We start from the raw sequence: 144,179 nt of genomic DNA, 5'->3' as shown, positions 1-144,179 counted from the left end.
GCCGTCCTTTGAAGGCCCATAAGAGACGGTCCATGACAGTCCTTTTTAAGGACGGTCCATGACCATCCTTTTAAATGACGGTCCATGGCCGTCCTTTGAAGGCCCATAAGAGATGGTCCATGATAGTCCTTTTTAAGGACGGTCCATGACTGTCCTTTTAAAGGATGGTCAATGGTCGTCCGTTGAAGGCTCATCAGATACGGTCTATGACAGTCCTTTTTAAGGATGGTCCATGACCGTCCTTCATGGGCCTACCTTAGGATCACCCAGGAAGACATCCAACCTCAAGTAATTTCCAAGAGGTAGCCTGCCACTACTCATATAATGAAAGATCTAAAGCCTAAGCAATTTATGGTCTAATAGGCCATACTCCAAGCCCAATCTTATAGACCATATACTGGGCCCTCAAGTAAGGTTTGGGCCCAACCAAAAAGGTCATAATTCCACATATTGTGGTGGGCTTCATGGGCAGCCTAGTAGTTCATTTACATGGGCAACTTTGCATTTAACACAAGCGAGTTGGGCCTCACCTTTGGCCCAAGTACAAGGTCAATTTAGTGGGCAGCCAAGGGCCCAACTTCTTGTGTATTATTGCCCCTAAGCCCATCACAATAGATAGGAGAATATAGGCCCAAGATCAATGGGCCTATCTAAAAGGTCTTAGCTCACAAGGCCTAAATACCATCACAAAGAGAGCAGCCATATACATTATATCACATAATGGGCCCTAAGGAAAAGAGCTACATAATTCATACATTATGGTGGACTTAGAGAGCAACCCATAAACCCAAGAATACACATGGGCAAGGCCTAAACCGACAGTTTGAACCTTACCACACCAGCCCAAAGGCTTAGCAAGGCCCTCCACAATATGCATCGATGTGGGCCTTGCAAGTCAGTCCACAATTAAACACTTCATGAGGGCATCAAGGCCCATTAATATACATGATCAGCTTATAGACAGCCCATTGGGCCCATAAATTAATAAGGGCAGCCCTTGCACAAAGCTTGAGCTCAAGAAAGAAATTTCTAGCCCATTGAGCCTATAAAACTATCAAAAATTCTGGTTAAGGCCAGCCCACAAAACCACCACAAAGGTGGGCCTCAAGGGAGCACTCATTAAGCCCAAAATGTCTAAGGAAGGAGGGCAAAGAGTGTGTGCAACACTCCCTTGAATCTGGTGGGCCGCCACGGCTCTAAAAGATTAACTGTGCAGCAAATTTGGGCCCTTGCTGGAATTCTAGCCCACCCACTTCCTGGGCCTGCTGGAGTCCAAAAATTTATTTAATTTAAATGGGTTCCTGACCCATGGTGACCCACACATATCACAGTGGGTCCTACCAGATAAGAAGGGGGATATACAACACTTACTTCAAGTGGGTCATGTCTAAGGAAGGAGGGCAAAGAGTGTGTGCAACACTCCCTTGAATCTAGTGGGCCGCCACGGCTCCCAAAGATCAACTATGTAGCAAATTTGGGCCCTTGCTGGAATTCCAACCCACCCACTTCCTCGGCCTGCTGGAGTCCAGAAATTTATTTAATTTAAATGGGTTCCTAACCCATGGTGACCCACACATATCACAGTGAGTCCCACCAGATAAGAAGGAGGATATACAACACTTACTTCAAGTGGGCCATGCCGTTAGAATGCAGGCCCAACAGCCCAAGGTAGGGGCGTCCCATGGTGGGTTATCCTACGGGCCTGGATATTTGACCCAAAACTGACTCAAATTACAGGCCGCACCACGGTCAGCTCAAATGTCTGTTAGGTCTAAAATTTTGTAAAGTATCACTTCCATGGGTGGTCCACACCCCCTAAAAATTTTAAAATTTTTGGATATTTACAAATATTTTAATTAATTTAAATAAAATAGTCTATCCAGAAAACTCGGACTGACCTGGACATCCAAACGTGGTGGGCCAGTCCAGCCCTTTCCACGGTGTGTACAGGAGTATATTGCCCCTAAAATTTGGTAAGTGGGTTACCCACACCCCCACAAAATTTCAAAATTTTTAGACATTGAGAAATATTTTAATTCATTTAAAGAAATTAATCTATCCTGAAAATCGGACTGATCTAGGCACCACATTATAGTGGGCCGGTCCAGCCACCACCATGGTATGTACAGGTGTCAATTAGCCCCAAACTTTGGTAGGTAATCCTACCATAGGTGGTACACATTCTTGTAAACTTTTAGAATTTTTAGGCACCCAAAAGTATTTTAATAAATTTAAAGAATACAATTTGTCCAGGGTGAACTATTGCTAGAATGTAACTATCCTGAATTTGGGCCATCCAATGAGTGGGTTCTGGGCATCTAAAATTCCTAAAATTTGGACCTAAGGTCTCTCATCAAGCCTTAAATAATATGCGACCCATAAATATGGCCCACCTTCTGAGAAAAATATTTTTTAATTTTTGTTTTTATGGAACTATACTGCTGGACTGCACAGCAGAATTTTTCTGACAGTACACTATATTGGCCCAGCCTTTTGGATGCCCAAATGGAGTCCATTGGCCCTAAAATTTTGCAAGTAGGTCCTACCATGGTTGGGCCACCTCTTTGAAAAATTTTAGAATTTTTAAGGTAGTATAAATATTTTATTTATTTCATACAAATTATGGACAGCAAGGTCCAGATTTTATTTTCCTGCTGCAGTAATGCTGCTGTCCCTGACTTGTGCACCCCATTAGAGTGGGCCCAGGTTTGCCAAATTTTGGGAAATGCAAGGCCAACATCCATGTCCAAGTATACAATAAGGTGGGGTCCACAAAGGTGGCCCACCATTTCAAAAACCAGCTGACATTTATGTTTTTCCATCAAGCAGAATGGCTGGATTGTCCAGAAAATCTAAACCGTCCAACCTCTTTGGCCCACCCTTTTGGGTGATCAAACAGGGACGGATGAGGGTGAAATTTGTCATACTTCTAAGTGGGGTCCAAACCTCCAGAAATAATCAAATAGTGGAGGTAAAACATCCTCTAAATCAGTCCATAAACTATGCCAAAAATAATTTTAAAACAGTCCAGAATTTTTTCTGGACAACAAGGTCTGTCTGAAAACAACCGATCATAGCTACTGAATAAAGGGGGAAATACCCCACAAAATGTGTGTTGTGGTCCACCTCAGTAGGCCTCACAAACTTCCAAATAAAAACCCCTTCACAAAACCCATTGCATGCATCCAAATAGGAGCAAATAGGGTGTCAACGTCTAAGGAATGGACAGCCATGGGCGTCCACCTTGCTTGGACGGTCTGGATATTCCAAGGCCCCTAAGTGGGCCACACACATCAGAAATGAAGGATAGATTCAAGGGGAAAAGGAAAAATCCAGCCACAAAGGAGGAAGATGACATGCATTAAAGGAAAATGCCATGATGGGGCCCATGGAAAAAGGCCCCATCCATGGAACATGCATGTAAAGAAATGGGCCATTGGCCTCAATCATGGAAACACAGGGGACCTCCATCATCACTTGATAGGTCCCACAAGTCTCTAAAGATGAGATGAAGAAGGATTTAAGAGCACCCACCTAAAGATCTTCACCAAACTTGGATCACCAAGCTCCATATGCTCCAAGGAACCAAGATAGATGGATGAGATAGGTTTTCAATGGAGGGATTGAGAGGAAAAAGGAGGAGAAGGGGCTAGAATGGAGGGAAGATGGGCTGGAGAAATGGAAGGAAGTTGCTAGGGAAGAAGAGATGAGAGAGAGAAATGAGAGGGAAAGAGAGAGAGAGACTTTTAAGACTTGTAATGATGAGCTCTCTCTCTCCTAGGCAATGATGGTGGCCTATGGTGATATTAACAAGGCTTAGGGTAATAGCCTTTCTAGAAATCTCAGCCTAGGGTGAAATGATGGCATGGAAAAATGTGCAACCCATGGTGGGGTCTACCAATCATGCCATCAATGGCCCATATCGATCAATGCTCATAACTTGAGATGTACATATCGGATTAACGCACGGGACGCAGCGTCGGAATCGCAGCGACGAGGCGGACGGAATAGCATAGGTATCGGGTCAATCCGAGTCAGGTCTACATGACCAAACTTAAGGATGACCCCAAACACTACCCACGGGTCATGGGTCGCCAAAATTTGACCGGTAGGACTGCGGGACCAAAATGAACGGAATGCATACTCACACACACAGACACACATGCACACATGCAAACTCAGGTCAGGTCTCACACCCACCATGGTGTAAAAATTTAATCTATTCTGTTTATCCATTTTTACATATCATTTTAGGGCTTGAACATAAAAATGAGAGGGATATAAATCTCAGGTGGACTACACCACCGGAAAACAATAGTGATTGGTTATCCACCATTAAAATCCTCTTAAGGTCCACTGTACTGTTTATTTGACATCCAATCTATTGATTAGTTCATACAGACCCGGATGAAGGTAAAAAACAAAGATAAGCTTGAACCAAAACTTTTATGGCCCCTAAAAAGATTTTGATGGTTGACGTTCATTCAACACTGTTTCCTTTAATGTGGCTGACTTTAGATTGGGATATAACTCATTGTTGGTCTCATACCATAAAATGATCTAGAAAAAATAGATGGATGGCATGAATGAAACACATACATCATGGTGGGGCCCACAGAGCACCGACCACCAGCCATTTTAGGGCTTGATCATAGCGAGTGATGAATACATCTGACAGTTAAGATCAACTTTAAGATGGCTTGATCATAGAATTTGAACAATTTCATCATTATAAGTTATTCTTGCCATTAGAATTTGATGGTTCAGATATCCTTTGAACTGTTACTACAACTCATATCCATCATAATAATAATAATAATAATAATAATAATAATAATAATAATTAAAAAAAATAGTGGGAATTGAATAAAGTCAGATCCAACATTTCATGGTGGGCCATGGGCTTAAAAATAAAGTCGATCCATGACTTGGGTGGGCCACACCACATATATAGTTGAGAGGGTTACCCATGCCTTAAAACATTCATAATATATCGGGCCCACCTAGATGTGATTCGCAAATCCAGCCCATTCATTACTTGTGTCCCACTTGGATGAGGGGTCAGACCAAGTTTCAATCGCATCCAAAACTCATGTGGGCCCCACCAAGTATTTTTATATGTTTTAGTATGTCTTCACATAAATTTAGATGCTATGGCCCACCAGAGCTTTGTATACAGTTGATTTTTGGGATATCCCATAACCTAAAGGGTACACATCAAATGCACAGTGTTGATGTTCTACACACATCATGGTGGGGCCCACACAACTCGACCTAATGGGAAGTTCCCATGAAGTGGACCTTATAGTACCATTTCCCTAGTTAGGTAACTCATCCATGGTGTTGCCCTAATGTGTCGGACCCGCCTTGATATATTTTTTGTATATCCACACCGTCCATATGTTTTTCCATCATATTTTAAGATGTGATTCCAAATCATAAGAAGATCCAAATCTCAGGTGGGCCATATCAATCATGAGATCAATAAGTTGTGGCACATATTTGACATGAATATTTGGCCCGATTTGGAAATCTGATCCAGACTTATTTTATTCAAACTTGTCAATTTTTTTGAAAATGCCAATATTTTATATTCAAACATGGATTTGACTAGTCACTTGCCACTATCGAGTTTCAGATGCGAAAGATATTAGGTGAACAAGATTGTTCAACAATATGATTTGCCATATCTTGTCATCCAACTGTCAAATTTGAGTGAAATGTAATCTAAAAATCTAAAGTTATTTACTCTTTAATCTGGACCCATCTGATTGTCCAAAATCAGTCTAGATATGGACATATTGATCACACCCATTTAAAGAGTGTTTTGGATGGATCTAATTTGTTTCAGGTCAAATTGAGCCAATTTTTGTTCTCTATCATAATTAGCACATTCTGAACATATTTGACCATTCAGATCAACCTTAGGATGGTTAGATTATAGAATTTGATTAATCTCATCATTATAAGTTATTCTTGCAATTACACTTTATTATATTTGGGCTATAATTTTTTCACAAGTGAATTTTTGTGTGTAAATGGTTAAAGGTTCAATTAGTGGATGTCCCTAATATCTTAGTAAAAAACCTAAATTTTTTTTTTCTCAGATAAATCTCAATATCTTTTTAAAACTCTCATTATTTTTTCAAAATGTCCATTTTTTTTATCTTACTCTTTTTTCAATTTTTTTTTTCAAACTTGTCAATTCTTATCGAACTTCTCATTTTTTTTATTTCAAAATACAAAATCTCAATTTCTATTTCAAAAAATATATATTTTTTAACCTTGTCAAAATTTTCACAAAATTTTTTAATCTTTTCAATTTTCCTTTTCAAAATATTATTTTTTTTAAATCTTTTTTTTTTCAAAATTATCGACTTTATTCAATTTTCTTTTCTTTTTTTTTCAAAATCTAGATTTATAATAGGGTTTCCTTTGTATGGGATCCTAATATATGCGCTTTTCAACAGAAATGATGCAAGTTTTTTCAAAGTCTATTCATTTAATTTATAAATTTAAGAAGACATGGATGGAAACTCAAGCAAATCATTCAAAAGCAAAATAATAATAATAATAATAATAATAATAATAATAATAATAATAATAATAATAATAATTTTATAAGTATTTGTAAAAATACATATGTTACTTAAATTATTTCAAAAAAAAAAAAAAACAATACAAATTCTGAATTTTTATTTTCAAAATCTCTAAAATTTTCACAAAATTTAATTTTTTTCCTAAAAATTCCAAAATGCCGATTTTTTTCTTCAAAAGCATCATTTTGTTTTCAACTTTTCAATTTTCTTTTTTAAAATGGTATATATATATATATATATATATATATATATATATATATATATATATATTTCAAAATCTTAGTGTTTTTATAAATAAATTTCTTTTAATTTCAAATTTTGAACATTTTCAATTATTTTTCAAAATCATAAATTGTTTCAACTTCATTATTTTTCGTTTCAAAATGTTTGTTTTTTGTTAAAGTATCGATTTTTTAATATCGTTTTATTTTAAAATTTTCAATTCTTTCGAACTACAATTTAAAGCATTTTTTTCAAACTTGTCAATTTTATTTTATTTTTCAAAATACAAACTCTCATTTTCTTTTTCAAAATATTTTCATTTTTCAACATTGTGAAAATTTTCACATTTTTAAAAATCTTTTTAATTTTCTTTTTCAGGATATTATTTTTTTCTCGAAATCAAATTCTTTTTTTTTTCAAAATTATCAACTTTATTCAATATTCTTTTTTGTTCCCACAAAATAGATTTTTATTAAATCACGATTTTTATTTTTTCAAAATCTAATTTTTTCTCACACATTGTTAAATTTTTTAAACTTCTCAATATTCTTTTTCATATGATATTATAAATCATTTAAATATTAATTTTAAATTAAAAAATAAAAATAAAAATTCCACTCATTTGATATAAAAACAAAATAAATTTTCTTTTTACATTTAATCAATTGTTAAAAAATAATCTTAGATACAAATATGTACAATTAAACCACTGAAATTCTATTAAAAAAACAATTATTAGACTACAAAAAAATTTGATTTTTCACCATATTCTTTTTTTTAAATGAAAAAAAATTAATGTTTTAAGGCAAAAGTCCTTTTACGATGGACCATGGTCCGTCGCAAAAGCAACTGAAAAGCATCGCCATTTGGTATTTTGGGCAGGAATTTGCAACTGATCATATTTTTGTGACGGATTTAGTCATTCGCCAACTTACGATGGACCAAAATCCATCGTAAATCAGATTTTAGTGACAGATTTAGGTCCATCGCAAAATTCCGCGACGTTTGGACTACGGATTTTCGAGAAAGACAGGGTTAGCGACAGACCTTTTACCTTAGCGATGGATTAAATCCATCGTTAAACCAAGAGATTGAAAAAATACGTCGCAAATTCGCCTTTTTGGTGTAGTGAGGTTATAGGTTATAGGTTAAGGTTTAGGGAATTGAGTTTAGGTTATAGGTTAAGGTTTAGGTTTAGGTTATAGAGGTTTTAGGTTTAGATTATAGGTTATAGGTTAAAGTTTAGGTTAGGTTATAGTTTTAGGTTTAGGTTAAGGATATAGGTTTAGGTTTAGGTTTAGGTTATAGGTTTAGGTTATAGGTCAAAGGTTAAGGTTTAGGTTTAGGTTATAGAGGTTTAGGTTTAGGTTATAGGTTATAGGTTAAGGTTTAGGTTAGGTTTTAAGTTTTGGTTAAGGTTATAGGTTTAGGTTATAGGTTAAGGTTTAGGTTTAGGTTAAACGTTATAGGTTAAGGTTTAGGTTAGGTTTTAAGTATAGGTTAAGGTTATAGGTTTTGGTTATAGGTTTAGGGATTTGAGAATACATTTAGGTTTTAGGGAATTGGTTTAGGTTTTAGGTTTATGTTAAGGTTATAGGTTTAGGTTATAGGTTTAGGTTTAGGTTACAGGTCATAAGTTTAAGTTATAGGTTAAGGTTTAGGTTTAGGTTATAAGTATAGGTTAAGGTTATTTGAGAATAGGTTTAGGTTAAGGTTAGAAGTTTAGGTTATAAGTTTAGGTTTAGGTTAAGGTTATAAGTTTAGGTTATAGGTTAAGGTTTAGGTTTAGGTTATAAGTATAGGTTTAGGGATTTAAGAATACATTTATGTTCTAGGTTTAGGTTTAGGCTATAAGTTTAGACTTAAGTTTAGGTTATAGGTCATAGGTTTAGGCTTAGGTTTAGGTTTTAGTTATAGGTTTAGGTTTAGGTTGTAGGTTTAGGTCATAGGTTTAGGTTTAGGCTATAGGTTTAGGGAATTAGGTTCGGTTTTGGGTTCGGATCGGGTTTAGGTATTTTCTAGTATTATCTACTATTGAACCTAGTATTATCCACTACATACTAGTAACATACAACCAATGTTAGGGCACCATACCATAAGCTACAAGAATTTCATATCCCCCTAAACAAGATATCCTCCATTGATAACACACACACACACACACACACACACACACACATATATATATTATACGTTCTTTATTTTCATTTACATTCGCAAATACATTCATCATCTATCAAAGAAAATTGAAACAAGTACTATCACTCTATGACTAACAGTTGAAAAGGAAAAATCATGCATCTTATCTTTCCCAAACATAAACAACGGTTTCCACCTTCCAGGGACCCTCGCTCAACATCCGAATAGTTTCAACGCACATTTAGGTCTGCTCTATCAATTCTAAGCTAATACAATTAAATCCTAAATTAGTTACTCATCCAAGGTTGGATAGATTGTAATACTTTCATATTTCCATTTAAACGTATAACCTCATATATGTAGCCCATTCATCAGGTTGGTCCAACCTTATACATGTTTTCCCAAAAATGAAATCCAGTCCAATCAGCATGTGGGCCTTAATAATGGATAGAGGTTAATGGGATAGAGAATTCATCATAGTTTTTAAGAACCCTATATTTGTTTTGCAAAATGTGGCCAAGATGACCAATAGAGCAACTTGATTCTTGGGCACATGGCATCATCATAGTGGTGCCGTTTTGATGGATGAGTTAGATCTCATACATCATGCCATGCTGGCACATGTGCGGCGTGTGCATTAGCTTTATTCCACGCTTGTGTGAGCTTAACAAAGCTCTATCTGTAGAGACACATGACATTATCTTCCTGACAAAAAATACATTATAAGTATGTATGTGTCTTAGGTATTACAAATGATGTATGTGTTTTATCCACACAGGCCATCCAAGCCCAAAACTAAGGCAGACCACACCATAGGAAACAGTGCTGATTGAATGCCCACCAGTAAAAACTTCTCCAGGCTACAGTAAAAACTTCTCTATGTTACAGCAAGTAGGAATTAGGCATTGGGTCAGATAACCAATGACAATAAAACATGAATGTCATGAAAAATTGCTGCAAGCAAAGAGGAAATATGTGGTCTTGAGCCTCGACTCACTGATTTAGGGCCAAGCTTGTTGTTTCCACGGTGCTAAACGACCCCTTAGTCTACTAAGAGCTATCATGGATGGTACATGGTCCAATTATCAGAAAGAATGATCCTGGCCATTGATTTTTGCAAATGAATGTGAACCGTTGAATCTATTTAACAGTCCACATTCCACCGCTCGTATAACCCATGTTGTGCCGAGTACGTGGAGAGTTTATCAGCTGAAGTCTTTGCATGTGGGCCGGGGTAGGTGACAATCGGTGGATGAGAGTGAATCTCATGTCAAGATTCTCACAAATGGCTTAACCTACATGTCATTTAAAGTCGAGAAAGCGTGGACCACACTCCCAACCTTGACTCGTTGATGATTCGTCTGCCCATACAAATCACAGAGAAAAAAGAAATCAAACAATTAATATACCTGATCAGAGAAGGGAGGGGGAGAAGAGGTGAAGGGCAAAGACTGCTGGCCAGACCAGATCTGAGTTACGGCAGGGGCAGATTTTGCCGAAGAGTTTGATTGGGAAGAGGGCTGGGATTTGTGAGAGAGGGAGTGTAAAAGCGGGGGAGAGAGAGAGAGAGAGAGAGAGAGAGAGAGAGAGAGAGACCGAGATGGAGATCGAGAGAGAGGGTTGAGATCGGGAGAGGGAGAGGGAGATTGAGAGAGGGAGAGGACGAGCGAGAGAGGGAATAGGAGAGGGAGAGTGAAAATGAGGGCGAGCGAGAGAGGGAATAGGAGAGGAAGAGTGAAAATGAGGGTGGACGTGAGAGGGAAGAAGAGAGGGAGAGGGAAAATGAGGGCGGGCTTGAGGGATTTTTGGGAAACGGATTGGCTACTCCCCGTGCCACCAGCCCGGTGGCTGGTGGTCGGTGCTTTGTGGGCCCCACGATGATGTATGTGTTTCATCCCATTTATCCATTTTTAAAGATCATTTTAGGCCTTTATCCCAAAAATAAGATGGATAAAAATCTCAGATGGACCACAGCACAGCAAAATAATAGTGATTGGATATCCATCATTAAAATACTCCTAAGGCCCACTGTACTGTTTATTTGAAATCAAATCTATTGATTAGGTCATAAAGGCACAAATGAAGGGAAAAAACAAAGATCAGCTTGATCCAAAACTTTTATGGCCCCCAAAAGGTTTTTAATGGTCGACGCTCATTCAACATTGTTTCTGGTAATGTGGTCCACTTGAGATTTGGATATATCTAATTTTTTGTCTCATACTATAAAATGATCTGGAAAAATATATGGACGGCATGGATGAAACACATACGTCATGTTGGCGCCCACAAATACCAATTCCATGAGCACAAGATCAGGCCGAGAGAATAGTGGTCTCTTGGACCGTATTGTGAAAAGGCCCATTTCAGGTCTTTGGTGTAAAATACACATCAGAACAGCCTGTGAATCTATTTTATACAATTTTTTTTTTTCTATTCACATACACACCCACACCCACACCACATGGCCTGCAAGCTCTCAATCCCATGATGTCTGTGTTGAAATAGAGTCTATCTACCACTAAGCCATGGAGTCCAACTTTAAATAATGCACGTTAATGGATATAAGTAGGTCCAAGTGGATGACTTGGTGCGCAGAAGGTAGTCTGTTCGGGCAGCCATTCAACTAATAAAAATGACCATGATTTGGCCTGAAAATTAATAACCTTGAGAAGTCATTAGGTCAGCCCACCAAGTGGACCCTTGTGCGATCACCAAACGTATGTCTTGTGGACAATCCAGCCATACAAATCAGGGCACCAAACCACCCTACCATGGTGACCATTAGAAGGTTGATCATGACCATTGAATCATCCTAGTAGTGGCCCTTAAATGTGGGTCAGGGTTACCAGTCATAAGAAAGACCCCGCCCATAGCCGTAGTTGGTCTATTCTATCTCACCCGTAGAAACCTAGATTTTAGTAATAGGAAAATGTTAATTACAACAAATGTATGATTAGAATGGTGGGAAGCAAGCATAAGAAAAAACACACTTTCCCAAACATGCATACAAGAAGATTTGGGATAAAAAGAAAGAAAGTGCAGCAAGCACCAAAAAGGTAATGGAGAGTGTCTCATCCTCAGTTATGAATCAATTAAGGTATATAAAAATGATTACTCAATCGGTCGTTAAGTAACAATAATGGCCATAACCGTTACGCGTTACAAGGCAGCTGTAATGGTAGTTAGTAACGGACTTGTAACAGTTCCGGAATAGTGTTTTTTTTCTTTTAAATTTAAATTAATTAATTAAAATGGTCATTACAAACCATATCATTACGTAACACAAGTAGGCATAACACAAGTGGTTCCTAGCCCGTTACTCCGCTTGTAAAGGTCATAACAGGGAGATACAGGTTTTACTGGCTTTTTTAATAATAATAATAATTTTAAAAAAAAAAATTGTAATAGCCGTCAGAGGGCCATAATGCCCATTACCAATTAGGGCCTTCTTGGAATCCATATTATAGATCATATTGGAATTGACCTGTAGTGGTCCCATGAATTGTTCACCTTAACCTAAACCTAAACCTAAACCTTAACCTAAACCTAAACCTATAACCTTAACCTAAACCAAAACCAAAATCAAAACCTATAACCTAAACCCATAACCTGTACCTAAACGTAAAACCTAAAGCTATAACCTTAACCTAAACCTATAAACCTAAACCTATAACCTAAATGTATTCTCAAATCCCTAAACCTAAACCTACACCTAATCCTAATCTTAACTCCTTAACCTAAACCTAAACTTGAAAACCCAAACATAAACTTGAACCCGAACTTGATTTTCTAAACCTAAACCTTAACCTATTCTCAATTCCCTAAACCTTAACCTATAACATAACCTAAACCTAAACCTATAACCTACACTTATAAACCTAAACCTATTCTCAATTCCCTAAACCTTAACCTATAACCTAACCTAAACCTAAACCTATAACCTACACTTATAACCTAAACCTAAACCTAAACCTATAACCTAAACCTATAACCTTAAGCTAAACGTAAAACATAAACCTAAATGTATGCTCAAATCCTTAAAACTAAACCTAAACCTAAACCTATAACCTATAACCTAAACCGAAACCTAAAACCTTTTAGGGCGTCGACCATTAAACAAATTTTGGAGCCATAAAAGTTTTGGATCAAGCTGATTTTTGTTTTACCCCTTCATCTGGCCCTGTATGACCTAATCAACATATTGGATGTCAAATATACAGTACAATGGGCCTTTGGAGGATTTTAATGATGGATATCCAATCACTATTGTTTTCATGTGGTGTGGTGCACCTGCGATTTTCATACCTCTCATTTTTTGGATCAAGTCATAAAATCATCTTTATATACCTCTCAATTTAGGTGCAGCCCTAACTGTTGGGCCTACCTTGAAGTAAGTATTGTATGTCCACATCACATTTTTTTTTATCTTCCTTCATCCGAGTATGTATGACCTAATCAACAGGTCAGATAAAAATAAATATTACAGTGGGTACTAAGGTGGGCCCATAAAGTTTTTAATGGTGGGTGTTCAATTACCATTGTTTTTTATGTTGTAGTCTCCTTAAGATTTGAATATGATTCATTTTTGGGCTCATATCCTACAATGAGTTGGCAAAACAAATGGACCATATGGATATACAATATATAAATCAAAGTGGGCCCACACCACTGTTTCATGTGCCGTGGTCCACTTGAGTTTTGGATTTACTGAAAATTTGGGATCAACCCACACCATTAGGGCTGTACACGAGTCGAGCTAGCTTGACTAACTTGCTCGAGTCGGCTCGAGTCAGCTCGGATTGACTCAGCTTCAATGGCCAACTCAGGCCGAGTCGAGCTATTTTTATGTAGCTCATGTTGAGTTCGAGCCACGTTCGACCAGGTGGTATTTCAACTCGACTCGACTTGGCTCGTTATTAATTTTATAATTTATTATTATTATTATTATTATTATTATTATTATTATTATTATTATTATATGTATGTATGTATGTATGTATGTATGTATGGGAAAAGGTTCCACACGGTCGAGCTCATGGGAACTTCTCATGAGGTCGAGCTATGTGGGTCTCACCATGATAGGTGTCGAACATTTACCCAATCAGTCAGAAGCACCATTCCATGGTGGGCCTAGGGCTTAAAAATCAAGTCAATCCGTGACTTTTTTGGGCCACACCACATACAAAAGTTAAGAGGGGTTACCCTCCATTAAAATATTCATAATCATTTGTTGGGCCCACCGAGATGTGGTTCACAAATCCAGCCCATCCATTATGTGTGTCCCACTTGGATGAGGAGTCAGACCAAGTTTCATATGCATCAAAATTTCAGGTGGGCCCCACCAAATGAGTTTATATGTTTTAGGCATTTCTTCACATGATTTTAGATGGTATGGCCCACCTAAGTTCCGTATACGGTTGATGTTTGGGATATCCTATAATTTAAAGGGGGCCCATCAAATGCACGGTGTTGATGGTCGACACTCATCACTGTGGGGCCCACACAGCTTGACCTCGTGGGAAGTTCCCATATGCTCGACCGTATAGAACATTTTCCTATATACGCGACCCCAACCGACCCCACCCCACCCCACCCCCACCCTAGCCCCCTTTCCCTTTCTTCTCTTTCTCTACCCGCCGCCCGCCCGCCCGCCCGACACCCGACCAACACAAATCCCTCTTTTCTCTCTCTCTCTCTCTCTCTCTCTCTCTCTCTCTCTCTCTCTCTCTCTCTCTCTCTCTCTCTCTCTCTCTCTGATCTCTCCACCCTACCGTTGTCGCACCCCCTGCCCACGCACGCCCTCTCTCTATCTCTGAAGCTCGGTGAGGTATCTCTCTCTCTCTCTCTCTCTCTCTCTCTCTCTCTCTCAATATCAATTTAAGGATTTGGGGATAAATGCAATTTGTGGATTCCTAATCAAATGTGGACCCTCATTTAGGGATTTGGGGATTTTAGGGCGCATTACTTCACATTGTTGAGAGTGGTGCATCCAAACAGCCCCAAATCAAGGATTCAAAATCAGTTTTGGGTACCACATCTGTCACCACCGAAACCATGTTGTAACACCCCTTGTTTTCATTTTTGTTCTTTTGTTTTGGTATTGTTCCTTTTTTTTCGGATGGAAGCAAACAACACAGGTTGGGGCTGTCTGCTACTGGAAAATCTCTGGGGCCACCATGATGCATATGTTTTATCCATGCCGTGCATCCAGATCTAGTATGGATCGTTCATGGATGATGGTTGGATTCGGTAAATTGAATGTGAATTATTGAAATGGTTTTCAATAATTTGTTCAATGGAGTGGAAATGACCAAACTATAATTACATTCCCTTCAAGTCAACCTGAAAAAGCCATGTAATATCAATTTGGAGTTCAGGCTTTCAGTGTGCACAGTGAGGTAATTACTAATTGGTTGTTTTCACCTTACTGAATAATTATTGCAATTTAATTGAATGCTCAATAAGCTTCAAAGCATAGCCTGAAATCATTTGCAATGAAATCATTTGCAACACTTAAAAAGTGTTAGGATGTACTCCAATCAACATCTCAACTTATATTTGATGGGAACAGATACGTGTCCTAGCTCTGCACCTGTGGCGTAACAGAAAATGGTAACTACCTTAGGTAGGATATTATGTCACCCCAAATCAACATCTATTATTGTAGATTGGTCTAGACAAAAACATGTGTTTGCCACAGTTGACTAAATTGTGTCAGCCCATCTAACATATGTGTGATGCACCAATAAACTTGGTTGCATCAAATGGACAGTTCCGTAGGCAGGCTTGCCATGATACTTCTGTTTATCCACATCATCTATTCTTCATCATACTAGATAATAAGCTTGGTTACATTAAATGCAAGAGTCATCTTTAGTGTGGTATGCTTGAGTATTGGATATACTTCATTTTTATGCACATACCTTAAAATGATTTAAGAGAAGTGATAAACGGCATGAAGAAATGGATACATCAAGGTGGGCGTACCTACACAACTACCTGTTTATGGCTAAAGAGGGCAAGGGTAGGACACAATCTACATCCATCATAATGTTTATGTTTCTGACCCTGTGGGTCTCACATAGCTTCCGACCCTAAACAAATGGCAATAAATGAAAGAAATCAGCTAGTAACCCCTATTTGTATCCTTTTTGAAGTAATTTGCCATTTTTTTTCCTCCTAGTAACCCCTGTTTGTATCAATGGATCATAGGAGATCCCGTTAACACTTTTTTGAAGGATTTTTTGTCTCTTACACATGCAACCTCTTCTCTTTTGAATTAGGCCTTAAAGATTGCATTTGTGACTGGGTAGACATTTTTTTCCTAGAAGTCATCAGAATTTATTTACTTAGCATTGTATTTCTCTTCTCAGTATGAAGATAAAATGTGTATATTATTTCATTGCCTTCTATTGCCTAAAATGGTCCTTGCAAACCTTATGGACTGACCCGTATATGCGTCGGAGCTATCCGGATAGTAGTTATTTTGTGTGACTAATGAGTTGCATTTGCTTGTAGTTGGACTTGGAGAAAGGAATGATGGACTGCTTATACGCAAGATGTGAGTTTGTAATTAGCTTTATTACAATGCCTCGTTCATAAGCTGAAAAATTGCCATTAAGTACATGTTTTATGTTTGGTTAGTAGAGAAGGACAAGCTCTTTATACCAGATGACTTATGACTGAAGAAAATTTTCACGTAAATTGTACGAGGTTTACAGTAATCTTATAGTGCAGAAAATTTCCAAGTATGTCCATTTCAGTTCGAATTCTTTCTCTAATCACAATAGCCTTTAATGGGTTGATCCGAGGGATGAGTTGATTGCAAAAGGACTGATTAAAACTATATTGGGTTATCTTGCTGGTATAATAATTTCAGGACCAGCAAGATAACTCAATATAGTTTTAATCAGCCCTTTTACAGTTAACCCATCCCTCGAATCTACCCTCCCAAGGCTATCATGATTAGAGAAGGAACTCGGATTAAAATGCACAAACTTGAAAAAATTTTGCACTCCAAGATTACTGTAAACCTCATACAATATATATTTAACGATGTATATAATACAATATATATAACATGAAATAGTCCATGAATGGGACAACAATGTACAATGTATATTCAACAATGAAATTAATACAATGTAGATAATACAACATCTCTTCATAATTTCTCTCATGCCCCTGACAAATATCATCTACAGACTAGAGACAAGCAATCATATGCTATTGACTTCCTCACATCATCATAAATGATTGGAGAACTATTCATTTGTAATTTTCTGAGAAATTTAACGACTCATTTTATGGACAGCATAAGTGTTATCTAGTCGCTACATGTGATTGAGACTTGAAGTTGCATAGCATTTTTAGGAAATATTTTAAACATATTAGGATGGTTTAGGAAAATGAAAGATTACTTTGGCTAGTTCATGCCTATTAGTCCCATATCTAGTGGAAACCGCTATTATGACCATGATGAAGCTGTCTATTTTCTATGGACAACATTAGAGTAGCCTGGCCATTAGGACAGGCCGTGTTTATGTATTAACTTGAATTTGTTGAAGCAGACCCGGATGTGCGTCGGAGCTATCCGGATGTTGAGCGGGGCTCCCTGGAAGGTAGGAACCGCTGTTATGACCATGATGAAGCTATTCATTTCCTATAGACAGCATTGGAGTGGCCTAGCCATTAGAACAGACTGTGTTTATGTATTAGCTCGAATTTGTTAAAGCAAACTCGGATGTGCATCGGAGCAATCCGGATGTTGAGCGGAGGTCCCTGGAAGGTGGGAACCACTGTTATGACCACGATGAAGCTATCCATTTATTATTGACAACATTGGAGTGGACTGGTCATTTGGACAGACCATTTTTATGTATTTGCTCGAAATTAATGGAGCAGACCCGGATATGCGTCGAAGCTATCCGGATGTTGAGCAGGGGTCCTTGGAAGGTGGGAACCGCTGTTATGACCATGACGAAGCTGTCCATTTCTGATGGACAGTATTGGAGTGGCCTGGCCATTTAGACAGGTTGTATTTATATCCATATTTACAGGGATCATACTCTTAACCTAAACCACACCCAAAACTTATAACCTAAACCTAAACCTTAACCTATAACCTAAACTTTAACTTACAACCTAAACCTTAACCAATTCATAATTTCCTAAAGCTATAATCTATAACTTAAACCTAAACCTAACCTAAACCTATGTCACGGCCCAGACGCGGTAACCGGACTCACAAGGAACCCGATGGTAGGTTCTGGCCACAATAGCCTCCGTAGTACCCCATTCTCAGCTCCTAAGACAGGTTCCGATCCTAGGATCCTACAAGGAGGATTTTCATAACAGTATAATCATTTTCAATACAAGCATAACCAAGATCACAACAAATACATCTGAGAATAACAAAGGCACACATCACAAAATCCACTATAAATTTAAACTTTTACAATCATACATTAGGTCCAAAAGGACATACATGAGATAAAAGGAAAAGAGAGAAAGGTCAGCAACACTGAAGTCCTCAAATGCTCAACTCTACTCCACTCTCTGCTACTACGACGCTTACCTAGAATCTCCTGCATGCATCAGTCGTGCATAAGCTTATACAAGCTTAGAGGGTGGTGTAAGTGTGTGACAATGGTGCATAGAAGAATAGTAGGAGATGCAAGAAGGGAAACATGCTCAATGAGAATATCACTAGCCTTACCAAGGCTTATCATGAATATGATACGATGAGTACTAGACGCCATACCAAGGCAATGATTGAAGGGGCTTACACAACCAATGCTAGTGTGATGCAAGTAATGCAAGTGCTAATATCCAAACCATATGTCAAGTACATTTCTAATCATAAGGAAATCACAGGGGTCTATTACACTGCCGAATGACTACCACTCTACAGACCCCGCATAGTCAAACGAGCGTAAGAGACCTCACTACCCGCCTGTGGACAGCCAATCACCAACAAGGCCTGAAGGTAGCAGACCCATTTACGAACTGGTCAAACTCAGCCTAGTAATGCCTCCTCACACCAGGCAAGCAAGGCCACACCCCTATCCAACCGACTACACGACAGTGAGAGTCGCGGCCAAACAGTATAAGGCCCTCGTCCTCTCATAATTTCAACTCGGTCACGGAGTTGGAGCAGATCCTTGGTACCATGTAAGTTTTGAAAATTTCACCCATGGGCATCATATGCACCTGGTATGCTCAAGTAATATTTTCGGTGTCCACTCATACAGCTATCCACGAATATCCCTATGGAGGCGAGGCCCTAATGAAGCAAGGGCAGTATCATCATGAAATGTTGTGCTAATGTATGAGTCACACACACAGATCATGCATTAGCTGCAGCCACACAATGTGCATAAGGGGAGAAACTCCAACCCTCAATGACCACCACACAATGCAATCAATTCAATAAATGATGCATATAGGCCACAAGAATGTAAGGGTGCTTTCTATGGAATCCTCCGTCCTAAGGAGGGTCAAGGTCTAGGCACATAGACAGGTATTCTAAGAAGAAGAGAAGTCCTCAAGTAGGGGCCTAGAAATTTGGTATGGCCCATAGGCTAAGAGAGAGTCATGGCCCTAAAGAGGGACGGTCCTATCCAACCTAAGGTGGACCTTTAACCACCTATAAAGGCCTCTATGGGCCTACCTTAGGGCCACCAAAGAGGACATCCAACCTCAACTGGGTCCCAAAGAGGTAGCCCGCTATGCATATGACAAGAGATCTAAGATCTAAGCAATGTATAGTCTAGTGGGCCATACCTCAAGCCCAAATCATAGGCCATGTAGTGGGCCCTTAAGTGAGGTTTAGGCCCCACCATAAGGATCACGAGTTCACTCATTGTGGTGGGCCCAATGGATAGCCCATTTTCCTAACACATGAGACATCCTTATATTTAACACAAGTAAGTTGGGCCTCACATCTCGGCCCAAGTATGGATTTATTATAGTGGGCAAGCAAGGGCCCAACTACTTGAGTATTTGGCCCATAAGACCCATCACAATGGTGAGGTAAATATAGAACTCCAGGGCCCAATGAGCCTATCAAAAGTTCCACCCAACCAAGGCTATAAGGCCCATTAACTAGAAGACTAGCCCGAGATGAATCCAATTGGAATGGGCCTTTAATCATGCACTAATTAAGCCCAAAAATAAAATTAAAATTGTAAGATAACTAACTTAAATCCTCCCAAAATCTAGTCGGGCATACTTCCCCAAAACAGACATTTATGGGGCGGCAACATTGGGCCCATTGCTGAATTTCTAGCCAACCCACTCTCTGGGTTTGTTGGAGTCCAGCAAATAAATTGATTTATAGTATTTATTTTCTAATGACCCATGCACATCACTGTTGGTCCCACCAGATGAGAGGAGAATGCATAACACACACTAGAAGTGCACCATACTACTGGAATACAGGCCCAGCAACAACCTAAGGTAGGGGCGTCCCATGGTGGGTAGTCCTACGGGCCTGGGTATCTGGCCTAAAACTGACCCAAATTTGTAGGCCACACCATGGTTAGCTCAAATATCCATTGGGTCTAAAATTTTTTAAGGTGATACTTCCATGAGTAGGCCACAAGCCCACAAAATTTTAAAATTTTTGGATATTCCTAAGTATTTTAATTAATTTAAAAAAAATACTCAGTCCAGAAAATCGGACTGACCTAGACGTCCCAATGTGATGGGCTAATACGTCCCTTGCCAGGGTGTGTACAGGGGTCCATTGGTCTCAAAATTTTATAGGTGGGTCCCACCATGGGTACAACACCACTTAATAAATTTTCATAATTTTTGAATACCCAGAATTATTTTAATAAATTCAGGAGTTACAATGTGTCCTGGGTGGAATGTTGTTGGAAATAACTATTCTAAGTTTGGGCCATCCAAATGAGTGGGTTCTGGGCCTCCAAATTTCTTAAGATTTAGACCCAAGGTCCCTCATCAATCCTATAATAAGGTGGAACCTAGAAAGATGGCTCACCTTTTGAGAAAATATTTTTATAATTTTGTTTTCATGGGACTATGCTGCTGGACTGCACAACAGAAATTCCTGGCTGTCCATCAATTTGGCCCACCCTTTTGGATGCCCAAATGGGGCTGAAATTTGGTATGGATGTAATTGGGTCATGAGGCTACAAGAAGCACATATTATTTTGTTTTATTATTCCCACCAAAGATCTAGAAATCAGGCCCTGATGTATCCTAAAAATCAGTCCAGGCAGATTTGGATAACAATATGTACTTCAAAAAAAATAAATTGCAACCAAAAATTAAATGTTGATCTAGCCCCTGAAAATCATGGTGTGGTCCACCGAAGTGGACCCCACAAATATCCAAACCATCCCATCACCAAAACAAGCTTGCATGCACCAATTTTTGTGCATTTAGGGGCCACATGTTCAATGGGAGGGACTTGTGAAAACATCCCCTCTCTATGGATGGTTGGGATCTTGTTGGTCCACAAGGTGGGCCACACACTTATGATCAGCACTCTCAACAAGAAAAGGAAGAGCATCCAGCCATCGGGGGAGGGCTCCACCACTATTGGGTCGTCCCCACACAATCATCACCACAAACAACATTACAAACACATGTATAATCAAGATCTTGTGATGCATGGCCTAGATCTTTGAGACGAAGGGTTGGGATGACATCCCAGCCACATGTAAGGGTCTACATGACCCATCATACTTAGGAAAATAGGGAAAATCCCCATGCAAGGAGTCTATCAAGGGAGAAATCTCATGCATGGTCATGCATGCACAAGATGGGCCCATTGGCCACATCCAAAGGGTTAGATGGGATCCCCACCATGGATTAGTGGGTCCCACTTGTTCCCTACATGAAGAAACAAAAGAACTAAGAGAGCGAAGGGAGATTAGCATTTGTGGAAAACACCCACCTTGAATCTTCAAGCTACCACCAACACTAAGTACTCTAAGCTCCAAGCTTTAAGGTTCAATGGTCAAGATGAGTTTGTGGTGGCTAGATGGAGGAAGAAAGGAAGGAGAAGTTGCTAAAAATTGGGAGAGGGAGGGCTGGAGATTCCACCATGGAAGAGAAAAATGAGAGAAATGGAGGAGGAGAGAGAGGAAGGGAGGGTTGTAGGAGAGTCATCATTGCTCTCCCTCCTTGGTTAGAGAAAGCAATCATGACCAATGGTGATACAAATAATGTTTACTAGGGTAGGTTAGGTGTGGGTAGTATTTATTCCATGAGAATTGTAGTGTGTGTGCGTGATGTGCATGGGAACTTGTGCCATGAGAGTAGTCTATATGCTTTTGTATAAAAAGTAGGCCACATGATGAAATACTCAGAACTTTTAATCTATAAGTCGGATGAATGCAAAAGACGCGTCGTTGGAACCACAACGACGATACGAACGAGATAGCATAGGTTTATGGTTGACCCGAATCGAGTCTACGTGACCGGACTCAAGGATGACCGCAAACACTATCCGAGGGTCGCGGGTCGTCGAAATTTGATCGATAGGACCGCAGGACCTAAATAAACGAGATGCATACTCACACACACACATGCACACATACGAACTCAAGCCGGGTCTCACAATCTTCCCCACCAATAAAAAAAATTTACCTTCAAAATTGACAAAATCGGAACAACAAAATGCATAAACATCATATTTATATATCTTAATCATTAAACACAAAAGAAGGCAATGCAAGTAATACAAATAATCAATCATCGAATAAATGAGGATAATGCTCTCTAATCTTGGCCTCGCGTTCCCAAGGTGCCTCGCCCTCTGAATGATGACCCCATTGCACTTTCACTAAGGGAATGACCTTGGTCCTGAGGACCTGCTCCTTCCGATAAAGAATACGAATCGGCTGCTCAATATAGGAAGTATCCTCACAGACCTCAAGTGGCTACCAATCAATCATAAGAATAGTGTCTGAACCACATCTCCACAACATAGAAACATGGAATACGTCATGGATCGCGGACAACTTAGGAAGGAAGGCAAGCCTATAGGCCACAGCTCCTTTGCGCTCGGTAATCTCAAAAGGTCCAATAAATCTCGGGGTGAGCTTGTCCTTCACACCAAAGCGAACCACGCCCTTCATAGGGGTCGACGCCGACGATCAGCAAAACTCTTCTACCGGCTCTGAGTTGTGCCATCCTCTACCTGATAACATCAATAGCCTCTGACGTCTGCTGCACAAGCTCGGGACCTAACAAACGATGCTCTCCTACCTCGGTCCAATAACTAGGAGATCTATACGGTCTACCATAAAGTGCCTCAAAAGGAGTCATGCAGATAGTCACCTGATAGCTGTTGTTATACGCGAACTCAATGAGGCGCATATGCTCATCCTAACTGCCCGCAAAGTCGATCACACAAGCCCTAAGCATATCCTCAAGGATCTAGTTGACCCTTTTAGTCTGCCCATCCTTCTGCGGATGATAAGCGGTGTTAAGATGTAAAGTGACCGCCAGTGCTTGCTGGAAAATCCTCCAAAATTAAGATGTAAATCTGGAGTCTCGGTCTAAAATGATCAAAACTAGGACGTCGTACAGTCTCACAATCTCCTCAATGAATACCTTTGCTAACCGGTCCATCAACCAGGAAGCATGCACTAGAATGAAATGAGCCGACTTCTTCAAACGATCGACGATAGCCCAGATGGTATCGTGACTGCACTGAGTCCTCGGTAAACCTGCAATGAAGTCCATCAATACGTGTTCCCACTTCCACTCTGGAACGCTCAATGGTTGTAAGGGACTAAAGAGTCTCTGGTGATCGGCCTTGACACGCTGGCATGTGTCACACTCGGCCATAAAACTCATAATCTAGTGCTTCATCCCCTGCAAGAAGTACTACCTCTTCATATCACGATACATCTTCGTGGAGCCTGGGCAGATAGTAAGTCTCGATCGGTGTGCCTTGGTCATCAGATCATGACGTAACTCTGGCATGTGCGGGACACACAACCAGCTTCTAAAGCGTAATCCACCATCGGAACCAATCTTCCAGTCTGATTGCTCCACGGATGTGGCCTCTGCACGGTACTCCTGAAGTGGCCCGTCCATCTGCTGAGTCTCGATTACCCTAGCCACCAAAGAGGGTTGAATCGACAAGCTCGAAAGCTGAACAATGAAAGACTGCAGACCAAACTCAAAGTCAAACTCTGATACATCCTCGAGCACTTGCCACTCACACACCATCATCTGTGCCACCAGGCCTCGTGGCTGACGACTGAGCGCTTCTGCCACCACGTTCGCCTTGCCTGGGTGGTATTGAAGGTCAAAATCATAGTCTTTCAGTAACTCCATCCATCGCCTCTGTCGCAGGTTCAACTCGAACTGTGAAAATAGATACTTCAAGCTCTTATGATCCGAGAAGAGCTAGAACCTGACCCAATATAGATAATGCATCCACACCTTCAGTGTGAAGACAACTGCTGCAAGCTCCAAATCATGGGTGAGGTAGTTTAGCTCATGGACCTTGAGCTGACATGAGGCATATGTCATTGGCTTCCCATGCTACATCAGTACAGCACCCAATCCAACTTTAGAGGCATCGGTGAAAACAACAAAACCCTCACTCCCATCAGGAAGAGTGAGAACAGGAGTGGACATGAGGCGGTCCTTCAACTCCATAAATGCCTTCTCGCAGGCATCACTCCATACAAATTCGATGCCCTTCCACATCAACTAGGTCAGCAGTGCTGCAATATAGGAGAAACCCTCAATAAACCATCAGTAATATCCCGCTAGACCAAGGAAGCTGCGAATCTTGGATGCATTTGTGTGCTGGCCCCACTGACACACTGCATCAACCTTTGAGGGGTCCACAGTGACACCCTCCCTCGTCACTACGTGACCAAGGAACTTCATCTCCTCCTGCCAAAACTCGCACTTCTCCAGCTTCGCATACAGCTGATGGGCACGGAGGGTCTCAAGCACAATCTGCAGGTGGTCAGCATGGTCCTTTCGAGTCCTTGAATACACAAGAATATCATTAATGAATACCACCATAAACTGATCGTGGAATGGCTGGAAGACCTCGCTCATCAGCTGCATGAATACGATGGGCACATTGGTCAGTTCGAACGACATGATCAGGAACTCGAAGTGACCATAGCGCGTTCGGAAGGCCGTCTTCGGAATGTCCTCCTCTCGGACCCGAATCTGATGATAACTAAAGTGCAGGTCTATCTTGGAAAAATATTGTGCACCCTGCAACTGATCAAACGGATCATCAATACGGGGAAGCGAATATTAGTTCTCGATGGTGACTCTGTTCAGCTCGCGAAAGTCCACACAGATCGGTAATGAATCATCCTTCTTCTTCACAAATAATACCAGGGCTCCCAAGGTGAACTGCTGGGACGATTGAAACCTAACTCCCGGAGCTCATCCAACTACTCCTACAGTTCCTTCAACTCCAACGGTGCCATCCGGTAAGGGGCCTTTGAGATAGGTGCGGTACCGGGCACTAAATCAATCTGGAACTCCACCTGTCGATGCGGCGGCAAACTCAAAATCTCCTAAAACACATCCAAGTACTCACAAAAAACTAGCAATTGCTCAATACTCTCTACCACAGAATCCTCAACAACCAAAGCCAAGAAACTAGATAACGGCTCCCCTCTGGGCTCAGCGACAAACTGGAATACTGGCAAGCCTGGGATATGAAACGTGATTGTCCTTGCTGCACAGTCTAAGACGGCACCATACTTTATAAGCTAGTTCATACCCAGAATCACATCAAAACCTGCCATTGGCAACACGAACAGATCGGCGGGAAGAAACATCTCGCCCGCTAACACTGGGCAAGAAGGACAGCGATGAGTCAGCCCAATAGACTTCCCCATGGGAGTCGAAATGATGAAGGCCTCAGACACAGCCTCTAATGGAATACCGGTCGATCGGCAAAATTATTCAGCCACAAAAGAATGGGAGGCACCGGAATCAAATAAAACATGAGTAATGCAGGAAGAAACAAGAACAATACCGTCGATAACTCCGTCAGTCGATGACTACAGGTCCTGGCCTAGCGCATGCTGCGCAGAATAAAAGCGTCCCTGAGCTGGTAGGGAAAGTAACCCGAAAGACTGAGGGTCTTCAGTCTATGCCTGTTGGGCTGCTATACACACTGGACCCATAGACCTGACAACATACGGATATCCCCTCTACTGGTGTTGCGACTGCTGTTGTCTCTGCTATTGCTGTCTCTACTGAGGAGGTCTGCCTGGCTGCCTCTGGTGCTGAGGAGGAGCCCTAAGAGCGGTGGGTGGAAGCTGTGCTCTCTACTACTGCTGAGGAGGACGAGGAGGGGGCAACTGCGGTGGCCACTGCTGCTGAATAGGGAGAGGGCACTCACGTCTCCGATGCTCGGCCTGTCTACAACCGAAGCATACACCGAAAAAGGGGCCGGAAGATGAAGCAGCAGGCAGTGTTGAAGATAATGATGAAACTACTGTCTAGACCACGGGCTACCAAAACCCTGATCTGCCCCTCCGTCTCTACTGACGGAGCTATATGGAACTCTGCTCTCTCGATCTCTGGGTCATAGCCTAGTCCTCCTCATAAACCAGTGCTCGATGAACGACTTGGTCGAATGTCTCCAAACAATGTCCTACTGAATGGCTATGAAGGGTAGGATGCAAACCAGTCACAAAACGAAGGGCCCTCATCTTCTCATCACTGGTGAGATGAGGAGGAAATCTAGACAAGGCCAAGAAATGGGCGTTATACTGAGATACGGTCATATTACCCTGCATTAGGGTCTCAAACTCAATCACCCACTGGATCTGAACATGCTCAGGGAAGAACTTCTGGTCGAAACGGACCACGAACTCCTCCCATGTCCAAACAAACTGAGGTCCGACCATCTTAGATACAGATGATCACCAATGATAGGCCTCACCCTGAAGAAGATAGGTCGCAAGGGATACTCTCTAACCCACGAGATACTGAATAGTGTTAAAAATCCTCGCAACCTCAGTGCGTCAAGCCTCGACGACAGAAAGGTCAGGGTCACCACTAAACCTCAGGGGATCGTGCTGCCGAAACTCTCGAGCTATCGCACTAACCGTGGTAAATCAAACTGCCCAGAAACCTCGGCAGTATTTGGCTAAAGGGTCTGCAATGCGGTGGCAACAAACTGCATTAACTGCTGAAAATGCTTGGCTCCTATAAGTACTGTCAGAAAGGTAGGGGCGACACTCGCACTAGCCGTGGTGCAGCTGGCAGAGCAAGAGCCTCCGAAACCGGAATAGCAGACTGAGGAGGGGGAATAGGTGAGTGAACCGGAGCAACTGGAGCCTCTGTAACCGGAATAGCAGGCTGAGGAGGGGGGATAGGTGGGGGAACTGAAGCAACTGGAGGTACGAGCGCTACGGGCTCAACTGAAGGAACAAGCTAGATCGGGACCTCTGGAATTGGATCCTCAACAGTAGGAGAAGGATGTGCTCGAGTAGGTAGGGTTCTTGGGCACCTCGTCCACGGGCACCACGACCACTGGCGCCACGACCACAGGTGTCATGACCACGGGTGCCACGTCCACACGACATCGTCTACAAAATAATGACAACGCAATGAATCGGGACAATTACAGGCTCAATATGGAGCGAAAGGAAGGATCTCGGGATACTACTTATCCTATGCTCTGAGCAGACATGTGATGTTATCCCGAGTTATTTCAGAATTACTTGTGATGCTCTAATACCAACTTCTGTCACATCCCAGACTCAGTAACCGGACTCACAAGGAGCCAGATGGCCGGTTCTGGCCACAACAGCCTCCACAATACCCCATTCTCGGCTCCTGAGACAGGTTCCGATCCTATGATCCTACAAGGTGAATTTTCATAACAGCATAATCATTTCCAATATTAGCATAACCAAGATCACAGCAAGTATATCAGAGAATAACAAAGGCATATATCACAAAATCCACTATAAATTTAAACTTTTACAATCATTCATAAAGTCCAAAAGGACATACATGAGATAAAAGGAAAAGGGAGAAAGGTCAGCAATACTGGAGTCCTCAAATGCTCAGCTCTACTCCACGCTCTACTACTATGATGCCTACCTAGAATCTCCTACATGCATCAATCGTGCATAAGCTTATAGAAGCTTAGAGGATGATGTAAGTGTGTAATAATAGTGCACAGAAGAATAGTAGGAGGTATAAGGAGAGAAGCATGTTCAATGAGCATATCACTAGCCTTACTAAGGCTTACTATGAACGCGATGTAATGAGCAATGGGTGCCATACCAAGGCAATGCATGAAGCGGGGCTTGTACAGCCAATGCTAATACGATGCAAATAATGTCAGTGCTCATATCCAAACCATATATCAAGTACATTTCCAATCATAAGGAAATCACTGGGGTCCATTACACTGCCGAATGACTGTCGTTCTACAAACCCCGCACAGTCAAACGAGCGTAAGAGACTTCACTACCCGCCTGTTGACAGCCAATCACCAATAAGGCCTGAAGGTAGCGGACCCATTTACGAGCTAGTCAGACTTAGCCTAGCAATGTCTCATCACACCAGGCAGGTAAGGCCACAACCCTATCTAACCGACTACACAATAGTGGGAGTCGTGGCTAAAAGGTATAAAGCCCTCATGTGCTCATTGTTTCCACTCGGTCACGGCATTGTAGCAGATCCTTGGTACCATAGAAGTTTTAAAAATTTTACTCATGAGCATCCTATACACCCGGTATGCTCAAGTAATAGTTTTGGTGTTCACTCATACAACTATCTACGAATATCCCTGTGGAGGCGTGGCCCTGATGAAGCAAGGGCGGTATCATCATGAAATGTTATGTCAATGCATGAGTCACACACACAAATCATGCATTAGCTGCAGGCACACAATGTAAGTGTGCTTTCTATAGAATCCTAAGGAGGGTCAAGGTCTAGGCACACAAACAATGCAATTCATACAGATGATGCATATGAGCCACAAGAATGTAAGTGTGCTTTCTATAGAATCCTCCATCCTAAGGAGGGTGAAGGTCTAGGCACACAAACAAGTATTCTAAGAAGAAGAGAAGTCCTCTAGTTGGGGCCTGGAAATTTGGGATGGCACACAAGCTAAGAGAGAGTCATGGCCCTAAAGAGGGACGGTCCTAGCCAACCCAAGGTGGGCCTTTAAACACCTATAAAGGCCTTTATGGGCCTACTTTAGGGCCACCAAGGAGGACATCCAACCTCAAGTGGGTCCCAAAGAGGTAGCCCACTATGCATATGATAAGAGATTTACGGTCTATGCAATGTATGGTCCACTGGGCTATACCCCAAGCCCAAATCATAGGCCATGTAGTGGGCCCTTAAGTGAGGTTTGGGCCCCACCATAAGGATCCTGGGTTCACTCATTGTGGTGGGCCCAATTGACAGCCCATTTTCCTAACACATGAAAAATCCTTATATTTAACATAAGTAAGTTAGGCCTCACATCTCGACCCAAGTAGGGATTTATTATAGTGGGCAAGCAAGGGCCCAACTACTTGAGTATTTGGCCCATAAGACCCATCACAATGGCGAGGTAAATATAGGACCCAAGGGCACAACAGGCCTATCAAAAATTCTAGCCCAACCAAGGCTATAAGGCCCATTAACTAGAAGACTAGCCCGAGATGAATCCAATTGGAATGGGCCTTTAATCATGCACTAATTAAGCCCAAAAATAAAATTAAAATTGTAAGATAACTAACTTAAATCGTCCCCAAATCTAGTGGGCCATACTACCCCAAAACAAACATTTATGGGGCAGCAACATTGGGCCCATTGCTAAATTTTCAGCTCACCCACTCTCTGGGTTTGTTGGAGTCCAGTAAATAAATTGATTTATAATATTTAGTTTCGAATGACCCATACACATCAATGTGGATCCCACCAAATGAGAGGGGAATACATAACACATACTAGAAGTGGGCCATGTTGTTGGAATACAGGCCCAGCAATAGCCCAAGGTAGGGGCGTCCCATGGTGGGTAGTCCTACAGGCCTGGGTATCTGGCCCAAAACTGACCAAAATTTTCATGCCACACCACGATCAGCTTGAATGTTTTTTGGGTCTAAAATTTTGTATGGTGATACGTCCATAGGTGGGACACATTCTTACAAAATTTTATAATTTTTGGATATTCCTGAGTATTTTAATTAATTTAAACAAAATAGCCAGTGCAGAAAATCGGACTGACCTAGACGTCCCAACGTGGTGGGCCAGTCCGGCCCTTGTCACGGTGTGCATAGGAGTCCATTGGTCCCAAAATTTTGTAAGTGGGTCCTACCATGGGTATAACACCTCTCTACAAATTTTCATAATTTTTAGATACCCAAAAGTATTTTAATAAATTCAGGAGTTATGATGTGTGCAGGATGGAATGTTGCTAGAAATAACTATTCCGAATTTGGGCCATCCAAATGGGTGGGTTCTAGGCCTCCAAATTTCCTAAAATTTGGACCCAAGGTCCTTCATCAATCTTACAATAAGGTGGAAACCATAAATTTACTTCACCTTCTTAGAAAATATTTTTAAAATTTTGTTTTCATGGGACTATGCTGCTGGACTACACAGCAGAAATTCCTGACAGTCGACCAAGTTGGCCCACCCTTTTGGATGCCCAAATGGGGTCCAATGGGGCTGAAATTTTGTATGCTTGTAGGTGGGTCCTGAGTCTATAAGAATCACATATTATTTTGTTTTATTATTCCCACCAAAGATCCAGAAATCAGGCCCCAAGGTGGCCTAAAAATCAGTCCAGGCAGATTTGGACAGCAATATGTACTTCAAAAAAAATAAATTGCAACCATAAATTAAATGGGGATCTAGCCCCTGAAAATCATGGTGTGGTCCACCCAAGTGGACCCCACAAATATCCAAACCATCCCATCACCAAAACAAGCTTGCATGTACCCATTTTTGTGCATTTAGGGGCCATATGTTCAATGGGAGGGACTTGTGAAAACATCCCCTCTCTATGGATGGTTGGGATCTTGTTGGTCCACAGGGTGGGCCGCACACTCATGATCAGCACTCTCAACAAGAAAAGGAAGAGCATCCAGCCGTCGGGGGAGGGCTACGCCACTATTGAGTCGTCCCCACACAATCATCACCACAAACAACATTACAAACACATGTACAACCTAGATCTTGTGATGCATGGCCTAGATCTTTGGGACGAAAGGGTTGGGATGCCATCCCAGCCACATGCAAGGGTCTAGATGACCCATCATACTTAAGGAAATAGGAGAAATCCCCATGCAAGGGATCCATCAAGGGAGAAATCCCCTGCATGGTCATGCATGCACAAGATGGGCCCATTGGCCACATCCAAAGGGTTAGATGGGATCCCCACCATGGATTAGTGGGTCCCACTTACTCCCTACATGAAGAAACAAAAGAACTAAGAGAGCGAAGGGAGATTAGCATTTGTGGAAAGCACCCACCTTGAATCTTCAAGCTACCACCAACACTAAGTACTCCAAACTCCAAGTTTTAAGGTTCAATGGTCAAGATGAGTTTGTAGTGGCTATATGGAGGAAGAAAGGAAGGAGAAGTTGCTGAAAATTGAGAGAGGGAGGGCTAGACATTCCACCATGGAAGAGAAAAATGAGAGAAATGAAGGAGGAGAGAGAGGAAGGGAGGGTTGTAGGAGAGTCATCATTGCTCTCCCTCCTTGGTTAGAGAAAGCAATTATGACCTATGATGATACAAACAATGTTTGTTAGGGTAGCTTAGGTGTGGGTAGTGTTTAGGGTGAGTAGTATTTATTTCATGAGAATTGTAGTGTGTGTGGGTGGTGTGCATGGGAACTTGTGCCATGAGAATGGACCATATGCTTTTGTACAAAAAGTGGGCCACATGATGAAATGCTCACAAATTTTGATATATAAGTTGGATGAATGCACAAGACGCGTCGTTGGAACCGCAACAACGATATGAACGAGATGGCATAGGTCTTTGATTGACCCGAGTCGGGTCTACGTGACCGGACTCAAGGATGACCGCAAACACTATTCGAGGGTCGTAGGTTGCTAAAATTTGATCGATAGGACTGCAAGACCAAAATAAACGAGATACATACTCACACATACACATGCACACATGCCAACTTGGGTTGGGTCTCACAACCTATAACCTTAACCTAAACCTGAAACCTAAATGTATTCTCAAATCCCTAAACTTAAACCTACACCTAATCTCAATCTCAACTCCCTAACCTAAACCTAAACCTAAACTTGAAAACTCAAACTTAAACCTGATCTCGAACCCGAACCCAATTTCCTAAACCTAAGCCTTAACCTATTCTCAATTTCCGAAAGCTATAACCTATAACCTATAACCTATAACCTAAACCTAAACCTAAACCTTAACTAAAACATATAACTTAAACCTTAACCTATAACCTATAACCTAACCTTAACCAAAACCTAAAACCTAAACCTAAACCTAAACTTGAAAACCCAAACCTGAACCCGATCCCGAACCCGATTTCCTAAACTTAAACCTTAACCTATTCTCAATTCCCTAAAGCTATAACCTATAACCTATAACCTAAACCTAAACCTAAACCTTAACCTAAACCTAAACCTATAACCTTAACCTAAACCAAAACCTATGACCTAAACCTTAACCTATAACCTATAACCTAATCTTAAACTTAACCTAAAACCTAAACCTAAACCTATAACCTATAACCTAAACCTAAATCTAAAACCTAAATGTATTCTCAAATCCCTAAACTTAAACCTACACCTAATCCTAATCTCAACTCCCTAACCTAAACCTAAACCTAAACCCGATTCCGAACTCGAACCTAATTGATGTAATAATGTAGCCCAATCACATGGCAACAAACAAGAAAATCTTGCTTTGTTGGCAAGCATACTCAAACTCAAGTGAACACAATGCATCTATTTCCATCTCCACTATCTCTTATAGCATAAATTATTTGAGATTTGAATTTATCTCATTTTTAGAGTCATGTCCTAACATAATATGATAATATTAATAAACAAGGTAGATTTTTCACCAACATTATTCCAAGACCCATATAACTTCTTCTTATAGGAAGTTAGGTAGGGCACATGCAGTTTTAATCCATCAAAGGAGATAAGGATCACCTCTCATATGTTCTCTCTCTTTTCATTTGTTTTTTTCATAGGATTGTTTATTTTGTAGTGTCTGCTCAAATATACGTACAACATTTTATCATGTTAATATAATTATAAGTGGCCTAATCTCACCTTTCTAAAAACAACTAATAATAATTTCTACCTAATGAAACCATTAGGCTCAACCCAAAAGATAAATCAGCATTTTCTTTCTTTCTTTTAATTTTAACACACACTCACACACTAGAGTCGCTTACAGCCACAATGGGTACTTAAACTTATGACATTGTATTGAAACTATTTTGAATCTACCATGAAGGCATGAGTAAGGACATAGGTGTGTGTGCACAATCGGCGATGTGTTCACCACACTGAATTTTGTGACCCCCGCCAGGAAATAGGCTATGAATAATTTTTTGTATTTTATTTATAATGTTAAAATTATATGTATTTATGCGTGGATGAATGTGATATGGATAAGATTATTTCTGTTTGGATGGATGTAGTTTATATTTGGATGAATGTAGTTTATATTTGGATGGATTTACGTAGTTTGGGTTTAGATGGATGTGAAAGTGAATATGATGAAATATATTATATAACAGGTGTATATTAGGAAGAATATAATAAAATATATTGTAACAGGTGTATATAAGGAATTTTGTGCTGGAATTTTTTTTTTTTAAAGACTTTTACCTACGAAATATTTCGTAGGTAAAAGTCTCTTCCACGTTTTTTACCTACGAACTATTTCGTAGGTAAAAGTCTCATCCATGTTTCTTTACCTACAAATATTTTCATAGCTAAAAGTATTTTTGAAATATTTTCACTGACGAAATCATTCGTCGAAACAACTCTTCCTAAGGTAAAACTCATCACATAAATTTTCTAATTCAAAACACTTTTAGCAATGAACATTTTTGTCGATAAAAGTGTTATTTTACTTTTTACTGACAAAAAGTGTCATTGCTAACACTCACCGCATAGTGTTTCTAACTCAAAAAATCTAACACTTTTAGCAACGAAAATATTCGTCAGTAAAAGCCTCATACACGTTTTGTAGCTAGGAAAAGTATCGTAGGTAAAAGTAAACTTTTCAAAAAAATTTCAACAACTTAAAATAACCTTTAGCGATGAACATTTTCGTCAGTAAAAGTAAACTTTTCGAATTTCTTTCAAAAATTGTTAACAATCTTTAGCGATGAAACTTTTGGTAGGTAAAAGTGTCATTCACGTTTTTTAGCTGCGAAAATTTTTCGTAGGTAAAAGTAAACTTTTTGAAATTTATTAAAACAACCTTTAGCGACGGACATGTTCATCAGTAAAAGTAAACTTTTCAAATATTTTAAAAAAAATGTTAACAGCCTTTAGCGACGAACCTTTTCGTAGGTAAAAGTCTCATCCACGTTTTTTAGCTACGAAAAGTTTCGTAGGTAAAAGTATTTTTTCAAAATTTTAAAACAACCTTTAGCGACAAACGTGTTCGTCGGTAAAAATAAACTCTTCAAATTTTATGAAAAATTGTTAACAGCTTTTAGCGACGAAACGTTTCGTAGGTAAAAGTATCATCCACGTTTTTTTGTTACGAAAATTTTCGTAGGTAAAAGTAAACTTTTCAAAAAAAATAAATAATAAAACAACCTTTAGCAACGAAAATGTTCATTGGTAAAAGTAAACTTTTTGAATTTTTTTCAAAGCCTTTAGCGACGAAACTTTTCGTAGGTAAAAGTATCATCCACTTTTGTTAGCTATGGAAATTTTCATAGGTAAAAGTAAACATTTCAAAATATTTTTAAAACTACCTTTAGCGATGAACATGTTCATCGATAAAACTAAACTTTTTGAATTTTTTTTAAAAAATATTAACAGCCTTTAGCGATAAACTTTTCGTAGGTAAAAGTCTCATCCACGTTTTTTAGCTACGAAAATGTTTGTAGGTAAAAGTAAACTTTTTGAATTTTTTTCAAAAATTTAAAACACCCTTTAGCGACGAACGTATTCGTCGGTAAAAGTAAACTTTTTGAATTTTTTTTGAAAAATTTTTAACAACCTTTAGCAACAAAACATTTCATAGGTAAAAGTATCATCCATGTTTTTTAGCTACGAAAATATTCGTAGGTAAACGTAAACTTTTCAAAAAAAAATTTAAAACAACTGTTAGTGACGAAAATGTTCATCGGTAATAGTAAACTGTTCGAATTTTTTTCAAAAATTGTTAACAGGCTTTAGCGACGAAACTTTTCATAGGTAAAAGTCTCATCCACGTTTTTTAGCTACAAAAATTTTCGTAGGTAAAAGTAAACTTTTCAATTTTTCTCAAAAATTTAAAACAACCTTTACTGATGAAAACTTTTATCGGTAAAAGTGACTTTTACCTTAAAAAAATTTCGTCGCTAAAAGTAACTTTTAGCGACGGAAAAAAATTTCATCGGTAAAAGTTTAGTCGGTAAAAACCCTCTTTCTTGTAGTGAGAGAGAGAGAGAGAGAGAAGCAGAAGAAGAAGAAGAAAAGAAGAAGGAAGAAGAGGAGAAACGGTAAGAGAGATAGAGGTGGCCGCTGTTTGCACTAACCAAGCTACATCAATGCCGACTCACCTCAGCAAGTTGTTTGGTCTAAGCATAAACGTTGCTAGCCGAGATGATGAGCAGGAAGAAGATACAGAGTGGGAGAGAGAGGACTCGACCCAGCAGTGCCGCACTGAGTCAGCTCAATTCAACCGAGTCGAGTTGCTGATATACCTAGATCTATTGCTGGAAGTGGGAGAATAAAAAAAGAAAAAAAAAGAAGAAAGAGAAAGATGGAAATGGAGAGAGTGGGTAGAAGGGAAAGAAGGATGTCAGAGAGAGTACAGGAAGATAAGTGAGTCAGTGACTCGCTAACTCAAGTCGTTCCAGTTTCGTTGGACCAAGATCGGCCCAAGTTGTATGTGACTCTGGTCATATCTAGACATTGTTGGTCAGAATGGAGAGAAAAAGAAAGAAAAAGAAATGGAAGGAGAGAAGAAGAAAGGAGAAAGAAAAAAGTTGGAAGAAGATTGAGTGACCCATTTGAGTTGACTCACCGAGTTAGCCAGGGATCAGAACTCTGATCTATCCATTGTGGCACCTCAATTCAACTCATCAGGTATTCTTTCCTCTAGTTTAAACTAAATCAATCCCAAGATGTCTAGGATGGTGACTTGTGTCGAGTTGACTCAATAGAAGCACTGAGTCTTAGTTAGCCCATCTTTGACTGTTGATATTTACCTAAGGACTTGCTGTTAGATTGTTGAATCATTTATACTCAGCTGTAATCAATTCGATTATGAGCCGAGTTAGCTAACTGGATTAACTCCCTTACGTATGGGAGTCACTGAATTAACCAAGTCCTTGATGTTAAGATAACATAGTAGATTAGCTTATAATGGCTTTTGATTCAACAATGTAGCAAATGGGTCCTGATAATGTGGAATTATTTAGAACAAAGTCAATCTAAATAGTGTAAGATAAAACTAAAAACGGCAAGAATTCTTACTTTGAGAAGATTAAAACTAATGAGATTAGGCCATCTTGTTGTGAGGAATCCCATATGTGTTAATCTCCATATGAGTGTTTGATTCATTAAATATTATGCAATGATTCATTCTAGCTTGGTAATCAGGGTTGGATTCGATCTCGATCAAATACTCGCATCCTACAAAGCCCTTTCGGACAAAAATTTAACTTAAAAGGTGAGGATCACCTTTCAAGCTTTTCTACATCTTGATAGTTGGCTTACTTATTCATCATCATTCATTTATCTTATTGATTAGTTAATATGGTTGATTGCTCTTATTGATTGCGATTTTTATAAATAATTGACGAATTGAATTTAAAGTCAAATATTTGAACATGCTATGGATTTAAATATCCCTATTCAAGTTTGAAATGAACGCTTTAGATATGCGTGCGCTATATCGATAATTATACATGTTTTAATTTTCCTTTCATGATTAATTGATAGTGTTTTAAGAGATCCTCAAACTAGTGGCCACCTGTGTAATGAATTAAATAAATTTATGCTGTGGACTTACCACCATGTGGGCCATTTGTGCTTATGTAGCTTTTAGAGAAAAATCCCTTTTTATCACACCATTGGTGGAATATTTGGCCCTTACGGCCTTTATGGAATAATTGCCCCACATGGTTTTAATGGATTACTTTATGTAATGTTACAGTGGTAAGTTCCACTTATTGGACAACGATGGGCCACTAGTTGGAGAGGTTACCCTTAAAACAGTATATTCATTAGTCTCTTGAGCCAGAGATGGTAGAATGGGACATTATGCCTGAGCTATCGGCCTATGCTGGGTGACAAGCCCCCATAGTGACCTTTGAGGCTTCTTAAAAGGATTGTGTGAAATTGGAATAAAATGGTTGTGTTAATCATGCATTTTCATGGCATGTGAACTTTAACAGGCGGTCGATGTAAGACATGAGGGTTTTCTTAGATCACTATGGGTTGTACCATAGAGTATTTTACCGAGTGATCCTAAATCATTATTTCGTGCATGCATACCACTATGGGCGTCCTTGTTGCATAGACTTTTTCAGGTGCCTAATCCTCCTTAGGCATACCTTTGAGTACTTTTTCGAGAGACTAGTCCACTTTGGGCATCCTCGTTATATAGTCTTTTCTGGGTCGCTAGTTCTCCTTGGGTATAGCTTTGAGTACTTTTCTGGGTGGCTAGTTCTCCTTAGGCGACCTCGTTGCATAATCTTTTCCAGGTGGCTAGTTCTCCTTTGGTGAATTTTTGCTAACTAGATGTGCATCCTCAGGTCAGTGAGCATATATATACATTCATGCATTTAAACAAGACCATCGTTGTGGAATTTATCAGATGAATGCGTATCTATTGAACCTTTTCTGAATTCTATAATAATCATTATGAATTATTTGTTATACACTATTCCTGATAACTATGCTTAATTATCTTAATGATACGATAAATCTTGGGGGTTATACCTCACTGGATAGCCATTGACACTAGCAAACCATATTCAGCGTGTAGGATACATGGATGATGTGTAAGTTGAATCTGGTGTGTCGCATGGAGAGATCGATGGCTATGCACTTTAATGTCTAGTTTATTTTTATTGTTTGATTGTTCAATCTTTAGCTATGAAACATTGGTTTGTATAAGTTTTCAGGTAACCACTTGAATATTTGGTTTTGTATATTTGGACTCCCTCTTATATTTGATTTAATTATATCCTGCTAGTTTACTAACTCTGATAAAGACAAAAAAATGTACATGAAATTGGAGCCACCGTTAAAGGTTAACACTCAGGTTTTTGAAAAATGAGTAGCATACTCGGGTTCCGAGAACTGGGGTATTATTACACACCATGGTGAATCAGAGACTACAAGTAGTTGAAATTCAAACAAATTCTCATTAGGTAGTGTACTCTCAACACATTCCGAAGTTTCAAACTTCGTTTTAATTTACAGCTCCTCCTTTAAGGTAAACATTCTGAATGTGTAGGAGGAGCTTCAGAATAATTATTCCCTTGGTCAGTATCAACTACCAAGGTATTGTTTCACAAGGCATTCACTATGTTTTGTATCATAAGATCGTTTGAATCTGGAAAGTGTGTCAAGTAGACTTCAAAAGAATCAAGACATTAAGTTGAAAGGGTCACATTCTCCACATTGATGTTTGTGATGATATGCCCAAGGACTCCATCTTCTTTGAGAATATAGGGAAGCATACTCTCTTACTCTTCATCTCGGTGAGAGTAAATCATCACCAGATACATCTCACCTTGCCCTGCATAGAAAGATTGAGGATCAGTAGGCGAAGATTTAATGTGAAGACTCAATTCCTTGATACTAATCAGTAAAGGCTTTCTATCATTAATGGGTGGCTGCTCAAATGGTGGCCTCCACTTGGTAGTTTCAAATACTGAAGTCGTATTAAGCAAGTCGTACATCTCCCTAATCATATCATAATCTAAATTAGGGGGGTGGGCTGAACACGCCTCAAAAGAGACGTGAGGTTCAGTTAAAAGGGGCTCATCCTTCACATTGGAATCAAGCATGTCATGTAGGTGGAGTGGATCAGCATCATTATATTTGAAAAATACTCATGTCTCTTGATCATTAACTTGGACAATCATCGAAATTGACTTTTTGGGAAATTAAACTGTATACTCATTAACACAATCCAACTCCTCAATCTCAATTTCAGTATTCTCCAAAAGCAAGTTAGGATCACTTTCCTCGCATTGTGTTTCTAGATTGGGTTGTGGCTCGGATAACCTAACATCTTCCTCATCAACAAGGTACGATTGAATTCTTTGAATGGAGGATTTAAGCAATTCCAATGAAGTTCTAATTTCTGTGAATGATTGCACGATGTGTTGGTTAATTTGTTCTTGAGCACCCATGAATTTCTGAAGTGAATCATCTTGGATTGTTTCTAGTTGGATCTCAAAGATAGGAGATCCAAGAGGATAGTTGTTGAGACTGAAATATTGCATAATTTTCCCCATTTATGTCTTGGTTTTATGAACATGAATCAGCTTAATGTTCTATTTTACTCATGTTTGTGTTGCAAGGTGAATTTAAGAGCTTGGATTAAAAAGGGTGCTAAAAGCATAGATTTGATGCTCAACAATCACCAAGGCAAGTGATGGATCTTAGGAGACCAAGATTAAAGAATTCGCATGCTAAAGATCTAAGAAAACCATGTGAGGAATAAAGAGAATCAAAGATTTGAAGTAAAGAAAATGAATCTTGAAATCATCCTGAAAATGTGTATTCTAAAGTCTCTTTTGGAAAACTGTGTAGAGTAAAGTATATTTTAGTAAACTGCGTAATTTTAATGCAGTTTCTAGAGTTTTCCAACTAGGTGCGAAAGTTGGAGTTCCCCACTTATAAATACGGCTTCTCATGGCATTCACAAGCATCATTCAAGGCATCCCAAAGTAAGATATAGGGTTTTTAGAGAGTTTTATACCTTTAATTTATTTTTCTTTACAAGCTTTTAAATATTTATTCTTTCTTGTTGTTTTCTTTCTCCATTCTACTTATATTTTTCTAGTTCCCTCCAGCTCAAGCTAGAAGAGAAACACATTAGTTTAATGTTTTCATAGTTATGATGATTGATTGTTTTAATGATGAGGGGAATGGTGTATGCATATTATCTATTGTTAGGTTTAGTTTCTTTTATCCTAATGTGAGATCCATATGTTTCCATCATATGAAAATCACATTAATGGATAGGCTTATCCTGAATCAATTAGATTTCCTAAATAAAAGAGGTTTTCAACCTGTTACATTTCTTTGATATTCATTATCTTATAGATATGAATTCTTAAAATCACTAGCACTTGAGAATATATATCAATGGTGCAAATCCATAATTTTTTAATATTTTATATCATTTATTTAAAACATTTAAATTGTTTTATTTTTTGATTAGGCTGACCATAGTGCTCGGATCCTAGTTGTGTTATCCAAGTCATCATGATTTTAGAATAATAACCTATATGTGGAACTTTGAAGCTTGGGTGTTGTTTTAATTCAGTTGAATTACATCCATTCAAAACTCCTAAAATCAAATCATCAGTTTAGTTTTCTTTATTACTTAGTTTGTTTTATATTTAATTTTCTCCTTCTTGCAATTCATCTCCCTGTGGGATCGATTTTGTATTTACGGGATATTACTTACGAACCTCTGCACTTAGAGGCAAGCAATCAATAGTCACTGGAATCGATTGTTGGTTCATCTCTCTAATATTGATGTTTCCACTGATCATAGTCATACAGGTCATATGTGAGAGGGCTTGATGGTTGTGGGTACTTGTTATCACCTATAATATAATCACCCATTATTATTTTTCTTGCCAGATGGGTGGTAATTGTTCTGACTCCAATAATCACGTAATGATTTCTTAATCCGTGGAGTGTAATTATTCTCCCGTATATGATTGCTTATAGACTTTTTAATTAATGGATCATTATATTCCGGTCCGTTCTCGATAATAGTTTTAGAAAAATTTTGAGACATATGTTGTTTCCTAACATAATCATCTAACAGCCCTTCATGATACCTCTCATCTTCTAGAAGTAGATTAGCATACTTACGTGTCCACTCTTACATGTATATGGTGAAACCTTAATTCTGAATATATTCCTTAAAAAAAATTCCTACACCAAAATGGAAAGTACGAAGAGGAAAGAAGTTACCAAAAGAGAAGAACTAGAATTGAAAATCCTACAAAATCAAAACAATTAAACTATGTTAGCAATGTTAGAAGAAGAAAGAAGAAAAATGGGAAAAAATAAGATGAATCCTAAAAATAAAATCTGAAAACTGAAAATTCCTAAAAACCCTAGATTAGAAAATTTCAGAAAACAAGAAAAATCTAACAAAAATCAAACCTAAAAAAACCTAAACCTATCGTGTTCAACGCTACTCCCCGGCAACGGCACCAAAAACTTGTTCGTAACCCCAATTATAGGGTCACGATGTAATAATAACTCGATAAGAACGAGGTCGAATCCACAGGGAATGGGAAACACGGTCTCGAACTAATCTAAATCTAACTTGGTTATCTGCGTTTTTAATCTAGCAAGATAAAAAGAGTTTTAAATAATAAAGATAAAATACTAAGGATCTAAGAATCCACCTATAGAAATCTCAATATTAATTTACTTGATTCAATGATAACTCGATTGGAATCGAAGTCCTATCCTATCGAATCGGATGATGAAGCAGTTAAAACAGAATATGAACTTTCATTGGAGTAGTTCACACATGAAGATCTATTGCATTGATTGGAAGGGATTCCATCATCCTACCATACCCAGGACACAATGGTGAACAACGGGATTCACTAATCTCCACAACTCCAAATAGATTAAGAAGATATTAAAAGCCTCCACAAAATCTACTAAAATTGAAGTCACAGTAAATCATATAAAACTGGAAATATTCCTCAAATCAAACTAGAAATCAATAAAGTTCAACATATACTTGAATCAAAGTAAGATAAACACCAAAATAAACTATAGGTTTTATCCATTAGCCTTAGCTAAGAGATTAACCTAAGGAGGCTAACATCCTAGAAGAAAAAAAAAATCTACTAGAATCCGTGAAGAAATCGAAGCGAAAGAACGTTGTCGGCTCTCCACCTAAGCCTCCTATCCATTTCCCAACCCTAGAAGATGATTTGGAGTAGCCTGGTTACTCCTTTAAATAGTTTTGCAACTCAAACTTTTGCCCCACCCTGAAAAAATCTGCAAACCGCCTCAAATTTATACACTTCATATAAACTCTAGGTAACACCTTCGATGTCATCGACCATGAAGTCCTAAGTTGAATAGAATTCGGAAGTCACACCTTTTCACGCTGCGTAAATTTTCAATGCCATCAAGCTGTCTCGATGTCATCAAACAATCCTTCAATGTCATCAAAGGGTGGTCGATGTCATCGAGAAATTGTCCAGAATGTTTTAGCAACTAAACTCGATTTTCATGTAATTCTTTGATGTCATCGAACACTTTCTTCGATGACATCGACCGGTGGTCGATGATATATATAGTGAAGTTCATATTCTCTAAATTTCTATACTTTACACTTTTGACTTATTTCCTTTTTCACTTAGTTTCCTTGAATCTTGGGGTCTTGAAATCTTCAATCTTGGTCTCCTAAGATCCATCCCTTGCCTTGGTGATTCTTGAGCATTAAATCTATATATACTTTTAACATTCTTTTTAATCCAAGTTCTCATATTTACCTTACAAGACAAACATGTATAAATATACCAATTAAGCATTATCATATTTATAAAACCAAGATATAAACAGGAGAAAATATGTAATATTTGATACTAAATAATTGTAGATAATATTTTGCACAATCACTACAAACTTTCTAAATAAGTATCCGATCCATACAAAAGAACATAGCAAATGAAGATGAAAGATATCTAACTCCATCCAAAGCCAACTTACGGCTAGAATATTGACCAAAAGTGGCTGGTAGGAATCGATTTTCATCAAGTCATTAAACCTGTCATGCCCCGGTTACTAGTACTTGAGCACTGTGCTCTACCGCTGAGTTGTAGGCGTTACTCAAAATGTTACTAACTAATCAAATATTACCAACAATAATAATAAATAATTGATGAAAGCTAAACCTTTTAAAATTAATAATCATGTTAACATATCCTTTTTTCCACTCATCCGGAATGTTTATTCTAGTACATGTTTTAAATCATTATTAAAGAAAAATATCAACGTCTAGCTTTCACTCTTCTTATCCCAGTTACACGTTCAATCCTAAATTTTTTTGCTATTTCTTTGGACTTGAAATGATAAGTCCTAGCGAGTAGGCATGAACGCACACAAGTTTTTATACCCATGAAATCTTCTGAATAAAATCATTTTTAAAACATAAACAGTTCTTATGAAAGTCTAGGACCATGATATGTGAGCAGTAAAACAACTTTTCATGGAGTTGAACATATATATATTCAATGCCAAGCTATAAACTATGTGTGATATGTAGTTATGCATGCAATATTTTCACATTTCTCAGTAGGATTATTGAACCACTAGGGACAATTTACAATCATTGGCATGCCAACATCCACCCAGCCTGCATAAGGAAGTCTCTAACACGATCAAGATATACTCAACATCCATTGAAACGTACACAATTGCCTGACCTAGATCAATGAGTGATCATTTGTTCATAAGCTTATCAAACTCCTATTTTGCCGGCCCGATCACATAATCAGTGAAGTCCCTAAAGTTACAAATAGGCAATGGGGATTTGCACCACGGGGCACCTTAATTAGTTCCTCGAAATTTCTGGTGTTCACAATACATTTCTTATGATGCGTGCTCATTCCGTCAAATGTTTCCATAAAAATCCTCACTTTCTATCCATATGAAATGCTTTTTTTTTTCTAAAAGCAATTCCAAAATTCAATGTAATATATTCCAAAATTATATTCAAAAATGAAGAATTACTTATAAAATATCATTCTTTCACAGACTTATACATAAGGCAGAATATACAATATAAAACAGTTAAAAAATAATAATAATAAAATAAAAATAAAAATAAAAATAAATCAAAAACAAAACAAAACACTTTGTGAGAGTCGAATTTATCCAGCATACCATCTCGACTATGGATTAGGTCTGATCTTTTCCTCTTTCAGGAATCCTCATTTTCTTTCTTTGGTTTGGGCTTTCCTTGGCACCATCTCTCCTCTGTTTTGGGAATGCCGCTTCAACAGTTTGGACGCATTTCCACAGGATTTTCGATGTCCCTTTCATCCCAAATCAAACAATTCAACAGAAAATCGATTTTTGGTCGTTAAGGGCATCCAACTCCTCTTGCATCAAGCAGCTTCTGGGCCTGGCCCCTGCACTAATTTCCTAGGAGTTATGGTTGAGCCACAACGCCTCGCAATTGGAGGGAGTCAAGATGTCTGGGCACATGGTTATTGCCCGGGTTTCCAGATGGATGAAAGAAATTGGCAACCCTCTGCTAGATAAGAACCATTTGTCTCTCAGGAACGCGGCCACCCTGCAGGCTCTTCACCTCGATAGTAGCAGAGTGAGATCTAATGCCATCCCGTCGATTGTCAAATGGATGAGACCTTCCCTAGGCTGGGTTAAGCTGAACGTCAATGGATCCTCTCGCGAGAATCCGGGTTCGAGTGGTGGTGGAGGAGTTGCAAGGGACCCCCAAGGTCGGGTTATCTTCACTTTTCACAGGAACTATGGCCATGCTTCCAATACGATTGCGGAGGCCCAAGCTATGCTTGATGGAATCACTCTCTGTACCAAATTGGGTCTTTCCAGTATTGTCGTTGAATCCGACTCGAAACTGGTGGTCGAAGCTGCTGCAGATCCCTTTGTCATTGTCCTTAGAACATCTGGTATAGGTTGGACGCCATTCATCGATTTAGCACTCGCCTCAACCTCTGCTTCAGGCATATCTACAGTGAGGGTAATTCAGTGGCAGACGCGCTTGCTAGGCTAGCTAGTGAAGGATGCGGCAACTCCTTCTTTCATTCTCGTTCAGATTTACCAAGATGTATCAGAGGCCTCTTGGTCCTCGATAAAGTCAAGATGGGTTACTTGAGAGTCTGACTTCGGTGCCATTTTTTTTCCTTTTGTTAGGGAGTTTTGGCTAAGCCTTTTGCTGCCTGGCCCTCCCTACCTCACCCCTAGGATCTGTTGTTCATAGTAGTGTGTGGGTGAGCCAGCATATGATAGGCAGGGCTCCTTTCCTTTTTGTTGGAGCCAGCCCGAAGGGTTGTACATCTGATCTCTTTGAATAAATAAAATTGGTGGTGTGCGTCCACCTTTTAAAATTTTATTTTTTTTAAAAAAAAAAAACCAATTATTCTATTATATGAGTATACCAAATGCGGAAAACAAAGCCCATTGGTGGATCGTAGATTTAGGTACGTACGTCCATGGGCGTTCACCTCTTATGATTATCTTTTAATGAGAACATTCCTTAAGACCATACAAGGTTCAACGAGAGGTTTGATTTGGTGACCCTAAACATGTTGCTATACTTATACTTTATTTAACCCGTTATTTATTCAACATGACCGACTTACTTGTGTATTAAATCATAGTGCCTAACTAAGCGTACAACATAATTTCAAAATACCTTTCAATAGAGGCGACTAGATATCTACTAGTTGGGTCAGCTTGTGTTTCTGTACGAGCACTTTCTATATCAAATGTGCCCATAATGCCCCTCAATCAAAAGTCCACTAGGCCTAAAAATATATAAAGAAAATTTACCTTTGGTGGGGCTCACATGTCTGTTCACATGAACAAGTGGGCCCCTAAAGCTATCTTCTTTGGACAACAGGTGGGGCATCGTAAGGCTATTTGAAGTGGGGCCCATTTTAGTGATGCAATTGTAACACTCCGGTTTTCGCAACCTGAGTTTTCATTTTTTTTTTGAAAATCCGAGTGTTAACATTTAAAGATAGCCCAATTTTATTTTATTTTTCTTTTTAAGAGTGAGAATTTCACCAGAAGAGAAACAAATTAAGCATAAAGGAGAGTTTGCAAACATATACAAAATATACGAGCGGCTACCCATAGGGCTTATACAAACTAATGTCTCAATGCTAACAAATACATGAAGGAAATAATTTAACATATGAATCATAATAAAATGCAGCTAGACTTGAGCTGCAAGATCGCCCAGCTTCTCTTGGGGTAGATACGGCCATGTCTCGAAAATTGTACTCTACTCCTCATCAATCTAAACGTAAGTATCATTTAAACCACCTTCACTGCCTGTACTACTATATATTTAAAGAATAAGTGGCAAATTCAATGTGAATTCCTCTGAAGATTACACACCACCACATTAATTAAGTATAATTAAATAAGAAAACATACAAAAGAATCCACAATGCAATCGTATTTAAATGCATAGATGTGTGAATGTGCATTAACTATGGATGCACATCCAGTTGGCTTTTGGGCAAAACCCATGAGTGGGACGAAACCCACATGCAAGTGGCTAGTCACCAACGAAAATATATCAAGCACATGCATAGTGACTGACTCGCACAAATTCAGCAATTATCGATGGTCTAGGAGCTAGTGAAACATACCACGACAAAGTATACATGATACAGCATACAAAATTAGCCACCCATCATCGCCTGCATACCATGAATGCATGATTATCCCAACCATTATTATTCTGATTGCAAACAACTAATTTAAGAAAGCTCAAGGGTCACTATAGGGGGCTCATCACCTAACATAGGCCGACAGCTCAGGCAGTGTCCCATGGCACCATCATCGACTCATGAGACTTAAACACTAGGATGTTTAATGGTAACATCCTCAACTAGTGGTCAATCATAGTTTAACAAGTGAGACTTACCATCGCGAGGTTATACAAAAGTAATCCAACAAGCCACACAAATGACAAATATTCAATCGAAGTCATATGAGGGCAAATATAAAATCAAGATCACATAGGGAAAATATTAAATCAAAACCACATAAGGCAAATAGTCCATCTAGGAATGCGATAAAAAAGGATTATTTCCAAAAGTCATAAAGACACAAATGATCCATGGGATGGTAAATCTATAATAAAATTCCATTTAGTCCAATACACAAAATGGCCACTAAATTGATATTCCATTGTAATCACAATCAATCAAGTTACATCCCAATCTAGATATACATATATAAGTTGAGTTTTCTACTAATTGATATAGTAATTCAAGTTTCATAGACATTCTACAAGCATAAAGCGATATTCAAGTGCAATATGTAAGTGTTTATACCAGATAAATATTGAGCATATGATCTGAGAATCAATTCCAATAACTAACACAAGTGATCATGAAATAGAGATATTAATTATCAATCAAAGTTAAAATAAAAAGTATCACTTGATCTAACATGAAAACGAAAAGCCCAAGGGAAAAAGTCATTACCTTATGAGTCGAATCACCTACCAATATCATTAGGAAGTGTGTGTGCCCTTAGAGTCGAATGCTACCCTAAATTGTAAAATTATACGGTTAGATTTAGGTTCTACCCACTATCTATGGTTAAGATTATAACCTAGGGTTTGGATTACTTAGATTTAGAGTTTAGTTTTAAGATTAGATTTTAGGATTTAAACGTTAATTGATGTACGATTGATCACAATGTTAATAATATTAATAATTACAAACTCACCATTAACATTGATGAAATGATTAATATTATCTAACATGGTAATAATAATCATTATGATGGTAAAAATAATAGGATCTACTATAAATAATAATATTTAAAAGCAATAAATAGAATACTAGTATTTAATAATTGTAATTTTATTTATAATAGCTAATATTGGCATGAATAATTTACTAATGGCTAATTATATCTGTTATGGGTAAAAATGAACTAGTCGGGAGAATGAGATCAACTTCAATATTTGTGCATGTCATGTGGTCGGCTAGTACTGCCCATGACTAAGGAGCTCCTCAACAGTCAGAAAATGGTAATCTATTGGATGAGATATGTCCACCCAATGACCCTGCTAGCCAGGAAATGAAGTGTGTAAGACCCGTATCCTAGTCCGTACTGTTCCATCAAGTCCCGCGATCCTTCCTGTCGAATTTCGGCAACCTGTGACGTATAATCGACGTTGCGATCGACCCTAAGCCTTATGCTGTACATTTGAGTCGGCTTAAATCAAGACTTGTACCATTGCGACCGCACCGTCGCCGCGGTTCCAACGCCGCGTCTCTCGCACCGATCCGATACACTGGCAGGAAGATGTGAGCCGGTGTTTATTTCGAAGAAAATGCCGCGCGTTTGTAATCCCAAGAGAATCTCTACAATATGTCAAATCAATCCCATCAATCAATCCCATCCATCACCTCATGTCAAGTACAAGCAACCCATGCTTTCTTTCTCCAAAGTCAACCCTTTCTCACCCTCTCTCTTACACACCCATGCTAGTCAAGTACACATCACCTCACCCATCACTCACATCCATCACTCTCTCTCTCTCTTTACATCCCATCTCCCTCTCTCTCTCTCTCATTTCTCAACTCAATTCCAAGCAACTAAGAGAGCTCACGTCCAAGCTTCTCCATGTGAGAGAAATGTGATTTTGGTGGCCCACTTTCCCATCCCAAACCCTCCATCCTAGCCTTTCATTTTCCATCTTCCACCGTTGAAGTGAAGCTCAAGGAGACCGGCATTCCAACGGACCGAGAAGATCGACCGGTGGGTGCTTCTATAGACTAGGTTTTCATGTTCTTATGATGGGCCAAGTGAGGCCTACCGATCAATGGTATGGATCTCACTTTGGACCCTTGATGTGGCCAATGGCCCACCTTGATGCTTAAGATCATTCCATGATGGGGCCATTCTCCATGGACCCCATCATGATGTTTATTTTCTTGCATGAATAGGGTCATCTAGACCTTCTATTTTGGTGGAGAAAGGATCTCCACCGTTGATTTTCGATTTGGTGGACCCATATGCAATGGGACCCACTTGATGTACGATTGGATGCTTGAAATGGAGGGCCCATAGTGCCGGGGTCCCTCCATCACGCGTGTCCTACTCTCCTTTTTCTCTCTCTCCCTCTCTTTTTATTTATTTATCTTGGTGTGTGATGGAATGGCCATATGGTCCACCTGAATGGACCCCACCATGAAGCATGGTTTGGACCCAAATCCATTTGTGGGTGAGGCCATCTTGCATGTGTATGTGATCCACACCACCCCACCATGTGATGGCCCGCCTAAGCATGGCCCACCCCAATTCACGTGTTATGTCTAGACGTCCAGGGACGTCCCTGGACGTTACTTGAAAACACAAATATTAGCTTTTCCAAAGCTTATTGGGTGTGCCATTCATGTAGGCCCCACCTTGATGTAAGTGTTCAATCTACGCCGTTCATTCTATTCTCGAGATCATTTTAGGCATTGAGCCAAAAGATGAAACTGATCCAAGCTTCTGGAGGGCCATTCCTTTCAAAATAGTGATCTCACCGTTTAAATTCTCTTTAATTTTTTCTGTGCGCCGAAATATATTCAATGTTGGACTTATTTAGCTTGTCCTGAGCCATGGAATGCAATGAATGGAATGGATTCACTTGATATGGGCCCTATATATGAAAAACCTCAAAAAAAAAGAGATTTTAAAAAAAAATAAAATACATTAAATAGGCAGCAGCACTGCTGCTGCTGCTGACGCCAGGACGCACGGCGTCCTGCATTTGACGCTGAAGGCAGAGAAGTGGGTCCCATACGTGGGCCCCACCGTGATATGTTTTGCACATCCACACCGTGCATCTGTTGTGTCCCCTGTGGGACAGTAGGCCACCCAAAAATCAGACCTATAAATGGCTCAGGTGGCCCACATCATATGAAACAGTGGGATTGAATGTATACCATTAAAACCCTTTTTGGGTCCACGGAAGTTTTTGGATCAAGCTGAAATTTGTTTGTACTCTTCATCTAGGTCTGAGTGACCTTATGGACGGATTGGATGCCATATAAGCATTATGGTGGGCCCCACATGGGACCCACAGTGATGTATGTGTCTTAGGCACACCGTCCACTGCTGTGGACGGTGGACTCCACCCAGATATATGTGTTTTACCACTGCCGTCCAGTGACTGGACGGCCAGTGAGCCCCACCATGATTTATGTGTTTATCCACACCGTCCACACCTGGACGGTGGGACCCACCATGATGCATGTGTTGCATCCAAACCGTCAATCCATTTTGCAAGCTCATTTTTGAGCATGAGCTAAAGAATGAATCAGATCCATGGTCCATGATGCATGTGTTGCATCCAAGTCATCCAACCACTTGAAAGCTCATTTTAAAGCCTGAGTTTCAAAAAAAAAATGAGACGGATCTAGGAATAGGTGGACCACATTATAGAAAGTAGTGGGTTTGAAGGCCCACCATTAAGACCCTTGGTCTACTAAATTTGGGACCAAATATGATATTGATCTTTCATTTTAATTCAGATCTGTGAGGCCTCATAATCAGACTGGATGAGAAATAAATATTATAGTGGGCCTTAGAAATTTAATGGTGGAAATCATTACCACCACTTGTATTTGGGTGTAGCCCATTTGATATGCATATGACCCATGCGATGTGGCCCACCTGTCATATTTAAGGCCCATTTGAGGAGGCCCACCTTGATATTCATAAGACCCATTTGAGGAGGCCCACCTTGATGTATTTGTGGCCTGTTGTTGAGGTCCATTCTGATATATGCGAGGCCCACTGTGATGTATTCAAAGGCCCATGGGATATGACCCATTGCAATGTACATAAGGCCCGTTGGTGGGGGCCCATTAATGCGGCCCATTTGATGAATGTAAGGCCCATGTGATACGGCCCATTTGATGTATCCAAGGCCCATGGGTCGAGGCCCAATAGGATGTCCTTAGGGTCCATTGCAATGTGTGATTCCCCCTTGGTTTATGAAATAATGTTTTATGGCGGGCCATGCCTAGGGAACAATGTTGGTTTGATGTCCACATTGTAAAAATAATGTTGGTTAAATGTCCGCATTATGACTCTCCTTAGGGCCCATTAATAGGCCCATACTTGTTGATAGTTCATTACTTTATAACATGCTTAGTGCACTTCCATGATTCATGCCCATACGCATCATATGTATGCTTGAGATGAGAAATGTTTGATCATAGCATAAGCCGTTGGGTTGAGACATTTACGGGACTCCTTTTGAGACGGAGTGCCCCACATGAGCGCGTGGTATGCGTGAGATTTCTGCATGACTGACGGTTTGACTCATGCATTTCGCATTGTGTGTTATGATTCACTGCACGCCCTAGCGACATCAGGGTCATGGCTCCACAGACACATCGTGGATGGCCGTATCGGATACCGAAAATGCTTGGTTCTAGTACTGTGGGCACTTAGGATGTCCTTGGGTGAAAGTCCCAGAACCTTTTTGGTACCAGGAGATGCTCCAACGTCTAGACCGAGTGGATACACGAGCGCCCGAGTGTCGAATACTAGTAGGCTGCGTCTCCCACTGTGTCGTGGTCGATTGGAAGGGGGTGTGGCCTTATCCGCCTGAGTGAGGGGGCTATAAGATAGGCTGAGTTTAACCAGCTCACAAATGAGTCCGCTATCGACGAGCTGGGTAGGTATTGACAGACTACTGGTCGGCGGATAGTGTGGTCTCTTCCACTTGCTTGACTGTGCAGCTAGGGAGGAGGCAGTCAGTGTGAGGTGTATTAGACCCCGGTGATATCCAGAGAGGAACTGTATTGATATGATGAGTACTGGCACGCTTGCTTTGCATCTCGCATATGACATTTGGCTACTTAGGCCTCGCATCGCATGGCCTTGGTATGACCGATAACATTCATGCCTTGCATCACATAGCTTTCTTATAGCTGATAGCATTCATGGACTTACCGCATATTTCCGCATTACTCTGATATTATACACTTGGCACTCGCATTACACACACTTTCACCACCCTCTAAGCTTTCTATAAGCTTATGCACGATAGATGCGTGCAGGTGGCGTTAGGTTGCAGCAGCGTTGAGCTTGGAGTGTGCAGCCGAACTTCTGGAGTTTCTTTTACTTTCATTATATTGTATTTCCCTTTCATACACATTGTACTTAAAGTTTTGTTATAGTGGATATGTGGTGTTGTTGTTTTGTGACTTAGTTATGCTTGTGGTTATGCTCCATTACAAAAAAAAATTTTACTGAAAATCCTCCTTGTAGGATCCCAGGATCGGAATCTGGCGTATGGGCGCTGGGAGCCGAGAATGAGGTGCTACGGAGGCTGTCGGCACCGGATTCGGCGATCGGGAATTTTGTGAGCCCGTTTTCCGAGTTTGGGGCGTGACAAAGTGCCTCCACCTTCTTTGAAAGTGGATGAGCACCGAGCTCTCCCGCATCCATTTTCAAACTCCTATCCCGTATGATAAGATGAAGAGGATGGTCATCGAGATGTCACTTGTTTCGTTACGGAAGGGAGCTCGGTCTTAGTGCTCGGACTCGAGTAGGTCGATAATCCAATAAGGACATTCGACCATAGTCAACTAAAGGGCCCAACTCAGGGAGCTCTTCCTCAGGATGACCGTGAAGATCAGCACGGTTGGTCGACCTCAACCTCCTACCATATGTCTTTAGAATTCGACCACTTGACCTTATCATCGCCGATAATCTCACAAATCAATTGAGAAACATTTGTTAAACGCATGCCTATGATTTACGAAGTGTTTTTCTCCACGTAATCAACTCATGACCTATAAATAAAGACCCCCTCTATTGTGCTAGGTACGCACCAGTGAACCCCAAACTCTCTTGGACCCAGCTTGTTTGATCCGAACTTAGGCATCAGAGGGTCCCACCTACTACAGCCATGGTCTCTTTTATCTTCTTCATGTGCAAATGATCGGAAGTCCAGAGAGGGTTAACCAGATTTCTGCATCAACAATATCTATATTAACAATCCTAAAAATAAATGTGGTAACAATAATAATTGTAAATTGTAAAGATTCTAGTCTAAGAAGAAAACGTTGACTCACCTTACTCGACTTGGTAGCTTAACTTGGTGACTCGACTTGGCCTTGATTCAAACTCCATGCTCTAATGCCAACTAACTGAACTTAGTCAAACGTATTTGAACTCAGTTGAACTCGGCCGGTCTTGGTTGAACTAAGCTAAACTCAACTAAATTTACCTACCACCTCCCCTTCTTCTTCTTCTTCTTCCCTTCGTTCCTTTCCTTCTCTTTCTTCTCTTTGTGCCAAACAGGGCCTGTATTCGACCCAAGCTCAACCAGATGAGTCAATGATCAGAGAGTTGGACTCAGTGGGTAACTGAGTCAACTCGGTTTGACCTAGTTAGCTTCTCCTCTCTTCCTCTTCCACTTCTTCCTACTTTCTTCCTCTTTTAGCTTCTCTTTCTTTTCCCTTTCTTTCAATCATGGCCAAAACTCAGCTGGACTCGGTGAGTTTCAGCCAAGTTAACTCGATGGCAAGCATCACTCCCACCTCTCTCTCTCTCTCTCTCTCTCTCTCTCTCTCTCTCTCTCTCTCTCTCTCTCTCTCTCTCTCTCTCTTCTTTCGTCAGTTTTTTTCCTTGATCTTCTTTCCTCTGATTGAGAATGTTAAGAGGGACCTGAGCTTAGACGAGTCAGCTCTGACCCAACCCAATGACTCGATAGCGAGTCGAGTTGGTGCGACATTGACTCGAAGGGTGCAAGAGCTGACTCAGCAGCAACTCGAACCAGTGACCCTCCTCTTTCTTCCTTCTTCTCCTTTCTTTATCTCTTTCTTCTTCTCTATCTATTATCTCAAGAGCAACTTAGTGTACTGGTCTGAGTTCACCCAAACCCACCCATAACACTCGAATAGACTCGGCCAGAATCATCATTAAGTTTGGCAGTGAGTCAACTTCCTTGAACCCGAACTCAACTCGATACACCTCCCACCTCCTCCTACCTTCTCTCTTCTTCTCTAGGATGACCTGAACCGAGGCTAGACTCAACCCAGACAACTGTTTTGAACCACGATCTGGTCCAATTTGGTGTGGTAGAACGGCGGAGAAGAAGACAACCATTAATGGCGTCTTCAACATCGCTGCTTCTTCCTCCAATCCGGTGCTTGTGAGAAGTCTGTATGGACCCTGGAAATCTTACAGATAAGCTTTTTCAAATCTTGGAGAAGGTTTGGGTGGTGGTTTTGGAGGAAGAAGGAAACAGACGATTTTCTCCAATAGCCACAAAGAAGAGAGAAAAATGACTCATATCCGGGTTTCTAGGGTTCCTCCACTTATAAAGATCTCCCATGGATGGTCCATATTAGTTTGGAATGGTTTCTAGAAGCCCATATACGGCTGATATCGAACCAACATAGAAACACAAAGATTCCTTCCCATCAGTGACCTTGCATAACGATGAAAGCCCTAAAATGGACGGTGAGGTTGCTTAGAAATGAAGGGTTAGGATCTAAGAATCCCCACGTACATGTATTGCCAGCATGGCAACCAAAACGATTTTCATTTTTGGAAATGAGCTACATGCAGTCCAAATGCATCTAGATTTGTGCCAACGCGCATGCGTACCTTCGTGTGAAACAGCTTTGGTTTTGGTTAGAACTGACCCACCTGCATGGATAGTTCGGATTGGCTAAACCCATCATGATGGTGGGCCATAGTGAAATGAAACGGGCTTCCTCCGTTCAAATGCCCGTTGGGCGGGAAAACGTGAGAAAGAGAGAAAGCTCTCTCCTATTTCGGGTTTGCGTCGGGTCAGCACCCCTTTGACCGGCATTGAGGTCCCGTGCACTGTAGGTGTACGTCCTCCTATGTATATGCAACATGAATGTGGGGGCCACAATGATGCTTTGTGAAATCCACTCCGTCCATCGAATTATACTGCCCCTAATATGACGTCTGTCCAACATTGAGGCAAATCCATAGCTTGGGCGGGCCATACAACATGATTATTAAGTTCTATTTATGGTTCCCATCGACTCGATGATCAGATCATCTCTAGATCCGATTGTTAGTGATTCTTAGGATAATGACTAAGAAACCATTCCCTAATCTTGAGAGCTCGTCTTAGATGCTAGACCTAGTGCATATTAACACATGTCAAGTGAATGACATTCTTACCCAATGAGGCAAGATGTACTTCAGAACATGATTGCTGAAAATATGTGTATGTATACTACTAAAGATCTAAAGATGAGGCATTTAATGCATTCAAGGCCTAAAAATATGAAATAGAAAATCAATTAGTTAAAAAGATAAAAATCATTCATAGTGAAGCATTGGCTACTAGTCGGTGCTTGTGGTCCCACAATGATGTATGTGTTTCATCCATGTCGTTTATTCATTTTTTTAAATATAATTTTATGGTAAGTGCTCAAAATTAGGTAGACCAAGTGTTCAAAATATCGATATCGTGTTACATATCACATCCTTGGGATACAGATATGTATCGGTTATCGCATGGTATATATTGTTTGTATCAGTTAATTTATCTCACTTTTTATAAACACATGGAGAAACATTAGGTAAATGGTTGAATTTTTCAATGAAACTTATGGGATTGTTAAAAAAAAAGATCTTAACATAAACTTTTAAATCATAACATCTTAAAAAAGAATTTTGTATAGGGTCCTAAGTTATGCACTATTTGACTGAATTAATGCAATTATATTTGCATTGAATGCATAACATTTAAAGTGCATGTGATGATTATTTCATCAAGCACTCATAAACACTTTAAAATTAGTCTCAATTGACAGCTGGTTGAAGGAACATTTCAAGAAAAATAATATTTTAATAATTTTTAATTAAAAAATATTTTATTTTTCAAAAATTGACAAGGATTGAGCAAATCAGTAAATCAGCCCTCGTACATGTTGATTTCATGTTTGGAGTGCAACATTACAAACAATTTGGAAAAAAATTGGAGAAATTTTTAATTTTCCCCAAATCAAACCACCTACACTCAAATTTAGAAATTAGAGTGTATGTGATGATCATTTCATCAAATAGTCATAAATACTTCAAAATTAGTCACAATTGCTAACTTCTTGAAGAAAAATTTTTGGATTAAAAAAAAAAAAAAAAAGCATGAAGAATATGAACAATTAATGGACATTGAAATCAAAGCTCTAACTCCATGATTTTTCATATAAAATATGAATAATCAATAAATTTATAACAATTTGACACTAATTTAACATAATTTTAACAACAAAAAAAAAAGAATCGAAAATTGAAAATGCTTATCATATCCTACATGTGAAATATATCGACACCACTTGTGCATTTCGCATTACACAGGTGAAATACAAAATATATCGTGTGATATATCAGTGTGGACACCCCACCTAAAATAAGGACACATCATTCTTTAAGCTTCAACTTAACTCCAATGAGTTATCTCCTACTGATTTGGAAATCATTGAAAATCTAAACAAATCAAACCAAGATCATACTTGGCATGTGCCAGAAACAACCAACGGACCTGATCAGCTAACACCAAATCCAATACCGATTCGGTCACGGCCGAGCGTCCAAACTCCAAAACCTTTAAAACTCTCTGTATGATGCAACCAACATACAAAAATGGATAAAATGAATACTCTCTTTTTTGTTTCCTTTTTTTTGAGAAACTTGATTTCATTTATAGGCAACTATGCTTTACAGCCCTGGTAAGCGAAGGCCCCACAGCAGCATAACGCCGGAGGCCCTGAACTGAAACAAAACCACAAAAAGGAAGAGGACTTTTCTATACAGGGGAAAACAACGGGAAACGGGCCACCTAGGAGGACCTGACAGAGCCTAACCCCACTCTGTAAAGGAATACCAGGCCTCAAATGTGGATGGGGAGATCTCTCACTTGATCAAAAACCTAGGGAGATTGGGAATGGCTCCCCATCTGGGCTAAACCGTCTGCCAGCCCGTTCCCCTCTCTCTTGATAAGCTTGAAAGAAGTGACTGCTTTGCTAGAGAGGACAACAATCCTGGCCAACTAATGCTTCCATTACCAGGAAACAGATGATCTCCCTAAGAGCATGTCAATGACGAATTTCGAATCCGATTCTATCTCAATGCGAGCGTACCCCTTCCTAAGGCACAAGAAGAGCCCATCGTGCACTGCCCTCAACTCTGATAAAACGAATACTCTCTATACATGGATCATTGTCTGTATCATTCAGTCCTTCCAGATAGCGTTGTGTTGAGGTTAAGAGGTCATATCTTCAAAATCAAGGAAAAGTATAGGGTCCTGATATATAAAATCGTTATGGTATTATTGGAAGAATCCTGACCGATTAGGATAATTTATGATTCATTAGAAAGGTGGTTAAATGATCTTTCTGACACACTTAAGTTTCCTCCAATCTGAGTCATGATGAGGAAGATCCAACCTGTTTATCAAAATCATGCATTGTCGATTGACTAAAATCGAAAAAACTTTGACCGCGTCTTAAACTAGTCAAACGGGATCTGATTGAGATAAGTTCATTTGCAATAAAAATCTTATCAAATGACGTTTCCGATTATCCTAATATCATCAAAAGCAAACTATTGGTCAAATTGCAAACAATCGATTTTATATATTGGATGGACATATTTTCAACACACCAAATGAGGATTGATTGAAGTGATTCTAATCTTATTAGAAAACTTATCTGATTATCTTTCCAACAAGATAAAGATTACTAAAAACGGACAAGTAACAAAGAAGATATGAGCGTTTGAACATTTGAAAGAAAAAGATTAATAATTACTTTTTCTATATATATGTAATATATATATATATATATATATATATATATATATATATAATATTATAATATATAAAAATTTAAACGTCCCAAAAGTGGGCCCACAATTTAGTGCGGGTGCCCACAATGTAACCCATTGCATGGGTCGTTGGCAACATGGGCCAGTGCCTATATAAGGCACCCAGGTCACACAAAGCAAAGAAGCTAAGGAGGAGAACTTAAGAAGATAGAGAGAAACAGAGAGTGAGGGAGAAAAAAAATAGAGAGTAGAAAGATAGATAGACAAATACAAAGAGGGTCTGAGTGTTAAAGTTTGTCTGAAGGTGTTACACAAAATACTTTAAAGATTTCCAAGGCGTTGACATGCTGGCTAACACATGAGACAAAAATGGCCATCAAATAAGTCAAAAAAGCTAAGAATTTATTCATTTCTATTTAATTTGCCTTCCACTCTACATATTTCAATTGCATTAATTACTTCCACATTTTATTCTCCATTATTCTCCGTCTCTTATTTTTCACTTTATTTGCCTGCCCAGGACCTTAAATCTTGTGAAGTAAGGCTAGTTAGCATTTTATCTCATTCAATGCATTTTACTTTATTTGCCTACCCAGGGCCACCTGGCTCTATGATGTAAGGCTAAATAAATTTTTCTTTTTTCTGCCTGCCCGACTCACCCGGGTTATGCGAAACACGGCGAAATATAAAAAGCCAAAATTCTATTAAATTTCCAAAAATTATAAATCTTGTGAAGTATAGACAGCACATTGTGCAAGCAAAAAATGGTGCTTAAACCCTTCCTTTTCCATCACCGAGCCCCTTATTCGGAATCTATGGCCACAAACCAACCGTGGGAGTTACTTGAGTTGGAGAATCATAAGATTTCCCAACTCCTGAATGATTCTACGGTTCCTAGCCAGCCGTAAATTTTATGCTTCATTTGGCTAGTGGTGACTCCAAATCAAATATATGTTTACACCCGAGTTAATAACACACATCACCCACAGTAACAAAATCAATATGAAAGCTAACAAAGCGAGGGCACCACCACGCTCGTGCACGCGTGTGAGGTGAGGCATTCACAGAATGGCGACTCCACTAGAGACTGTGCTAGTTACTAGCTTAGGCCCAACTTGAAACATGGTATGTTTCAATTTATGGGGATTTTATAAATGCAGCATATTTACTTTCCTACACTCCAGTGAATACTGGTCTCATTTACTTTCCGTATCATGCTTTTTAACATTCCAATAAATACTAGTCTCCTACTAATACACTAATTCACTAATTGTCTAGTGTATACTGGTCCATTACTTTCCTGCCTTCATCTTGCATTCCAGTGTATACTGGTCCACTTTACTTTCATGCCTGCATTCTGCTTTCCAGTCTATACTGGTCTACTTTACTTTCCTACCTGCATCTTGCATTCCAGTCTGTACTGGTCTCTTTTACTTTCTCGCAAGCATACTGTGTTCCAATCTACACTGGTCCACTTTACTTTTCTCCCTACCTTAAGCATTCCAATTGCCACTGGTCTCTTTTATTTTCCTGCAATCCAGTTCTCACTAGTCCATTTACCTTTCTGTTAATCTAGTGTGCACTAGGCCTCCTCTAATTTCTTGACGTTTATATTCTGTTGTACATTTGCCTTGTATAAAGAGAGAAGAAAAGCACACAAAAAAAACATCAAAAAAAAAAAGAAAAAAAGAAAATACCAAAAAAAAAAGTGATCGCAAGGTGTACCCTTTACGAGGAAGTAGCGGGCCATTCTGCACCCATTGCGCCCAGAAATCAATTATGGATTCGTCGCCTTGAACAATCATCACATACCTACCTATAACATTCCAAATTTTTCGCGGCTAGAATTATACTCATGCTCGAGAAAAATAGGTGTTAATAATGTATAAATTGGATGCTTTGAAAATCACACTTTATTTTTTTTCATTTGGATCACATCTAGATACATTCATGAAGGTAACATTCACGAGAATAAAATCAACTGTATTGATTATTTCATTAGAATAAAAGCATAATCAAATACCCTCCCAATGGGAGTTTATTATAATATCAGAGTTCGCAGCGAAAGTATAAAACTAATTCATAAAACTATCTTCTCATTATTTTAGTATAATCTTCTATAGGAAAGTAGCCTTCTAAGTCTTCAATCTGTACATCACCTGCATAATCTGTATAGTTGGGAGATGATCAATGCTCTACTCATAGTGATGGTTATCCTTTAAGATTAATAATAATTCAAGAGATTCATGAAGTAAAGTAAGGGTTTTGATACGTCTCGTACTCTACTAATACATGAGATATCAGTATGCGCAAACAACCTACATGAGATGCATGCTTAGCAAAGTGTGTGTAACTCATCATACGTAGTGATCATCACAATGTGGAATATAATTCTTAGAAAATCCGACTTGACCCGCATCCCATAACTACGAATATTCGCCAGCATAGCCAACACTAATGTGGATTTACGTGAACATCTCAAGGCAACACCACAACGCGATTGAGGGATTTAGTAACATAATGTGTTCATAGAGCGACTATTTGTGACATCCAATCCCGAAAAGGTGATGTAGCGTGCATGGTGATTTACCTACATCGATTGTACACCATGCCAACCAACCCGAATTACCTGTCAAACAAGAGAGTCGCTACTCATAACACATTACGTCCATGAGAAATAATGAGTCACTAGTCATGATACCTTCAACACATCACTTGCACTGATAGAGAATGTGATCCGAATCATGGAGGTTCTGGAATAGTAAGACACATGCCCAAGCCTTAAAGATAGATAGCATAAGGCCAATATAAAGAGAAGAGTGACAATGGTCAACTCAAAAGTGGCAATGACCAATATTATAAATAGGAGAGTGATAATGGTCAACTCAATAAGAGAAGAGTAGTTATGGCTAACTCAACAAATAAAAGAGCAGCAATGGCCAACTCAATAATAAGGAGAGTGGCAATGGCCAACTCAATAAAGAGACGAGTGACAGAGCCAGCTCAAATAAAGAGACGAGTGGCAGGGCTAACTCAATAAATTTGATAAGGCAAGGGCAAGGCTTGTATCCATGGCCCCACATAAATTCAGAGAAATCACTTATAATTAACATCATGTCATAATCCCAAAAGGGTCAATTAAATAAAAAATAGATAGAAAAATCATAGTAATATGAGAACAGGTAAAAGGTACGTAAAAGGCGAGATAAAATGCATCAACTTAATTAAAGTAAAAGGTAGGTAAAATGCGAAATAAAATGCATCAACTCAATTAAGATAAAAGGTACGTAAAAGGCAAGATAATAATATATCAACTTAAATTACTGTAAGCTTAAAGGATAAAACCCTCACCTCTAATGTTATTGCTTTCTTGAACGTAGATGTGCATTGAAGTTTAGGTCATCAATCTGCCAGGATGGCTGACCTAGATCACCCAACTCGTTCCTGAGTCGAGTCAATTCGGAACCCAACTCCCTCTCTCTTCCTCTTTTCTTCTCTCTCTCTTCCTTTCTTCCGTCTCTTTCTTTCTTTTCTCTTTTCTTTCTCTTCCTCTTCCTCTTCCTCTTCCTCTTTCTCTTTCTCCTATTCTCATTTACTAGCTAGGTATATTCTCTAGCGCCAGGTGTGGAGGTTATATAGGTTGTAGGATTTTTCAGATGCTTCCAGTGTAAAGATTATGCAGTCCTTCCACAACGAAACTGTGTGGGACTTACGCAATCCCGGTTTGGCTGTAAGAGGCATGCGCACAATGCGTTTGCCCTTCGTGTATTAACACACTGTTCGATTCATCTTTTTCTTTCTATATGATTGATCTCTTCTTGTCAAATTATTCTGATCTCATGTTGCTCCTAGAGGCCTATTGAATGATCATTTTGGATCCTACGACTGATGGTCGACGAGGAGTGGATGGTTGGGCTTTCGACGAGGGAGATGACTTCTTCTCCAATGGTGGATTTAAATCAAGCCCACTTTTCTCCTTTCTAACATCTACAGCCAGATTGGATTGGCAATCTAATGCTACCTAGACCATCAAATCTACGGTGGCCGTAAGATCTTTAAGCCGTTGCGAGGATGCTCTTTCTGCACAGCTGCGTGACAACCAGCAGAAACAGTCGTAAAATCCGGTGAAGTCGCAAATGATTCTCCTTCTTTCTTGTTTGGGATGGATCTAGCTATCTCTCTTTCATAGTTGCGTAGATGGATAAGCAAGAAAGCGAAGGTTTCTATTTTCGAGAAAACTTTATTGTACGCAGCCTGAGTTTTGGTTGAGATTGTATGCGTACAGGAGCTTGTCTGTGTGTGAAACGAGCTACGATTTTATCGAATCTGTCCCAGCTTTAAGATGGACGGTTCAGATCGTTGAAGTGGTCCCTGAAGGTGGGCCACGAGACATTGTAAATAGACACCATTTGAATCGATTCTGCACGTGGGAAATATAGGAGGAAGAGCAACACTCGTTTCTTGCGGTCAAACCTGTTATGATTGGGAGTCCCAATCCGGTGTACTGCGGGTAAACACCTGTTGTGCACTCGCATAATGCAGGGTGGGGTCCACTATGATGTTTCTTGGAAATCCACTCCGTTTGTTTTTCCATCTAATTTAAGGCGTTGAGCCCAAATTTGAAACATGTCCAAAGATCAGGTGGCCCCAAAATCCATGGTTAAGGTCTGATCTATCCATTGGGTCATTTTTACAATGATCTAATGACTCAAATTTGACACGAACACCTAATTTACAATACATATGTTAAGTATTAAGTTTCACATCAAACGGATCGTGGAAACCGTGTGATTTAGAATTCAGGAGTCTAAGTGGCAATTTCGTAACTATTACTGATCTATGAGTTTTGTGAAATTTAAGGGTTTTACGTGGTTGTAGGCACGTTTCTATGTAATTCTTATAAAAGAATTTACATCTAATTCATCATGGATGATGGGTCATTTGTAAATTTAGTCAGAGGAACGTACACGTATTAAACCACGTATATATGAATGAAGACCATTCCCAATGGTTAAGTTTGTATCAAGGCAAGGATGTAAGGCTAGGATAGTTGGATTAATATAGTACACATGTATATATTAGGTCGAATCTTATGGTAACACTCGAGAACTTTCGATGCTCGAGTATCAAAAAGTTCGGGGCGTTACACTACCAAAGCATCATCCGAACTCGTGCACAAGCAGCAATGTCAGCTCAAGGTGACAATCCTCCAACTCCTCTAGAATCACAAAGACCACAAGCCTCTCAACCGACTGCATCGACTCCTTCGACAACCAATCTCGCCCTCGGCTTAAACAGGTTAGAGAACACTATGAACCGCATTCACGCGGAAATTGCACCGCCCATTCATAACATGCACCCACCAAGCATCCATGTAGGTCTATCAAACACAACTATCAATCAATTTCAACCCATTCCCCTTAATGGAAATCGAGTTCACTTTCAAAACCCACCAGTCATAGCAATTCAAACTCCATCACATCCTCCCCCTGATGGGAGTCAACCAGTACATTATAGTCAATCACAGTCTAGTCAATTCCAACAACCTTCTCCTAGTGGAAATTTATTTCAATTTCCACCTAGTCAACCACATCAATACCTACTGTTCATGGATATCCATCCATCCAAGCTCGCACTCTCAGCAGGACTGCATCTCAATTTCCTCACCACACCATGAACTCAATCCCTCTGACCGAGGAACACAAGAACATCGAAGAAGTCAACCATTATGAAGAAGAGGCTAACCAAATGCCAGAAGGAGCACGACCTCCTTTGTCTCAACCAAATGAATTTGATTAACTTCGGGAACACTTCGAGAACCAACTAAGGGTCATGCAAAATGAACTTTAAAAAGAACATGGGGTGGAACTTCTGTCCATAAAATTCAGGGATCTTTGCCCATTCCCTGATGCTAGGGTACCTGCAAACTTCGAGGTACCCAAGTTTCAATGATACGATGGCACGAGATACCCAACTGCATATTTAAAGGCTTTCTGTGGTGAATTTGATGCCAAAGCAGACGATGATGGAGCATTAATCCATCTGTTCCAAAAATTCTTAAGGGGTGATGCGTCAGATTGGTACATGTCTTTGGACTATCATAAGATTAGAACATGGGAACAAGTGTCCCAACCCTTTGTAGATCATTTCGCGTTCAATCTAAATCCAGCACCCCAAAGGTCAGACTTGGCAGCCCTTTGACAAAGGAGCGACGAAACATTGTTTGCATTGATGGAGTGTCATGGCTGCACGAATGAAAACACTAATCGACGAAGAAGAACAGATCTTTATGATTATCCATACGAACAATCCAAATATATCAGGATATCTAATTTCATACCCGTATGCCAATTTTACTCAACTAATCTGTGTAGGGGAACAAGCAGAGGCCGGAATAAGAACCGGCACAATTGCACCATGGCCCCACCAGTCTACCTCGGTACAAAAAGTGAAACTTGAAGAAAAGACAGGAAAATACGGAGTAAGAAACAGAGATATGGCCACTCTTCGTCCAGCGGAAACTAACAATGTCATTGCCTCTGCACAAGGAATGCCAAGAGCTCCTCTGCAAGAATAACAATACCAACCTCAGCAATAGCAACCTAGGTGAAATCCACGATACACAAACCAAAACAGGCAAATGAGTGTGACAAAGGTGTCTAGGCAATTTACACCATTAGCCCAGTCATACACGGACATTCTAGCCATACTCATCCAAAGGCAGCTCTTGGCACCTCTCCAACCTAGACCACCGCCAAACCTGTTGCCTCCAAATTACAAAGAAAATGAGTATTATGCATTCCATCAAGGGCGGGGTCATACCAAAGAACGTTATTTCTCCTTAAAACATGCAGTCCAAAATTTGATCGACCAAAACCAGATCACAGTCATGCCCCCTGAAACAGCTGCTGCTAACAGCAATAACATACTTCAAAATCATCTACCGCAGCATCAAGCATTCCCTAAGACTTCCAGCACTCCCACCGTCAATGTCATCCAGGGAGAATGTTCCCCTTATGTTTTCCAAGCATTCTCGGCTAAAAGCTATGACATGGATATTCCTCCACTCATTCTGTAAGGGGCATTACCCTCTCCTCCATTGGTCCTTCAAGGGAAGGCCCCTAAACCTCATCCCAGTCCTCCTCATCATGTGGAACAAATATGGGATCAACCACTGGTCCTACAAGGAAGAGCCCCTACATCAACACAAGCCAACAACCCCCACCAGCCAGTCGTCCTTATGGTGAAGGCTTCATTGCTCATGCCTAGTCATGTCTCATAACATCTACCCATTAATGCACAAGAACGACGTCCTCTTCCGTTCTACATGCCACACGAACTCACTAGATCCGGCCCGACAATCCAAGAAGGCCCTCCTTCATAACGCCTAGTACTCTTAGGGGCACCGTTGGCTTCTTAATTTAACCACATATCTACTATCACTAACCCTCTACCTTCTCTAGAATCTTCACCTCCTATGGTTCTTCAAGGAAGGATGGAATTAGTCTCTTGGCATTACCCAGAATGCTCTGAGACAGGAAACATGCATCCTATTGGGAGATGCTTTCGAAAAGAATGACTCGGAGGAGATCCCAAGGGACCTTTACCAACACCGCATATGATATAGTGGCCCGGCTTAAAACCATCCCTGCTCAAATATCCGTTTGAGAACTCCTCTGTACATCGCAAGCACACTGAGAGATTTTTTTTAAAACTCTGAACGATGCACATATCTCCTAAGAAGCTGTACCTGAAATGGTCGCGCACATGATAGGGAAACTCCTTGCACCCAGAGCCATAACTTTCTCAAATGACGAGTTGCCACCAGAAGGCCGCAACCATGTCAGGTCATTAAATATAACCGTTCGTCATAAGGACAAAAGCATCCCACTGGTATTGATTGATAATGATTCAAGTTTGAATGTTTATCCACTTTGGACTGCCTTGTATTTGGTACTAAATCCATCTATGTTTAGGCCAAGCAATTTGAATGTGAGAGCATTTGATAATTCCTGAAGACAAGCGCAAGGAGAAGTTAATCTTAAACTACAAATTAGCCACGATGCGTCCACCATTTCTTTTCAGGTTTTGGACGTCCCTTCATAATTCAATCTTCTCCGTGGTTAACCTTGGCTTCACAAAGTTGGGGCCGTACGTACAATCAACTCTCCACCAGAGGGTCAAGTACATCCATGGAAACAAAGTGCTCTGCATTATGACAGATCCTGAACCACTTTTTCCCACTGAAACAAATCTTCAGGGGGAGCCTAACATCCCAGTTATTGACGCATAAAAACTAGACAAAGACAAACCATATTATAGCTTCCAATTTGAAGCAGTGGATCACATCCCAACAATATGTCCTTTAAAATCAAACTATAATTTCACTCCAGCCGAGCATCAAATCCTGAACTACCGACTTGAACACCAAGATGTCACCAAAGTAATTGAGTTTCAAGAAAGAGTAGAAAAGGCAGGACTAGGATATGACTCTCCTTCACTAGAAGAACTAGAGGAGGCAGATACTAAGAAGAGGTGGAAGGGCTAACAGATGAGTCATCCTTCCCATTTCACACCAATCCAATTCGTTAGCGCCGAAGTCATCCATCCAAGTTAAAATCCAAATTCCAACCCACCAGGTCATGACAATAGTCTCACCCTCACTGAGTTGCCCAAGCAACAACTGGGTAAGGGGCATGAGCTACCCTCTCTTGATTGGACTATAACGATGGTCCCACCAGATCTACAACAACCTGAAGAGCCCCATGACACAGGGAATGAAGGAAGGTCTGATGAATCTGACATTGAGTTAGAACATAGCCCTTGCTACTTCATGATGATTAGGGACAATAGAGAAAATCAGACCACTACATCCTAAAACCCTACCTCTCGAGGGGAGAGAGCATAGGGCTCCACCTAGTTCAGCACCCCTATGACATTTGAATCAATCGGTCAATCTCAAAGTGCTAGTCTGGGGAAAAAACATCCTTATAAATAGACATTTGTACCCCAGGCAAGACCAGGATAACACTGGTTCGAAACGCCTGCTTGCTCAGTGTGCGATAAAATTAAAACACCTAAAAATTTGAAAAACCCTTCAAAACCCAAAAACAACAGAAAACCTTCAAAAGCAAAAAACAATAGAAAATCCACAAAACCCAAATAAAAAAGAAAATTTACAAAAACCAAAAACATCAAAAAAAAATGAAATACCAAAAAATCAGAAAACTTTTCAAAAACTATAAGCAATAAAGTGTCAGACTCATCTATAGAGCTACATGAAGTCGAAGTTGACATCTATGACTTTGACATAAAGCTAGACTTCGAGCTCATAGGTTTAGAAGAGGTCAAAAACAAGGGAAATGATGATCTGACTACCGAACTTGAGGATCTCCTCAATAAGTTCAATTTAAAAGCCAACATTATACCTAACGATTTTGAGGTGGTTAATCTCAGAATCCCCGAGAATCCTCGGGAAGTACGCATTGGAAAATCTTTATCTCCGAGCGACAAGAAGAAGATGATCGAGTTTTTGAAACCACGGTTATCAAACTTTGCCTTCTCCCACAAAAATATGCCTGGACTTGATGAAGATCTAGTGGTACATAGTCTACACACGAAGCCTGAAATCAAGCTGGTCAAGCAAAAGTTAAGGAGAATGTGACCAGAGTGGATCCTAAAAATACGGGAAGAAGTAATCAAGTAATACAATATCGGTTTCCTAGTAATATCCAACTATCCGGAATGACTAGCCAACATTTTTTTTTTAGCCCAACCATTTCTTGTATCTATCAAACTGTAAGGTTCAACTCAATCCAATACCTACCACCGCATTCACATCTAAAAGGACCCCGCAAAAATCCATCATCTTCATTGGCGAATTATAAGTAAAACTAACGAGAGAGCACACCACATAAAACTAACAACATATGTCTATACTCTTAAGTGAAAGAAAACAAAACAAAGTTCTTCCTCATCATCACCATCTGAAACGGATGCATCCTACCGCATTCTGAGAGAGATGAGGAAGTTCTCTTTTACCAAGAAGATCAGAAATCTAATCTTCCTCATCCTCATCACCATCCCCACTAGATGCCTTCTTGGTAGCAGCTTTCTGGTTCCTTTACTTCACCCTTCCAGGGTGTCAACCACCAAGTGGGCTTGTAAGAGACACTACAAGAAATCCCACCTTTAGTGATGAAAATTTTCGTCACTAAAAGCCAAATTTTCGTAGCTAAAAACCTTTAGCAACGAAAATTTTCGTCCCTAAATTCGTCGCTAAAAGACTGAAGCAAGAGATTTTTATCAACGAAAAATTCGAATCGTTGGCAAAGGCAGCTTTTTAGCGACAAAAATTTATGCCGCTAAATAAACTTATAAAACTTTTAGTGAAGAAAATTTTCGTCATGAAAAAAATATTTGCAAAACTTTTAGCTATGAAAATTTTCATCACTAAAAATAATTACAAAACTTTTAGCGACGAATATTTTCCTCGCTAAAAAATATTTGCAAAACTTTTAGCTACACAAATTTTCATCACTAAAAATAATTACAAAACTTTTAGCGACGAACATTTTCGTGACTAAAAAAATACACAAAAACTTTTAGCAGCAAATATTTTTGTTGCTAAAAAAATATTTACAAAACTTTTAGCTACGAAAAGTTTTGTTGCTAAAAAATAGTACAAAACTTTTAGCGACGAATAGTTTCCTCATTAAAAAATATTTGTAAAACTTTTAGCTACGCAAATTTTCGTCGTTAAAAATAATTACAAAACTTTTAGCGACAATAAGTTTTGTAAATAATAAATTAAGGAAATAAACTTATTAAGAAAATAACTTAACAGTAAATGAACTTTTATAAATAAATTTTCACTTATTAAAATTTACCCGAAGGCGCTGATAGATGAGTTGCCACACATCATCTATCACGTCTCTCCAACGGGGGGTGGTGGGGAGGATCAGAGATCTGCATATATAAGACACCGACCTCTGACATAAATAATATGGCATTGTTCCCAACAGGTCTAATGCAGTCCTGTGAGAACTCTACCATCACCCTACCCTCACGCGTAAGTCGCTCTAAAAGTAACCCACACGTGGGTTCACGTCCTCGTCAGCTGGTCGACGACGCTGTTACAAAATAAATATATAAGTCTAAACATAAACATAAATCATTAAAAGAAATATATGTCTAGACTTACATGAAGTGTCCGGTGTATGCGCGACTGAGAGATCAGACGCCTGCGATGCAACATGTGACGGCGATACTGGCTCCGTTGCATCACGGGTAGAAGGGGTAGATCCAGTGCGCGAACGACGTGCTCTCTCACCTGGTGCCATCACTGAAAATGTGCGAGCTACGAACTCATAAATTTAAACAATGTCAATACAAGTGAAATATACTAAAACATTATACAGTAGTGTTGACAGTACAATGCATTTGTGCTTATGCTTAGAGAAATGATTAAAATATGATTAGACCATTACACTATAATGCAAGCAGAATATAATAAAACTGTAAACTTTAATCTATAACCATTGGAAATTTCATTACACATTATCATTCTATATTAAATACACATATTTCATTGTAATACAAAATAACTTTGAGGTAAACTATCCGAAGTACTCCCTGCGTAAGTTATCGTATTCTTCAGAAGCATATGTCATGTTGTGTGAAGCATTCGACATTTTTATAGCCAACATGCCAGTCATAAGAGGAGAAATCTGGTCTTTCAAGACTTCATTCAGATGTGCAAGTAACAGAGTCGCATCTTCCATTTCTCGTTTCCCGCGGTTATATATCTCTATCAGCCCCGAAATTTCTTTGAGATAGTATAATCTTTCCTCTGAGTCATCGTCAATATATTTTGCTCTACACTCATCGACCAGACTGGGTATCTCTATGGCCCTACCAGAAGAAGATAGGACCGAAACGTCCATCTACAACAGCTGATGAAGTATGTTGCGTGCTTTCCCTACACTTCAATTTGAGGAGGACATGATAAGAAATTGACTCAACTGTAATTGTGGATTATAAACAAGTCAATAAAAAGAATTAATCATGACTTGTAATTTTAACGTATACATGGAATACATAAATTATTTGAATTAAAAAATAACATATAAATCATGTGTACATTTAATAATCATCATCTGTATCACTATCGCTTAGGGCTATTTATTCTTCACCATCACTATCGCTGATCAGTATTTCCTCCTCATTGTCTGCAACATCATCATCAATGAAACTGCTATCATCTTTAACAATGTCATGTATTATTAAGGCATCAACATAATCAGGTAGCACATTATCTCTATCTAATTACACCACATCAATATAAACACTTGAATCAGTCCCTGTATCCCTAAATGGCATGTCTTCTTGATATGCTTGTTCAACCCTAGATGTGTCATTTCCCCCATCCTCGCTATCTTCAACTTTCGGTACGGGGACGTCAAATAAGTTCCTAGGCTTTATTTTCTGCACCACGTGCCAAGAGCCGCCTAACTTGGTGTTAGCGAGGTAAAATACTTGTTTGGGTTGGCTGGCGAGGACAAATGGGTCGTCCTTAAACCACTTCCGAGATAAATTTACGCTCGTAAAGTAGTTGTCAGTCTGTATTCCCAACTTCTTATTTCCAATGTCCCACCAATCACATCTAAATAAGTACACCCGCTTTCTCATACAATAACTTAACTCAATAATATCTGTCAAAATGCCAAAAAAGTCAATTGTATCCTCCTCATTTGTTCCCTTCACAACCACCCCACTATTTTGCATGGTCCTATACTTCTCACGTTCTTCGGCGTGGAACTGAATCCCTTTTACAATACAACTTGTGTATCTAGATACACGTCTATCAGGCCCACACGCTAGTGAGTATAGTGAATCAGACACATTTGAAGAGTTGCTTGTACGCAATGTCTTCATCTATTATCATGTACAGATTGGGATATAATTGTTTAGGGATTTTCTTAGGTTGAAATAATGTGGAATACAACGAAAATTCTAAGTGTGGTGAGATACAATGTGAAATCTTACACGTTTGGTGAACCATTCTGAAAACTGATTATAAGACCCATATCCTAGCCCGTACCATCCCGTAGGCTTCCGCGGTCCTCCCGGTAGAATTTTGGTGACCCGCGATCTTTTATCGATAGTTGCGCGCGACCTCGAGTCGTATCCCATATTCCAGAGCCGGCTCGATCCGAAATTTGTACCCTAGCGACTGCGCCATCGCCGTGGTTCCGATGCCGCGTCTCGCACGCCAAGGCGATACCCAGGTCAGGAGATGTGGGCCCGCGTTCAGTTTGAGAAAACGCCGCGCATTTGTAAAATTCCAAGAGAATCTCTACAACCTTTCAAATCAATCCCATCAATCATATCAAATGTCAAGTACTCCCATCACCTCTCACCCCACCCCAAGTACAACCACCCCTCCCCTAAAGTCAACACTCTCTTACAACCAAGTACACCTAGCCATCACTCACCATCCCTCTCTCTCATCACTCCTCTCCCATCATCTCTCTCTCTCTCATTCTTTCTCATTCTCCCAAGCAACCCCAAAGAGAAAATCGTCGATGCTTTCCATGGAGAAGCCATGTGTGGCCCACCTTCCTATCTTCCATCCCCACCCACCAAAACCAATCTCAACCGTTGAAGTCCGTCCTTTGGAGCTCTAGATCGTGTTGGCAGAAGAAGGAATATGCGATCAAAGGTGGGTGCTTCTATAGGCTAGATTTTTGTATTTTTATGATGGGCCAAGTGAGGCCTACCGATCAATGGTATGGATCTCACTTTGGACCCTAAGAGGTGGCCGATGGCCCACCTTGATTATCATTTGTTGTATGATTGAATGCAAGGGAGGGTCCATAGTGTCGGGGTCCCTCCATCACACGTGTCCCATTCCTTTTCTCTTTCTCTCTCTCCCTCTCTTTTTATTTATTTATCTTTGTGTGTGATGATATGGTTGTATGGCCCACTTGGATGGAACCCACCATGAAGCATGTATTGGATCCGAGTCATTTGTAGGTGAGGCCCACTTTCTATGTGTTGCTCCACACCACCTAGCCATGTGGTGGCCCACCAGGGTAGGGCCCACCTTAAAACGTTTTATGCGCCAGAACATCCAGCGTCCCCTAGACGCTGGACGTGAAACACAAATATCAGCTTTGTTCACAAGCTTTTTTGGTGGCCCACTTGTGTAGGCCCCACCTTGATGAATGGATTCAATCCTCACCGTCCATCCTATTTACCAGCTCATTTTAGGCGTTGAACCAAAAAATGAGGTTAATCAGACTCTCAGGCGGGCCATAGCATAGCAAATAGTGTGTCTGCCATTGAAATCCACCTTGACATTTTGATGCACCAAAATATATGCAATAGCGGACTCATTTGGCTTGTCTTGAGCCATGGAGGCCATTGGGCGGGGTGGATCCATCATATGCGGGCCCTACACACGAAAAACCACGACATAACGTGATTTTCAAAAAATAAAAATAAATATATATGACAATGACAGCATTGCTGCTGCTGCTGACAAGGAGAGGATGCCAGGCGTCCTGCGCGGTGGGTGGATGGGCCAGGGACCACGGCTCCAGTCGTGGGCCCCACCATGATGTATATTTGTCATCCAACCCGTTCATTCGGTGGGCCAACTTCTGAGGCGGGCCCCCTTCGAATTTCAGCCACATTCAAGACTCAGGTGGCCCACATTATAGGAAACAGTGGGATTGAATGTATACCATTAAAACCCTTTTTGGGTCCACAGAAGTTTTGGATCGAGATGAAATTTGTTTTTTTCTCTTCATCTAGGTCTGCGTGACCTTATGGACAGAATGGATGGCATATAAGCACTATGGTGGGCCCCATGTGGGACCCACCATTGATATATGTATTGTATTCACATCGTCCAGCGGACAGTGGAGCCCACGGTGATGCATGTGTTTTTACCATGTCGTCCAGCCATTTTACGGGCTGCTGGATGGCTGGTGGGGCCCCACCATGTTGCATGCGTTGTATCTGTGCCATCCAGCCATTTTATTAGATTGTTGGACGGCCAGTGGACCCCCACTCATAATGTATGTGTTACGTCCAAACCGTCCATCCAGTTGGCAAGACCTTAAGGCTTGAGACAAAATGAGGTAGATCTGCCTATTAGGTGGACTACACTCCAAAGATCAGTGGACAGTGATGTCCACCGTCCGTTCAAATTTCTTAGGGGCTAAAGAAGTTGCTGATCAAGCTCATATTTTTGTTTCGACTTCATCTATCACTATGTTAACTCATGAATAGGTTGGATTTCTAATACATCACGGCGAGCCACACTGTGATGTGACCAGCCCTTTGATCAGGTGGACCACACTGCAAAGAAATGGTGGGATTTGAACGTCTACCATTAAAACCCTTTGGGGCCCATTTTGATTTATTTATGGTCGTCTATTGAGGCCCACCTTGGTATATGTATGGGGCCCATTTTAATTTATTTATGACCGTCCATTGAGGCCCACCTTGGTATATGTATGGGGCCCATTTTGATTTAGTTATGGCCATCCATTGAGGTCCACCTTGGTATGTGTATGAGGCCCATCTTGATTTAATTGTAGCCATCCATTGAGGCCCATATGATATGCATATGGCCCATGTGATTAGGCCTATTTTGACATATTCTAAGGCCCATCTTGATATAGTTATGGCCCATCCATTGGGGCCCACCTTTAATATGTATGAGACCCATTTGTGAGGCCTACCTTTGATATGTTTATGGCCCATTGTTGAGGCCCACTTGATGTATATGAGGCCCATATGATGTGGCCCATTTGATGTATTTGGAGTCCACAGGTTAAGGCCCATTGTGATGTATTAGGGCCCATGGGTTGAGGCCCATTGTGATGTATTAGGGCCCATGGGTTGAGGCCCATTGTGATGTATTTGGGGCCCATGGGTTGAGACCCATTGTGGTGTATTCAAGGCTCGTTATTAAGGCCCACCTTGATGTATATGAGGCCCGTTATTAAGGCCCACCGTGATGTGTATAAGGCCCGTTGTTAAGGCCCACTTTGACATATATAAGGACCATATGATGAGACTTAGTTGATATATTTGAGGCCCATGGGGTCGAGGCCCATTGGGATGTATAGAAGGTCTATTGCATTGTGAGATTCCACCATGATGTATGTGATAATGTTTTTAACGGTCATGCCTTGAGAGCAATGATGGTTTGACGTCCTCATTGTAACCTTCCCTTAGGCCTCCTTAGGCCCATTCTCTTCGTGGGTTAACCCAAATAAGTGGGGCCCATTCACCGTAGACGGATGGCTCCGTGCTTTCGGATTTGATATAACCACGGCCGAGTGCTGTTCTTTATACTATGTTTGATCGACTGATCATTTATAGACCCCGCTTGGTTTATCTGTTGATTATCGGTGTCATTGCTGTGACCGATTTGCCGATTCTGATTATTGACCGATCCCAATTGTCGTGGTCGATTGTCTAATATCGATCGAGGCTGATTATCGATCGAGGTCAATTACCGATTTTGATTTGTCTTGGCCAATTGTTGATTATCGATCGAGGCCAATTTCTTATTTTGATTTGTCTTGGCTAATTGTTGATTATCGATCGAGGCCAATTACTGATTCTGATTTGTCTTAGCTAATTGTTGATTATCGATCAAGGCCAATTACCGATTCTGATTTGTCTTGGCTAATTGTTGATTATCGATCGAGGCCAATTACCAATTCTGATTTGTCTTAGCCGATTGCCGAATATCGATCGAGGCTGAATATCGATCGAGGCCGATTACCGATTCTGATCTATCTTGGCCGATTATCAAATATCGATCGAGGCTGATTATCAATCGAGGCCGATTACCGATTCCGATTGTCAAGGCCGATTTTGATTACCGAGGCCAATTGTCGAGACCTATATGATGTATATGTGATCCATAGTTGAGGCCCATTGTAATGCATTGGAGGGTCAGGCGATGGAGTCCATTGTGATGTATGTTAGGCCCATGTGAAAGGTCCATTATGGTGTGTATTATGCTATTGAGAGGGACCCATGGTGTTGTACGTTTGGCCCTTGTGTGAGGTCATGGGTCCACCATTCCTTACGGGACAATGTTGGTTAAATGTCCACATTGTTGTGATTGATTGTCGATGCCGGATATTGATACTGATTATGAGTATGTGATTGCATAGAATCATGATCATGCCCATATGTATCATTTGCATGTTTGTTATGAGATGTGGTTGACCATTGCATATGCCATTGGGTAGGATGTTATGAGACTCCCTGATAGGCGGAGGTTATTTTACATGAGCGCACGATATGCGCAGGATTTATGCATGACTGGATTGTATAACTCATGCATCTTACATTATGATTACTGTACCCCTAGCAACATCAGGGTCGTAGCCTCTACAGGTATATCGTGGATGGCCAGATGGGACACCGGAAATCTGTTCTACATGGGGTGCTATAGATATCCCTAGGTGAAAGTCCCTAAACCCTCTTAGTTTCAGAGGTTGCTCCAACATCTATACCGAGTGGATGCACGAGCGCATGAGGGCCGTATACCATTAGGCCACGTCTCCCATTGCGTCGTGGTCGAGAAGAGGGTACGACCTTACCTGCCTGAGAGGAGGGGGCAATGTTAGGCTGAGTCTGATCAGCTCGACGAATGGGTTCGCTATCGACGAGCTGGGCCCGATATTGGCAGGAGGATAGTGAGGTCTCTTCCACTCGCCTTGTTGCGCGCGATGGGGAGGCAATCTGGTTTGGAGTGGAATAAATCCCAGTGATTTTTTCAAAGAGCAACCGTACTGATATGTGGACTTATTGAGTAGGAATTGCATATTCATTCATTCATTCATTCACTATCCACTCGGGCTGGTGATGCGTAACTATTTGTTATATGTACCATTGTATGGTAATTATTTCGGTTGGGCGCGCGACTAACCTGAGATCAGGAGTTTACCACGTTAAGTCAGACTATCTAAAGTTAGATATGGGACTGGTTTGGATAGAAGTCCCTTGTGATGAACCCCGTACCTGCGATACTGAGTACTATCATCTCGACTTCACATCCAGCATAACCATTTCATTCGTACCGCATATTATATTGCATCTGCAGTACTTAGCATTTTAGGTTACTATATTTTTGCACTTATATGGCTTAGATGAGGTTGATGGTATTTGTGTCTCATCAGGATTTGCATATTGCATTGCATCCTCAGCATCTGTTATTGTCTTATTATGTTTTGCATCGCATAGCCTTGGTACAGCTAATAGCACTCATGGACTTACCAGTATATTTCCGCTTACTCTGATACCATATGATTCATGATCTTATCAGTATTTCTTATTCCGATGATGTATGATTTATGAACTTTATTGTATACCTGACACTTACCTTACACACACTTTCACCACCCTCTAAGCTTTCTATAAGCTTATATACGATAGATGCGTGCAGGTGGCGTTAGGCTGCAGTAATGTTGAGCTTGGAACGTGTAGCTGTCTTCTAGAGCTTTGATTTCGACATATGTATTTCCCTTTCAGCACTATACTCAAATGATTATATTAGTGGACATGTGATGATGATGTTGCCTTTGTGATTCGGGTAATCTTGTGGTTATGCTTATCGCGAGTTAAATGTACACAAAGAAAAAAAATCTTCCTTGTAGAATCCGAGGATCAGAATCTGGTGTATGGATGCTAGGAGCTGGGAATGGGGTACTACGGAGGCTGTCGGCACCGGATTCGGCGATCGGGATTCCTGTGAATTTGATTTTCGAGTTTGGGGCGTGACACTGATCCTAATGCATTCGATCATAATTTGTGGAAAATTTGGACTTCATCTCGTCTATGTGTTCGCTACACATAAATTGCACGTCATCAGTAAGAAACATTAAGATCATCGTATGTACAGAAAACAATAATCAAGGGAAGACTTACTCTAAGTACGATTTTATTTCTTCACAATTATACAACACATACCACCGCACCTTTGCTAGATCCCCAAGGTACATATCCTGAAACATTGGGGATCCTAAAGGATGAACGTTATGTGTAAATACAGATATAAGTCTTTATTCATGCTCTTACCCTTCATTGGCATTCCGATCTTCTCGGTTGAATCTAGTCTCTATGCCACGAAGATACATGGAGCAAAATGTAAGGCACTCATTATCAATGTACGCTTCAGCTATTAACCCCTCCGGTCGTGCCTTATTCCTCACAAATCGTTTGAGTGTGTGAAGGTATCTGTACACAAAACTACTATATTATACGTATGAAAACATGGATATATGTAGTTTATGAAATGAATAAAAATTTTAATAAGTTCTACCACCTTTCGATCGGATACATCCAACGATATTGTACTGGGCCTGCAAGCTTCGCCTCGTGCAGTAAGTGAATCGCTAGGTGTACCATGACATCGAAAAATGCAGGTGAAAATATTCTTTCAAGTTTGCAAAGGTTTATGGCAATGTCCCTCTCTAGTTGTTCAATAACATCTACATTCAATGATTTCAAACACAAATCCTTAAAGAATATCCCCAACTCAATCAGCGCTACACTGATATCCTTACTCAGGAATCCATGAATTGCAACCAGCAGTAGGCGTTGAAGAAGGACGTGTCAATTATGACTTTTCATTCCTGTTACCTTACAGTCCATAATGTTTATGCGTCGAGATATGTTTGATACATACCCATCGAGAAACTTCACCGATCTTAACTATTCACATAAACGCTTTCTCTCTAGTTTTGTCAACATATAGCAAGCTTCTGGTATAGTATACGAATTTTCATGTGGTTGCAAGTGCAACTCTTTCCTTAAACCCATTTCTTGTAAATCCAATTGAGCATTAAAACTGTCTTTTATTTTCTTCTCTATGTTCATCAATGTTCCAAAGACATTGTCACATATATTTTTCTCAATATGCATGACATCCAAGTTGTGTCACAATTTCAAATCACTCCAAAAGAGCAACTCAAAAAAGATGTTCTTCTTTCTCCAGTTATAGTTCAATACTGTACGTTTCCTCTTCTTCAGGTGTGATGCCTTACCAAATCAAACTTCTCCAATGTTACTTAGTTGTTGTATCACATCTTCTCTAGATAGCTCTTTCGGGAGTGGCCTATGATCTTCTTTGCCATCAAAGATCATCGTCTTCCTGCGCCAACTATGATTGCTCGGAAGGAAGCAACGATGGCCCATATAACACGTCTTTCTACTATGCTTCAATGACAATGAAAAATTCTCAATACCACATGTAGGACAAACCAACTTGCCCTTTGTGCTCCACCCAGATAAATTTTCATACGTAGGAAAGTTATTTATTATCCACAAGACCGCTACATGCGATCAAAATGTCTCTCTTACAAATGTGTCATACGTTTCTACACCTTGACTCCACAACTTGTTTAACTCATCTACTAACGGTCGCAAATACACATCAATGTCATTCCCAGGTGACTTAGGTCCAAGAATAAGCAATGACATCATAAAATAATGACTCCTTCATACACAACCAAGGAGGTAAATTGTAAGGCATAAGTATCACTGGTCACATACTGTACGAGCTATTCATATTACCAAATGGATTAAAACCATCACTTACAAGAATCAGTCGAACATTGCAAGAATCCTCTGCAAACCAGTCATGTTGCTTATTAAAATTTTGTCTGGCTTTAGAGTCTGTAGGGTGTCTTAGTGTACTATCATCATGAACATGTTTCTCCTTATGTCACCTCATATCTTCAGCCGTTTTATGAGACAAACAATCTTTGCAATCCAGGTTTCAATGAGAAGTACCTTAACACCTTTCGCGAGATTTTTTTACCCCTGGCTTTGTCATACTTCCACCTAGACTCTCCACATTCTTGATACTCTTCAATCTTTCCATGCTCTTTCCGATATAATAAATAATCATTTATATATGCATGTATGAGTTCATAACCAAGGCTTAAGTCTCGCATCAAGGATTTTGCCTCGTAATGAGACTTAGGCAATGTCTCACCATCCGGTAATGCTTCTTTCAACAACTCAAGAAACATGTCGAATGATTTGTTACTCCAACGATTTATTATCTTCAAATGAAGTAAGTTTGTAAGAAAATTCAACTTGGAGAAGTTCTCACACCCCGGATAAAGTGGACGTTGCGCATCCCTCAACAACCTACTAAACTTTTCTGATTCGACATCACCCATTGGAGGAATATCTTGGCTACTGCTTGTCGCTGCAAAATCAATATACGCAACTGTTCCCATGAACACATCCCCTATAATATCTTACATTTTGTCAACGTCTTCATCCTCGTCATCCGGCACAATTGACTCAGCAAAGACTTCAGTGAGCTCAACTCTATAGGTCATATCTTTACCATGATAGATCCATCAAGTGTAAACCTAGTCAATCCCAACTATGAACAAATCGTCCTCTACTTTGTCTAAAGTCTTATATATCATGTTCTTGCATTTTCGACATGGACACCTAATCCTATTCCTTAAACCGGCCCGATTTCGCGCAAATTCTATGAACTCTTGAACCCCTTATTTATACTCTGGGCCAAACTTGTTCTTAGCTCACATCCAACTCTTATCCATGTCTACAATGAAAAGACTAAAGTCAGTTTACGGAAATAGCTTTAAGATTAGGCTAGGTTATATGTTTAGGTTTAAGGAATTGAGAATAGGTATAAGTTTAGGTTTAGGTTTAGGTTTAGGGAATTGGAGTCGAGATTAGGATTAGGTGTAGGTTTAGGTTTAGGGATTTGAGAATAGGTTAAGGTTTAGGTTTAGGTTAAGGTTATAAGTATAGGTTATAGGTTAATGTTTAGGTTTAGAAAATCGGAATCGGGATCGGGTTTAGGTTTGGGTTTTCAAGTTTAGGTTTAGGTTTAAGTTAGGGAGTTGAGAATAGGATTAGGTGTAGGTTTAGGTTTAGGGATTTGAGAATACATTTAGGTTTTAGGTCTAAGTTTTAGGTTTTAGGTTTAGGTTTTAGGTTTCGGTTATAAGTATAGGTTTTGGGATTTGAGAATAGGTTTATGTTTAGGTTATAAGTTTAGGTTAAGGTTATAAGTATAGGTTATAGGTTTAGGTTTAGGTTTAGGTTATAGGTTATAAGTATAGGTTTATGTTTAGGTTAAGGTCTAGGTTTAGGTTATAGGTATAGGTTTTGGGATTTGAGAATAGGTTTAGGTTAAGGTTATAAGTTTAGGTTAAGGTTATAAGGATAGGTTATAGGTTTAGGTTAAAGTTTAGGTTTAGGTTATAGGTTATAAGTATAGGTTTATGTTTAGATTAGGGTCTAGGTTTAGGTCATAGGTATAGGTTTTTGGGATTTGAGAATAGGTTTAGGTTATAGTTATAAGTTTAGGTTAAGGTTTTAAGTATAGGTTATAGGTTTAAGTTAAGGTTTAGGTTTAGGTTATAGGTTATAAGTATAGGTTCATGTTTAGGTTAAGGTGTAGGTTTAGGTTATAGGTATAGGTTTTGGGATTTGAGAATAGGTTTATGTTTAGGTTATAAGTTTAGGTTATAGGTTAACGTTTAGGTTTAGGAAATCGGGTTCGAGTTCAGGTTCGGGATCAGGTTTAGGTTTAGGTTTTTAAGTTTAGGTTTAGGTTTAGGTTAGAGAGTTGAGATTAGGATTAGGTGTAGGTTTAGGTTAGGGATTTGAGAATACATATAGGTTTTAGGTCTAAGTTTTAGGTTTTAGGTTTTGGCTATAAGTATACGTTTTGGGATTTGAGAATAGGTTTATGTTTAGGTTATAATTTTACGTTAAGGTTATAAGTATAGGTTATAGGTTTAGGTTAAGGTTTAGGTTTAGGTTTAGGTTATAGGTTATAAGTATAAGTTTATGTTTAGGTTAAGGTCTAGGTTTAGGTTATAGGTATAGGTTTTGGGATTTGAGAATAGGTTTAGGTTTAGGTTATAAGTATAGGTTATAGGTTTAGGTTTAGGTTTAGGTTTAGGTTGGGTTATAAGTTAAGGTTTTATGATTTGAGAATAGGTTTAGGTTAAGGTTATAAGTATATGTTATAGGTTAAGGTTTAGGTTTATGAAATCGGGTTCGAGTTCGGGATCGAGTTTAGGTTTGGGTTTAGGTTAAAAGTTTTAGGTTATAGGTTAAGGTTTAGGTTTAGGTTATAAGTATAGGTTTTGGAATTTGAGAATAGATTTAGGTTAAGGTTATAAGTTTAGGTTAAGGTTATAAGTATAAATTATAGGTTAAGGTTATAGTTTAGGTTAAGGTTATAAGTATAGGTTATAGGTTATAGGTTTACGTTTATGTTTAGGTTAAAGTTTATGTTATAGGTTTTGGTTTTGGGTTAGGTTTACGTTATAGGTTATAGCTTTAGGGAATTGAGAATAGGTTTAGGTTATAGGTTTAGGGTGTGGTTTAGGTTAAGGGTGTGGTCCCTGCAAATACAGATATAAACACGACCTGCTCCAATTGGTCAGGCCCCTCCAATGCTATCCATAGAAAATGAACAGCTTCATCATGGTCATAACAGTGGTTCCCACCTTCCAAGGACCCCCACTCATCCGGATAGCTCCAACGCACATCCAGGTCTACTCCATTAATTTCGAGCAAATACATAAACATGGCCTGTCCAAATGGTCAGGCTACTCCAATGCTGTTTATAGAAAATGGACAGCTTCATCATGGTCATAACAACGATTCCCACCTTCCACGGACCCCCGCTCATCGGGATAGCTCCGATGCACATCCGGGTCTTTCCATTAATTTCGAGTAAATACATAAATACGGCCTGTCCAAATGGCCAGGCCCCTCCAATGCTGTCCATAGGAAATGGACAGCTTCATCATGGTCATAACAGCGGTTCTCACCTTCTAGGGACCCCTGCTCATTCGGATAGCTCCGACGTACATCCGGGTCTACTCCATTAATTTCGAGCAAATACATAAACACGGCCTGTCCAAATGGCCAAGCCACTTCAATGCTGTCCATAGGAAATGGACAGCTTCATCAGGGTCATAACAGCGGTTCCCACCTTCTAGGGACCCCCACTCATCCGGATAGCTCCGACGCACATCCGGATCTCTCCATTAATTTCTAGCAAATACATAAACATGGTCTGTCCAAATGGTCAGGCCCCTCCAATGCTATCCATAGGAAATGGACAGCTTCATCATGGTCATAACAGCAGTTCCCACCTTCCAGGGACCCCCGCTCATCCGGATAGCTCCAACGCACATTCGAGTCTGCTCCATCAATTTTAAGCTAATACAATTAAATCCTAAATTAGTTACTCATCCAATTTAGATAGATTGTAATACTTTCATATTCCCATTTAAACATCCACGCCGAAAATCCGACAGCATCTCCCCATGCCTCTCCAGATAAGTTGATCTTACGTTACATTCCGATGTCAAATATTTAAAACAATGTAAAGACATTTGGCATTGGATATGGAATGGAAGAAACATATCCAGAGAGAAATGAGGAGATGGACCACGGATCAGGCATGAACATTTAAATAGATTATATGAAAGTATACTATCCATCTAACCTTGAACTGTCCAAAATGGGACAATTTGGGCGATTTCTATGCCACCAAAAACACACCATATCTATGTATGGTTCCATAGAAATCCTCAAACGAGTAACTAATTATCTAACTTACAAATCTATAAATTACAAGTGACAACTATAAACTGTAATATGAATAATTTATTGTAAGAAAATGATATATGAATAATTTATCCTAAAAATATTCTGCTACAAGAAATACATTCTTCATATCAATAATAGCCTAATGAAAAATAATGTAAATTCAAATTTAAATACAAAGCAAATCCATATTAGTCAAATTAAAGAATCAATTTCGAACTACGTCACAAGTCGGTATTAGAAAACATATCTCATACCAAACGTAAATTGTAACATCCCAGATTTTTGCTAACTTGGAGTTAGGGGCAATGGGTCGATCATAACACCTTACTGACCTTTTAGAACTCAATCCCAAAGTCTTAAATCCCCTTTTTAACCCATTTCCTTCAAAATCTCACCTTTCACTGTCTTGTTCTTCAAATTTTTCTAAGTATTTTCACATTAGACACTAATCCTAAAGTTTAAATGATGAAGAACAATACTTAAACTAAAACTTACTATAAATGGTAAATACATAAATAAAATGGGCTTTTGACCATTAACTTTTTAGGAATATCACAGTATAAATAGGTTATTTAGATAAATCAGCTTCTCCTACCACAAAATCATATATTGCATGTTACGTAACCCATTCCATATTGAAAGATGCACCCGTTTCAAGTATTGGGTGGCAAAATTACATCAAACAGACTCGGAGGGCCAAATGACGCAAATCGGGGGGACACGAGGTGGGTCCCGCACATTTCTAACACCCCTTGGGGGGGGGATAGCATCACCTCTGGGGTGAGCCATTGCCTCAGGGTCCAGCGAGCAGCGATGCCTTCGCTGAAACGGCGAGGCCTCGCCGGGCGGCCCGTTTTCTGTCCCATTTTCTACCATTTTCGTCCAACTTCAAAAGGTCATATCTCCCTCGTTATAACTCTGATTTAGGTGATTTAAAAGAAAGATTGAAGATTGATAAGTATAGTTTCATATAAAAATAATTAAAAAATATAATAAAAATTTTAATATAGTTACATATAAGTCGTTCTAACGACTATCCGGAATTCATTAGTTTGGACAGTTGCCGCTTCTAGAATTTTTAGAATTTTTCTACAATAGAAAATCTATTAAAATTTGGTAGAGATGAATTAGACTTAATGATTAACTAGAAAAAAATAATTAAAATAATATACTAATTAAAAGTGTTAGAAAAGGGCGTACAACTGCCCTGAGACCATATTCTGTCGTAATTAGGGCATAATTTAGTTAAGTACTAAATGGAAAAATCAATAGAATTGGCTTGAACCACTTTCTATATGAATTGCATGACGTAAAACTAGTAGAATCACTAACGCTACAGTACCTGAAAACCTAGGATCAATCTTAAAGCCCAGTTGCTCATAGGAGCATATTGAAACTCCGTATCGGACCTGGACCGTGCGTCGAAAGTCCGATTACCCCAAAAATATATGGTTATGACTACCTTATTGGACTTGACAAATACCTCAGAAATCAAGTCCAAATTATATCCATAAGCGAACAACTTGAGCCCGAAGCGAAGTGTGTAAGAAACGTGAATATCTTTAGGTAATGAATTAAAACTTAAGTGAATTGAGTCGTTCTCTTGCAGGCCAAATCTAAGAATTTAGACCATCAGAATCTGACCCAATTATACCCTCGGATCAGGGAAAATGTCCAATACATGTCAGGGTATTTATAGCCTTGATCGAGTATCAATGACCGTTGAACTGAAACAGGTCCCTCGCAGCCGATCCACTGATCCGGTCGGGCCGAGATCTTAGCCTGACCTGGATCCAATGTCAGGAAGCTTAAGTCCAACCGCATGTAGAAAAGGAGCCTCCAGATCAGCTCCGTTGGACCAAATGGCCAGTCTTTGGCTATAACCTAAGTATACCATGGCCCTGGGGCCATTCCCATCAGTTCTGGGCCTATATAAGGGCTTTAAACCCACCTCTCTCTCTCCCATACGAATTTCTAAACCCTAGGAGAGAGAAGAGAGAAAAAGAGAAGGAAAGAGAGAAAGTGAGAGAGAAAGTGGGAGATCATTCCTGGGATTCAATCCCACCGCTCCACGTGCTGAATCAACTTATCTGTATCGTTACTCTAACGATTCCGACTCCGTTCTTGGGTAAGAAATCCTAACCCTAATCTGTTATAGGGATTCAAATAGAGCAAATGGTGAAATAGCTAACATATTTCATGCTATAGGTAGCCGTTGTGCCATAGACAAAGGCGTGATGTTCAAGCTGAGCTCGGTACGGGTTTACTAGCGCAAGGTGCGGACTATAAATGTTTAGGTTATAGTTTTCAAGGCTTTCAACGTCAGTAATGGTTTATGACTGACTTGCTATCACATGCGCCTAGATACGACATTTTCAACGTCTTATACATATATATATATATGAATTATATAGAATATAATGCATTTCATGTGTTTGTTGAAATGTCTGAATGAATATGGAATTATGATTTGCGCTTGTCATGCTTGTTAAATTGAAAATACATGATCGTAGTATGTGTGGCAACTCCTTTGTGACAGGATTCGCCATAATATAGGTTATAACTAATATATTACATGTATGATGTAGTGTGTAGTTTAGGTGTTTGATAAAATGCCTGAATGAGTAATTGTTCGATGAAATGTATTTATTAAAGTTGTTGGGATTAGATCCTCAATTACCTTAGTGATTTGAATAGATTTCTCCATGTAATTTACATTAGGCTTAATGATTTATGTATGCAATGTACATGTGTGATGTCATGTTCACTATATGTTTATAGAATACTCAAATGATTGAAATGCATGAGTTGGTTGCTAAATCCTGTTATGACTACTATATGGGAATGTTATTGTATTTGAAGTGTGAATGGGGCTATGATGTAGTCCAGGCAATTGGTAATGGTTTACAATCGGTGGCCGAACTGTTTTAGCCACGACGAATACGTTTAAGGAATCCGAGTCGTACGCTGATTATCGACAGTGGCTAGGCCAAGAGGAGTGCATATGCGCTCCATGTCAATTAATTCAATGTATGCTTTACCAGTCGAGCTTATCAAGTAACCCGATTGACCCAATGTATGTTCACCATGTATGGACACTACTGCTTGAACCTAAGGTACCAAACTTACTAATGAAAAGCCCGTTTAACCTTGGTACCTCGATCCACTAAGACTCATGAGCTAGGCATGGTGGTATGGGACACCGTGGTTGAGCTGTCAGCCTACGCTAGGGCGACGAGCCTCCCCGTAGTGACCAGTGAGCAACCCAAACTCGTGAGTTGAATACGGTAGTATGGGACACTGTATTCGAGCTGTCGACCTACACTAGCGCAGCCTGGCTGTGGTCCCCAGTCGAGTTGGTGATAAGCCTTCGAAAATAGACTGTCAGTTGTTAAGGCGTTAGTGGAGTGACCTCGAGTATGAAATAGGCCTACCCCAGTGCAGCCTAGTTGTGGTCCCTAGTTGGGTTGGTGACGAGCCTTCGAAAATAGACTGTTAGTTGGTAGGGCGTTGGTGATAGTGACCTGAACTTGCTTATCGTATGTGATTAACTAGGATTGACGACCCTAGAAGGATTAATGTTTGGTCAATGATATAAAGGGAGGTACCTTAGCTTCACAACCTGCTGTATGAATAAGACTAATTAAGAACTTGGCTAATCATGTGCATGCACCGCATTTGCATGTGCCTTTGGCGTTGGAGTTGAGCACAGAGGAAGGGGTGCATGCCGCGATCGTGAGATGATGTTGTAGAGGGAGTGTAGGTGAGGGCATACATCATTAATACATATCATCCCTGCATTAACAAGAATACTTAGGACTTGATTGTTGTACTGCTTTATCATTACTGCTTGACTGAATTGATAACATGTTAACTTTTGCTTTATAGTTCCACTGAATTAACTTCTCATTCCCACCTATGGCGGTGTTTTTAAAACACCACCCAGACTCTGGTTTATATGCAGGTAATGGCGGAGTCTATGCAACTGAAATGGACTTCATGGATGAGGAGGAAGAATTCTCCTGCGTTCAACTCTCAGGCGGGTCTATGTAGACCTCGTGCTAATTCGGCGGGATTACAGGGCTATATGATTTAGTCGAACACTTTATATTTTTGGTATTTTGCATAATTTAGAAACAACACGTATATATGTTCAGCCTGGTGACATACTCATACTCTAAAAATTATAAAATACTTATGTACTTTATATATCTATCGTAGACTTCCGCTTACCTAAATACGTTAACTCTGGAATATGATATGCCGTTTAGTTTAATCTCACTCATGTTTCAATGCACTCATAATAATCATCATTATCTATATTGCATATGTGATTCATTGGAACTCGGGAGTTGAGCTGTGCTCGACCCCCGATTTTTAGGGCGTTACACAAATGCTAAGTTAGTTATTAAGCATTCAATATTTGTACATCCATTACATGCATGACTCGAAATTTTTCCCTTCAAATAAACATCATGGTTGGCCCTAGGATTCAACGGTGAGCATTGTTTCTCAACTATTTCTCATGATATGGTCTACTTAAGCTGGCCGCGGATTTCCTGCGAATGCCTTTGGCAGGAAGTTCTTGCGCAAGGATGCTAGGTGAGGCCACCACCATGTTTGTGGGAAATATACCTCATTCATCTATTTAAAGAGCTCATTTTTGGACCATTGGCCAAAAATGAGATAATCCAAAACTCAAGTGGGCCACACAACTAGAAATAGTAGGGATTCAGTGCGAACCGTTGAAACACTCTTATGGCCACGAAATTTCAGGCTATATTTTTTGTATTTTCACTTTATCCCTGTGGTAATGACCTCAAAAACAGTTTGGATAACATATAAACATCAAGGTCATAAGTTGTTGTTGTTGTCATTATTGTTGTGGTTGTTTTCGTTGTTGTTGTTGCTGGTGTTGTTGTTGTTGTTTTGGGAAGAATCATGCCTCTTTTTTTAAGATTGTCGAGGGTTAGAATCCTCTTCCTACCCACAAGCCACAAGAATGGAAAGAAATTTTCATGGTGGACGAGTAGGTATTTGTTGGTGGGGGGAGATTAAAGCTGTCATGTCTAGATAAACATAATTCAAAATCTAACCATGTAGAATCAAAGCAATTAACCATGTAGAAGCATATGTTGATAACAACTCATTTATGGAGCTAGATCATATATGATTCAAATTGTTGGAAGTAACTAGCCCACTTTTATAAAAACATATCTGCTTCTTTGAGCTGAAAAAATAGGTGGATGTTGTGGATGTTAGATACATCACCTTAGCCCAAAATTGCCCAAGACATCAACACACTACCTTTGAGTATGGTGTTGGCAACACTACCTAATTCACTTACCATCTCAACCTTCCAAAAGTGGACACGGTTTAGCTAGTGACCCCAATTCCATCATGATGAATCTAATTTATATCCACATTGTCCATCCATTTTTCCAACTAAGTTTATAGCATGAGCCAAAAGACCCCAATTCCATCATGATGTATCTAATTTATATCCACAATGTCCATCCAATTTTCCAGCTAAGTCTATAGCATGAGCCAAAAGACCCCAATTCCATCATGATGTATCTAATTTATATCCACAATGTCCATCCATTTTTCTAACTCAGTTCATAGCATGAGCCAAAAGATGAGTCAAATCCAAATCTTAACTGACAATTTGAATCCAAGGTCATATTTCAATGATCCAAGCTGTTCATATAATGGACCTATTTGTAGCTATGGGATTTTTTTTTAATTTTTTTTTTTTTAAATCATTTACAATGGGATTTTTAACTAGTTAATCATTTAAATCATTTTGTTTTGGTTATGGACTCCAACAATTTGAATCATATATGATACCACTTTTATAAAAACATAAATGGACAATCCACCTTAAAATCCCATGCCACAAGAATCAGTGAAAATGACAATATTCACTCTCTAGAAACATTTCCAGGACCCACGGTGAAGTTTGCATATATATCATCCAAACCATTCATATTATCATAAAGACATGAATAAAGGAAAACATGCATATCAACTTGATCCAAAACTTCTAGTGCCCACAGGAAGTTTTTCAATAGTAGAGGATCATTTCACACTGTTACCTGTGGTGTGGTCCACTTGAGCTTTGAATATGCTTCATTTTGGGGCTTAAGCCATAAAATTATCTTGTAAAATGGATGGACAGGGATGATAAAATACATAAATCAAGGTGGACCCCACAGAGATTACTCAATACACAATCCGATTCTCATCCAAAACTCATGTGGCCCGCAGGAAGTTCTCACTGGTGTGGATTCAATCTCCATTATTTCCTGTAGTGCAATGGGCTTCATTTTCAGGGCCATTACCTAAAATGGGCTGGCAAAACAGAGATGGCATGGATATACAACACATACATCAAGGTGGACTGCATGAAACAGTGGAGATAGAAATGCCCTAAATTGCATGAATGAAGCGTCCCTAAATCCCCAAATCCCAAAATCCCTAAATCCCCAAATCATTTCAATCGGTATTGAGATTGAGAGAGATTGAGAGAGAGAGAGAGATACCTGTTTGAGTTGGAGCCCCGATCACGGTCAACCGAGCTTTAGAGGATGCATGGAGAGAGGGCATGGTGGAGAGAGAGAGAGAGAGAGCACCAAGAGAGAGAGAGATAGAGAGAGGGCGCAGTGGAGAGACGACTGAAAGAGAGAGAGAGGATAGAGCGAGAGAGTGAGAGAGGGCGCGAGAGTGAAAGTGAGAGAGGGCAGAGAGCTCTCATGCACGACGACGTGTGGGTCACGTGGTTGGTGCTCTGTGGGGCCCACCATGATGTATGTGTTCATCCCTGCTGTCCATCTATTTTTCCATTTCATTTTATGGTATGAGACAAAAAATGAGGTATATCCCAATCTCAACTGGACCACATTATAGGAAACAGTTTTAAATGAGCGTCGACCATTAAAAACCTTTTGGGGCCCATATAAAGTTTTGGATCAATCTAATATTCTTTTCCCCTTCATCTGGACCTGTATGACTTAATCAATAGATTGGATGTCAAATAAAAAGTACAGTGGGCCATAGGAGGGTTTTAATGGTGGATATCCAATCACTGTTGTTTTCATGTGGTGTGGTCCACCTGAGATTTATATCCCTCTCATTTTTGGCGTCAAGCCCTAATATGATTCGTAAGAATGGATGGACGGCATGGATGAAACACATACATCATGGTGGGACCCATAGAGCACCGACCAACATCCACCAAGTCTTGTGGGCCCCACTATGATGTATATGTTATATCCACACCGTCCATCCATTTTGAGATATCATTTTATGTTATAAGCTAAAGAATGAGGCAGATAAAAATCTGTAGTGGACCCCATGAGATTGCGTGTTAGGACTGAGTTTGAATCCTACCAAGCAAGTGGAAGGTCCAAAAATCTTGTAATCAGGCCCATCCGAATGAAATCAGGACCATCCAAACTGTTTGACTGGTGGGCCCCAAATGACCCTTTTCATTATACATGTGTATTTAAATGCAATGAAAAGAAAAAAGCAATAGAAAACATACCATATTTGAATGGAATAGAAAGAAAAAGCTATAGAAAACATACCACTTTCTCTTCAAAATATCCTATCATCACCTTAAAGAAGGATGCTCTCTCCATTTTCCTTTCCTTCCTCTGCACTTCGGAGAGACTGTATGTCCGAGATGAAGGAGACTGTCTTTGGTAAAAATCCAAATCATTGATAAAAGCAAGTAAATTCAACCATTTTGAAACCTCATTTTAGAGTATGATCCAAAAAATAAAACTGACTCAAATCTTAGGTGGACCACACCACAGGAAACAGTTATAATTGAATCCTCACCATTAAAATCTTAACGAATTCCACCAAAATGTTTATTTGCCATCCAACTTGTTGATAAGGTCACAAACACCTAAATGAAGAGACTACACAAATATCATCTTGATCCAAAGCTTTTGTGCCTCGCAAGCAGTTTTTAATGGTTAATCACCACTGTTTCCTGATTCCTGTTACTGTATAACGGTCCATGCCCTAAAATGAGCTTTAGGGTGTGGATGTAGTCACATATATCACAGTAAGCCCCAGAGTTAGGGTGCGGGGTCTCACCGAATCTGCTCCCATTGTTCGACTGTCCTAATATAGAACTAGGCCAGTTCTCATCGTACCTTGGATATTACATTAGTTGTAACACCCCAAACTTTTCAATAACGAGTATTGAAAGTCCTCGAGTGTTACCGTAAATTTAACCTACTAGCTAACCTAACCTTACATCCATCCTCCAACGTGAATCTGACCGATTAAGAATGATCTTCATATATAAATCAAGTCATTTGACCGCTGATCATGTGGTCTGATATACGTACCTTCCCTTGACTAAATTGGTGAATAACTCTTTATCCATAATGATTTGAATATAAGTTATTTTGTAAGGATTGTTTAGAAATAGGCATAGAACCACATAGAACCATTAGATTTCATAAAAATCCTAGATCAACAATAATTATGAAAATGCCATTAACCTAGACCCCTGAACTCTAGATCACATAGTTCTCATAATCCGTTTCATGCAAAATTTTATATCAAGCCTAATTATCATAAATTAACCATACACGTCAAATTTCAGCCCTTAGAACATAGTAAATCAACTACTTGACCTCTACATCCGTTCGTACACTTATCAGATCAAGATTCTAATCCATCCATCTTATTCACACAATATGAATATGCTTAACTCACCATTAGAATTATAATCTAAGAAACCTACACATGTGAATAAGACACTCTAATCTGACGATACACATGCTTTACCCCTAATCCTCCTGAAACCCGCTTTACATATTATCAGTTTACAAAACTGACCGTATACCCACCTACATACATAGTAAGAGTGCTAACCATCAAGTTCTCTTATTTTTTGCTAGTCATCTGACCCCAATCATATTCGGATCTGCCAAACGGGCCACAAAAACATCACAGTAAACCGATCATCATGAAGATCTTAGGTTCTAAGTCCAAACTACTTGATAACTTATTGATTAGAGGTGTACAAATATTATTTTGAAATTTTAAAGTATATTAGCCATTAAAAGAACATCTTATTCATCCTCGAAAGATTGGGACCCAAACTGGATCACAGGAAAGAGCACGAAAGATGATGCATGTTTACCAAATTTCATGACATTAAGACGGCACATTTCGACATAACGGGCGTCGGATGCCGATTGAGAAATGGATGGCGAGTTCGTAAATAGTGAATGCCACTACATGCCACCATTGATGCTTGATCGGATAGTATGGCCCACCCGATCAACAGATCTGCCCCATTTTTTAACCTTAATCCTAGCAGGGCATGTTGAACATAATGAATAGAGCAGATCTTATAACTACAAGTAGTAAAGTGAACTTCACACAAAATAACTCAATTCATTCAAACTTTCAAAGCAAGCTAGCATAGGGTTTAACGGTGAGTGTTAGTTGCTATTGGACACACCATACGACTTACTTGACTAACTAAATCATCTCATATTTGACACCGTGTCCTAACATAGCGATACAAAAGTGGTGAATGCATAGATTCTCTAAAAGATCATTACAGGTGGACCCCACCTATTTTGAACAGCAACGTGAAGAAACATTCAGAAACCGGAAGTGACTGTGGTTTCCACCACCATGTCCCTACAACATGTGGACCCAATCATCTGGTAAATTTTAGGGACTATTTTACCCGTCGACATTCAATTTCAGAATAATCTGACCATTAGATCGATGAGAATCCACCGTTAGAGCTAGGAATCGACTCGTATGGCCCACCTAAAGCTTAGATCTTCCTGATTTTTGGTAAGAGGCCCTGCTTGGGACCAAGAAATAGATTGGACAGTGTGGATTTCATCCAGACACCATGGTGGATCCCACACATGCGTTGCATGTGCACCAAGGGCATGCATGCGCCGTGCACTGAGCCAGGAGGCTCGGTCTGACGCTGCTGACCTGCTGTCTCTCCAAAAAGAGAGATTTCTCTCTTCGATTTTTGACAGGGGACGGTCGACGTCCGTGTTTTTGATCGGTGGCCCACCAGTGAGGCCCATATTTATAATTCGAACCGTCCATCTTGTGGAATGAGAAGTGACAACCAAAACCATAACTGTTTCACCTGATGTTACGCACGGATGTGCACACGAGGATCGACGCAAATAAAGCCTACAAACACATAAATTTCTAAAAATAGAAAGTCTTGCTTTTCTGCAGCTTGGCGATCCGCGTCTGCCCTTATCCTCTAATCCCAGCCTTCCATTTAAGAAAGATCCCGGCCGTCCGATTTGCTTAGGGCGTCCCAAGAAAAAACCAGACTGGTTTTGGTTTCTACCCACTGTTTGGGGAAAGTTGTTTCTACCAAATTGAATCTGGTTCGTCCATTGCTCATCCGACGGTGCTGAGTGAGCCTAGGTTATGATATAAGGTAAGGAGAATCGGGCAGCAAGGCCTCTCCTCCATGTTATTGCATCCACTTGAGAAAAACTGACTGAAGCCTTCTCCATTAGAACCCACCACCCAAACGATCCTAGAGCTTCAAAAAATCCTATCCATAAGCTTCCTACAGTCCATATGAACCATCCCATGCTATCGGATTGGAGGAGGGAGCCTCTGTTCGAGATCCGCCATTAATGGTAGTCATCTTCTCCATCGTTCCAACTGAGTCAAACTCAGTTCGGGATGCCATTTTTCGACTCTCACCACCTGGTGATGGTGTTGGAAGAGAAAGAAGGAAAAAGAAAGTGAAAGAAAAGCATAGAGAGAAAAGAGAATCAGTGGAGTGGGAGGGTGCATGTGTTGGGCAACCGCACCAAGCTGTTGCACCATGACAGCAACTCGAACCGAGCCAAGTTCGGGCCAAGTCAGGCCCGGTCGGCAGCCCTTGCTGGGCATTTCCAGTAGCAGGAAAGAGAAGAAAAAGGAGAAGGGAAAGAGAAGAAGAAAAAGGAGAGGATTCGTGGGGTGCTGCTGTTGCACCACACCAACCTAACTGATTTCGGTCTGAGCTAGGGCCGGGTCTGGTCAAATCCAGACACTGTCTGGTCATGGGTAGGAAAAGAGAAAGGACATGGAAGAAGAAGGAGAGGGGGCTCTGTGTGGTGGCTGTCTTGCCGCACTAGCTCAAATTGAGCCGAGTCATCAACTCGCTGGCATCGAGTTGGGTGAGCCCTGTCCAAGCCCAAACGTTGCTGGGTGACCAGCAGGAAGGAAGAAAGTGAAGAAAGAAGGGAAGAAGTAGGGGAAAAGAGAGAGAGAGGATCAAGTCAACTCAGTTTCAAACCGAGTCAACTCACTAAGTCGGGCTGACCCGAATCCCATACTATTCGGGGACCATACTCAGTCAGCAAATCAGCGATATTGGGGCTCCTGATCTCGATCCTAGTACTATGCATCGTCATCAGGTAACCTCTCCAACCAAATCCAAATCGGCCAAGTTGACTCAACAAGTCAATGTTTCTTTCTAGATTAGATGTGCCTCATTATATTAATATCATGATTACACTCTTATTATGTAAGTTTCTAACATTATATGTGATTAGCCTTTAAACAGATAATTTGTGCTAGGACTAGTAATTTTAAATGAAATTACAATTAGTAAATAATTTTATTTCACTTACCGCTCCTAAATATTAACATTAATAGTACACCATAATATTTATTATTATCACCAGGGTTAGGGTTGTCATGTTAGCTAATAACAATTACATTGCTAGTATTAATGGCAATTTTACAATCATTAATACTATCAACATGGTTACCATTCCTATCATCATTAGGAATTTAATATCAGGAATGAATAGATGATAGTAACTTATCTATACCTATATTAGTTATTACATATAAAAATAATATCATTACTAATTACTAGTGTATTGCTTTTGCCACTCTTAAATATTATCATAGATGGTAGATCACAATATTAATTATCATCAGAATGAGTATTATTAATATGCTAGTTAATATGAAGTATAGCACTAACGCTAATAATTATCTTATAACTATTGAATTTAAACGTAATTAATACACCAACTAGGGTTCAAACCCTAATTATCTAGCCTAGAACTAAACTCTAGAATAAAATCCTAAAATCCAAGTATGCGGCTAGACTCTAGGATAAAACCCTAATTCCTCATTAAAACCCTAAAAGATGACCCTAAGCTATGATCTTCAACCTAGGTAGTATGTAGAGCTTGAATCTAATTGTACAAGTTCCTGATTTATGATAGGGATTGATTCTAAGGAAACACGCATTCCTAGCAACACTGGTAGGTGGCTCAAAGTATAAGGTGATGATTCTTCCCCTTGAGCTTTCCATCTTCTCAGTAGCTTAAGTTATAGTTTTTATTTAAATTCATAATTGATATCTCCCTTTATAATCACATGTGTTAGCTGGTGGAAATTGAATTGTTGTATTACATGCTTTATGATTATCCTGTATAATTGCTCATGCTTGTGGATTTTTTTATGGGTTGCTTATGGAACTTAAACTGGTACAGTAGTAAAAAATTTCCACATATGAATGTACCTCCATACTTGGAATGTAACTTGACTAGTTGTGATCATAATGGACCTTCGACTAGGTGGCTATTGAGTGGTGGTTTAGATGGATCATTGATGTGGACCTACCATCTAAGGTTGTTGTGCCCAATGATTTTTAAGGATGGTCTTTATCGTATAGTTTTGCTATTCGCCCTATGTGGCATATTTTGATACTCGCCCTCTGTGGCTTATTTTGATATCTGCCTACGTGGTTTGTTTTGGTATTTGCCTTATATGGGTTCGATGTTTTATACTGTGCAACCATGCGATGGTAAGCCTCATATACTCTAACATGATTGGCCACTAGTCAATGGGTTTCCATTAAACATCCTAAGATGGTAAATCTCATGGGCCGAGGATGGTAGTAACGGGACACTATGCCCGAGCCGTAGGCCTACGCTGGGCTCTGAGCTCCCCATAGTGACTTTGAGTTTACCTAAATTGGCTGATTGTAATTGGACTAATAATGGTTTAGCTAATCATGCATCCATAGCATGTTGGCGATGACGGGTGGCTAATCTGAATGTTGTAGCACATGCCCTTAAGATCTTCCGGGTATCGTTTCGCTAGCTCCCAAACCACCGACTTTCGACCCCTGTCCGACTAGATGATTTTTTCCAGGTTGATGATTTCCATGGGTGACGAGCCCAAGTCCGGCTGGATGTGCATCCCCAGGCCGATGTGCATTCATGCATCCATGTATTTAAAAATACTGCATCATGTATTGTTTTGATTACTTTGTTGTTTTATAACTATACCTACCTAATGCGGTGGTGTATAATCTTGAGGGAAATTCACACTGAGTTGGCCACTCATCCATCAAATATACAACCGCACAGGTAGAACAGGTGGCCCAGATGATGTGTATGTTTAGACTTGATGAGGAGCTGTGCAGGTGCCATGAATGTACGGCCGTATTGCTATGAGGAGTTATGTGGTCATGCGGCTTACATTTATCTACTTTCTATTATTTCTTATGTGTGAAAATCTTATAATCGTTAATGTTAACACATTGGTTTGTATAAGTCATTATGGGTTGCTTGTATAGTTGAATGATAATGAAATTTCCCTTACGTTGATTTATCCACCCTATGCTCATCTGCTTACTCTGATAAAGGAAAAAAATATACGTGAATTTGACCATCCTTTAAGGTTAACACTCAGGTTTTTGGGAAACGAGTCATATACTCGGGTCCTGAAAACACGGGGCGTTACATTAATGGATGCCTATTGCGACTAAGGCAACTAAGATGTTCCTGCCCAGGAAACTAGGTGAGGCAACCAAGATGTTTATGAGAAATCCACCCTGTCTATCTATTTTTTTAAGCTCATTTTAAGATATAAGATCAAAACTTAACTTGGATGCAAGACTCAAGTGGGTCACACTAAAGAGGATTGAGCAAACACCATTAAAACATTCTTATGGCCACAAAAGTTTTGTATCATGATAAGTTTTGTGTTTCAGTTCATCCCGGCCTTATAAACAGTTTTAGATGTCATATAAACATCAAGGTAGAGCTCGGGAAAGTTTCCACGGTAAAAATTTCTTTCATCACTTCTCTCTCTCTCTCTCATGCCTACCTGAGTTTTGGTCGAATGCCTAAAATAAGCTTACAAAATGAAATGACGGAGTGGATTTCTAACAAACATTATAAAGGCCAACTAAGTTCCCAGCTAAGAAACTTAATGAGAAAAGCTTTCACGAAATCCGGACGATGCTCCATGGCCTCACATGTTTTTTACATGTCTGGTCCATTCACTCTATTCTACTGATCATTACCCTCAATTTGACTAGTTACTCACCTCGATCATACTGCATAGGGCAAACAAGATTGATCAACAATTTGAGTGAATTTTGATTTAAACATCTGAAGTTATTTACTCCCCAATCTGGACTGATCAGATTGTCCAAAAATGGATAAAGGTTGTTCATAATATCAAAAATATATGAATGAATAGAAAACACAAACATCAACTTGATCCAAAACTTCTATGGCCTCCAAGAAATTTTAAATGGTAGAGGTTCAATCACACTATTTCATGTGGTGTGGTCCACTTGAGCTTTGGATATGCTTCCTTTTCGTTCTTTAAACCTCAAATTATCTGTTAACATGGATGAATAGAGTAGATAAAATAACGGTGGACCCCACAGAGTTTACTTTGGTAAGGGTAACAAGTAATTCACCTAAATGTAGTGGAGAAGGGTTTCCTTAAAACATTGATCATAATCATATATTGGGCTATATTGGACCTGCCTAAATGTGATTCACATATCCAACCCACTCATTATGTGTGTCCCACTTGGATGAGGGGTCTGACCAAGTTTCAACCGCATCTAAAACTCATGTGGGCCCCACCAAGTGCTTTTATATTTTTTAGGATGTCTTCAATTAGTTTTAGATGGTATGGCCCACTTGAGTTTCATTTACCGATGATTTTTGAGATATCTCATAACCTAAAAGGGACACATCAAATCCACGGTGTTGATGTTCGACAGACATCATGATGGGGCCCACAAAACTTACTAACATCAATTCTTACATTATCACGAGGTCAGTAAGTTGGGTCACAATTTTAACCAGAATATTTGGCCAATTTTACATGTCTGGTCCATTCACTCTATTTTACTGATCAATACTCTCAATTTGACTAGTTACTCGCCTCAATCAAGCTACATATGAGAAAGATATTGGGCATACAAGATTGATCAACAATTTCAGTGAAATTTGATTTAAACATCTGAAGTTATTTACTCTTCAATTTGAACTGATTAGATTGTCCAAAAATGATTAAAGGTTCAATTAGTAGATGTGCCTAATAATTTAGTAATTTTATTTTTCACAAATAAATTTAAATTTTTGTTTTCAAAATGTATATTTTTTTTACTCTTTTAACTAAATATCATTTTTATTATAAATATATTTCAAAAATATTTAAAATACAAATTTTGAATTTCTATTTTCAAAATCTCAAAAATTTTCTCATATTTTAATTTTTTTTCAAAAAATTCGAAATGCCGATTTTTTTCTTCAAAAGCATTATTTTGTTCTCAAAATTTTTCTTAAACATATTTAAAATTTCTAAACTTTTCAATATTCTTTTTCATGTGATATTACAAATCATTTAAATATTACCTTTTAATTATATATATAAAAAAATTTCCATTCATATGATATAAAAACTACACACACACACACACACACACACACACACACACACACAGTTTTAGAAATTAGAACATTTTTACATTATTACCAACGGTTTTTAGCCGTCGGGAAAAAGATAAGGAAAAAACTTTTATCAACGAAAATTAGTCTTATCGCCAATATTTCCAACACAGAATGAAACTTTCATACGTCAAAAATTCAAAATAGCTTTTAGCGACGAATATTTTCATCACCTCAAAACAGCTTTTAGCGACAAAGATTTTCGTAGCTAAAAGTAAACCTTTTGAATTGGTTGAAAAATTGTTTAATGCCTTTAGAGACGAAACTTTTCATAGCTAAAAGTCTCATCCATGTTTTTTAGCTACGAAACTTTTCGTAGCTAAAAGTAAACCTTTCGATTTTTTTTGAAAAATTGCTTGCCGCTTTTAGCGACGAAACTTTTTGTAGCTAAAAGTCCCATTCACGTTTTTTTCTACGAAACCTTTCGTAGCTAAAAGTAATTTTTCAAAAAGTGTTTAAAGCCTTTAGCAACGAAATAATTTGTAGCTAAAAGTCCCAGCTACATTTTTTCAAAAAGTGTTTACATCCTTTAGCGACAAAAATGTTCGTCGCTAAAGGTGGCTTTTAGTTAAATTTCAAAATAAAATTCAAATCACTCTTTAGCGACGAATATGTTTTTCGCTAAAAGACACCTTTAGCTATGAAAATAATTTCATCGCTAGAAGGAAACTTTTCAAAAATTCAAAACACCCTTTCTCGACGAAACTTTTCGCCGCTAAAGGTGGCTTTTAGTTAAAATTCAAAACATCCTTTAGCGATGACACTTTTCGTCGCTAAAGGTGCAAAAATTCAAATCACCCTTTTGCGATGAATATTTTCGTCGCTAAAAGACACCTTTTAGCTATGCAATTAATTTCGTCACTAAAAGGAAACTTTTCAAAAATTCAAAACACCTTTTAGCGACGAAAATTTTCGTCACTAAAAGGAAACTTTTCAAAAATTCAAAACACCCTTTAGCGACGAAAATTTTCATCGCTAAAGGTGGCTTTTAGTTAAAATTCAAATCACCCTTTGGCGACGAATATTTTCATCTCTAAAAGACACCTTTAGCTATGAATTTAATTTCGTCGTTAAAAAGAAACTTTTCAAAAATTCAAAACACCCTTTAGCGACGAAACTTTTCGTCGCTAAAGGTGGCTTTTAGTTAAAATTCAAAACATCCTTTAGCGACGAAAATTTTCGTCGCTAAAAGTGCAAAAAATTCAAATCACCCTTTTGTGACGAATATTTTCGTAGCTAAAAGACACCTTTAACTACGCAATTAATTTCGTCGCTAAAAGGGAACTTTTCAAAAATTCAAAACACCCTTTAGTGACGGAAATTTTCGTCGCTAAAGGTTTCTTTTAGTTAAAATTCAAATCACCCTTTGGTGATGAATATTTTCGTCGCTAAAATACACCTTTAGCTATGAAATTAATTTCGTCGCTAAAAGGAAACTTTTCAAAAATTCAAAACAACCTTTAGCAACGAAAATGTTCGTCACTAAAGGTGATTTTTATCAAAAGACCCTTTAGCGACGAAACATTTCGTTGGTGAAGGTGCAAAATTCAAACCACTCTTTAGCGACGAATATTTTCGTCGCTAAAAGACACCTTTAGCTACGAAATTAATTTCGTCACTAAAAGGAAACTTTTCAAAAATTCAAAACAACCTTTAGCGACGAAACTAAATGTGGCTAAATTCAAAACATCCTTTAACAACAAAAATTTCATCGCTAAAGGTGCAAAAATTCAAATCGTCCTTTAGTGACAAATATTTTCGTCGCTAAAAGTGATTTTCAGTGATGAAAAAAAAATTCATCGCTAAAAGTAAGCTTTCACCGACGAAAATAACTTTCGTCGCTAAAAATAACTTTTAGCGATGAAAAAATATTTCGTCGCTAAAAGTTTCGTCGGTAAAAACCCTCTTTTTTGTAGTGAGAGAAGTCAATATGCTTCTGGGAGTCCACCCAGACCATAAAGGATGGTATATTAACCACCTGTCTACCAACCCTAATGTGCCTCTGCCGAATGAGGACACGGATGTGATGGATGGACTTGGCCATGCTCGACTTGAAGACAAGCGTCTATAACTTGCGCTCGAGGAAGTTCTCAACGGTCAGGGCAAGCACGTAATCGAGCTTGTTCTGGCTCTCATCGAACAAACCGTACCGATTCATGCGCCGCCGCAGCGCCTCGCCCTCGAAGATCTACCGCGGGTTCTTCTCGTCAAGGGTGAGGAGCTCCCGTGCCGCGTTCCGGATGAGCCTCAGAGCGTATTGGATGCGCCACAGCTCACGCTTGCACCACAGCCCATACTCCCCCACCAGCTTCAGTTCCACATCCAGCCGCTCCTTCTCATATGGCTGCCTCGGCTTCTTAAAGGTCTTCCCATAGTTCCTGTAGAAGTTGACATGGACCATCCCTTCTCCTTCTCTGTCGCCGCTGCTCCTCTAATGGAAAGATGGAGAGAGGATGGAGGTGAATAAGAAAGAATGACTGGCCAACATGGTTCCTGTTCCTGTTCCCAAGAAAGACAGCAAAGTTCGGATGTGCATCAACTTCCACGACCTCAATAAAGTCAATCCAAAGGACGACTTCCCACTGCCCCACATCGATACTATGGTTAACAATACGGTAGGTTACAAAATCTTCTTTCATGGACGGTTTCTCTGTCTAATATTAACTCAAAATGGCCGCAAAAGACCGTGAAAAGACATTCATCACACCGTGGGGAACCTTTTGCTACCGAGTCATGCCATTTGGGTTGAAAAATGCCAGAGAAACGCACCAGCGAGCCATGACAGCACTATTCCATGACATGATGAACAAGGAACTGGAAGTCTATGTGAATGATATGATTGTTAAGTCTCAAAGCGTCGAAGGGCATTTCAAGGACCTCGAAAAACTCTTCGACCGATTGGAAAAGTTTAAGCTCTGCCTCAATCTATAAAAATGTGTCTTCGGGGCAACCAATGGCAAGTTGGTCAGTTTCATCATCGGTGAAGATGGCATCCAAGTCAACGAATCATTGACAAAAGCAATTCTGAAGATGTCACCTCCAAAAAATGAGAATGAAATTCAGGGATTCTTGGGGAGAGTCCAGTATATCAGTCGCTTCATTGCCCAGCTTACACCCATATGCAAGCCCATATTCAAGCTGCTCCGTAAAAACACGCCATAAGAATAGAATGAAGATTGTCAATAAGCCTTTGACAGAAACAAGAAATATTTGTTAGACTCGCCAATGCTAGTCCCACCAGATCCCGGATGGCCCCTGTTACTCTATATCTCAGTCACTGCAAACGTCACACGACGAAACAGGAAGAAAGGAGCTAGTGATCCACTATCTTAGTTGTCGATTCACTGATTATGAGTCTCGATACTCGTTAATCGAAAAGACATGCCTCGCCCTCGTTTGGGCCACCCAACACTTTCGCCAATACATGATCGCTTATCCAATCCCCCTACTCGCACGAATGGATCCACTGAAGTACTTGTTCGAGAAACCGGCTCTAATTGGAAGAATCGCAAAATGGCAATTGTTACTTTTTGAGTTTGACATCACCTATGTCACTCAGAAAGCAATCAAGAGGCAAGCTTTGGTCGACCATCTTGTAGCACACTCCCCGCCTGACTATCAGCCACCGAAAACCTTCTTCCCTGATGAGGATATCCTATTCCTTAAGGGAGAAGAAGGACCAAAGGCAGATGAATGGACCTTATATTTCGACGGTGTAGTTAACGCCAAAGGAAGTGGAATAGGGGCAATCCTCTACTCTCCAGATGACATCCCATCCATGTTTCAAGAAGGCTATCCTTCGGGTGCACGAACAATATAGCCAACTACAAGGCCTGTGTACCAGGCTTAAAAGAAGTAATCATTCTGGGGGTGAAAAGGCTAAGGTGAAAAGGCTAAGGGCCTTTGGTGACTCTCAGCTCATCATCAATCAAACGAATTGTGACTAGAAGACGAAGGACGAAAAGCTGATTCCATTCCAATCTCGAGAATCTCATCGACGAATTTCACAAAATCACTTTTACATACATGCCACGTGCCAAGAACTAATTTGTTGATGCCCTGGCCACATTAGTACCTATGTTAGACATTCTAAGCGAGCCACATATTGGGATTTTACAGTTGAACTACAAGAAGATCCAGCATTTTGCCCGCAGATCGAACAAGCCGAAATGCCACCTAACAAGCACCCTTGGTATACCGATATCAAGAAACACCTAGAAGATCGGGTATACACAGAAAGCGCCATGCCAACGGACCATCGTACGATCCAACGATTAGCCACACATTTTACTATTAACAATGGCATCTTATACAAACGATCCTTCAACAAGGTCTTATTGTAATGTGTGGACGATGCAAAAGCTACGAAAATCATATCTGAGGTCCACAATGGAATCTGTGGCCCACACATGAATGGACACATGATGGCCAAGAAAATCCTACAATTAGTATACTGCTAGCTAACTATGGACACCGACTGTTGCCAACATGTCAAAACGTGTTTTAAATGCCAAGAACGTATGAATCGGATCAATGTGCCTGCTTCCGAGTTATATAACCTGACCACAACCTAGGCATTTTCAATGTGGGGCATCGATATCATCAACCAAATCAATTTCAAAGCATCCAACGGGAACAAATATATCCTAGAAGCAATCGACTATTTCACCAAGCGGGTGGAAGCGGCATCTTTTACCACCATCACCACCTCTCACGTGGTACAGTTCCTAAAGAACAACATCATCAACTGATATGGAATCCCATATGCCATCATCACAAACAAAGGGACACCTTTGTGAATGGAAAGGTGGACAACTTTCTTGAGTAATTTAAAGTCAAAAGGCATCGATCCGGCCCCTATCGGCCGCAAATAAATGGAGGGGTAGAGGCAGCTAACACAACACTCATTTGTATCCTCAAAAAAATGGTCAAAACATATCACGACTGGTTAGAAATGCTCCCATACGCACTCTGGGCTTACTGAAAATCCATACGCACAGCAACGAGCACCACTCCATGCGAACTCACATATAAAATGGAGGTTTTTCTACCGGTTGAAGTCGGAATTCCCTCATTACGTATTCTGTTAGAAAGTGAAGTGGAAGAGGGAGAGTGGTTACAAGATCACTATGATCAACTACACCTGACAGACGAAAAGCGCGTGCGAGCTTGTCATTCCCAAGCCTATCAAAGAAGGATTGCACGAGCTTATAACAAGCGGGTCCATACAGGAACATTCAGAATAGGAGACGTGATAATGAAGAAGATTCTACCTCCTCATCTGCCTGACCCAATGGGAAAATTTAAACCCACCTAGGAAGGCCCGTTCGTTGTACAAGAAGTACTTCCTGGAGGTGCACTCCACCTCACTAACATGGGGGAGAAGATCTAGCTAAGCCCATCAACGCCGATCACATCAAAATACACTATGGATAACGAGCAAGCTAAGGATTGGTTTCCTAAGATCGAATCTTACAATTCCCTACCCGATTACCCTTAACAACAAAATAGGACACAAAAAAAGATGTATGTACATATGACTATTCAAATTTTCCAAAATCCAAAAAAAAAAACGGGGGGGAATGAAGACCCAAATAGAAAAGCGAGGGTACACACCCATCAACCTAACCCCCTGTTTTCAAGAAAAAAAAAAAAAAACTATCTTATAAGGCATTCCGAAGCCTCTTGTTGCCCTAGAAATCATCATCAGCCAATAGCAAGAAAGTTTTCAGATAAAAAACAAAAACAAAAAAAAAAAAGGAAAAGAAAAGAAAAGAAAAAGAAAAAGAGTGTGTCTAAGAAAAATGGACGAGGTGAAAACCCACAAGGGCATATCGAGTAAAAACAGCGGATACACAGGGGACCTAGTGAAAACCTATAAGGGCACTAAGGGCAAAAAGGCACAGCTGTCAAGGGACAGGTAAGAGCAAATACCCAAAATGTGATGAAAATATGAAAGGGCGCCACAGGCAAAAATGACGGACTAAGCCAGACGTAACAAAAACTTGCAAGAGCATTATGGGTAGGAACCAAAAAAAAAAAAAAAAAACAACAACAAGGCACTTCAGTCACGGCAACAAATTCGTATCTGAAGTCAAAGACGTGAAGACTGCAATGTTTCAAGAATTATCAAGCGTAGCCCAAGCCAAGAGACATAGATTCCCACTGCGTACTCCTAAGGATACTTTTAAAAAATCTTCAAGAATCAACCCAGGGCTCATATAGGATGAACAATGGAAAAGTCAAGTGTCTGATCCCTGTCATCCAAAACACCAAAACATAAACCATGCTCATAAGACAAGTCTGGCCATTAAAGAGAGAGAGAGAGAGAGAGAGAGAGAGAGAGAGAGTTTTCCATTTTTATCATTTTCTTTATTTACATGCATTGATAAAAAAAATAATTTAAAAAGTCTTACAGGTTGCATCATCAAGTTATGGTCGCTTCTTCAAAACACCTGGCCCGACAACAACCTTTGCTTGCTATTTAGGTTAGTCTCGCTCCCTTAGCACCAAACTCTTCGATTGTTCTATTAAGCTCTCTATCTTTCTTTATAGGAATCGAAGCTCCCTCAACAATACACTAACCTGAGTTGTAAGGTTGTGGTGTCAAATGCAACACACTTGGAGTTGGAAACTAAGCAGAGAACGTGCTTCAATAAGAGCTAACTTCGGTTAGGATTGTTGAAATCCCCAATGGAAGTGATCGGTCAGACTTATTTTATTTTTTTTAAAGGCCAAAATAAAAACCGCCCGGCGACGCCTCCCCGCGAGATCAAGTGGATCTTTTCAAAATAAATGGCCTGAACAAAAATCTTTCAAAAAAGGAAATAAAAAACACAACGCGCATGGTATCCAAGGCATCCGAGGCACCAAAAGTCCTTCATACTTTCCGGTGGGTACCAACGCAACAACAATAATTGATTTTAGTTTTATCTGAATCTTCAGTTTTCTCTTAAATCATGGTGGAACATGGGACGACCTGACTAAACTTTCAGTCTCACTTCGATCGTCTCAGAATGCAAATTGAATATATCCAAGTTAGCGTAATCATACTTTAAGTCATAGGAAAAGGCTATTATAATCATAGTGTCAAACTCAAAGAATCGAATAACGAAAAAATAACTCAAGATGACTCTAGTCCGGGACACTTATCAGCCTAGTATATTGTAATGTGGGAGATCTATAAAGCCGCAAAAAGCACAGGCAACTGCCCATTACAATAACTAATCTTATATGTGGTCCTAGGGGATTGCACAGCATCGAGAACTACTTTTCAAAATCAAACATGTTTGTGGATCCCCGTAAGGCTGCAAAAAGCGCAAGGGCACTAACCACTCAAAAATTCATACTTACAAACAACTATCGATGCAAAGTGTCAATCACAACGTGAAAATGTTGTGATTTGATGCCCTGTAAAACCACAAAATGCATAGGGACAAATCACAACATTTTCCTCAACCCTCAAGAGACACCTAAATTACTCCTTAACCAGACGAGTCTTTCGATAATGACACTTCAGTGGGAATAGGTTGTACCATGTTTACATCTAATAGGGAAGGTGGGGTGTCTACTTGCTTTGGTATTCGGTTGCCCACAACCTCTACCAAAGAAGGGCATCTGTATACACCCCACATAAAACAAGGACACGTCATTCTTTGAGCTTCAACTTGACTCCAAACGGATCAAATTGGAAGCATACTCGGCACATTCCGAAAACAACCAACAGACCTAATCATCTAACACCAAATTCAGTAGCGATTCGATCAAAGTCGAGCGTCCAAACTCCAAAATCCATAAAACTCACTATATAACACAACTGACATGCAAAAATAGATAAAATGAATACTCTCTACCCATGAATCACTTTCTATATCATTTAGTCCTTCTGGATAGCGTTGTGTTGAGGTTAAGAGGCCATATCTTCAAAATCAAGGAAAAATACAGCCGTCCTGATATATAAAATGGTCATGGTATTATTGGAAGCAAATCCTGACTGATTAGGATGATTTATAATTCATTGGAAAGGTGGTTAAATAATCTTCCTAATAAATTTAAGTTTCCTTCAATCTGAGTCATATGAGGAAGATCCGGCCCGTTTATCAAAACCATGCATTGCCGATTGACTAAAATCAGAAAAACTTTGGTCGTGCTTTAAACTAGTCAAACGGGATCTGATTGAAATGATTTCAGTTGCAATGAAAAGCTTATCAGACAACGTTTCTAATGATCCTAATATCATCAAAGTATATCATTGGTCAAATTGCGAACAACTGATTTCATATATTGAATAGACGTATTTTCGAAATACCAAACGAGGTCCGATTGAAGTGATTCTAGTCTTGTTAGAAAATTTATCTGATTATCTTTCCAACATGATAAAGATTACCAAAAATGAACAAGTAATAAAGAAGATATGAGTATTTGAACATTTAGAAGAAAATGACAAAAAGTAATAATTACTTTTTCTATATATACGTTTATATATATATATATAAACATTTGAACGTGCCAGAGGTGGGCCCACAAGTTAGTGCGGGCGCCCACAACGTAACCCCATGCATGGGTCGTTAGCAACACGAGCCAGTGCCTATATAAGGCACCGGGTCACACAGAGTAGAGAAGCTAGACCAGAGAAGCTAAGGCAGAGAACTTAAGTAGACAGAGAGAAATAGAGAGTGATAAAGAGTAAAAGGAGAGATAAAAAATACAGAGAGGGTTTGAGGGTTAAAGTTTGCCTAGAGGTGCTACCTAAAGTACCTTAAAGATTTTCAACGTGCCGACATGCTGCCCAACACAAGAGATAAAAATGGTCATCAAATGAGTCAAAAAAAACTAAGAATTTGTTCATTTCTATTTAATTTGCATTTCACTCCACACATTTTAATTGCATTAATTACTTCTACATTTTATTCTATATTATTCTCCATCTTTCATTCTTCACTTTATTTGCCTGGTCAGGACCTTAAATCCTATGAAGTAAGGCTAGTTAGCATTTTATCCCATTCAGTATATTTTACTTTATTTACATACCCAAGGCCACTTGGCTCTATGATACAAGGCTAGATAACTTTTTCTTTTTTTTGTCTGCCTAGCCCACCTGGGTAATACGAAGCACGACCAAATATAAAATGTCGAAATTTGATTAAATCCTAAAAAATTACAAATCTTGTAAAGTAGAGGCCGCGTATTGTGCGGGTGGAAAAGGATGCTTAAACCCTTCCTTTTCTGTCATCGAATCCCTTACTCGAAATATACGGCCGCAAACCAATCGTGGGAGTCACTTGAGATGGGAAATCATGAGATTTCTCAACTCTTGAGCGATTCTACGGTTCCTAACCAGCCGTAGATTTTATAATTCATTTGGCTAGTGATGAGTCCGATTCAAATACATTTTTACACCCGAATCAATAACAGACATCGACCACAGTAACAAAATCAATATAAAAGCCAACAAAGCGAGGGCACCGTTATGCTAGTGCCCGTGTATAGGGGGGAGGTGTTCACAATCAGCTGATATTATCAATATTTAAAACATTAGGTAGACCCAAGTCTCAAGTGAACCATATCACATTATATATAATTAAAAAAACAATATCAATTGAACATCCACCATTAAAAACTTCTTGAGCCACAAAAGTTTGGATCAAACTTATATTTGATTTTTCCATTCATCTTTGTCCGTATGACCTAATCAATAAGTTGGATGTCAAATAAACATTACAACAGGCCTTACGGGGTTTTCATTTGTAGACATTGAATCGCTACTCTTTCCTGTCGTAATGATCGACTAAAGATTTAGATTTACCTCATTTTTTTTATCAAGCTATAAAATGATTTTAAAAAATGGATGGCCGGTGTGGATAAAATTGATATATTATGATGGAGCACTGACTAGGGGCAACCCACGGCATCTTCACCAGCCAAACCGCGTCCAATAAGATGATGTTGGTGTTTTCCGTTCATGTTGGCCTCATGGACGGATTGGATGGTAAACAAACATAGGGCTGGTCCAGGGAAGTTTTCAAATGTAAGCATTCAATTCAGACTTTTTCCAATCGTGTGGTACACTTAACCTTTGGATCTGCCTATCTATTGGGTCATGATACAAAATGAGCGGGAAAATTGGATGAATAGTACGGATAAACACATACATCATGGTGGAGCCTACAGAGCTTTTTCATCACCGATTTGGCAGTGGAGGTTGCGCCACCTGTGTGCCTAGATGCCGACTGAGGTATAATGGGTCCTCGAGCCCAGGCATTGAACACTATACTCGGGTTTTTGGTTTCGAGCCTTCTGACAAGTGCTTACCATGTTTCAGTAATCCAGACCTTTGATACGATGGGCCTCGCTTTGGATGGACCACTTTCAATCTCTCTTGGATATTAAAATTTTACATTTCTGATTTATACCATACATATAAGCGGTTGAAAAGAGATAAATATCTGTTCTCGCCGTTCAATTGAAAAGAGGCCCGATATTGGCGGACTAGATTTCCCAATTTGGAATTGTTTTGGCCATCGTCCATCTACAGAGACATCTAGCGGGGCAATGGTCTGGATTACAGATCTAAGGGCCCACTTATCAGAAATCAAAGCCCGAGTATAGCGTTCAAGACCTCCTGTCGAGTCGAGATTGAAATGCCTCTGGCGGAGGATCCTATAACGGATCTTCAACATAAACGTGCGACCCGATCGATCCGACACCGTTCGGGGAGGGAAATGGAGAAGGGCGTCAGGAGATGGATGGTGGATATCTCTCTGTGGGACCCGGGTCCTGATGAATTCTCATCCATCATCTCTCTCCTCCCTCTCCACGAACACTCCAGCATCACCAGGTCTCTCTCTCTCTCTCTCTCTCTCTCTCTCTTTCTGCTTGCTAGACTATCTGAAATTGTAGTCTACAGGGTCCTTTATTGCTCTTGGGCCCTTCTGTCCATGATCAGAACAGTTCATCCAGTGCGCCGCTCCATGGATGGCGCGTGGTGCGAAAGGATCCATAGATTGGATGTCCAGGATCATCCAATCGGTGTAATTTTTTCTCCTGCTTTCCATCTACGGTGGATCCTGCCAGTTAAGTGGTTCTGATCACCAAGATGGATTCCACCATGGTGTGAAGACTCCACCGATCGGATGGTCTGGTGGGCTAGCCATGGCCGGTGAAACGGACGGGACGGCTAATGCTGATAAGTAGTCCGTTAGTCAGCCGTTTTGGGATTTGTTTGATTGGTCAATTCTTTGTGCAGTGGGCCATCCATGGTGGAGCCCACCAGATGAACGGTTCTGATTAAAAGATTCGGTTACTTGGATCGACTCGTTTGGCCCTGAGTCGTGTCCCAGCTTGACAAGTCGGGTTTGATTTGGGGGAGTGGCTGGTGGTATCAAACTGGACCCGGCATTGTCAAATGTGAGTCGATTTGGACGAGTCATATGTACAAACCATAATACCATGGCTGGAGCTCCAGATGCTACTAAACTGGTCCTCTTCTTTAGGCTGCATAATTCGCGATTTTTGGGGTTTCTACTCTTAGTAGAATTTTAAAAGATCAGGGGTCGTTTGGTTACTTGTATTTGCTAGGCATTGGCAATTTCCTGGAATCCATGTGAATTGAAATCAATAGTTGTATTTGGCAGCTTGTAATTGAAATCCAATGAAATCTGGTAATGTGGTAATCAGAATAACCAAATTGTGTTTGGCAGCCTGTATTTGGTAAAGAGAGAGTGAGAGACATGATCGCGACTTGCGGATTGATGATGATCGGAATCCATGTGAAACGAAATCACATGGGTTTTGTTGTGGTTTCAAAAAAGTGCCTTTTGGTGTATTTGTTGTGAATTGGATTCCAATTCACATCAAATATCCTCCTCCCAAATGCACCAATTACCACCTATTCACGCTTTCAAACAATGCCAACAATACTTTTGTTGATCAATAGAAAAGAGTTGTTTCTTTCCAACACAACCAAACAAAGCCCCATTTTGTAATTTTTACTTTGATCAGAAATTCCAAAATTCGTAAATTATTTTTCTCCACTGTGGAAATAATCTCAAGCCAAATGCTGCTCTGTAGTCCATTTTTCCCCAAATGATCTCAAGCCAAATGCAGCTTTGTAGTTCTTTCCCCCCCACCCCCTCTACTAGATTGGATGTCGAAGAATCTCTCACTAGCCATGTAAGGTTTGATTCATAAATTCAAGCTTGTGCTTCTAGGTTTATAAAGTTCAAAGATAGGAAACGAGCTCTCGTCAGCCGCTTGCTTCAATACGTGCTCATCCACCAAGTGTTGGGAATTCCATTTGATGAAATAGTCATAAAGAGGACTATCGAAGGGAAACCATATTTGGTATGAGTTTGGTTGCAATATCTTGCTTGTTAGTTCACATTCATAAGATATTATCAAGATTTCAAGAATTGGTTGACTTTGGTTTTGGATCTTGTTTATGATATTCTTTTTAGATAGTGTTAATGCTATTTTTGGATATATTAGATTGATTCTTCTAGGGCATGTCTACATGGTCTATCAAAGGATTGATCTAAGATGTTAAAGGGACTACTTTGTTTTCTTTAAGTTCTTGTCATTGGTGCAAAGATTTCAATTTCTGATAAGTTGTTTATCCTTCTCTACTGCAATAACCTTCCATGGTTTGGTTGTTTTTATTAATTCTTGCGATTTGTGTGTCAAGTTCTTATTGAGTCAATTACCAAACAACATGAATTTAGTTGTTTGTTTCAAAGATATTCTTGTTTTAACCCTGATTCTTCTCTTTACCTTAATTGTTAGTGGAAATATCTAATGTAGTACCATGGAAGAAGTTCACTGTATGCTAATTTGAAAAAAGTGTTCGTTCTTTGTGGATGATGTTGTGTTTTTAGTTTATATTGTTTTTGTTGAGGGATCAAAATTGATCAGGAGAAGATCAGGGTAATGAAGTAGCCCATGCCATGAACTGTCACATAGGGTTGTTCTTGTCATAAATAGCAAAGTTTTACATAAGATTTATATGGAAGTTTGGCACTATTATCATGCTTTTTAATATTGGATGAGTCAAAGCAACGGAGAAAAGCTTCAATGTCGTTGAGAAGAAGACAGTAAAGGCCCCCACTCTTGCACTTATGGACTTTGACCAAATCTTCGAGGTGAAAATGAATGCTTGTGATGTCGGTATTGACACATTACAGCCAGAAAGTTGACTTTGCAAAAATTTACCTCTGATTTATCTAGAAGTTTGGCACTATTATCCTAACCGTTAATATTGGATGAACCAAATGAACATGCAAAAGCTTCAATGTCATTGAGAACCATATGATAAAGGCCCCCGCTCTCGCACTTTTGGACTTAAAACAAGTCTTCGTGGTGAAAATGGACGCTTGAAATGTTGGTATCGATGCATTGCATAGCCAAAAAGTTTGTGGAAGTGAAGACAACCGCAAAGCAATGTTTGACCTTGTAACACAATTGTGCATTCTTTGCTTACTGGTCTTCGGTTTATTCATAGGGATGTTGTTAGGGTCCATGGGTCAACTAGTGGGCCAAACCATTTGGATCAGTAAAGTAGGCCTAATCCATGGGTCAACTGGTAGGCCAAACCATTCGGGTCAACAAAGTTGTACTAGTATCTCCACTTAATATTTAAAATAAATTGTTATGTTTAAATTTAAATTTCGAACTTGAATTTTGAATTCGAAATAATAGTCCACCAATCAATGGAATAGTTGGCCCTAATTGTAGGTAATGAATCAGTCTTGAATCAAGGGAGTAAATTATCCTAAAGAGTTTGAATTTGAATATAAAATTGAAATAATTGATTACAATTATTGTGGAAACATTAAAGAAAAGAAGAAGAGAATTTCCCCAACAATCTTTTGCTTTATTGCAAGGAGGGTCAGTCCATCCTCAAATTTGGACTAGTTATCTTAATCATCCTAGTATGGTTGTATCAATTGGTATCAAAGCTAGGTTTGGGTATGCCCAAGCAGAAGATGGAAGAAATGAAATCTGCCTTGCGAGAACTCAAAGAATCAATGGAAGCTCTCCTAATCTAGAAGGAGATTTTTCGAAATCAAACCCGCCACAACGGCAAAGACCATGAAGAGTCCGAGCCTTCAAAAGGCAACAACTTCAGCAATGGAGGATCAGTTTGAGGGTGATAGGCTCGAATTGATTTTTTAAAATTTGACAGGTCAAATCAATTGAAATAGGTGCATCGTATGGAACAATTCTTCAAATTTCAGGGCACACTAGAAGAAGATAAGATGATCATTGCATTTTTTCACTTGGAAGTTGAAGCAAACCATTGACTCTAGTGGTATGAACACATCAATCCCACAATGAAATGGCTCATGTTTGTCAAGGCTCTATTTGTGCAATTTGAACCATTGGATTACAAAGACATTGATGAGGATTTGTCAAAGTTGCGCCAAACAAGGACCATTTGCGAGTATCAAATGCAATTCGAGAAGTTGGCAAATCTCATGGAAGGATGGCCTGAGCAAGCATTGGTTGGGTGTTTTATCGCAGGCTTAAGGAGGAGATTCATTCGGACATTAAGATTTTCCGTCCAACCATGATGTCGGCCACGGTGGGTTTAGCTCGCATGCAGGAAGACCGATTACAAAAAATTATGCCACAATTTCAAACCCTTTGAGACAAGTGCAACCCCCCACCACCTTCTGCGATCATCATTTCAGAGGGTGGACCTCCCGTGAGGGACCTTAATTGGCCTAAAATAAAAGTAGGAGCGAAAAAGGTCTGTGTTATAATCGTAATGAAAAGTTTGCACTGTGGCATCAATGCAAAACATAAACATTGTTTTTGCTAGAGGCAGGTGGGGAGACCAAATCCATTTTCAAAGAGGAAAAAACAGATGATTCATGGATCAACTAAGATTGTCTTCTGCAGCAATTTCCCAATGCCAACCTTGGGGGCAAGGTTTTTGCTCAAGGGATGGGGAATGTTAGGGTCCATGAGTCAACTAGTGGGTCAAACTATTCAGATCAATAGATTGGGCCTAATCCATGGGTCAATTGGTGGGCCTAATCATTCGGGTCAACAAGGTCGGCCTAGTAACTCCACTTAAGATTTATAATAAATTGTTATCCTTACATTTTAATTTTGAACTTAAATTTTGAATTTGAAATTATAGAATAGTTAGGCTTGATTGCAAGGAGTAAATTGGCCTTAGAGTTTGAATTTGATTTTTTTTACATGCACTCACACCACAGTGGTTACTCGAAATTGAAATAATTTGTTACAATTATTGTGGAATGCCACAATTATTTATCTATCTTTCAACATTGAGGAAAGGAAGAAGAGGATTTCCCCAACAATCTTTTGCTTGATTGCAAGGAGGGTACAGTCCATCCTCAAATTTGGACTAGTTATCTTAATCATCCGAGTATGGTATCAGATAGAAACAGTTACGGTACCTAATGTGGTTTTCCAAAGACTGTTGATCCTAGTTGGGCACATTGGTGCAACTCGGTTTGTAGTAGGACATCTTGGGTTTAGCTCCAAGGGGAGCAAGTCATTGTAAATTTCTACATAATTCAGCAGATGCTGAGGAGCATTTTGATTTGCTCTCAGTTTGTCAATCAGAAGGAGCAATAAGTCAAAATAAAACAGTGGGTATTTTGAGTCAGGCATCTTATTGGAAACAGTTGTCATGGAGGCTGTGGGTTTCATGGCATTGAAGGTTTAGCTAGGTGTTTGATAGATGTGTGAACAATTGATATCTAAAATCCGAATTCATTACACGTGATATCTATCTATTCAAGGGTTCATGCTCGTGCCTCGGTGGTAGACTCACAAGGGTTTCAACACGAGGTCATGGGTTCAAGTACCCATTGTGGTGAAAATCCACTGTGGTGTGAGTGTGTGGGTGTGTTTGTGGGGTGTGAGTGCATGTGTTTTAAAAAAAAAAAGGTTCATGCTCATGTAATAGAATCTATATGGGAAAAGATCATATTCAAGCTGGTAGTTATAGAGTTAGGCAGGCACTTAATGGGATACAAAACTTTGGCCTCCATAGAGTAATACTATTGGCCCCGCATTCATTGCAGGATAGAATGTCTCATAGCTCATCAGTGCTAAGTTTCCCAAGAGTATATGCAAAACATCGGCATATATACACCTCTTTTCTTGTCCCACCCACACCCTTGGTGGATATTTCTGTCAATTTTATTATTATATATTTATTTTTTTTGGATCATCTCAGAGGGGAGCAAATTTCTCTGGACTGGCTTTGCCCCAAACTTAGTTTTCCTACAACAACTAAGTAAATCTTAGAATGGGAAAGTCCCCATTTGAGATCATGATAGGCCCATAAGTCAACATTATGTACAGATGTAGTACCATTATTTGCATAGGATCAAGCAAGCGATGCGTTCATCATGCTGATTTTGGGATTGATTGCTGCTGATTGTTGGGGCTGGATTTCTTGAATTACAATTGCGTCTCTTGAAGATTATTTTGCTGTTTTTTGGTGATTTGGGGGCTGATAATCTAGATCCAACTGCTGTTTTTAGGCTTTTACAATAGATTTTTTTTTTTTTTTTTTGGGCTGAATCTTTGTCGATACAGCTGTTGCAGCACAATATCCTATTTTGAATTCATAGATTGATTTCAGAGAAATTTAAAGGCTGGAAATCTTGACTAAAAATTTTACAGGGATTTCAAGGTGTTTTATTAGGGTCTATAAAGAATAGTTCTAAAATTTAAAAGTGATTGCTAATTTTCTGATTTTTTTTTTCTCAAGTACTTTTCATGAGTGTGAAGATTATAATGAGTTGTTTTTCCTCTCTACTCACATGCTCTTATGTGGTGCATTTACTTCCATCTATTCTTGTGATGAATTTTTATTTACTTGATGACTGGATTGAACTAGATCATTTGATTGTGTATGTCCTTTCAAAACCACAAGCATCCATAAGTCATCAGTATGAGGCAGGGCCGGTTAGGATCATCCCCAAAATGCAGAGGGGAGCATGCATCTGCTGCTCCATGCTGTTCTGATTTTAGGGTGCCTTTTGTGAATGGGGCTTTTTGGCTCCAAACAGTTGTTTGGATTTTTCCAAACAGCCTTCAAATGTTTGTCTTGAACTTGGAACTTCGAGCGATCCATCTCATACCAGGACATATCATGTCAAAGAACCAAGTCAATGGCCAACTGATATTGTTTTTTAATCAAATCTAACTGAGTTTAGTATCAAACCTTGCAAATTGCAATCAAAGTATCTAATTGTTTTTATATTGCAAAAACAATAATATTGTGCATGCAATTTGATATACTATTCATTTAGTTTTTTAAAAAACAATTTTGTTGAGACATTGACATTATTGCATGTGCGTGTATGAACACATTACCGAGTTCAAGAATACGTGACACAAATATAAGTTTATATTTTGATATTAAAATTTTAAATTTGTGGGAAAATATATCAACAATATGCATTATGTAATCAAGTTTGACTAAAAAAAGTCATGTCTTTTGTTACATCTTAATTTGGAAGTCTTTGTTGTAGTTTTTGTTATTACTATGCCTATAAAATGTTGCTTGGACACTGGAAAGTTCTAACTTAGAGGTGTATGCCTGTTGAACATGCTTGGTGATGATGGGGCTCCTTAAGCAGAACCACTGATACTTTGTTTTTCTTTTATTATCTCTGTATAAAACCATATTCATACTCATGATAAAAATTTACAAGATATACCATTTGTGGATTGCAGAACCTTTTCTCCTCTATTTCACCATGATCTTCAAAAGCATTAGGGGAGCCCATGTGGATGCACCCTCCAAAGGGAGATTGGAGGCCTAAACACTGTTTTGATCCAAACAGCAGTTAATGTTGTGCATTTTGATGCACTTTGCAAACCCCCTTCTCATCTCCTGCTCAACAAAATAGATGCTAAAATGCCAAGTAGGCAAAAATGAATCCATTTGGTTTTTGCCGAGTCAACCCAAAAAAATCAGGCTTGAAAGCCCCATTTGAATTAGTGCATCCAAATGGGCCTTTAATCTCTCTTGATCCACCAGTTGTTCCTCTTCCTTCTTTCCACAATGTTGTTCAACAGATAGGAATGGAAATGAGGATAAGAAGTGTGGTCTTAAAGATTATATAACAGCTCTACCAAAACCTGAAGACTTTTATCTTTGCTCATCTTTCTCATTTTCCAAGGATAGAGATGCCTTTCCGCTGACTGACTTGGGATATACGAGTCTACCAGATTTCATTGTTTATTGGAACGCAACAGATGCAAGCAATGACATTCATGTAATAATTTGAGGAAGACATGGGTCCCAAGGGCCCAAGATATGGTTATACATCCCTTACGATGGGCCACATGTTCGATGTTCATATATTAAGCCTTCCAAGGCTTCTTTTTTTTGTCGTTAGAGGAATTTTAGGTAGTATTTTCTTATTGGTTTTATATGACCCCAGTTAGTTGGGATAAGACTTAGATGATGATGATGATTTTCTTATTGGGCTTTATTGACTTTCACCCGATTGTGCTCATTGATCTGAGCTGTATATTAGAATAGACAGCTCTTGGATAGGCCATTGCCCAAAGCCCATATTAGTTGGATGATCCAGACCAATAAAAAGTAGCTTACAATATCCATTAATCGGAATGACAAAAAAAGCACCGTTGTTGAAATTGTATGAACTGTCCATTTGTGGGCATTGTGTGCTACTATTTTCATGGTTCAACCATCCAATCAATATGGGTTTCGAGCAGTGGCCTACCCAAGTTAATGGGCATTGTATTTTCATATGTTCTGATTTTCTGTTTTTATTTTTTTCCTCTTCTTCTTGCATCCACCCTACGTCAACCACACATCAGGCAAATTCCAAAGTATGCCTTCGCGTGCATTTTTATTTTTATTTTTTCCAAGTCAATCTTCTCACTTTGTAATACCTGCTAAGTCCACATTCCTAATTGTGTATTCCCCACCAGGTGGGTCCTATGTTTCCATTAGCTACCTAATATAGGCTTCTTAAATTCCAATAAATTGTAGCCCAATACATGCTTGAATATTAATCCTAATTAATTGAGACATTTTCATGGCATGATTTTCATATAGAACCATATTCAGAAATGAAGTTGTTAGCAAGAACAGGCTGGAACCGTTATGTAATTTCATGAGATGGTATAAATGCATGTGCAACAATTTTCTATTGCAAATTCAAGTTTCAATTTTACAAGCATTCTACTTAGGAAGTTTATCGTTCTGCTAATATTCCCTATTGGACAAAATTTACCATTGGAAATTTAAATGGTACAAAATTTACTAAGTCGTCGTCATCATCATCATCATAGCCTTCTCCCAACAATTTGCCATTGGCTTTACTAATCATTCCTTCCTATAGCCTTATCCTAAGATCGGTGAATTGTAAATTCCCTCAACACCGCCTCAATCCAATTGCTATGTATCTTCCCATCATCCTCCTTTTCAATCCCTTCAACCCTATAAGAGTTCTCCTCCTTACCAAGGCGATCTCCTGTTTTCATTGCACAAAAGGTGTACGAAATCAACTCTCCAAATGGAAAATGGGGGTAGACAAATCAATCATGAAGAGTTTAGATATCAATTCTATTCATAAATGATGTGGTCTACTGGTTATTTATTTTCAGGAAAGTGGTACAGGGAGCTCTGAATTCCCAAATTTCAACTTCAATTCATCTCATCATGGAGATTACGTGGCCATAGCATCGGAGCCACTATGCCTTGTAGGATTAGATATCGTTTCTCATACCCTCTCCAAGCAAGAAACAGCTCTCGAGTTCATCGAAAACTTCTCATCATGCCTTACAAATCTGGAATGGCAGAATATTATCAATGCTGGTTCTTCAGATGAAATATTGGTTGAGTTTTACAGGTATGAGTGTATTTCTTTCTCATATGGCTTTCTTGGAACTGTTATGCATTACTTCCTATAATTGATGACAAAATTTCAGTTCTCAACAATTTCTACCATACCATTGGAGATCTATGCCGTTAGTGATGCAGTCATTTGAGTTGATGCAACAATGTGTATGGCATATGGATAGGGGTGACAAGGGGCCGGATTTGGGCTGAGCTAGACCCAGGATCAACTCGATGTTTAAATTGCAAGGCCCGAGCCCGGCACGAGCACATGCTTGAGCTTGAAAATATTGGTTGGGCCCAATGTTTTCATTATCGACAATATCGCCCGATATATCCTACCTGGCGATACAAAACCTCAAGGTAGTATATGAAATTCTTCGTGTTGCAGGTATCGCATAATATCGCAGATATCGCGAATAGGTCCTTTTATAACGTTCTCAATATCGACGATATCACACAGAAACGTGGAAAGTCCAGGGTTTTCTTCAGAAAAATCGAAAAAAAATAATAATAATAAATAAAATCCAGTCTAAATCTCTTTTTCTTGATTCCTCTCAACTTATAATTAGATCTATCATGAATTTTGACCCTTCCTCTTGAATCCCTTCAAACAAAAACAAAAATTTCGACTCGGAATCAAGATCCAAGTCAATTTGGGGCCGCTTTCAATCTGATGGGCATTTCGAGATTCCTTTTTTTTTTTTTTTTTTGCTATAAAATCATGTGAAGTCGGTATCAAATTATTAGAAATCCATGGTTTTTCATGTTATGCATGAATATCATGCATAACATGATTTTCTCCCAAATCAGCTTGGAATTTGGGGGAGGAGACGATTTGCGGAAATTTGGGGGAAAATCAAAATTTCTCCAATTTCTCCCAAATTGATTGCAATTTTAATGTCTAAACACAAAATCAAACATATATATAACCTGATCTAGTAATTCTTGGTAATTTGGGATCATGATTGGGTGCCCCATTGAAGCCGTACAAATATGCCAATGCAACGGCACCGTGCCCGGTTTTTTTATTTATTTATTTAAGTAATCAACAAGTGTTTCTAATCAACTGTGGGGCCCTCTATTGCAGTAGCATGAAGCCTAGATCTTTTATTCAAACATGCGTGTGCTTGTTATTTTGCAGTCTCGTGTGGCATTTTATATTTCATGCAGCACAATAAGTCTCAGCTCATATGCCATTTTATTTGAATTGTAACTCATGTTGGGCCTAGAGTCTTGGCCGGCAGACCAGGCCCCATCCATTGACATAGTTTCTTCTTTGCCATTGGACATCCGTCAGTGTGCATCTACTCAGTTATAACTGAAACCTGTTAAGCCTTCTTGTGGGAGTAGCACCTTGAATCCCTACTCTCTCCTTGTGTGCGAAATCGAGACCTTTCATCAGGTTTACCTCACTGCGTGCTGTGGTCCATAAGCCAGTCTGGTTCTCAGGTGTGCCATATGAGGGCATCAAATCTGGATTGCCAGTTGACTCGTTTTCCATTCTTACCATATATACGTGGCTCATCTGATGACAGAACCAACCTGATTTTCTAGCCACAGCACATACACAGTGCTGACCACTTGATAAATTGGATCTTGCATACATATAGGGAGTGTAGTAATCAGAATCCTATTCAACATTTCTTATTGTAATTGGTGTGTTCTTGCACATGTTTATTTTTAAATTTTGATGCATTCAATTGTGAAAGGATTTATGACATGATGATGATGATTTTGTTCTTCCTTTGGGAAAGTATCTGATATTTCTTACAAGCAAATATGTAAATGGGAGAGCCAAAGATGTAACTATAAAAGGAAAAATAAAAAAATAAAAGATCAGAACCTTTTTTTTTTTTACTCCAAAGAAATCAGGACCTTTTTTGTTTTTTTTTTTTTTTTACTGAACCCTAGGCTAGTGTTGGTAGGTATTGGTGCCTGAAGGAGGCATATGTCAAAGCCATAGGGGCTGGTCTTGGATATGGGTTGGACAGATTGGAGTTCCGTCACAACAACTGGACTGACATATCTATCCATGTTGATGGGGAGGAATCAAGAGCATGGAGATTTTGGCTTTTTGATCTGGGTAAACAGCATTGGGTCAGTGCTCCTTCTTGAACCTTTTCTCCTTCCTTTATTCTTCCCTTCTTATCTTGTAGAAGGGGAGGCGACTGCTGATTCTAGGTGCCCATTTTTTCAGCATCCCAACATGAAACACGTGCAAGATCTGGGATATCAATAAAAAAACATTTCCTATTCTAGAATTCAGGCTGACCCACTTACAAAGTGAGCAACACATGCCTTTTGAATGTAAACTGTTGGCTATTGCCTATTTCATTGTACATGTGTGGCCCACCTGATAAATGGACTGGCCAGATTTTTTGGCTTAGGAAATTTAACCATGGGACCCCACCCTAAGACATCACCTGCACTGGTCATAGCTTTGAATACCAGTATCATATCAGTCAATATGACAATATCATATCTGTATTAGCCTGATACGATATGTGATACAGGGCCAAACCGGTCCACCCAAATGAAAAAAATCAGCCAATATGCCCCAATACGCCTGCGAAAGCCCAAGTTTGATCCTTTTTCAAATTTTGTTTTTCTCATTTTTCCTCTTTTTTTTTTTTTTTTTTTTTTTTCATTTCATTATTGTGGGGCCCACCTGTATGGAGTGTTGGGCTAAAACTGAAATGCCACAGTTTTGGGCTGGGCATTGTATAATATCTCTTGGAGCATCTAGTTCCTCTTTTCTTTTCTTTCTGTCATCTGCAGAACCTTGGGCACCCTAAAGCGATAGGAATATGATGCTTCATCAAGAGGAAGGACATTTATTCCTTCAACCAAACAATGGTAACGTTGAAGCTTCCTTTTGGTGGGCACATCGTGGATGGACCACACCCTCATATCTCCCCTATCAAAGATCATAACCATCCTAGGAAATGGACAGCCAACAGTTCACATATACTGGGTAGAATGTTAGAAACATCATATGATGGGAGAATTTCAGGATATCTCCCATCAGAAACATCATATGATGGGAGAATTCCAGGGTATCTCCCATCAGATGGGCCCCATGAGAATGTCTCTGATATGTACAAATATTTTGGGGCAAACAGAAGTTTGATCAATGGTTGTGTTCTCTCATGCTAGATCCAAAACACTTGGAGTAATCCTCTTACTTTTGTTATCAATCTGGTCTTGTTACAGTGAACAAGCTCCTAATGTAGTTTCACATTACAGGCATCTGTTGCAAGAGGTCCTCCAAATAGAGCCGTCGAGAGTTACAGGATAAGGCTGGAACGGGTCGAATTCAAGGAAGAAGAATATTATTCGAGTCTCAAGCTTCCAGATGCGGGTTTTGTCTTTCTTACTGTGGATCAGCTAATTTCAATGACAAGCAGGGAGAAATAATGATTGGTTTAGGGATGAGAGGGAGCATAATGTGACTACAGCTTAGAAGGTTGTTTTCATAGCCTCTCCCCGCAGGGTCTTGCAAAAAGTTAGTTGGGTCTTGTCAGCAGTACATTGGAAGAAGATGAGATGCAATTTGATGTATATTAGCAAAAATGTTCTTGCAATGAAGCATTTCTTTCTTCAGATGCAAGAAATAGAAACGGAGCGACTGGAAGATGTGCATGGCCCATGTTGTAAAGTGAGCATTTTTGTGCTACCTTATACTATCCTCTCTATACGCCACATAACTCTAGGGTGATCAGCACTGTTAATTTTGTAGGCCACCATGTGAACGCAATGCCATTTGATGACCTTAAATGTCTGATCAATGAACTTTTGCACATTGAAATTAGATTTGCTCAAAAGTGGTGATTCTGTTTATTGGCTAGTGTTTTTTCCATCATATGATTACAAATTTTGTAGAGCGGAATGCGACCCACTAGATAGATGATCCAAACACCACATGAGACCAGCTATATGTTATTTGATGATAATACCAAATCTGACGAGGCCAGGAAAGATTTTCAGTTCAATAATTCAAAGGAACTGAGGAGCGCCCATTTTAACAAGAGTATGGTTGCTTACTCCGAAACTGATTGAATTGCAAATGCCCATTTTCCTTTTGCAAGTTGAAATGGCACATTTATGTACCACTTGGAATTCTGGGTGTATTCTAATCAATCATGGTGGATCAAAATAGTGGCCTTCTACCTTTCAGTGATATGGTTGGAAGCGCAATGGCCGGCGATGTTTTTTGAACTGATCTACTGTAGCTGGAAGAAATTACTGTGTATACATGTCCTAACCATACTTCCAAAACTTAACCGACTCAACTCGATAATTGACTGAGTCAACTGACTTGGCAAGACATTGGGTCGAGTCTATCTGTGAAACTCGCCTTTGAGACTGACCCAACCCATTTTCGGGGAGGCTCATTCGTTCATTCCCACGTGCCTGGCGGCCACTCGAGCTTTTAATTAAAGTAAGAAAAGTCGGTCTTTTCTTCAATTTTTTATTACTACCCTAATCATCTTTGCAAACACCCATTTTATTCAATTTTTTATTACACCCTCACATGTACTTTTAATGTGGACTCATCCGACTTCACCTGGCTGTCCGTCTCTCTATACAGTGGATGATTTGCCAGATTAGGCGTGGACCGCTGATGGACAGGTACAGGTTGGACCTTGCTTTCTCTCAATTGACATGATTGATGATACGACTGCGCTTGTTAGAAAACCTTTTAAATGGTAAAAGCATCATTCCACTAAATAAAGAAGTGCGTTGCGTGCATTAAAAGTTAAGGTGACAAGAGCATCTCGTTGAAACTAATCCACTCTTAGTGGAGTCTTTTCCAGTCTTTCAAATTCAAGCACTCTACCATGAAAAGAGAGAGCACCTAGAATCCCTAGAATCATGCCCTTTTTTTCTTTTCTTTTTTTAACACATGCACACACACCCCCACACACTCACGCGGTAGTGGGCTTTCACCACACGGATACTCAAACCCTTGACCAAGGGTTGAAACTCCTGAGAGTCTACCACCCGAGCAAGAGCAAGAATCCACCTAGAATCATGCCCTGAGTTGACCTAGAATCATCTGATGGATCCCACCATTACATGGGTTAAACCCTTGGAACATGTCAATGCCTTGAATTAGGACAATTTCAGAGGGAATGCAGCAACAGTGCAAGGTTATAAGAATGGCCAAAAAAATTGGAGAGCAAAAAAATTCACAGAGGCCATTGACAATCTGGATTGGCAAAGCAAGCACCATCTACTTTCACTAATCATCAGGATCCTACAATTTCTCCCCTGATCATTCTCTTCAATCATTTTTTTTTTCTTGCCTTAAGCTACCCTTTCATTGGAAATTTCGAAGCTAAAATCACAAAAGCCGAACCCAAAACCCCGCTTTTAACATATACACCATAGAGCAGCAATGCTACCAAAAGTTACAGATACAAAGGAAAAGTTAGAAATCTGTAGATTACAATTGCATCACGACACACCCACCACATTTAACACCATATACCCCCAATATAGGTAAATAATCTCCCCTCCCCACCCTTTTTCAAAACTATAGTAAAGCCACAACAGTGATGAGTAGCAGCGACTGATTATCGTCTTTCCGCTCTAGCAACTTGTATCATAGGCTACAAGCCCCTGTAGCTCCGGGCCTTCCAAGCGGGGGTTGTTCTCGAAGCTGCAATTTGGGAAATCATTAAATAGAAAGCAGTTACTGTTATTTAACTGGCAGGGTCTCAGCGCACCTAGAAGAGGGGGGGATGAGGAACCCAGTTTTCAGCTGAGATTTGAGATTAAGATGGGGTGGGGGCCTCGTGGCACACTTGTCGCATCTGGTCCATTCGGGTTGACCCATGGTCAACATGTCCCCACCCAAAAATCAGTCCACTCAACCAATTATACCACAATAAACTGGTGGGCTGTAATTAAATAGAATTACAAAATACACTGATGGGCCATAAGTGTCATTTCCATGGTAGACCACCATTAGTAAAATGTCCGCATGGCATATGGTTGTTTTGTGAAATTCTCCACGATATGATTCACTTGAAGAGGATTACACTGGCAATGCTGGGGATGGCTTCTCACCCATCTCTAGCATCTCCACTGTATGTGGCAATCATGTTATGGATGATCAGAACCATTGATCTGGAGAGCAACCATGTGGACAGGCCACATTTCAAGAATCATGGGGATGGGACGATTTTAGCAATCCAATGACAAGGAATCTTCCCCATTGAATGCAGACCATAGATACTTTATTATTCTACTTCAGACATCTGAATAATCCAAATATAGTAAAGAACTTACTTGTTCAAGGGAATGTGCTCAAAAGGCCCAGTGGTAGGAATTGTTCCACACAAATCATTGTTTGAGACATCTCTGAGGGCAAAAAAGGCATTTTCATGTCATGAACTTCTGCAGTGGATGCATATGGACAAAAGTACCAAATGGAAGCATAAGGGCCCTGAACTTACACAACTTTGAGGCTTGAAACGCCGACAAGTTCCCTAGGAATTCGCCCAGTTAACTGATTGTCATTAAGCCGCCTACCAAAACAAAAATAAATCAGCACATGAAAACCGACTGTGTGGCAAGTTTCAGACAGATAGGACCAACAAGCCAATTGCTCATAAGGCCATAAACAAATTATACACTCCTTGCTCGGGGAGATGGCGCTATTGCAACTTGCAACTGAACTTCTTCTTTTTTTGAAAGGTACTCGTCACTTGCCTAATATTACACATTTCTTATATTTTCCTCAACTCACGAGGGTTGTCTATGTGACTCCAACTCAGTGACATCAAAAGTGAGATGATTCTGATGAGTCGCACCTGGGACACCCAGTCAAGGGTTTTGATTTGATCATGACATAGAAAACCTCAGAACAAATCAAAGTCAATTCTACTTTAACCATCAAACATATACATATGAAAGGTGACAATAAGATGTCTTGACTCACAAGAACACTAGTGACTTCAATTTCCCCAATGTTGGGGGAATGGTCCCTGAAATGTTGTTGTTATACAAGTCCAAGCTGATCAGGCTCTTCAAATTACCAAGCTCAGCTGGTATCGTCCCTTGAATATTGTTCTTGTAAAGTTCCCTGCATCAGCAGTTGGAAGGGAAAACAAGTTTTATAAATAGCCAGCTATGTATGTAAATCAAGTTAAACAGCAGATGAGGAAAAGAAAACAATGTTCACCTGAATAATAAGCAATTAAAAGCAATTAAACAATGAACTTCTTTCTAACAGGCTAGCCGTTTTTTTCTTGAAAATCAAGGCATAGCCTGAGGCATGGTTCAAAAATCCAAAAACTTGACTTCACTCAATGTTCAGCCGGATCGGGTTTACTCAAAAGATTCAACCCGACTCAACTTGATATTTAACTATAAAGGTTGAAAATACTGGGATTTAGGAATGTTAATGAATGTTAAAAAATATGTAGATATCATAAAACTAATAGAAAACATAACTCAAAGCAACAACATTAACAATAAGGTATTGTTAATGTTGTTGCCTCCTTTAGTTGGTGTTGGGAGGTTTGAATCTCACTCCCAACATAACTATTTTTAATATAAAATCTCATCACTTAGGCAAGTGACTCGGTCTGAGCCACGCCAAGTCATGTTGAGTCAATTGAGCCATCGAGTTGCCTCGACAACTCTCCAAGTCCAGGCTGAGTCAGGTCCAGTGCCGGATTCTCGAAATCTCGCTGAGTCAGGTTGACTCAGCCGAATTTTGAACGAGTTGACTAAGTTTTGAATCAAGTTGACTCAGCCTAGTTTCGAGTGAAGTCAGTGAGTTTTAGAATTATGGCCTAAGGCACCGCTGAAGAAGATAATTTCTGCCAAACAGACAGAAATATGCATCTGTAGTGCATGATCCTACAAGCCATACTACATGGATATCAATGACATAGGACTCATCAAAAGAATACCGTATCTGGTTAGAAGTATGAATAATGCAAAGAAAATGAATAGCAGAATCAATCACTAGGATAAGAAAATCCACATGGCAATGACTATTGACATCAAGTGACATCTACCTGAAACCTAGAAAAAAGAAATTGAAGATTGCATTACAAGCCCACATGTGTATTTTATTTTTCTGAAGTGTACTTAAACATGAAGGTATGACAGCTCCATCTTGGTTGGATCCCGATACTTAAGACTCCATACTACACTGCTTCTTCTTCTTCTTCTATTCATTAATTAAAGCCAAGGGGAATGCCACATTGCATTTCCATGGTGAAACAATAGTGTCACTGAAATAACCAAGTTACGAGTTCCTTGTTGGAACGACACTTGTATTAATTTTTAAGATGAAAAGTACCCACTAGCATATTCCTTCAAAAAAGAAAGAAATGAAGAAAGTAACCACTAGCATATTGCAACTTGCAACACCAACTGAACAGATATAAAAGCTTACAAAAAGCTATGGCATGATAAATAAAGAGGCATCTATGGAAGAAAATGAACGAACCAAAGAAGGCACTTACAAATACTGTAGATGTTCAAGTTTTCCAAGTTCAGGTACCAGATGGCCTGACAAGTTCGAATTTCCAAGGTCCCTGAAGAACAAGAACATCATAAGATAAATAAATAAATGTGTACAGCCAAGATTTCTTTCTTGATATGCACAAAAATTACTTTTCTAAAAAGGTCAGATAATACAATATGAACCCTACAAACATTAGCAGACACTGAACTTAGCAAAAATCTAAGGTACAAGAACACCGCAGCGGCTCCAGCCCTCAGTATTAACATGAGTTTTGCTCAAACAATTCCAAAACTGAAAATATCATCAATCTCTTTGAAAATAAACCACTAAAATGGTTCCCCAAACTTTGGCAAAGAAACAGGATTAAAGAAGGTTAGTCATAACATAAGACGTGGCAAACAACCTAAACCTTCTCTCTATCAAACCAACCTCCCCATCCACCTTCTACTCGAGCATAAACCTAGAATCCGCTAAAGGGAGAAAACACAATTTTCCTAAGATTCCAGAATTCCATTCATTTTTCTAGATGGATTAATAAACCATCCTCAATTGCTTCTGCAATCTATTTAGCAATCAATATTCCAGATTGCAGACAGCCGTAGGTGTCAAACGCCATTCGTAAATCACTCAATGTAGCAATCAAGTAAGAAAAAAAGTGAGCAACAAAATCTATTCAAGAACTTTAGGAATTGATAAACAAAGAGAAAAATGCAAAATCAATGACCTGGGACAAAAGCAGACCCAAATACAGTTCAAAGTTCACATTAAAATCAAACATAAAAAAACCCTGAAAATAGAAATATGTATGTATAAAGACGGTTTTATTACCAATGCATTATAATTATGGTTTCAAATATCATCTGATACAACTCGGTATCATTCGATTTGTACAAGTTTCAGTCCGAACAGAAACGAGTCACCACACTGATATAGGACGAAGTCAGACCGAGTCAGGGTGAAGTTGGGGATAATCATATCAGTTTCAGTACCCAAATGAGTCCACAAGTTAAATCTATGATTCTAACTTCCTAAAAATCAAAGGGTTCAACCCTACTAATGCAATCAGCAACTAGCCTCATCATCCAGTTAAAAAATAATTTACAAAAATTGAACATCGAATAGAGTTAGATTTATAAATAATTTCTTCAACAAATGTAACATTAACAGTAATGAATATTTGGATACAATCATGCTAGCATGGAACCCCAAGCAAGACCATTTTGATCATTCATGGGAGAACATGGTGTAAGCTCCTAACACAGTTATTCTGAAACTATCAAAATGAAGACATGCAACAGTAAAGGCAAACCACAACCACAATTTAACAATCATTGAAAAAAGAGAGCCAAAGCTAAAAAAGGAAAACTATTTCTCATTAACAAAAATTACCTACAAAACCAAACCAAAAAAGGAAATTGCAAGAATAATTCTATCAACCCTTAAATTTGACAAAATTTGCACTTTTCACCAGATCCTGAGTCCTAACACAGTACCCAACAGCTTTTTACCACCACCATATGCTAAACCCAATTGTCAGAGTAAAAGCTTGATGGTTACAAGAAGATCCCTGACAATCTACTGTAAATTCAACCAAAACTAACATCTCCTGCACAAAAAGCTACAGACTCATTCTCCCTAACAGACACAATCAAGACTTCAAAGTAAAATCCACCACTGCAAAAGGAGTCCTAATCCCATCAATTGACCTTAATTTCAATTTTACAATTTCAATCTTAAATTCAACCAAACTAACATCTCTTGCACAAGCAGCTACAAATTCTTTGTACCCCAACAGACACAATCCAGACTTCAAAAGTAAAGTCCACAGCTGCAAAAGAGTACTATAAATTGACCTTAGTTTCAACTTTACAATTCACCCACAGAAAGCTCCATTCTTTCTAATCCAACCCAACAGTCAAAGCCCTAGCTTCAAATTCCTGACAACCACACAAAGAACCTCATCAATTGACCTTGAAGTTACAATTCACCCATCAAGCCAACGTTCTCGCTTCCACTTTTTCCACACCTGCTCGTGCGGAAGCTTCCCTCTAAGTGGAACACTCCCCTACCGATGCAGTTTTACATCCCACGGCTTCATCAGATCGCTTAACCCTGTTCATGTTCAGCGCAAGAGTGCTCAATCCGTGAGCTATTACACACCATTTCAAGCGTGGCGACTGCCCATGTGAACCAAAATAATAATAATAAAGTATGACTTTTCTAACCTCAATGGGGAAAAAAAACACTTCGAAGTAAAGTCCCATAACCACCAGTTACAAACCCACCTTAAATCCAACGAAAATTACCACTTCAACCAGACAAATATACAATTCTTCTGCCCCAACAAACAAAACTCTTAACTTCAAAGAAAATTCACCACAACTACGAGAAGGGTTGCATTCAACAAAAAATACAACTACCACTGAGAGTAACATCTTTCCAACCCATCAATAAATTAACAAGATAAACCCTACCTTCAAAGAAAAACTCCACGACTACAGGAGGATCCTACCAATGAACCTCATATTCAATAAGGGCTACAAACCTTCCACCAAAACAGACCAAAAAACCCCAACTTCAACAACAAGAAAATCCTACCAATTACCCTTAAATTCATCCCAAATTACAGTTCCCCACAGGACCTCAACATGAAATCAAGAACACATAGCACTCCAACGAGTACCCTACAATTAGGGTTTCCAATGCAAAACCGATGATTTTTCCAACTCAAAAAATAAAAAATAAAAAATCAGAACACTATAGAAGACTACACAGGCTAATCAAACAACAGATCGAAACAGTTAAAAAAAGTGTAAGGGAGACAGAGGATGAAAAGATCATCTTACAGCCTGGTGACCCGATTGTCCTGATTGCAGGTGATATGGAACCAGGTGCACGGATTGACAAGCGTCGGGTCCCAGCTCTGGAGCACATTGTCAGGATCCGACAGGCTCCGCCGCAGCGTGTAGAGAGCGTCCCCCTCGGAGTTCGCCGAAGCCGACGATGACAGCAGCAGCAGCAGAGCTAGGGTTACGGTTAGGGAAACGAGATCGAGAGCCTGAGATGGGTAAAAGACGGCCATGGATCCCAGAACGAGGGGTTAGAGAGAGCTAGAGTTAGGGTTTCTCAGGGATTTTTTTCGCGGGAAATTTCTAGGGTTTTTTCGAAGGGGGTTTGAAGAGGAGAAGAGGAATTGCAGAGAGGGAGAGATGTGATTTTGAAGGGGTATTTATAGGAGAAGAGGAGAGATGGGAAAATGAGTGAAGAGTAGAAGAGAATCGGTTTTGGGAATGGCAGAGGAAAACATGGCTGCTTTTTTCGTTGCGCCTGGACTCGTAGTCCGCTGACTACTGAAGTGTATTCGTAGTCCGCTACTGGGCCCACTTGTCTGAGTGATCCGAGCCGTTCTTAAGTACATCCATTCGATTTGACTAAATAATCATATCCATTCAATCTGTATCCGGTTGTGAATATGTTGATAACGTTTCCATATAACTCCTTTTTGTTTGATGCTCTGGCCACGTATGAAACTTGATACACAGGCACTTAGAAATGGTACATTTGGCATGCATCAGTTAAAATCAAACCGTCTTAATTATGGAAATCACTGTTTTTAAGTTATATTTCAAAAATCAGATTGTTGGCACAATCCCAACCTCTGATCTGTGACTGTGGACACTTGTTTATTGAAATATGGCCATCGGATATACATCTCATTTTTTATATTCTGATCATCAAACAGCGTAACTTTTTATTTGCGATGCATCTAAACTGAAAGACGTATTTTGTAGGGTTTATTTGAATTAGTTGTAAACTATGCATAAGTTTCTGGATAATTTATAAGTGCTTGTGTATCATAATCACACTCTGTCAGAGTATCAAAGTTTTTTCCTACTTATTTGGTACTATGAGAGAGTATGATACTTGATAAACGAGCACTCCAAGACCATGCCTAATTGATTTACTCAAATTTAACTGCTTAAGATGTGAAACACATTGCAATTACGGTACAATCCAAAACTAAGATTGATTGAACAACCATCACCCCTGATTCACGTACACTCTTTCATTGAAGTGGAACTGTCATTTCAACCGTCTAATAAATGTCCACCTACCTGATGGTTAGATAATCCTAGAAGTCGTGTTCGATCTGGGATGAATCTGAAGAGTAACCCATGATTTGACTAGTTCAATGGGAAATAGTTTTGTGCCACGTACACAATTTCTCAACGTCTGTGTATCATCTACCAGACTTTTTCAGAGTATCAAGAGTGAGAGTGGTTGAAACATTCCTAATGCCCACCGTAATGTTTATATTTATATGTCATCTAAACCGTTCATAAGTTGATTCCCAGTGGAACAAAGGAAAATACCAAATATCATCCAGAGAAGGTTTCAGTATTAGGTGTTCCCTACTCCAAATTTTAATTGTGGTGTGGCCCACTCGAGATTTGGATTGGTTTATTCCTGGGCATTCAAACATGAGCTGAAGAAAATGATGGACGGAGTGGATATCACACATACATTCCCTTGGCTACAAAGCGTTTTGTTGAATTGCCTCTGGAAGTTTTTAATGGTAGGCATTCAATCACCACTTTTTCCTATGGTGTGATCGACTTGAGGTTTCGATATGCTTTAATTTTAGGCTGATGGGTTAAAATGATCAGGAAAAACTGAATGAACGGAGTGGATTAAACATATACATCACGGTGGGCCATGCAGAGTCGTGCCACCACAGATGTCGGTGGTGGCAGGGTAACCACGCAATCCTCGTCCAATAGATGCAAATTAGCACTTTTTCGCTTTTGCCATCCGGATTAGGCTTTCGGAATTTGAAATCATGTGGAGGCATTTGTCTTGAATTTCAATTGAATTTGATTTTCATTCAGCTCCTTTTTCTCCCTTCTTTCCTCGGGCCTGCGACTTTTCGTGTCTTTTGACATACACATATTAGCTTTGTTCAGCTCACACGCATGTGCACCAAACGCCACACATGTGCCAGCATGGTATGATAGGTCCCGGATCCATCCAATCCATTCATCAAAAAGCTCCACTATATTGATGACCTAACACAAGAACTAGGCTGATCCACTGATTAGGTGGGCCACGGTTTGCAAAGTTGGACCAGATTTAGTTTTAGAAAACCATGTAGATAGACAGACTAACCTGATGGACGGGTCCTATCACATGAGCTTTATTGCACACAGAGCTCTACAGAAAAATCTCTGTCCTGGCTCTGAATTCGTAGTATGATATGCATTGAAATACAAATCACAATTGTCATGGAATTGATGTGAATTGGTTTCTTGGAATGCATTGAAATCCTGCAGCATATTCACAGAGATTTGAATTTCATTAATTAGCATTAGTATTTAAATTAGTGTACATATTTGATATTTTACACGATAACTGTGATAAGCCTATTGCAATATATAATTTAGCAATGTTGATACCCCACTCAAGGCAAGAACAAACTATTCTTCTAGTTTTATCAGGTCTTCTTTGAGTAGTTGGAGGACTGTTGAAATATTTAAACCGATCAATGGGTAGGACTTTGGCGTGTCACAAGGACAATTTACGTACCCGACCGGCATATTTGAAATTTAGAAAACACAAGCCATAATTGATAATTTATCTCCTTTGAAAACTCTGATCATATATATTCCTAATAAAATTGAACTAGGCCATCTCAAAAATCATCAAAAAACTAAACGAAAAATATTAAATGGATTCTACTGCTTATTAAAAGTATCAAGCAGTTCCGATCAGAAGATCTCAGACCAAATAGGCCAAAATCGAAGGAGGAATCTAACCTTTCAAAAATTCCCGACACGAGACCGACCAAAATTCCTGAATTCAACCTTCAAAGGAACATATACCTGAGGAGCAATAAAGTCGAAGAGTAGGGGTGGATTCGTGAACATCCAATCATCTTCTTTTAGAAAACCCAAACCCCAATTGATAATTCATCTCCTTTGAAAACTCTTATCATATATCTTTCTATGATAAAATTGAACTAGGCCATCTCAAAAATCATCAAAAAACCAAACGAAAAAGATTGAACGGATTCTAATGCCTAATAAAAGTATCAAGCAATTCCGATCAGAAGATCTCGAACCAAATAGGCCAAAATCCAAGGAGGAACCTAACCTTCCAAAAATTCCCGACGTGAGACCAGCCAAAACTCCTGAAATCAACCTTCAAAGGAACATCTACCTGAGGAGCAATAAAGTCAAAGAGTAGGGTTGGATTCGGGGACATCCAATCATCCCCTTTTAGAAAACTCAAACCCCAATTGATAATTCATCTCCTTTGAAAACTCTGATCATATATATTCCTAATAAAACTAAACTAAGCCATCTCAAAAATCATCAAAAAACCAAACGAAAAAGATTGAACAGATTCTAATGCCTAATAAAAATATCAAGCATTTTCACTTAGAAGATTTCGGACTATATAAGCCAAAATCCAAGGAGGAACCCAACCTTCCAAAAATTCTCAAATGTCAAGACCTTGCCAAAACTCCCGAATTCAACCTTTAAAGGAACATCTACCTGATGAGAAATAAAGTCGAAGAGTAGAGTTGGATACGGGGACATCCAATCATCCCCTTTTACATGGAAATTGGTATTTGATCTTCCATTTTCTTTCTCACATCTTTATCCAAGTTGAAACATATTTCACTCCACACATCTCTAACACAACTACAATTCTAACTTGTTCTGTTATTCTAGCACTATGCCCTGCATCTTACTTGCTTATTTATAGTTGCCTACCTAGGGTTCTAAACCCTATGTTGTAAGGCTAGAATTGCATTTCAATAAACTACATGTTCCATTTTCATTTATCATGGCCTATTCGGAGTCACCTGACTCTGAGAAGTATGAAATAAATTTTCTACTATTTTATATGCTCAACCCCTTATGGATTATACAAAGCACGGTTAGATTCATATGTTGAAATTATGTTAAATTCCATTTTAAATCGTAAAGTCCCATGTAGTAGAGAACGTATAATTTGCTGGTAGAAAAAGAGTGCCTAACTCCATCCTCTTCTATCAATGAAACTATTATCCTAAATCTAGGGTTATAGACCAAACATCAAAGCCACTCGGGTTGAGGGACATCATAATTCCACAGTCCATAAGCGATTATATGGTTCTTAACCGCTACAGATTCATAAGCTTCATTAGTTTGTGACAACTCCAAATTTGAGATATACCCGTTGTGTTTAAATCATGCCTCTAGGACATTACATAATTAAGAAAAAAAGCAAATCCAACCTATACAAATTTTATTTATTTATTTTTTAAATGCCAAGGAAGGATGCACATACAAGCCATTCATGCGGGCTATGTTCATAGGCTAAAATATATGGAACTTCCAAAAAGTGTAATTATTGTCCATTATCACCAGATACAGAATATACGGTGCAAAAAAAAAAAAAAAAAAAAAAAAAAAAACACCTTAGGTTAAACCATTTTTCATGAAAAAATACAATGGTCCAATGATTCTAACATTCTACATGTTGGGAGATGATAGTTGAGACCAGCTGATCCTTAATTTAGTAAAGTTATGTCTCTACTATAGAAGTGGTAAGGAGATCATCGAAACTATTTGTTTAGTGGGTCTATCATAGATGTGTATGGGAAATGGTTCAAGATACACAGATGAAATGGTCTATCTGTGTGAACAATTATCGCAATGCCAGAAAAAAATTAGCGTGTTGTGTAGATGTATTGCATTCAGTAGGGCATAGTCGATCGTGAGAATCCATGGTCAACTGTGACTCACTATGATGCTCACGGTCGACCGTGGAATTCCACAGTCAGCCGTGACTCATCATGATGTTCATAGTTGACAGTGGTACGACCGTCGGGTTTCGCATTTTTGCATGAAATAGGGTATTTAAGTTCGGTTTTTCATTAGGGCTAAATTCAATACAAGTATTTTTCTTTCAAGGGGTTATGGTTTGCTAAGTGAGAGGGTTTACTACACGCATAAAGGACTTAAGAATGATTTCTCAAGGAATTTAGGGGTTCGTAGAGGTGCACATCGCAAAGGGAGATCCAGTACATGTGTAATCGAAGACGGTGAGTCTATACTACTCTAAGGTCTTGATCATAATAGATCTTTATCGCTTTGTGTCGTAATTTTTTTCCATAAGGGTTTTTTATGTAAAATATCATGTGTTTGTGAATTGTTTGCTTTCGGTTTGATTATCCTACATTATTATATTGTTATATCTTCATTTATCATGCTTCCGCAAAGCATAAATATTGGCGTGGTGTTATATTCGAATTTCTAACATCTAGGTTTGATACGGGTTTGTGTTGGCTCGAGTTTACATCATTGCGATATGATATAGTGTCAGATTCACTCACAACAAAGTGGTATTTGAGCGTCAGGTTGGACGTTTGAGTTTAAGCGAAGATGTTATGATCAAAATTCGATATACAGAAGTTTGAAGTGAAGAATAATTTCAGCTTATGGCAGCGGAAGGTCAAAGACATTCTAGTTTCACAAGGGTTGAGCAAAGCATCGTTGGAAACAAAACTAAAGAAGATATCGGATAATGACTGGAGCAATCTCGGAGATAAAGCTATAAGCATCATCTGTTTGTGTTTGTCGAATGAGGTTATGTACAATGTCCTGTATGAGGAATCTCCCTTGAAGATGCAGAAGAAGCTAGAAGACCTGTACATACTGACGTCCCTCACAAAAAAGTTATTTGTGAAGAAACGACTTTTCAGGTTGAAATTAAAGGATCTCCTGGAGCACATGAACTTATTTATAAAGCTATATGTGAGTTAATAAGTTTAGAGAAACAATCAAGGAAGAAGACAAAGCAGTGCTACTTTTAGCATCGCTTCCCTCTTCAAATGACCATCTCATCACTACTTTGATGTAGGAGAATATTGTGAAGCTTGAATAAATCACTACAATGCTCATTTCCAACAATATGAGGGAGAAGTTGAGTGATGATGACCCTCAAGCGAAAGGGCTAATCGCGAAAGGGAGTGAAGGACGTGGGCAATCTGTGGAGCAATCTCAATCTGATAAGAGAAAAAAAGTTCATATCGAAGTCAAAGGCAAAAGACGGATGCTTCTATTGTGGCAGTAATGGGCACTATAAGAGATACTGCTAGAAATAAAAGGATAACATGGAAAGCAAAAGTAAAGGAGAAGAGAACACGTGTGAATCAACGAATATAGCAGAAGAGAACTCAGAAGGAGACCTCCTCTCGATCTCTTCAGGTTCAAGTCATTTCTTAAACACTTGGATTTTGTACTCATTATGTACTTATCACATGTGCCCGGATAAGACTTGGTTCGATTCTTATAAGTCTTATGATAGTAAAAGTGTTCTAATGGGGAATAATGTAGCATGCAAGGCCATCAGAATAGGGACCATCAAGGTAAGGATGTTTGACAGAGTTATTCAGACTCTTGATGATGTCATGCATGTCCTATAGCTAAAGAAAAACTTAATATCCTTGGGGTTTTAGATGCGAACAGTTGCACATTCACTGCATCCGACAGTGAATTAAATGTCAAAAGAGATGCAATGGTGTTGATGAAAGGACATAAGGTTGGAAATATGTGCAAGTTAGTCGGGAACACAATTATGGGTGAGGTCATTACCACCGCACATGTAAAATCCAGCATAAATGATATAAATATGTGATATATGTGGTCAGAGCATATGAGTGAGAAGGGCATGATGGAACTATGTAAATGAAAATTGTTGAAATGATTTAAGGCATGCAAGGTGAATTTCTGTTAGCATTGCATTCTAGGCAAGTAGTGCAGGGTAAGGTTCAAGACTGCTATACACAATAGTAGCGGGGTTCTTGACTATATTCATCTCGATATTTGAGGTTGTGATAATATTGTCTAAGGCAAGGACACGATACTTTGTGGCCTTCATAGATGACTACTTGATGAAGGTTTGGGTCTAATTCATGAAACATTAGTCCGATGTGTTCACCAAGTTCAAGCAATGGAATGTGGAAATAGATAAACAAATTGAGAGACATGTAAAGTGTCTTAGGTCAGACAATGGTACATAGTACAGAGAGGTAAAATTTATGGAATTCTATAAGGATTAAGGAATCAAAAGACACTTTTCAACTTTAGGGACTCTACAACATAATGAGGTGACAGAGGGGATGAATAGAACTCTATTAGAGAGGACAAAAAGTATGCAGTTACATGTGTAGCTACCTAAATGCTTCTTGGCTAAAGTGGTGAATATGACATACTATATAGTAAATCAGTCACCATCTACATTGCTAAACTCCGAGGTTGCAAAGGAAGTTTGGATAAACAATGATATCGATTACTCAGGACTGAGAATCTTTAAGTGTTCAACATATGTTCACGTGTAAAGTGAACATAGGTCGAAATTGGATTCAAACTCTAGAAAGTGCATCTTTGTTAGGTATGAGAAAAGTATCTAGGGCTACAAACTTTGGGATCCAGTTACTAAGAAGGTGATTATTATCAGAGATGTTATCTTCGATAAGGCATCAATGTTAAAAACCAACAAGGAAGCTACAACAAACAAGTTAGAAACTCATGGTGAGACTGAGAGATCGTTTGTACAGGTGAAGCCAGTTGAGAATGTTCCTAAAGGTGAAAATCAGCATGACTAAGACACTAAGCAAAATAATCAGCCTGATAGTCAAGAAAGTATAGCCGAAAATATAAATAAAAGAACCATTAGAGCCCTGACTTGGTATGGGTTCAAAGACGTAGTCTCTTTTGCATTGTTCACAAGGAATAGAGATCCCTCCAACTTTCAAGAGGTAAAATCTGGACAGGGTTGCGACAAGTGATTGTCAAACATGGCAGATGGAATCCTTCCACAAGAATTAGACATGCGAGTTAGTGGGACTTCTTAAAGGTCAATGGGCTATAGGGTGCAAATGGGTCTATAGAAAAAAAAATATTAACAGAAAAGGATGGTGCAAGTATAAGGCAAGACTCGTAGCGAAGGAGTACTCATAGACTGAATGAGTGGATTGAAATGAAGTTTTTTATCTAGATATGAAACATATCTCAATTAGGGGTGCTATTGGCGATGATAGTCGAATTCATTTTGGAATTGGAGCAGCTCGATGTAAAGACATCATTCCTTCATAGGAACTTGGAGAATGTCATTTACATGAAAAAGCCTGAAGGTTTCGAGAAGCTTAATAAGGAAGGCCACGTGTGTAGGCTAAAGAAGTCATTGTAAGTGCTTAAGTAGTTTCCCAGATAGTGGTACAAGCGATTAGATTCCTACATGGTTGAAATTGGGTATAATATGTGCGAGTATAATTATTGTATATACTACAGGGTACTTGAGGACAAGTCTTACATTATACTGATGCTTTATATAAATTATTTTTTTTTATTGTTGCAAAGGATAAGATGGAGATACACTTGCTTAAGTCTCTATTAAGTAAGGAGTTTGACATGAAGGGTTTGAGCCCTACAAAAAAAATCATACACATGGAGATAAGCAGAGACAGAGTTTGAGAAATTGTGGCTTTCTCAAAAAAGTTATGTGCAGAATGTGCTAAAGAGGTTCCACATAGAAAGTTCCAAGCCAGTAGCACACATCTAGCATGTCACTTTAAGTTGTCAGTTAGGTCGTGTCCAAGTACAGAGGAAGATATTTCATAAATGTTACGGGTATCATACACTAGTGTAATGGGGAGTTTTATGTATGTAATGATTTGCACGATGCCGAACATCTCATGGGCAGTCAGTGTAGTTAGCGGGTATATAACAAATCTAGGGAAGAAACATTGAAATGTTGTTAATTAAGTGGATTCTTATGTATCTCATGACATAATCTAAACTAAACTCATGTTTGGTGGACACGGAGCTTCAAGTGGAGTTATAAGCTACATGTATTAAAACTATGCAGGTGATCTAGACAACATGAGATCCATTATGGAATATATTTTCACATTTGCAGGTGAACTGGTATGTTGGATATCTACAATATAGTTTATGATAGCGTTGTCTACAAATGAGGCATTATGGTTGAATGGTCTGATAGGTTAACTCAGGTTAAAGCATGAAGTGATTCGGTTGCATTATGATAGTCAAAGTGTTATCCATCTAACGATGAATTAGATGCATCACTCGCGAACCAAACACATTAATGTGAAGTTTTATAAAATACGAGGGCTCATTACTTAAGATGAGATTCTATTTTACATGATTCATACAAACGAGAATGCCGCGGATGTGTTGACAAAGACGATGACCATGGAGAAGTTCAAACATTGCTTAGATTTGATCAATCTCATTAGCCATTAATGAGATTAAGCACCCTTACACGGATGTGCGGATGAATCTACGTTACAGGTGGAGGGATGCATAGAGCAATCTATGCTCAAGGTAAAGGTTGCTTACGAGGTCTTCAAGGTAACTTGGCATAATGCAAATCAATGGTAAGATTGTTGTGTAGCCTTGCATTCTGTAGGGTATGGTCGAACATGGTGTAACCATTGAGTTTCATGATTTTGATCGAAACAGAGTATTTAAGTTTGATTTTTCATTAGGACTAAATTCAATACAAGAAGCTAGGGTTTGCCAAGGAGATACTACACTTGTGAAGTATTTGGGCATGATTTCTCAAGGGATCTAGGGGTTTTCTAGAGGTGCGCAACGTAAGGGAAGATTGGATACATCTGTAATTGAAGAAGGTGAGTTTGTATTACGTATTCTAGGATTTTGGTCATAGTAGATCTCTTTCGCTTTGTGACGTGATTTTTTTCTGCATGGATTTTTACATAAAATATTATGTATTTGTAAATTATTTACTTTCTGTTTGGTTAGTCTGTATTATCATATTATTCTATCCTCATTTATCGTACTTCTGCAAAGCATATGGATTGATTGTAATATTATATCTAAATTTCTAACACCTAGAGTTTGATTGAAATTTGTTGTTGAGACAAGGGCACCGAGTTCACGCATATAATGGTACACGTAAAGTTATATTAATTGACCAAAAGTGATTGATGTTATCTTTTGATTAGCACCGTTTCTTAAAAGCAGGCCATGACAAGGCCAGATGATAGGATCTTCTTTGTTATATATGATCCAAACTGTCCATTTTTGTAAGTCTTGGTTTGGACAGAGCGATCCTCTAATCTGTACGAATTTCTTCATAGTGGCAGGAAGGATGAAGTGAACTCAATGGATGGCCCAGATTGATGATTAGGCTGTCCACATGCATATAATTAAAAACGGTCAGGAAAAGCACGAACTGTCATTAACATCGTACGGATAGGATCATCCAATCTAGAACTTTTGAGGCATGATATATCACGTGTGGGCCCATATTGTCGACATTCTGGATCAATAAACAGATGGGCCCCACCTTTACCGACGATATAGAATCATGTACCCCAATCATATCAACATATATCCACGGGAGGGTCATCATCACATACAACCATTGCATGCTACCCCGTCTTTTCCGCCAACATGTCATATGAGAAGGACAGAAGACCTGTGAGAGAATGGGTCCCACCAGGAAGATCACATGGCTTGAAGAACAATCCAGTCCATTCATCAAGCGATCCATACCGTAGAAATCAGTGGACGGTCAATGATCTGACCCAACATACAGGTGTGGACTGCTCGAGAGATCAGCTTGACTTCTGCGCTAAGTGATCTTCATGGTGGGGCCTGAAGAGTCCAGCAAAACGAAAAGTGACCGTCCACGGTGAGCGGATTCGGTGAGGCCGGGAAACACCAACTTCCGTGAGGCCGTGACCGTGGGGCCCACCTTGATTCACGTGTTATATATCCAAGCCGTCCATCAGTTTTTCCAGATAATTTTAAAGAATAATCCCAAAAATGAAGGAGATCCAAGAATCAGGTGGACCACTCCACAGTAAAAAGTGGTGATTGAACAGTCACCGTTAAGAACTTTTTAGGGCCCACCCTAATGCTTATTTGCCATTCAACCTCTTGATAAGGTCACACAGACGTGAATGAAGGGAAAACACAAATATCAAATTGATTGAAAACTTTTGTGGCCTACAATAAGTTTTTAATTGGGGTATTCAATCACCACCGTTTCCTTTGGTGTGGTCCATATGAAACTTAGATCTACTTCGTTTTTGGGATCATGATCTAAAATGAGCTAAAAAGGCGGATGGACGGCATAGATATACAACATATAAATCAAGGTGCTCCGTTGTCACGGCCTCGCTGAAATCGGTGCTCTCCCTGTCCGGTGGTCCACAGGCCCATTTAAGAGGAGCTGTATTTTGTAACGTGGACAGTGGTTAGCCTGTGTTCAGAAGCTGTGTGGGACCATTACAAATCCACTCCGTCCATCAGTTTCAAAATACCAAAATACGACCGGAGCGTAGAAACAATGCAAATACAAAACTCATAGTGGCCATACTGTACGAAACAGCAGAGATTGAATACCCACCATTGGAAACTGTGTGGGGGCCAGAGAAGTTTTCCATCAGGATGATATTTGTACCTACAGTTTATTTTGGTGTTAGTAACCCTATGGACGGTTTAGATGGCATATAAACGTCATGGTCGGCTCCAGAAAAGTTTCAACGTTGGACGTCTCTATTCCCACTCTTTCGTGTGTTACGTACCACGTGAGTTGTAGATCTTCATATGCTCATGCTCCTGTCCTATTGTATTCTTTTGAAACTGATGGATGGAGTGGATTTGTCACGGACATCTCTGTGGGCCCTACACAGCTTCCCGGCACATGCAATCCCGTAATTGGTTACTCCCACTGATGTTAAAAAGGGGAGAAAATTATCACTGTGAATGTCACCTTTTATCTAGCGTCTTTTATGGACAGTGTAAAACTTACCTTCCCAAATTAGACCTTTTACGTACGGACAGAGCATTTGAAGACGAAAATACCACTGTCCGTACCTGCAATGCCATGTGAAAAGCTGCGTATTTTCGTCCTAAAATGCTCTGTCCGTACGTGCAAGGTCTAAGTTGGGAAGGTAACTTTTGGACTTTCATATGAGACGCTGGATAAAAGGTAGCGTCTACAGTGGTATATTTATCAAAAACGGGGCACACGTGCATGACGAACAAAACCATGCATACTTCTTGTATTAGATCCTCCTGACAATCCAATGAGTGGACCTTTCTCTCTGACGGTGAAAAATTGCCAGATTTTTATTGTTTACCGTATAAAGGGTCAGGATCGTCCCAACAGTGTTACTTTTAGAGTATGGTCCATTCGATATTTCGACATATCAAATGAATGGTTAGATCTACTACCAGATGAAAATGAACGGTTATATTTACCTTACACATGGCAAGTGTTTATTATTAAATACACATGCCAAGTGAGTGACGTGGAGTCACTTTACCTACCATGTCTCGCGAAGCACCGGATCTCTAGGATAGAGTGTTTATTATTAAATACACACGTGTGCAGGTCACATGCCAGGAAGAAAATATGGGAACTTACAAGCGTGCATGTTCCACATGCGTTGTCGGAGCCGAATCCAGTGCTGCCTGACGCATGGGAAGAACCGTACCTCCAGCTCATTACTTCACACGTGGCAAAGATGTCCCAGATCGAAACCGTTCATTTTATAGTGGATGGACTATTGTCCAGGAATCACACTATTAGGACAGTCATAAAACTTTAATCAGTTGCAGAAATTGGATAGTAAAATATAAAAGCGAGGAAAGGTCCATTTGTTAGTTGGTAAGGATAGTCCAATCAGAGCAATTTCTAGTTAGTAAAGAGTCGATGGTGGAACCCACAAAATGTAGGGTTAGGATCATCAAGCACGTGTGCCATGTGTATAGTACATGATCTGGAAGAACAAATATGTGGTACATCCACAGGCAGTGGGCCAGCTCTCAATCATGCAGCAGAAGTCAACCCCATTGGAAAGGTCTTGGGCTGGCGGTGGGAAAGTTACATGGATGGGTGTTTGGTTTTCTTTTTTTAAATTTTTTTTTAAAACTTTTTTAATTTTTTTAATTTTTATTTTCAAGCCATCAATTTTTGTTAGCCACTCCAATTAACCAATCTAAACTGTCCATTGAATTGATTTTCAACCATGCCAAGAAGGACATTGAGATGATTCAATCCATCCTTAATTTTGTCTTATTGTTTATATCCATCCTTTTTCCAAGCCAACGATGAAATAAAATGGATATAATAAGGGATCGTTTGGCATTAGGGGTGTACACGAACCGAGCTAGCTCGGTTAACTCGCTTGACTCGACTCGAAAAAGCTCATTTCGACTCGGTTCGAAGTCGAGTTCAAGCCGAGTTGAGCTGGTTTTTTGAGCTCGAAAATGAGTTTGAGCTGAGTTCGAATTGGCCCCTGCTTGACTTGGATCAAACCTAGCTTGATTCGAACTCGGATCGAACCAGTTCAGTGACTCGGTTGCTTTGATATTGATGTTGCTTACCAAGTGTTCGATGAAATGACTCAAAGAAGTGTGGCTGGTGGTAAGGAAGGTATGTATATGAAACCAACACCCTTTTTTTTTCTTGATTTTTATGTTACTTAGAAGGTGTTTGATAAAATGCCTGTAAAACCATTGCTGCTATCTTAAATACAATGAGATTTTGAAGGTGCAATCCAGGTGTTTGTGAAAATGCCTCAATGACAAACTTGGCTCGAACTTGGCCCGAGCCGGCCCGAGCTACTGACCGAACCGAGCTGAGCTAGCCAGTCAGGCTCGATGTGCACCCCTATTTGGCATCACAAATTTAAGACTTTAAGCTAGTATGAAACCATTGGCCGTTTGCAGGGTGGATTACAGAGTATTCCGAATTGAAAGGATTTCAATTCCTTTCTTTTGTAGAGTTTTGTAATTTCTCTATTTCACGTAGAAATATTTTTTATCCATAGGTCAAGTCATCTAATCATTGATTTTTAAGACAAACGATCAAATACTTTAGTATTGTCACTTATTCATCAAAATCTATCGTTCAATTAACCATTCACTACTATATAAAGATATATGCCTGTACACTTTGATTTTGGACCACCCAATCATAATAAATAAACTCCTTAATCTCTTTATCTGCTTATACACATCAAATTAAGATTCTAATCTATTCATTTTATTTGTCATTTATGAATATGCTTAACTCATCGTCAAAACTACAATTAAAGAAACTTACATATGTGAACAAGTCTCACTTGAATCTAACGGTGTACATGTCTTACCCATGGATTACTCCAAATCCCACTTTGTGCTTATTCATCTACGAAACTGACCGCAGAATAGATTATCAATCCTCTCATTTTTATTTACTTGTCTTTAAAAGGAGAGAGTCACATGTGTTACACATGGCCTATTAGGCTACTAATCTTTTATACATGTGGTCCGCTGATGATATTCCAAAATAATTAGATTATCAACTACATCACTAAAATTACTTCAATAGAAT

The 144,179-nt window shown here is 39.4% G+C and overlaps 2 protein-coding genes and 1 pseudogene across 3 annotated transcripts; 1 reads left to right on the top strand and 2 right to left on the bottom strand.

Moving 5' to 3' along the window:
• Positions 1-67,729: 67,729 nt before the first annotated feature.
• On the bottom strand, positions 67,730-100,861 carry LOC131251037 (small ribosomal subunit protein uS4y-like; annotated as a pseudogene).
• Positions 100,862-108,897: 8,036 nt separating this feature from the next.
• LOC131251035 (uncharacterized) lies at positions 108,898-122,098 on the top strand. 2 transcript variants are annotated; one of them, XM_058251502.1, is made up of 5 exons: positions 108,898-109,228; positions 110,601-110,733; positions 118,024-118,268; positions 120,175-120,355; positions 121,505-122,098. In XM_058251502.1, exons 1-5 carry the CDS (start codon positions 109,032-109,034, stop codon positions 121,673-121,675), a joined length of 927 nt encoding a protein of 308 aa, XP_058107485.1. In that variant the 5' UTR covers positions 108,898-109,031; the 3' UTR covers positions 121,676-122,098. The 2 variants fall into 2 exon arrangements, with proteins under 2 accessions (XP_058107485.1, XP_058107486.1); XM_058251503.1 differs by having other exon boundaries at positions 108,902-109,228; positions 120,184-120,355.
• A 1,519-nt stretch (positions 122,099-123,617) lies between these two features.
• Positions 123,618-130,036, bottom strand: LOC131251034 (leucine-rich repeat protein 1-like). The gene is made up of 6 exons (XM_058251501.1): positions 129,596-130,036; positions 126,748-126,819; positions 125,208-125,351; positions 124,723-124,794; positions 124,556-124,627; positions 123,618-123,923 (listed from the first exon to the last, which is right to left on the bottom strand). The coding sequence occupies exons 1-6, from the start codon at positions 129,829-129,831 to the stop codon at positions 123,854-123,856; spliced, it is 666 nt and encodes a 221-aa protein (XP_058107484.1). The 5' UTR covers positions 129,832-130,036; the 3' UTR covers positions 123,618-123,853.
• Positions 130,037-144,179: the final 14,143 nt, after the last annotated feature.

This window comes from Magnolia sinica, chromosome 7 (genome assembly GCF_029962835.1).
Source record: "Magnolia sinica isolate HGM2019 chromosome 7, MsV1, whole genome shotgun sequence".
NCBI lineage: Eukaryota > Viridiplantae > Streptophyta > Magnoliopsida > Magnoliales > Magnoliaceae > Magnolia > Magnolia sinica.
The sequence above is the reverse complement of the archived record's forward strand: the minus strand, read 5'-3'. Positions and strand labels throughout refer to the sequence as shown.

Excerpts from the sequence above, each read along its gene's own strand:
- LOC131251034 (XM_058251501.1), bottom strand. The coding sequence starts at position 129,831 with ATGGCCGTCTTTTACCCATCTCAGGCTCTCGATCTCGTTTCCCTAACC. Across the intron at positions 126,820-129,595 it reads GACAATCGGGTCACCAGGCT|GGACCTTGGAAATTCGAACT; the intron begins GTAAGATGATCT and ends CTTGTTCTTCAG. Across the intron at positions 124,795-125,207 it reads TTGAAGTCACTAGTGTTCTT|GCGGCTTAATGACAATCAGT; the intron begins GTGAGTCAAGAC and ends TTGTTTTGGTAG.
- LOC131251035 (XM_058251502.1), top strand. The coding sequence starts at position 109,032 with ATGCCTCTGGCGGAGGATCCTATAACGGATCTTCAACATAAACGTGCG. Across the intron at positions 118,269-120,174 it reads ATATTGGTTGAGTTTTACAG|TGTTGGTAGGTATTGGTGCC; the intron begins GTATGAGTGTAT and ends ACCCTAGGCTAG. Across the intron at positions 120,356-121,504 it reads ATCTGGGTAAACAGCATTGG|GCATCTGTTGCAAGAGGTCC; the intron begins GTCAGTGCTCCT and ends TTCACATTACAG.